This window comes from Miscanthus floridulus, chromosome 7 (genome assembly GCF_019320115.1).
Source record: "Miscanthus floridulus cultivar M001 chromosome 7, ASM1932011v1, whole genome shotgun sequence".
NCBI classification, from domain to species: Eukaryota; Viridiplantae; Streptophyta; class Magnoliopsida; order Poales; family Poaceae; genus Miscanthus; species Miscanthus floridulus.
In genome coordinates this window covers 34,513,924-34,658,102 of record NC_089586.1, presented here as the reverse complement: position 1 = coordinate 34,658,102, position 144,179 = coordinate 34,513,924, and the positions used below count along the sequence as shown (strand labels likewise).

The 144,179-nt window shown below is 47.5% G+C and overlaps 1 protein-coding gene, 1 long non-coding RNA gene and 2 pseudogenes across 9 annotated transcripts in view; all 4 read right to left on the bottom strand.

Annotated features, from left to right (window-relative positions):
- Positions 1 to 67,654: 67,654 nt before the first annotated feature.
- LOC136466863 (uncharacterized) lies at positions 67,655 to 74,274 on the bottom strand. 6 transcript variants are annotated; one of them, XR_010761478.1, is made up of 7 exons: positions 69,827 to 74,274; positions 69,701 to 69,732; positions 68,810 to 68,885; positions 68,672 to 68,723; positions 68,499 to 68,593; positions 68,233 to 68,402; positions 67,655 to 67,928 (listed from the first exon to the last, which is right to left on the bottom strand). It is a non-coding gene; the product is annotated as an uncharacterized lncRNA (long non-coding RNA). The 6 variants fall into 6 exon arrangements; XR_010761477.1 differs by having other exon boundaries at positions 69,701 to 74,274; XR_010761481.1 differs by having other exon boundaries at positions 68,499 to 68,616; positions 68,810 to 69,732.
- Positions 74,275 to 74,506: 232 nt separating this feature from the next.
- Positions 74,507 to 99,450, bottom strand: LOC136466862 (ABC transporter A family member 8-like; annotated as a pseudogene).
- Positions 99,451 to 100,839: 1,389 nt separating this feature from the next.
- LOC136463025 (ABC transporter A family member 7-like) lies at positions 100,840 to 114,897 on the bottom strand (annotated as a pseudogene).
- A 28,522-nt stretch (positions 114,898 to 143,419) lies between these two features.
- The window catches only part of LOC136463024 (ABC transporter A family member 10-like), a 22,080-nt gene continuing 21,320 nt past the window's right edge, over positions 143,420 to 144,179 (bottom strand). The window contains exons 18-19 of one of the 3 annotated variants that reach the window (XM_066462075.1): positions 144,010 to 144,098; positions 143,420 to 143,915 (exon numbers count right to left, since the gene is read on the bottom strand). In XM_066462075.1, coding sequence (XP_066318172.1) covers positions 143,619 to 143,915; positions 144,010 to 144,098 — 386 coding nt within the window. In that variant the 3' untranslated portion in view covers positions 143,420 to 143,618. The remainder of the gene's footprint in view (positions 143,916 to 144,009; positions 144,099 to 144,179) is intronic. The other 2 variants (XM_066462074.1, XM_066462076.1) reach the window with 2 other exon arrangements.

Below are 144,179 nucleotides of genomic sequence, written 5' to 3'. Positions count from 1 at the left end.
CGACGGCGCGGCAGTGGCCTAGCTCGTCGACGGCAAGGATTCCGGCGACACCGAGGGCACCTACACGATCTATGTGACGAGCCGCGTCGAATGGTGCTACCGGCAAGACCTAAAGCTAACCGGAGGTAGCTCGTCGCCGGCGAAGGTGGCACGGCGGAGCTCCGGTGCGTGGTACAGATGATGGCGAGCCCCCAATGCCCCTTCTGAGCTCGGTACGAGCTTCATGTGGTCACCATGGAGCTAACCAAGCGAAGAAAGGAGGACGAGAGGGTCCCGGTGATGGTTGGCCGCGGTGAGCTCCGCTCCGGTGAGGTGCGGCCATGGAGATGGCATCGGGAAAATGGCCAATGGCCCTCACCTATGGCTCGAATGGCTCGTCTAGAAGGTCGACAAGGTAGAGGAGGACATGGCGGAGCTGTGGGTTAGCTAGAGGTTGTGTTTTTGCGGCGGCGAGTGAGCTAGGCGATAGCAGAGCTTGCTCGGCAATGGCAGAGCGGCGGTGCGCTGCTGCTGTGAGCGGGGAAGGCGATTGAAAATGAGAAATGGAATGGCGAGCTAGTCGGGCAGACGGGCGTGGGCTCAAGTAGTGGCCAGCAGCGCTAGGACGGCCGTGGCGCGTGGCCTACGGGGTCAGGCGGCCAGCGACGGGTGTCCTCCACGCGGCCGTCGAGTTCTGAACCCTGCCGACACTGTAGCAGCGTTTCAGTGAACCCGATCGAGCTTGACAGCGAAAATTTACAGCGTTTGATCTCCTAAACTAGGAAGAATCAGTGCAAACAATATACATGAAAGTTGTGGAGCTATGATAGGGCTACAACAATGCTTCAGAAATCACTAGCTAATTCTCAAAGGATCATGAGTTACATCAAGCCAAAGTCAGCTCAATCAAACTGGAATTGCAATTCAGACTTACAAAATTTTCTAAGTGTTGAATCAGCCCTCAACACTGACTTGTGGGCCCTTTTTGAGCATGTTGTGCACATTTTCATGTCTTGGCTTCTAAATAAAGTTTGTTCCTTATAAAATTTGCTACAACTTTGCTTTAGATTGCTCAGACAGGCAAACACTCTAAGTTGTACTTTTTAAACAGTCAAACAAAAGAGTTCAGGGGTCAAAACAAGTCAAACCACTATTTGAAATCATAATTAGGCAACATGATCAACATGAACAATGTTCCAAATGACATTCTAAGTGTAACTAAGTTACTTAAGAGAATTATTAGCCACACCACACATTGGTCACACAAGAATCAAGCATTGTATGTACTGAAACAAGGAAAAACCAATGAAATGTTACATTTATTTCATAGTCATGTTTCACATGTTTCATTATCTTGTTGCATAGTACTAACTAGCTATGTTTCACTAAAGTGAGTTGCACATGTTGCACTTGAGTGTTGCACACTATTCATCTCATAAAACCAACACACATGAAATATAACAATATGTTGCAATGTTTCAAAAACATGTTTCATGCAATATAAGCTCACGAATGGATGCATGATGTTCATGTTCATGAAATGCAAGTGCAAATGTGGAAGCCAAACACCTGGGGTGTTACAGCTTAGGTGGACTGAAAAGCTTATGTTTGTTTGCATCTTTCTTACTTTGTATGATATCATGAAGAAGTAAGGGCCTATGTATGTAGACTGTGTATGTGTGTGTGTTTGAATGAAGACTAGTGATGCATGAATGAATGAATGAATGGTTTTCATCACAGAGCAGCTTATGAATGAATGATGAGAAAACATGTGAACTCTGACATCTCATAAAAACATAACTCATAACATTGTAACATGACATAGAAAATAGATCCAGACTTAACCAACAGAGTTTGATCACATAGTTCTCATCATAGAGTTTCATCTCACCAACTAAGGTACTAGTTTGGTTCCAGAAGATATTATAGACCAACATATTAAAATGACCAACAGTAGGTCATCAGAGTTTCATCTCACATAGTTCCAGACTTAACCAACAGTAGTTCATCACAGCTACAGTATGCCAAAATAAAATGATGCCAGAAGACATAGCAAAGCAGCAAGTTTTGTAGCACTACATCACCAAAACAACAACCAAACACAGTTGGCTTTCATTCCTTCACTACCTTCTTATTGCTCCTAGTATCTGAAGCTAGGCTGGCTAGGCATGCTGGTATAATTGGAAGCTTCTTTGGTGTAAGCTTCTTCTTCAACCCTATCTTCTTCCTTGGGGAAGGCTGGGACAAAACAACTTCTAGTGATTTTGTCTGCACAGTAGTAGCTGAGTGTTCATGAAAAGGGGCAAGATGCATAGCCTGGAGGGGAATAGGGTCATTGAAACTAGTTCCAAACCTGTTATAGTCAAGTAGCAATCAAAGTCAAGTAGCAGTCAAAGTCAAGTAACAGTTTCATTAAAATGGGGAAATGTAGAATTGGAGCAAAGCATACCTGTTAGATTGGGAATTAAGATTACTTGTTGATGTACTGGTAGCTGACCCCTTGCTTTTCTTGATACCTAATGAAGAAGATGATTTCCTCTTCCTCTTATGGTGTGTAGCATTAGCCACTGTCTCATTGTGTGGGAATATCATGCCTGATGCAGGAGTGGCCACCACAAGGCTAGTCTCTATATTACAACTTGTTGCTTTCTTCTGTCTTTTCTTTGGGAGACCCCTACAAAGGACAAGGTTAGAATTAGTAGATGTATTTAATTTATAGACATAATTAGAATGGATGTAGATGTTTACCTTTCAGCCTCCATTGTAGCTATGTCTGCTGGATTCCCATTTTTGCAGGTGTACCAGTGGTGGCCTAACTCATGACATATAGGACACTCATGCTTCTTTGACTTCTTCCTACTACCTCCCTCAACAGCTGATTTTATCATGTTCTTCTTCCTACCTCCTGTTAACATAGTCCACTTTTGAGGCAATGCCATACTGGCTCCTAATCCATAGTTTATTATGAGTCTACTAAAGATACTTCATAGCCTCTGGTTTGGCTGCTGCCATTGCCTAATAATGCTTCTCAAACATATATGGGCTCCAGGAATATGTAGAAGCCCACAAATGCTCATAAAAAACTTACCATTGTATCTCTTCTTGAAATTCTGTACTAGATGGTACATACACTCTCTATGTTCAGCTTCTAGAAACACTTCACGAACTCCATTCATCATTGCCTGGCCACAATCTGAGGAGAAAGTAAGCCCAGGTGGACTGCCTATTGCTTCATTCAACCTCTCCATGAACCACACCCAATTTTCATTGGTTTCAGAATCAGTGACACCTACTACTACTAGGTACATCTAGTTGTGCCCATCAACTACACAGGCAATGCACAATTGGCCCCTAAACCTCCAAGTTAAAAATGTGCTATCTACTGCAAGATATGGTCTACAACCTCTAAGAAAGCCATCAACACAAGGTTTCAGTGCAAAAAAGAGCCTATTAAACCTTATCTTGTTGTTGATGGTGTGGTGATCAATAACAACAAAAGAACCAAGACTGATTTCCTCTATCTAGGCCTTAAATCTAAATAGGTTGTCAAAACTTTTGTCCCATGGCCCATAAATCTTATCCATGGCAAGTAGTCTACCTATGTACACTCTCCTGTAGGGCACCACAATCTTGTGCTCATCCTTCAACCTCCTAACCAGTTCAGTGGCACCCATAGTTGCATCTTCCTTGAGCCAATCAAGCACTTGATGATAGACCTTGAACTGTGTCACCCCTACATAGATTCTAGACCTCCTGGCGCTCTAGCACCGATGGGGATATGGGTTCCTCTTCACCTGCAAAATAAATAAACATTCTAGATATTATGACCACAAACAAATTACTGCATGCATTTACAATAAGTACTAACACAAGAGATCTCCTAACACAGTACCTTAACAGTTACACCAACCTTTAGAGTAGAGGCATGGATTCTCCACCTGCAACCCTCATTCTTGGCAGAGCAGCTTGCCCTTTACCTTCCTATGTCACTTTCCTCAATGTTATAATGGAACTCATGTTTCACAGAATGAGTAGCTAAAGCCAGCTTAAAAGCAGGAATGTTTGGATACACAGTGCCTACAGCCATAGGAGGGTCATTCTTGTCATAATCAGCATCAGGCATTTGTTCATGTTCTTTATCTTTAATAATGTCATCTACGTCCTCTACTTCACTATCATCATCATCAGATAAGGATTCATCATGAGAGTCATCATTGTCTATTTCAAAACATGCCTCACCATTAGAACTTTCAGGCTACCTCTGCTTACTGCCAACTTGACTATGAGGATTGGTAGGCTAGGGATTTCAGGGACCAAGGTTAATATACAACCCTTCCTCATCAACACCCACATGCTCATTGGATGGATTTGGGTTAGCCAGATATTCAAGTTCAGCACATTCAGTTTGGGTGGCATTGCTTGGTTCTACTCTGCTAGGATAGTGGACTAAAGGAGTGAATGGGGCTTCAACAGAGTTGGCAGGGGGGCTAAAATCCCAATTAGAAATATGAGGCTCACTAGTTTTCCTAGTATAGGCAACAGTCAAGAAGCAGCACTTGGAAGCCTTATTTTTAACAAACATTTCACGCATATCTTGGTCTGACCTTACTTCAACATTGAGCTTACTGTCGTTGTAGAAATAAAATAGTTGAGCTACTATCGATACGGGACCCACAGGATACCCCACAAGGAAGGTAGAAGATCTAGTCTAACTAGATCTCCTTTCCCTGTAATCTTAGTAGTAGTATTTGTAACACCCCAGGTGTTTGCCTTCCACATTTGCACTTGCATTTCATGAACATGAGCATCATTCATTCATTCACAAGCTTATATCATATGAAACATGTTTTTGAAACATTGCAACGTATCATTATGTTTCATGTGTGTTGTTTCCTTTATGAAATGAAAAGTGTGCAACACTTAAGTGCAACATGTACCACTCACTTAGTGAAACAAAGTTAGTTAATATTATGCAACAAGATCATGAAACATGTGAAACATGACTATGAAACATTTGTAACATTTCATGTGTTTTTCATTGTTTCAGTATATACCTTGCTTGATTCTTGTGTGACCAATGTATGGTGTGGCTAAAAATTCTTGTAAGTAACTTAGTTGTACCTAGAATGTCATTTGGAACATTGTTCATGTTGATCACTTTGACTAATTGGGTTCCCAAGTCATGGTTTGACCCATTTTGACCCCTAAACACTTTGGTTTGACTGTTTAAAAAGTGTAGCTTAAGATGTTTGCATGTCTGAGCAACCTAAAACAAAGTTGTAGCAAATTTTATGAAGAACAACTTTGTTTAGAAGCCAAGTCATGAAAATGTGCACAACATGTTCAAAAGGGACTCACAAGTCAGAATTGAAAGCTGATTCAACACTTGAAAAATTTGCTAAGTCCTAAATGCAATTTCAGTTTGAATGGGTCAACTTTGGCTTGATATAACTCATGATCCGTTGAGAGTTAGCTGTGGATTTCTAAATCAAAGTTGTAGCCCTACTATAGCTCTACAACTTTCATGTTCATTGCTTCCACTAATACGTCACGGTTTAGGAGTAAATCAGTGTTGAACTTTGCCTGCCAGTCGAGCTCAATGATTTCTGAAACACGAAGTTCAGACCGATCATGGCCGACCGGCAACAGAGCCCGGCCGGCGCATGGCCGCCACGCGCCGTGGCTGGCCTGCCGTCGCTGCCCGGTGTCCTCCGTCTTGAAGCCGCGTCTGCCTGCCTGTCTGCTCACTCTTCCTCATCCTCCTTCACTTCTCCAGCTCGCAGCAGCAGCCGAAGCGCAGCCGCTCCGCCATCGCTGCCGCGGAGCTTCGCCATCGCCGAGCTCATGCACCGCTGCAAAAACGCGTGCTACGTCTTCACCATAGCTCGGCCGTGTTCGCCTCTACGTCCTCCATCACTTAGCCGAGCCATTCGAGCTTTGGTAAGGTCGCTGTGACCATTCCACCACCGCCCGCCATGGCTAAGCCTCGCCAGAGTTGGCACTCACCATGGCCAGCGCACCACCGCACCCTTCTTCTATCCCTAGCCCTCGTCTCGTCTTCCCTAGCTCGTGTAGTCGCTCCTATGAAGATGCTACCGACCAAGCCGGTCCGGTCATGCCGGAACACGGCCATGCACCGCCGTGTGCCATGGCCAAGCCGCCGTGCACCATGGCCGGCATGCTTAGGGGCCGCTAGGGTCTAGGCTTAGGGGGTCAATCGACATGAGGGAACTTGGGGAGCACGCCGGTGCTGTCGATTTCGCCGGAGGAGCCGCCGTCAGCGAGCTTCGCCGTGTGCCGCGCCGTCGTCGCTGCCTCCCCTATTTCGTCTCGCTGACCAGTGGGTCCAGCTGACAACCGGGTCCCACATGTCAGTGACTGTTTAAGTCATAAGCTAGTTCAAATTTCAGTTTTGAATGCTGTTTTGTAAATTTTGTAACTCCATTTGTGTAGATCCAAATACTGTGATTCAAATTTTGTTAGACTCACAGTGAGGTCTAGTATTTAAGAAAAATATGTCTTGAGCACTTTATGTAGAAATTTTGGATGAATTAAATAGGAACTTGAAAAGTGTTTTTGAATGCATACAAACTTGTTTAAATCATATCTTGAATTTCTGTGATCTTGGTTGTATGCAAGTTGGTTTGAAATCCTTTGAGATTTCAGTTGACTACCGGGTTTATATGGGCTCAAGTTCGAGAATTTGATCGTTTCGGCGATTGTTTTTATACTTGTGCTCTTATAAATTGGTCGGTTCTGTGACAGCTGGTATCAAAGCTAGATTCAACATTAAACATGTCTTACGGCTATTTAAAACAAAAGCTTTTGTTGTAAAAATGGTTTTCCAACTTATAGTTATATATAAGTGTTTAAAAATCAAAGAATTTTAAGGTATACTGGTGATCACATCCCTTATAGCCCACTTAAGGACTTCTAGGTGGCTTATATATAATTACTAACTTGGGGAAATTGATTGTTTCTATTTCGTCGTCCATGCGGCGTGATATTGCATGGGTGCCATTCGTTTGAATGGTAATGTATGGATCAATTGCCTCTACGCTAAGGTAAGTGTGAGTTGCGAGAGCATGACCGTCCAACCGTCGGTCTAGGGGAGAGCTAGTTGTGGTTACTAGAGTATTTACATGTTGCATACATGTATATATGAAGGTACTTAATTGTGGGTACATTTGTCGGGTAGTTTGGATACCGAAGTATATATATCGGGGGATGTATATATGGAGAGTATCTTAGTTACTATGTATGTAATTAGCATTATATCATGTTGGGTTGGGCTGCAATGAAGTTTTTCTACAGGTACGCTAACAACGCACCGTGTAGATCGACTAGTTCCCGCTAATTGAGAGAACGTATGTATGCCACCATATATCCCTCTAAAGCTTAAATTTTCTTAGGTTTGTGAGGACGTATGGAACGAGCATGCATCATATTCACTCATGTTATTCATATTGCATTACTCCCTCCCTTATAATTGCTTATCCCATGTATAAAGTGCAATCTCTCAACAAAGTAATCCTCTCATGTGAATTGCATCCCTTTTTGATATAGATGGCCGCGCCCGTGTTTCCTACTGGTAGCAGCACCTTTTTTGACCAGTTCGGTACTCCCACTTTGCTCTGGAGGGTGCTCAGTTCAGTTGGGTACCCGGAGGCACCCAGTTACACGTGGAGGCAGGCGGTACCATTGGGAGATGTACCATGGTATGTCGTGACCTTTGTAGTGCCGCAAAACCCCACAAGACCGTTGTGGCATGGGTGGAGCATTGAGACTGATGGACGAAGTCCATGGGAAGCCGCTCAAGTTGCTGCCCTTGATGTGCTGATGGATATAGCATAGAGCTTCGGGGATGAGTTAGTGGGTGGACCTGCTTCATCCATTCCCCAAGTGTCTCCTACTGAGGCTGAGTGGGCTCAGGACGTTGGTCAGGCCTTGGTTCGAGGCCATGGCGAACGTGTGCAGAGTGACAACGTTGGAATGAGTGCTATGATGGCAGTCTTGAAGCTTTGTCGACTCAGGCAAAACACCCTTTCAAGTGCGCTAGATGAAGCTGGCAAGGCAATGGAAGCCCAGCATAGGTTCAGGTTGCGTGCCCGCAAGTATCGCCGTAGGGCGGATGCATGTGGGAGAGCTCAGCAAGAAGTTGAGGAGATTCACGGTATTGCAAATTATCGTCTGCAACAGTGGGGTCAAACCGCACGCGAGAGAGACGAGCTTCATAACCAGCTGATGAACCTCACTATTGAGAGAGATGAGGCTGCACAAGAGTTGGATCGTGTGACACATCATCGGGATGCAGCTTTAGAGTTAGCAGAAGAAAGACGTCGGGGTTGGATTTTGGCCAACCACAACGCCATTCAAAGAGAGCAAGCACTACAAGAACAGCTTGAAGAGCTTCAGGTTGAGCACCATCAGCTGCACAACCATCTGTTTCCTATTCCTCGCCCCATACCAAGGTATCCAAATGTGGGTGGACCTCAAGTGATTGAGGCCGATGAGGAAGAAGAGGACGTGCAGATGGATGACAATGCAGCTGAGCCGGCAGATGACGAAGAAGAGGAAGACCCAGAAGAAGTCCAAGGTGTCTCCGATGTGGACAGCGATCACTTCGATGAGTAGTTCGTTAGCAAGTCTCACTAGTTAAGCTTTTGTAGTCATTGATGTAATGAACTTAAGTACGAAGACTGATGTTGGATGTACCCTATTAAATTCGAACTCGGCATGTAATGTACTTTAATTCGCTCCCTTTGGGATGCGTATCGTAATGGTTAAGTTTAAAACTTGTCATGTTGGAATGCATTGCGTATGACGCTAGTAATTACTTGATGATGTGGTGATTGGAGAATGAAGTATTGCCTCTGTTTACTGTATGAAGTTTTCATTCTCGTCAGTAAATTCAGTTTGGCACGATTATGTTGTTCCCCTCTAATGTGCTGACATCATCAATAATTACTGGTTGTGCATTGTGCAGATGCCTCGTACTCGTTCCACCGGTGCGGGTGATGATGATGATCTTCCGCCACCACCACCCAAACCAACGGAATTAATAGCAATGCTTGCGGAAGGACAGCGCACTATGGCCAAGGCCCTCCGTACGATTGCAAATCATAATGGCCGTGGTCCACGCCAAGGACCGGAACCAAATCAATACAGTGATTTCAAGGATTTCCTTGACACGAAACCCCCAATCTTCAAGGAGGCTAAGGAGCCTCTACAGGCTGATGAGTGGTTGAATACTCTCGAGCAGAAGTTCCATCTGCTCCGCTTGACTGAGGTGCTAAAGACTGAGTACGCATCTCACCAACTGCATGGGCCCGCTGGCATTTGGTGGAGTCATCATCGGTCCACTATGCCCGCTAATGCCCAAATCACTTGGGATCAGTTCAAGTCTACTTTCAGGGGAAATTACATTCCTCCTGGTCTCATGGCGATCAAGCATACAGAGTTCATGAAGCTGACCCAGGGGAACAAGAGCTTGAATGAATACCTGCAAGCTTTCAACAACCTTGCAAGGTATGCTACCGAGTTTGTGGACACCGATGCCAAGAAGATTGCTAGCTTCAAGCGGGGACTTAGCCCCAAACTGATGAAGACCATGGGAAATTGCAAGTGTGCTCATTTTAATGAGTTTGTGAGTGATGCTTTATCGCAAGAGAACAACAATGCTGTGTATGCTGCTTCAAAAAGTCATAAGAGGGCCTATGAGGCGGATGCCTCACAATCTAAGGCTCCTGTCACACAGAGGGCTCCATTCCGTCCTCCAGCGTCAGCTGCTAAGTTTTGCCCACCGTAGAAGAAGAATCCCACTAAGACTGGGTTTTGCAAGGCATTTACAGTTGCTCTTCCCAAGGGCACTACTAGTCAGGGCAGTTCTAGGGCTCCTCCAAGCAACATGCCCTGCTAGAACTACAACAAGATAGGCCACTGGGCAAGGGAGTGCCCTTACCCTAAGAAGAATAACTACCAAGGTGGCCGTCAGGGACAAGTGAACCACACTAATATTACTGAGATTCCTTCAGGAGAGGTAGTGACTGCCGGTAAGTTTCTGATTGATCAACACCCTGCAGTTGTACTATTTGATTCAGGTGCCTCGCATTCCTTTATTAGTCCAGCATTTGCATCTAATTTTATGTAGAAAACATATACTATTGAGGGTGAGGGTTATTGTATTAGAGCTGCCAGTGGTATTATCCCAACCAAGCTGGTAGTTGGGGACGTACAATTTGAAATAGAGGGGCGAAGTTATTAGGTTGATCTGGTAGTTTTACCAGGGCTAGGTATCGATGTGATATTGGGAATGAACTAGATGAGCCATCATGGAGTGCTTATTGATACATCGACTAGGGTAGTCATGCTTAGAGATCCTGCTAATCAGGAGGGTTTTCTAGTACAGTTACCCCGAGACATCAACCTTTCTTGCATGACTAATGTGGTGCAAGCAAAGTCTCTGGCAGATATCCCTATCGTGTGTGACTTTCCGGATGTTTTCCCTAATGATTTGCCTGGATTGCCCCTGGATCGAGAAGTGGAGTTCAAGATAGAGTTGCTTCCTGGCACAGCTCCCATCTCTAGAAGGCCATATAGAATGCCTCCCAATGAACTAGCCGAACTTAAGACCCAGTTGAATGAACTTCTAAAGAAAGGCCTTATCTACCCTAGTTCATCTCCATGGGGGTGCCCAGCTATCTTTGTGAAGAAGAAGGATCAATCCCTACGCATGTGCGTAGATTATAGACCCTTGAATGTAGTTACAATCAAGAATAAGTACCCTCTACCATGCATAGATATCTTATTTGATCAGTTGTCTAAAGCAAAAGTCTTTTCCAAGATTGATTTGAGATCTGGGTATCATCAAATCAAAATTCAGCCTGAGGATGTCCCCAAAACCACATTCTCTACAAGATATGGTCTGTATGAGTACCTGGTTATGTCTTTTGGATTGACCAATGCCCCCGCACATTTTATGTATCTGATGAATTCGGTGTTTATGCCCGAATTGGACAAATTTGTGGTGGTATTTATAGATGATATCCTGGTCTATTCTGAGAATGAATAAGATCATGTTGAACATTTATGGGTGGTTCTCACTAGATTGCGAGAACACCAGTTGTATGCAAAGTTCACTAAATGTGAATTCTGGCTTCGTGAGGTACCTTTTCTTGGACACGTGTTGTCCGATGGTGGAATTATGGTCGATCCCACCAAGGTGCAAGAAGTATTGAACTGGAAGGCTCCCATCTCGGTGCACGAGGTTCGGAGTTTTCTGGGGTTGGCTGGCTATTATCGTCGCTTCATCCCGGATTTCTCTAAAATAGCCAAGCCTATGACTCGGTTGCTGCAAAAAGACATGAAGTTTGTCTGGACTCCTGAGTGTGATGCGGCTTTCCATACCCTGCGAACTCTTCTAACGTCGGCTCTGGTTTTGGCACAACCGGATATCGAGAAACTGTTTGATGTGTTCTGTGATGCATCAGGTATTGGGTTAGGAGGTGTTCTTATGCAAGAAGGTAGAGTCATTGCTTATACCTCTCACCAACTTTGGAAGCATGAAGTGAATTATCCAACGCATGACTTGGAACTCGCTGCAGTTGTTCACGCTTTGAAGGCCTGGAGACATTATTTACTTGGCAGTGTGTGCAACATCTACACTGATCATAAAAGTCTCAAGTACATCTTCACTCAACCAGAGTTGAATATGCGTCAGAGAAGATGGCTCGAGTTGATCAAGGATTATAACTCAAAGGATCAAGATGCCCAAGAGGGGGGGTGAATTGGTCTAATTCTAAATTTTCTTGCAATAATCAAATCCTATGGATAGCCCAATTAACCCCTTGTGCCTAGAAAAGTATTTCTATCAAATTAACGCACAAAAGACTTGCACCCTATGTTCCAAACTTACTCTAGCATGGCAATTCTATGAGTGTAAAGACAAATATTGAATTGCTCAAAGTAAATGGAGAGAGGAACGCGGCGATGTTTTGCTGAGGTATCGGAGAGTCGCCACTCCCCACTAGTCCTCGTTGGAGCACCCGCGCAAGGTTGTAGCTCCCCCTTGATCCGTGCAAGGATCAAGTGCTCTCTACGGGTTGATTCTTCGACACTCCGTCGCGGCGAATCACCCAAAGCCGCTCACAACTTGAGTTGGGTCACCCACAAGCTCCGCCAGGTGAACACCAAGCTCCTAATCACCACCAAGCCATCTAGGTGATGGCGATCACCAAGAGTAACAAGCACGAACTCTCACTTGACCACGCAAAGCCTAATGAGAAGATGGATGCACACTTGTCTACTCTTGATTCACTAATGAGGTTTCACTCTTGGATTCTCAAATCACAAACACCTCACTAGGACCTTGCTCTTCTTGGCACTCACAAACGTGTTTCTCAGCTGTTGGAATGAGCAAAAGTAACTCCACACATGAGTGGAGCTTCTATTTATTAGGCAGCCTAAAAAACGAACCGTTATGAGCTTCTGTGGGGTGACTGAACGCTCTGGTCATGTTGACCGGACGCTTCGGTCAGTTCAACCCGTGAACCAGTAAAAATGTATTGACCGGACGCTGGCAGGGTCCGGTCAGCACTGACCGGACGCGTCCGGTCGCATAAAACCCTTACTGGAACCTTACTGGACTCGACCGGATGCTGAACCCTTAGGGTCCGGTCAGCATTGACCAGATGCGTCCGGTCATAGATTCCCTTCTCTGGAACCTTACTGGAGTTGACCGGACGCTGAACCCTCAGGGTCCGGTCAGCACTGACCGGACGCATCCGGTCACAGATTCCCTTCTCTAGAACCTTACTGGAGTCGACCGAATGCTGCCTTTCAGCGTCCGGTCACATGACCCCTTCAGCGTTCGGTCGCACTGAACACAGACAGCTGATCAAATGAACTGACCGGACCCTGCGGCCAGCGTCCAGTCACACCGGGGCCAGCGTCCGGTCAGCATTTGACCCTCCATTCACTTCCAACTCTCGATCATATGTGAATGAAGTTTGCTCCAAAGGATCTTAGGCATTCATAGGAGCTACCTAGAGCTAGTTTTAATAAGTGTGCACCACACCTAACTCACTAGGCTCAACTAGGTCAAGCTACCCATCCATACCCCCCTTAATAGTACGGCCAAAGGAAAAACAAAGTCCTAAACTACTCTAAGTGTCACTCCAACTCCAATCGACACTTAGAACTAGTCATCCTTAACCTTGTCGTCCATCCTTTGAAAACTGAAATGATTTCCATCATAGGGGCATGACAACTTTGATTGCCCGATTGATCTCCATTACCATGACCTAACTTAATTGCATCTGCAAAATACACGTTAGTCATAGTAATCTTGTATTGTCATTTATCACCGAAACCCAACTAGGGGCCTAGATGCTTTCAATCTCCCCCTTTTTGGTGATTGATGATAATACCACCTCGAGTATGTGATAGAGTGAGGTTTTTGATGGGCTTAGTTCATATAAGCTTTTGTCGATACGAACAAAAGTGTTAGTCAAGCTTATATGACCCAAGCCAACACAGTGTACTCAAAGAATATGAATTAAGCATGAGTACGAGTAACAAAGCTTATTTGCATCGGAGTAAAACTACGGAAGCAAAGGCAAATGAGCATAACACAAGTGATATGACACATAAAGAATGTAAAGTAGAGAGCACACATGTCATATATCACAATCACGTAGATAGCACTGTCACATAGATATAATAATATGCATGAAAGTAATCACACGAATGCATATGTAAGTGTATCTCACAAATAAAAACTCCAAATGTATATAATATGCTAATACTATATAACTAGCTCCCCCTAGATCACGCTCCCCCTGAGTCTACATACTCAAACCCTCTCCCCCTTTGGCGTCAAACACCAAAAACTAAGGGTCAGTCAGCGGGGCTGCAGCGGATGAGTCGGGCGCTGAAGTACGTGGGGCAAGCTAGAACTGGGCACCATCATCATCTGACCCTGAGCTCTATACTGACTGACCCTCTGTGGCAGGAAGTGTCGCTGAAGCGGTCTGGGTCTGAGCTAGGACAGGTGCTGCCTGTGAAGCTACTGGTACATCTGTAGGATCTAATGACGCGACTGAGCTAGGAAGCCTCTAAGCAGTCACTGCGACTGGGGCTGCTGTAGAAGGACCGGCGGCATGCATATGAGGTGGTGTAGGCATGCCGGTCAGCTCACTGAAAGATGCTCCAAGACTCTTGGAGACTGACGTGTTAGGCACAAATAGCGAGGGTGACTGCTCTGGTGAGAAACCACTGTGATATGGAGTGAACTGCGGGGCAACCACCGGTGAGGACAACCACTAGGACACCTGAACTATAGGTGAAGCGAATGGAGCTGGAGGCTATCCCTAACTCTGAAGCCTACTGGGCTGTATAGCTGGAGTCATTGTGGTGGAGGCAGGCTAAGCAAGCTGGGGCGAAGTCTGTGGCAGTGGGGCCCCAAGTGCTATCACGACATGCTGCATGAAGCCCATAAGCTGCTACTGCATAAGTATCTGCTGGTGATGCATCTGTTGCTGCTACTACTGGAGAAGCTGCTGCTGCCTCAGGAACTCATCCTAACGAGCCTGGAACTGTTCGAAGTTGGTAGTGGTCTCCTGTGCCTGTCGTGCCTGGTCCTGCTGCATCCGCTCAAGAATAGCTATCAATGCGGGATCCGTCTGCGGTGCTGGTGGAGCTGAGCTAGAACTACCAGCCTCTACATCATGTCTGCGTGGAGGCATCTGAGAGATCGGCAGATAGTCATCATCTGAGCTATCACTGGACTCGGTCATCTCCTGCTGTGCCTCAAGCTGCTCCTCCTCTGTAGCGGCGATGCCTCTAATGATCTCGTCCTGCTGAGCTGCTGACTCGAGAACATCTGGACGATGGCTGGGCCGAGCTGGTGCCTGTGGAGTGCTGTGCCTGATCCTCTGTGCCATGTTGTATGCTAGAAACTCTGTGGTGGTAGCCCTGTACTCGGCAACTAACTCAGGAGTCCTGACCTGCACACACTTGAGCATCAAGAAGTGACCCAATGTGCATAAGGAAGCTATCGGTGACCCTTAAAACCCTCAGCAATAGTATCCTCCATCTCTAATAGAAGGAGGTCCCAAATGTCGAATACGGTCTGCTGCATCAGGGCATTAAGAAGCCAGAGCTGTAAGCGAGTCAGGCCCTCCCTATATCCCAACCTAGGAAGTAGTGTCCTCCTGATAATGGCCTCTAGCACTCTCGTTGTAGGAGTCAAGTCACTAGGGTTCCTGCTTGACCCCTCACCAAAGGGCTCCTTGAAGCAATGTCATACTAAATCTGTAGGGGGCACCAACCCTCCATGAGGACATCTGGGAGGCTCCTGCTGTCCATAGCATACCTCATACAGCTTGATAGGCTGATCCTGTAGCCGCAGTATCTCACGGGCCCTGGAGCTCCTCACCCGGTAATCTCTGCCGTTGAATGCAAAATGAATAAAGTTGTGATGCGGATCAACGTAGAGTGAAGCATAGAACTGCTGAACCCAAGATGGTACATATACTCCTATCCGACCAATCAGATCTGCAAGCCCTGGTAAATATGACAAGTAGGGGTGGATGTGCTCTCCAGCTGCTGCCATAATAGACTCCAAACTACAAACCCTCTGTGATCTGAACACTGCCCCACTGTTGATATAGGCATTGTAGAAGTCCTCCTAGAGCGGTGTATAGAACCCCTCAGCTGCTCTCTCATCCCTCCTCGGAGGGAACCACACGTCGAACTCAACAAAGCACAGCTGGTGAACCTGCCTGGCTGTAGCGGCCCTCAAGTCGAGGTGTACCACTAGAGGCGGACCCTGTGGTCTAGGCGGAGGGCGTGACCCCCTGCGCTGTGTAGCTGGCCTCGATGGAACTGTAGCACTGGTACGACCTGAGCGGCGTAGCTGGGGTGCTGGCTCGGTCTCCTCGGTCTGCTGACTCTCCTGAGTCTCCTAGGCTGGCTGAGGCTCTGCTGGTGGGGGCTGCTACTGTGCCTTCTGCTAGGACTCCCCCTGACGCTGAGGCTCCTCAATGACTAGACGACATCCTACCATCATGACAGTCCCAGGTGGACTACCATGAAGCCGCTCAATCTCCCTCAGTCTGTCCTGTGCATCTGGTGCCAGCTAATCTGCTATGACGATTTCACTACGGGCACCGCCCCTCTCGGCACGCTCTATGGCCTCTGCAACAGCTGCTGCTCTCGCTGTCTCTGCATCGGGATACTTGCACTTCTTGGATGTCACCTACTTGGTTGACTTGCCCTTCGATCTTGCAGGCTGGCGAGGCAGGGGCCTCCGATCATCATCACCTGGACCACCACCAATGTTCTTGGTGCGAGCCATCTAATCTGATAAGAGGGTGAACTGCCGCTGATGAAGATCAATAGACAAACTGACACTCTCGAGGCTTGGCCTCGATCCTTACTCGTGAGCTTGGCTCTGAGTTGACTGCCAACTGCCACAAGAACCACAATGGAACCGACTCGCTGCACGATAGAATAGATGGATATACAAATAAATACAATATATCTAATAGATGCGAAAACCTAGGAAGCAAGCAATGTAGGTACGAAATTGAGACGACAGGCAAGCTACCTGACAATCCGGTGATCCGAGAAAAGAAAAGACATCGCGCGGGGAACCTCGGAACCGACTAGGGTTAGGGATTGCGAACCGCTTCGAAGAATTCGGCGGCCCTGAATGATTTAGGTCAGTGCATTGAACTTTGAACTAGATCATGTGCGAAGAAATTTGTGGAGGAACGGATCGGCACTTACCAATCGAATGGGGGAAGCTAGGGCAAAGCAACTGCCCTTGGTGGCAGAGAGACCAACGGCAGCACTTGAATCGACCTTGAGACCCCCTCGGTCTTGACTCAGGCATCACACGGCTCTGCAGTGGATCAAGGGCAAGCTCGGGCAAGGGCAGGCGAGGTGGCGACTTCGGCTGCGAGCTCGGCTCTGGTAGCGCGGTGGCAAGCAAGGCTGGCGCAAGGAGCATAGCATGGAGGTTTGCGGCGGCGTGGCAAGCTCGGGCGCGGGAGCAGCGGCGCTGGCACGGGCACGGCGGGATTAGGCGGCACGGGTTAGGTCAAGGAGAAAGAACCTGAAGGCTGCGGTTATATGAGGGTCCCAAACGCGACAGAAAAGGAAACGAAGAAAAGAGTCCTGAAATCGCACGAGATCCACTGACCGGATGCGTCTGGTGGTCCATGATCGGACGCAGGCAGGGTCCGGTCAGTATAGCCTATTCTTCCTTTGATCGACCGGATGCTGGATCCCCTCCTGACCGGATGCACAAAAGCAGCGTCCGGTCACTCCTTCGGCAGCAGTTCACCTCCTATGAACTGACCGGACGCTGGACAGCAGCGTCTGGTGCAGCGTCCGGTGCACCTTTTCCAGCAAATCTTCAAACTTCCTTCACGCTGCCTGTTCCCAATCAAGTCCCAACTTGACTAAGACTCAAATAAACACCAATTGGGACTGATATGAGTGACCTCTCTCAAACCCCCATATTTTTCAAAATATTTTGCCTTAGGCTATTATTCTTTTTAAGAAAAATAGGCGATAAATGGGTAAATGGAACAAAACGACAAAACAACATTCATGCATATGCAATACTTGTAAGTAGATCTAGTTGCTTGTCAAGTTTGATCCAAGGTTAAGCTTCTTCACACGCTTTTCGGCGATTATTTTAACCATGTTAGACAAGCCCTATATGCATTGCCACAAATTAAGCATGTTGTATATTACAATGAATGCAAGGGACAACACAAGCTTAGTTTTTAGTGAAGTTACTAAAATCAAGTACATTGAGCTCATTCTGCAATCTACAAAAAGTAGCCTCATCTAGCGGTTTAGTGAAGATATCTGCTAATTGATCTTCGGATCTTACACCTTCTAGTGATATATCATTTTTAGCAACATGATCTCTTAGAAAGTGATGGCGGATATCTATGTGCTTGGTGCGAGAGTGTTGAACCAGATTATTTGCAAGTTTTACGGCACTTTCATTGTCTCACAAAAGAGGTACCTTTTCTAGAACTACTTCATAGTCTAGCAAAGTTTGTTTCATGTATAATATTTGTGCACAACAAGTACCCGCGGCAATGTATTCCACTTCGGCGGTGGACAAAGCCACACTATTTTGTTTCTTGGAGGACCAAGACACAAGTGATCTACCAAGCAAATGGCACCCTCCGGATGTGCTCTTTCTATCAACTTTGCATCCGGCGTAATCCAAATTGGAATAGCCAATTAATTCAAATAAAGCTCCTTTGGGATACCAAAGGCCAATGCTTGGTGTGTGCTTAAGATACCTAAGGATTCTTTTTACGGCAATTAAATGTGTTTCCTTAGGACTAGCTTGAAATCTAGCACACATTGATGAGTACAGGCCCGATCTTCCAAGAGGTAGCCGGTAAGTTCGATTTTGTGGAGATCTCGACGTTGGCGATCCGGCTTCAAATCAGACGCGATTCGAACCCTGCAACCGTTACACCACTGCTCTGTTGGTTATCAACCAAGCACAACTTGATTGACCTCGCTAAGAAGGCTTTTCCTGCAAGCAAATCGAAGAGCACAAGCAAGAAGGTAAAAACACGCAATCTGAAATTGCAAATATGAATGACGCGAATATCAATAGAGGGTTCAAGAACTCGGTTCCAAAGGACTAATCGACACAGTGGAGGAGATCAAGAACGGGGGCCCTGGATCACTGTAAAAGGATTTGTCACCACAGTTACAATGAACGATTCAGTTTCTCGATGGAAAACTAAACTCTAAACAAAACCCAATTGTGTAGCAGCGGCGGCGGCTATGTTTATAGTCTAAGACTCGACCTAGGGTTGGGGACGGCCAGGGGTTGGGCGCCCACAACTTGGGCTTAAGGCCCGACACGATACATGGCCAAGTTGGCCCAAATAGGTGACGCAGCACCTTGCCGTGGTCACACAGAATGATCCACGGACCTTCTAGAGCTGGGACCAGATCCAAAACGACGGCGTCATCGTCCCCTTTCCAACGCATCCAAGAACAGCCCGTTTCGATGTCGTATGAGAAAGTTATGACAGAAACAGTGACGACGTGTCTGCTGAATCCGAGGGTGACGTGGCAGCTGAGTTGGGAACGAATTGCAACTTGGGGAAGACCATGGCGTCGGTGTGTCCAGCATGGCGATGTCCTCATCATCCTCCCCTTCTCGAATTGGAGTCGTCCTCGACTCCATCTTGGCGATGTCCTCATCATCCCCTCCTTCTAGAATTGGAGTCGTCCTCGACTCCATCCCATCATCAACGAACTCCTGCAAAAGGTTAGTGACAGCAGGCAATGCACCAGACATAAAAGGTTGACAAAACATAGTATAACATGGTGCATCAGGATTATCACATAACTCAGCAGTAGCAGAAGTTGTAGCAAGAAAAGCACCTCCTTTTAACTTAATCCCATTATGTTTAGCAATGTCTATTGGAGGTTTATTTTTGATCTCATTAGCATGTTTAATAATATCCGTAGGAGACAAAGGCAGCAATGTAATTTTCTTGTCCTTATGTATGATAGTGTATGTATTAGTTCTACCATGGTGTAAAGCGTCATTATCAAATTCCCATGGGCGACCTAACAAAATGGAGCAAGCTTGCATAGGGAAAACATCAAAATCAGCAGTATCATGATAAGAGCCTGTGAAAAAGCTAATGCATGCTGATTTAGTTACCTTAGTCTTACCACTATTATTGAACCATTGAAGTTTATATGGATACGAATGTTGTCGTGTGGTCAAGCCAAGCTTGTCAACCAAATCTGAACTCACCAAGTTGTTGCAACTCCCGCTATCAATGATAGTGAGAACACGACAACCCTGCACAATGAGATACATGTGGAACAAATTGTGGCGTTGGATCTTCATCTCTTCTCCATGTCCCACATGTGTACTCAACACATGCTGCACAAGAAGGCTAGGGTAGTCCACGGCAGCAGCCACGAGTCAATGGTGATGGCCTCCTTGTCTTGATCGCCCTCGGTGGGATCTGCATCAATGTTAGCAGCAAGGGCTAAATCATCTTCAACATCACTAGCACTTACATATCCATCCTCGGTAGCAATGAAAGCGCGATGACTAGGGCATTCCTTCATGACATGTCCCATGCCTTTGCATTGGTGGCAAATGATTTTAGAGCTGGACGAGGAGGAGCTAGTAGAAGCACCCGGAGTGCCACCTTTCTTCAGCTGTGGAAACTGCACATTAGACAATTTACTTACCCCGGAAGAAAATGGAGGTGTAGATGGCTGTGGTGCAACAGGAAGCTTGGGCGTCTCTGGCTCGGAATGCTGCTGAAAATTCCTCCCATTGTTAGACCTGAAAGGCTGGTGTTGTTTGCGTCCCTGTACTTCTCGTTCTGCCTTAATAGCAAGATGATACAATTGGGAAAAATTGCGCCATTCTTTGTAATCAAGTATGTTCTGTATATCATGGTTTAAACCACCAAAAAATCTAGCACTAGCATCATGATCATCTTCATTTATACCACAACGTGCTAAACCAATAAGCAATTCTTGATAGTATGCTTCTACTCCTTTATCACCTTGTTTTAAAGTTTGTAGTTTCAAACATAAATCACATTGGTAATAAGGAGGAACAAAACGAGATGTCATACGTTGCTTTAAAACATTCCAAGTTTGTGGCACAGCAGCAGCATTATTGGCATTGCAAAGATCACTCCACCAGAACAAAGCAAAATTAGTAAACTCACTAGTAGCAAGTCTAACTCTATGCTCAGCAGGAACATTATGAGAATCAAATTTTTGTTGAACAGCAAGCTCCCAATCTAAATATGCCTCTGGATCAACATTACCAGCAAAAGGAGATAGACTAAATTTAATTTTAGCAAAAGGATCATTATTACCATGATTATTACCTGCCATACCGCGACGATTGAAGTTGAGGCGGCGACGGGCACCACCGTCAGCATACGCATCTTCATCACCAAAAGCATCCATATCTTCATCATCAGCACGATAAGGTGGAGGGCGTTGCTCAAGCTGTTCAATGCGGGTGACCAGATTGTTCACGTTGCGCGTCAGCTCGGTCATAAGATTGCGTTGTTCAGTCATGAACGTTGCAAGCTCGCCCTTAGACACGCACTCATTGAAGTCCGTCAGAGTTCCTGCCATGGTTAGAAGATAGAAAAAGACAACACCAAAGTATTATCCCTATTAACTAAAAGGAAACAAGTGGTGGTGGTGGTGATGGTGGTGAAAGTGGAATGCAAAATCACAAGCGGCTTACCACCGTCTTGCCTGTATTCTTACCAACGCCAAACAGGAGCAAAACCAAAGTGGCAAAACAATCTGTTGTTGAGCATGGGTAACAGTTGCAAGATGAACCTGTGCTGACAGAAGAATATGTGGAGCTATGGGTAGGCACACAATATGATAGCAAAGATTAGCAATTAACGAGTGCAGAGTAATGATTGTTCAATCCGGATCCAAAGTACAAATCACAGGTGCTGGCTAAGACGTGTCGAGACGTAGCACGACAAGGTGAAAACAAAGGACGATCGAAAGAACTCACAGAACAAGCAAATAGCCGGGATTTCTCCTTTTTCCTGAATTTTTTCCCGGATTTTTCCAAAAGGAACAAGGATCACAAAAGATGCAACCACAAAAATTGGCACCTACAACTGAGGTGGGATGTGGTCTACAAAAATTCAGCACGTTCTCTGACAAGCGTGCAAAAACTTTGACAATTTTTTTTCTATATTTTCCTGAATTTTTTTGGCAATTCTAATGAAACCAAACAGGGCCAAATGGTGTCAAGAAGCTGCTGAAAAAATTTCAGATTTTTCTGATAAACGAGCGAAAAGTTATGCCTGTTTTACCGAAGGTATCTCAAGGTATGTTTTCCGGGAGGCACAACACGGCGGCGGCAGTTAGGGCAAAGCGTCCCTAAACTCTAACACCGATCACAGCAGTAGGTATTCGCCTGATGATGTAAGGAGGGCTGCGATGCAGGCAAAATAAGAGCGGCTGGCAACCTATCTAGGGTTTGCGCGGTGGCGAGAAGTTACACAAGGCGGCTAGCGGGGCAAGTCGAGTAATGTGGTGGCTTCGACTTGTTGTTTGGGAACGGTGGATGGGATAGCGGCGGAAAACAAAATCACAGCAACGAGCGATTGAACTATGACCACGAACACAATCCTAAACCAGCAACAAGACTCGACCACGGACACAAACTCAACAACACAAATCTGAAACGAAATTGCAAAGGCACAAAGGGCGATAGGACAGCGGAAATTGAAATATTTTTGGGCTTTTTGTGGACTCTAGGTAATGAACAAATATGAATCTAAGGCAAACGAGATTATACCTCGTGATAAACCTAAAATATCTGATACCAATTGATGAGTATAGGCTCGATCTTCCGAGAGGTAGCCGGTAAGTTCGATTTTGTGGAGATCTCGACGTTGGCGATCCGGCTTCAAATCAGACGCGATTCGAACCCTGCAACTGTTACACCACTGCTCTGTTGGTTATCAACCAAGCACAACTTGATTGACCTCGCCAAGAAGGCTTTTCCTGCAAGCAAATCGAAGAGCACAAGCAAGAAGGTAAAAACACGCAATCTGAAATTGCAAATATGAATGACGCGAATATCAATAGAGGGTTCAAGAACTCGGTTCCAAAGGACTAATCGACACAGTGGAGGAGATCAAGAACGGGGGCCCTGGATCACTGTAAAAGGATTTGTCACCACAGTTACAATGAACGATTCAGTTTCTCGATGGAAAACTAAACTCTAAACAAAACCCAATTGTGTAGCAGCGGCGGTGGCTGTGTTTATAGTCTAAGACTCAACCTAGGGTTGGGGACGGCCAGGGGTTGGGCGCCCACAACTTGGGCTTAAGGCCCGACACGATACATGGCCAAGTTGGCCCAAATAGGTGACGCAGCACCTTGCCGTGGTCACACAGAATGATCCACGGACCTTCTGGAGCTGGGACCAGATCCAAAACGATGGCGTCGTCGTCCCCTTTCCAACGCATCCAAGAACGGCCCGTTTCGATGTCGTATGAGAAAGTTATGACCGAAACAGTGACGACGTGTCTGCTGAATCCGAGGGTGACGTGGCAGCTGAGTTGGGAACGAATTGCAACTTGGGGAAGACCATGGCGTCGGTGTGTCCAGCGTAGCGATGTCCTCATCACACATACACACACTAAACATGATGTCGGGCCTAGATGCGGTTAAATATAACAAGCTACCAATCATAGAACGGTAGAGAGTTTGATCAACCGGGTTACCTCCCTCATCTAGGTCGAGATGTCCATTGGTAGGCATTGGTGTCTTGATTGGCTTACATTCATCCATCTTGAATCTCTTGAGAAGATCTTTTGTGTATTTCTCTTGAGAGATGAAGATGCCTTCTTTCATTTGCTTGACTTGAAAACCAAGAAAGAATGTAAGCTCACCAATCATTGACATCTCAAACTCCTTCGACATCAATTCACCAAATTCTTTGCATGAGTCTTCATTTGATGATCCAAAGATGATATCATCAACATATACTTGACAAATGAAGATATGCCCATCAAGCTTCTTGGTGAATAGTGTGGTGTCGACCTTCCCAATAGTGAAGCCCTTCTCAATAAGGAAGTCTCGAAGGCGCTCATACCAAGCTCTTGGGGCTTGCTTAAGCCCATATAGTGCCTTGGACAACCTATAAACATGATTAGGATATCTAGGGTCTTCAAACCCGGGAGGTTGATCAACATAGACTAGTTCATTAATAAAGCCATTTAAAAATGCACTTTTCACATCCATTTGATATAGTTTCATTTCATGATGTGATGCATATGCAAGAAGGATACGGATGGCTTCTAATCTTACAACCGGTGCAAAGGTCTCTCCAAAATCCAAACCTTCAACTTGAGAGAACCCCTTTGCTACTAGTCTAGCCTTGTTCCTCACAACAACACCTTGATCATCTTGCTTGTTGCGGAACACCCACTTTGTTCCAATGACTCTTGCACCTTTTGGTCGCTCTTCAAGAGTCCAAACTTCATTGCGAGTGAAGTTGTTCAACTCTTCATGCATGGCATTGATCTAATCCGGATCTTTAAGAGCTTCTTCTACTTTGGTAGGCTCATAGCAAGAGACAAAAGAGTGATGAGCAATAAATGAAGTAAGTTTTTGAGATCGAGTCATTACACCCTTTGATGGACTCCCTATGATGAGATCTTGTGGATGATCTTGTAGGAGAGGTGTATTTCTTCTATTGACCACTTGAGGAGGAGGTTGTGGAGCATCAACATCTTGTGCTTGTACCACCATTTGCTCATGGGAGATATGAGTATCTTCATTTTCTACTCTCCCATCTTTTTCACCATCTTGTGGTACACTTGATGAAGAAGGTTGGTTAATGACTTGTACATCATCTTCATCATCTTTTGGCTTGATGTCTCCCACCGGAATATTCTTCATAGCCTCTCTTAATGGTTCATCACCTACATCATCAAGGTTCTCATGTGCTCCTTGGGAGCCATTAGATTCATCAAATTCCACATCATATGTTTCTTCAACCAAGCCGGTGGCATGATTAAATACTCTATATGCTTTGGACTTCAATGAGTAACCAACAAGAAAACCTATATCACAACGTCTTTGAAACTTCCCTAGGTGTTGCCGCTTCTTGTAGATGTAGCATTTGCAACCAAACACCCTAAAGAATGAGATGTCTGGCTTCTTCCCATTGAGCAACTCATAAGGTGTCTTGCCAAGGAACTTTTGAAGGAATAGGCAGTTGGATGCATAACATGCGGTGTTGATTGCTTCCACCCATAAAGCTTCGGGGGTGTTGTACTCATCTAGCATTGTCCTTGCAAGAGTGATCAAGTCCGGTTCTTCCTCTCAACTACACCATTTTGTTGAGGAGTATAAGTTGCGGAGACTTCATGTTTGATTCCAACTTCATCACAATAAGCTTCTATGTTTGTGTTGTCAAACTCTTTGCCATTGTCACTTCTTATCTTCTTGAGCTTTACTTCAAATTCATTTTGAGCTCTCTTGGCAAACTTCTTGAAGCACGAGGCAACTTTGGATTTGTCATGAAGGAAGAACACCCATGTGTACCTTGAATAGTCATCCACAATCACAAGACAATAGAGATTTCCTCCCAAACTCTTGTATGTTGTTGGTCCAAATAAATCCATGTGTAGGAGTTCTAGCACTCTTGTGGTTGACATGAAAGCTTTGGTTGGATGAGTGTTTGCAACTTGCTTGCTGGCTTGACATGCACTACAAAGCTTGTCCTTTTCAAACTTCACATCCTTCAACCCTCTCACCAAATCATTCTTCATAAGCTTCTTGAGTTAGCTCATCCCAACATGAGCAAGTCTTCTATGCCATAGCCACCCAAGAGTTGTTTTGGTAAATAGGCAAGTCTTCAAATTTGCATCTTCAAAGGTGAAGTCAACTAGATATAAGTTGTTGTATCTAAATCCATTGAATATCACTTGATTATCATCTACCTTGGATACAACAACCTCCTTCTTGGTGAATAAGCATTGAAAGCCAAGATCACACAATTGCCCAACGGATAGCAAGTTGAAGCTCAATGAAGCAACATAGAGCACGTTGGAGATGGAATGATCATTTGATATTGCCACTTTGCCCAATCCTTTAACCTTGCCCTTTGAATTATCTCCAAATGTTATTTTCTCTTGTCCATCTACCTCTTCATATAGTGAGGTGAACATACGAGGATCACCGGTCATATGTTGAGTGCAACCACTATCAATAACCCAATGACTTCCACCGGTCTTGTAGTTCACCTACACACATGAGATTCAAACTTTAGGAATCCAAACTTGTTGAGGACCCTTCACCTTCTCAACAAGTGACTTAGCCACCCAAATCTTCTTAGGCCTACTCTTGTTAGGGGGTCCTAAGAACATAACTTTCATCTTTCCACTAGAATCTTTTCTAAGCATGTAGTGAGCATTGAAAGCAAAAGGTCTAGCATGCTTGGGCAAGGGTTGTGGCGGTGGAGTTTGACACTCATGAGCAAAGTGGCCTTCTTGTCCACACTCAAAACATCTCTTTGGCTTTGGCTTTGGCTTTGATTGTTGATGTTGAGCTTGAGCCTTCTTCTTCTCTACACTTGCCACATATCCAATGCCACTTCTATTCATCTTCATGACGATGTTCATGAGTAGCTCACTTTGGAGATGCTTGCCTCTAGCAAACTTGCTCAGTCCCACCTTGAGATGCTCTTTTTCCATCTTGAGCTTCTTGTTCTCTTCCTTGAGAACATCATTGTTCTTCTCTTCCTTGAGCTTCTTGTTTTCTTCTTTGAGCTTCTCATTCTCAAGGATTAACTCTTTGTCATGATCAAGAGTTTCTAGCACAATGGTGTTGTGGATTTTCATCTCTTCAAGATCTTTCATGAGCTTCTCATTATCACTCTTGAGCTTGACATACTCATTATAATCATTGCACTCAACCACTTGCTTGCCTTTGCTACTAGATCCATGCTCAATGCTTTCATCAATTAAATCATCACATGAAGTAGCTATATCAATCTTGACAACATGGTTAGTAGCATCATGTGGCTCATTTGGTAAAAATTCTTGAGCAATAACAAGAGTATCATGATTAATCTTAAGAGTAGTGTATTCATCTTTTAGCTTGTTGTGGCTAGTGATGAGTTCATTGTGCACCCACTCAAGTTTATCATGTTTATCTTTAAGCTCTTTCTTGGAGGATTTGAGCTCCTTGAGTTTGGATGATATAGCATCATTAGTTTCTCGAAGCTCGTCATTAGCCTTTTCCAATGTATCACACTTAGCTAAGAGTGAATCATTTTTAGCATCAAGCTTTTCATTTGTAGCTCTACTCTTTCTAATGATCTTAGTGTATTTTCTTAATATTTTGACAAGATCATCATATGTGGGTGAGTCATCATCATCGCTATCGCTATCATCATCACTAGCATGTTCATCATCACTACTATCATCACTCTTAGTTACCTTGCGTTCACCTTTGGCCATAAGGCATAGGTGTGTAGAGGATGATGGCGATGGTGGCGGTGAAGATGCAAGATCAATAGCAATGGCGGCCACCTTTTCATCGTCACTATCTTCATCGGATGATCCACTTGATGAATCTATGTCCGTGAGCCAATCACCAACAATGTAGGCCTTTCCACTCTTCTTCTTCTTGTGGAAGTCCCTCTTCTTGCCATCTCTCTTCTTGTATGGCTTGTTCTTTTTCTTCTCATCTTCATCTTCATTGCTTGAGTCATCTTTCTTGCCCTTGTTCTTGTTCTTAAACTTGTCTTTCTTGGGCTTTGTGCATTGATGAGCAAGATGGACAAGTTCGCCACAATTGTAGCAATCCATCTCGGAGATTGGCTTTCTTCTTGAGCTAGTGAAGAACTTCTTCTTCTTGCCATCAAACTTGATGCCACTCTTGTTTAGCTTCTTTAGCATCTTGGCGGTCTTCTTCACCATGAGAGCAAGACTTTCTTCATCACTTGAGCTCTCATACTCAAGTTTAGCTTTGCCCTTATCTTGACTCGCTTTGAATGCTAAGTCCTTCTCTTTCTTCTTTGTAGAGGATGAGCCATCTTGTGGGGTGATGTGCATGTACATCTCATGAGCATTGATCTTTCCCAAGATTTGTGTTGGTGTAGCGGTGGAAAGATCACCTTGGTGTAGCACGGTCACAATATGGCCATATTTGTCAATGGGGAGGACACTCAAGATCTTTCTCACAACGTCGGATGGCGACATTTGAGTAAGTCCAAGCCCATTGACTTCCTCTACAAGAACATTCAAACGTGAATACATCTCATTAGCACATTCTTTAGGAAGCATCTCAAATGAATTTAGCTTTTTAATCACAAGATGATAGTGTTCCTCACGCTCACTCTTAGTTCCCTCATGGAGCGCACAAACATCTGACCATAGTGCATGGGCGTCTTTGTGGTTCCTTACGTAGTTGAACACATCTTTGCAAAGACCTCTAAAGATGGTGTTGCGAGCCTTTGCATTCCATTTTTCATAGTTCACTTCATCGCCTTGAAGTTGTGTGGGATTCTTAGGTGTTGGGAACCCTTGAGAGGCGGCTCTAAGTATTCCAACATCTAGAGCTTCTAGGTATGCCTCCATGCGAATTTTCCAATATGGAAAATCATTCCTCTCGAAGATAGGAGGAGGTACATCCCTGTGAGACATCTTACTCTAAGCGGTTAAGCTTAAAAGCGTGAGCACGAGGCTCTGATACCAATTGAAAGGATCAAGATGCCCAAGAGGGGGGGTGAATTGGGCTAATTATAAATTTTCTTGCAATAATCAAATCCTATGGATAGCTCAATTAACCCCTTGTGCCTAGAAAAGTATTTCTATCAAATTAACGCACAAAAGACTTGCACCCTATGTTCCAAACTTACTCTAGCATAGCAATTCTATGAGTGTAAAGACAAATATTGAATTGCTCAAAGTAAATACTTAAAGTAAATGCTCAAAGTAAATGGAGAGAGGAACGCGGCGATGTTTTGCCGAGGTATCGGAGAGTCGCCACTCCCCACTAGTCCTCGTTGGAGCACCCGCGCAAGGGTGTAGCTCCCCCTTGATCCGCGCAAGGATCAAGTGCTCTCTACGGGTTGATTCTTCGACACTCCATCGCGGCGAATCACCCAAAGCCGCTCACAACTTGAGTTGGGTCACCCACAAGCCCCGCCGGGTGAACACCAAGCTCCCAATCACCACCAAGCCATCTAGGTGATGGCGATCACCAAGAGTAACAAGCACGAACTCTCACTTGACCACGCGAAGCCTAATGAGAAGATGGATGCACACTTGTCTACTCTTGATTCACTAATGAGGTTTCACTCTTGGATTCTCAAATCACAAACACCTCACTAGGACCTTGCTCTTCTTGGCACTCACAAACGTGTTTCTCAGTTGTTGGAATAAGCAAAAGTAACTCCACACACGAGTGGAGCTTCTATTTATAAGGCAGCCTGAAAAATGAACCGTTATGAGCTTCTGCGGGGTGACCGGACGCTCCAGTCAGTTCAACCCGCGAACCAGTAAAAATGTATTGACCGGACGCTAGCAGGGACCGGTTAGCACTGACCGGATGCGTCCGGTCGCATAAAACCCTTACTGGAACCTTACTGGACTCGACTGGACGCTGAACCCTTAGGGTCCGGTCAGCACTGACCGGACACGTCCGGTCACAGATTCCCTTCTCTGGAACCTTACTGGAGTCGACCAGACGCTGAACCCTTAGGGTCCGGTCAGCACTGACCGGACGTGTCCGGTCACAGATTCCCTTCTCTAGAACCTTACTGGAGTCGACCGGACGTTGCCTTTCAGCATCCGGTCACATGACCCCTTCAGCGTACGGTCACACCGAATGCAGACAACTGATCAAATGAACTGACCGGACCCTACGGCCAGTGTCCGGTCGCACCGGGCCAGCGTCCGGTCAGCATTTGACCCTCCATTCACTTCCAACTCTCGATCATATGTGAATGAAGTTTACTACAAAGGATCTTAGGCATTCATAGGAGCTACCTAGAGCTAGTTTTAATAAGTGTGCACCACACCTAACTCACTAGGCTCAACTAGGTCAAGCTACCCGTCCATACCCCCCTTAATAGTATGGCCAAAGGAAAAACAAAGTCCTAAACTACTCTAAGTGTCACTCCAACTCCAATCGACACTTAGAACTAGTCATCCTTAACCTTGTCGTCCATCCTTTGAAAACCGAAACGATTTCCATCATAGGGGCATGACAACTTTGATTGCCCGATTGATCTCCATTACCATGACCTAACTTAATTGCATCTACAAAACACACGTTAGTCATAGTAATCTTGTATTGTCATTTATCACCGAAACCCAACTAGGGGCCTAGATGCTTTCAATAACCTCCAAGTGCACTATCACCCTGGCAAGGCAAACGTCGTAGCGGATGCCTTAAGCAGGAAGTCTCATTGCCACTCATTGATTGAGAGTGATGTCCATTTGTCAAAGCTCCTTCATCCTGTAGTCCTTCACAACATCATTGTCAGTTGTACTCTACAAAGTCGAATTATCGAGCTACAAAAGATAGATGCTGGTGTGTTTCACATCAAGCGCAAGATGAAAGAGCAAGAAACCAAACATTTTCGAGTAGATGAGGAAGGCGTGTTATGGTTCAAGGATAGGTTGGTAGTTCCGAAGGATAGAGAGCTTAGAAATCAAATCATATCCGAAGCTCATTCCTCTAAATTATCTATTCATCCTGGCAGTAGTAAAATGTATCATGATTTGAAGCCTCGATTTTGGTGGACCAAAATGAAGAAAGAGATAGCCGCTTATGTGGCTAGGTGTGACACTTGTTGTCGGGTCAAGGCTGTGCACATGAAAGCTAGATTACTTTAGCCACTCTCTATTCTAGGTTGGAAATGGGAAGAGATAAGTATGGATTTTATTGTTGGACTCCCTACTACTCAGAGGAATTTTAACTCAATTTGGGTGATTGTAGACCATCTAACCAAGTCTGCACACTTCATTCCTATCTGCATAGACTTTCGTCCAACCGACTATGCGGAGTTGTACTTCAATCAGATAGTCCGACTTCATGGGATCCCTCGTACTATTGTCTCGGATAGAGGACCACAGTTCACTGCTCGCTTTTGGGAGCATTTACACGGATTGTTAGGAACTAAGCTAGTAAGAAGTTCTGCCTATCATCTGCAAACCAATGGGCAAACTGAACGAGTGAATCAAATCTTAGAAGATATGTTGAGAGCATGTGTCATCTCGGCTAAGGGCTCATGGGAAAAATGGTTACCCCTAGCTGAATTCTTGTACAATAATAGTTATCAAGAGAGCATAAAGATGGCACCGTTTGAAGCTTTGTATGGCCGGAAGTGTAGAACCCCGTTGAACTGGGTAGAAGCCGGTGAAAGGAGATATTATGGAATTGATTTTGTTCAAGAAGCTGAAGAACAAGTCCGTACTATCCAAACCCACATGGCTGTAGCTCAAGCTAGATAGAAAAGTTATGTTGATCGCCGTAGAAAACCTATTGAGTTTGAAGTTGGAGACTTCGTTTATCTGAAAGTCTCACCTATGAAGAGTGTCCAACGCTTTGGTGTGAAGCGAAAGCTTGCACCGAGATATGTTGGTCCATTTGAAATCATTGGACAAAGTGGTAAAGTGGCGTACAAGATTCAATTACCTCCAGAGATGAGTGCTATCTTCAATGTCTTTCATGTATCCCAATTGAAGAAATGTCTTCGCGTCCCTGAAGAGAGAGTTCCATTGGGGGATATCGAGTTAAAATCTGATTTGACCTTTGAAGAAAAGCCGGTTCGAGTGATTGACACTCGTGAGTGAGTGACTCGGAGTCGGGTGGTCAGGTTCTACAAAGTCATGTGGAGTAATCAGGGTAGTGAACGCGATGCAACGTGGGAAAGGCAAGATTATTTGAGGGATGGTTATAAGGAATTCTATCAACAATGGTACGCTTTTCAAATCTCAGGACGAGATTTTTATAAGGGGGAGGGCTATAACACCCCAGGTGTTTGCCTTCCACATTTGCACTTGCATTTCATGAACATGAGCATCATTCATTCATTCACAAGCTTATATCATATGAAACATGTTTTTGAAACATTGCAACGTATCGTTATGTTTCATGTGTTGTGTTGTTTCCTTTATGAAATGAAAAGTGTGCAACACTTAAGTGCAACATGTGCCACTCACTTAGTGAAACAAAGTTAGTTAATATTATGCAACAAGATCATGAAACATGTGAAACATGACTATGAAACATTTGTAACATTTCATGTGTTTTTTATTGTTTCAGTATATACCTTGCTTGATTCTTGTGTGACCAATGTATGGTGTGGCTAAAAATTCTTGTAAGTAACTTAGTTGTACCTAGAATGTCATTTGGAACATTGTCCATGTTGATCACTTTGACTAATTGGGTTCCCAAGTCATGGTTTGACCCATTTTGACCCCTAAACACTTTGGTTTGACTATTTAAAAAGTGTAGCTTAGGATGTTTGCATGTCTGAGAAACCTAAAACAAAGTTGTAGCAAATTTTATGAAGAACAAACTTTGTTTAGAAGCCAAGTCATGAAAATGTGCACAACATGTTCAAAAGGGACCCACAAGTCAAAATTGAAAGCTGATTCAACACTTGAAAAATTTGCTAAGTCCTAAATGCAATTTCAGTTTGAATGGGCCAACTTTGGCTTGATATAACTTGTGATCCGTTGAGAGTTAGCTGTGGATTTCTAAATCAAAGTTGTAGCCCTACTATAGCTCTACAACTTTCATGTTCATTGCTTCCACTAATACGTCATGGTTTAGGAGTAAATCAGTGTCGAACTTTGCCTGTCAGTCGGGCTCGATGATTTCTGAAACGCGAAGTTCAGACCGATCATGGCCGACCGACAATAGAGATCGGCCGACGCGTGGCTGCCACACGCCGTGGCTGGCCTACCGTCGCTGCCCGGTGTCCTCCGTCTTGAAGCCGCGTCCGCCTGCCTGTCTGCTCACTCTTCCTCATCCTCCTTCTCTTCTCCAACTCGCAGCAGCAGCCGAAGCGCAGCCGCTCCGCCATCACTGCCGTGGAGCTTCGCCGTCGCCGAGCTCACGCACCGCTGCAAAAACGCGCGCTACGTCTTCACCGTAGCTCGGCCATGTTCACCTCTACATCCTCCATCACTTAGCTGAGCCATTCGAGCTTTGGTAAGGTCGCTGTGACCATTCCACCACCGCCCGCCATGGCTGAGCCTCGCTGGAGTTGGCGCTCACCGTGGCCAGCGCACCACCGCACCCTTCTTCTATCCCTAGCCCTCGTCTCATCTTCCCAAGCTCGTGCAGTCGCTCCTGTGAAGATGCTACCGACCAAGCCGGTCCGGTCATGCTGGAACGCGGCCGCGTACCGCCGTGCGCCATGGCCGAGCCACCGTGCGCCATGGCCGGCGTGCTTAGGGGCCGCTGGGGTCTAGGCTTAGGGGGTCAATCGACGCGGGGGAACTTGGGGAGCACGCCGGTGCCGTCGATTTCGCCGGAGGAGCCGCCGTCGGCGAGCTTCGCCGTGTGCCGCGCCGTCGTCGCTTCCTCCCCTGTTTCGTCTCGCTGACCAGTGGGTCCGGCTGACAACCGGGTCCCACACGTCAGTGACTGTTTAAGTCATAAGCTAGTTCAAATTTCAGTTTTGAATGCTGTTTTGTAAATTTTGTAACTCCATTTGTGTAGATCCAAATACTGTGATTCAAATTTTGTTAGACTCACAGTGAGGTCTAGTATTTAAGAAAAATATGTCTTGAGCACTTTATGTAGAAATTTTGGATGAATTAAATAGGAACTTGAAAAGTGTTTTTGAATGCATACAAACTTGTTTAAATCATATCTTGAGTTTCTGTGATCCAAAAATTGTGAATTTTGTGGGTAAGCTAGTATTGCTTAGTAGAAGCTCTGGTTAAAATTTAAGAGAAATTGCATGTGTAGTTTTTGAGTTATAGATTTTCCTTTTATCATTGGTGGATACTTGTGTGAATTTTTGTAAATTATCTAGGAATCCTATGGCCATGAAACTTGGTAGGTAGTATCTTGGTACCTTAAGGATGCTAGGAAAAATATGAAATCTGTTGCTTGACACTTTTCACTAAGGTTTCCTAATTATGCCATTTTAAGCCATTCTGCCTTACCAATTTTGTGTAGGCTGTTATACTTTCTCAAATGGTGTGAAATTTTTATGGTAGTCTACTTAGGGCATGTAGTGTCTACTGTAATTTTTGTAGATGTAATGGTGTAGTTTTCATATATGTTTACTATTTCCTCTAATTAATTAAATAAATTAAGAAAGGTATTAAAAGAAATGTTTTGGGGATGAACACTCTACTTTCTGGTGTTCTTGTTATATGTGTGACATGTGAGTAGAGTTAGTTTTTTTTTCCAATTGTGTGTTTACATGATAAGTTATTAATTATTCGTTTACATTATGTCCCTCTGGACAGATCTGGGGACTTTAGAAAATTCCCCATGATATTTTGATTTTCTGTGGATGTGGTAAATACAAGAGTTGTAGATAATTTAGATATCTAGCTCCTGTCAAAATTTGAGGGCATTTGGCCTAGTAGTTTAGAAACTACAGCTATTTAAAGTTAGGTTCCAGTTTTTGCTTACTCTCTGCCTTGTGAGGACAGAATTCTGTTGATTGATGAATTCGACCTGATAAAGGTTTGAATCATGCTTTGAGGTCTGAAAATGAATTGTAGACAATTTCATAAGATTTCCAGATTGTCTTGTTTCATGTCAATTGGATTTATAAATCTCCAGTTATGGCTAGTTTACTATACCGCTACATAGTCTTCATTTTGCTGAAATACAAATGCTTGAGTGTATGCTTGATGCAATGTTCTCGTTGTTTGTTTAGGGTTAGCCTAACTTGAGAATATGCTTAGGTGTAGGTGCTAGGTCATTAACTGAAGATGAGCAATTATACATTAGGTTGTATAAACTTGGTAAGTAAAGTGATTTGAATAGGGCTTAAGTTGGAATATACAAACTACAGCGAACATGCGCATTCCCCGAGCATCCCTGACATTCGTCATGTGCATCCATGATATTTATCTTGCGCATTCATGCAATAGGTGTGCCGGAGGGAGTGACGTTGCTGGAGTTCGAGGGAGCCAACCAGGAGGGGGAGCCCGAGGTGCAGGAAGCCGACGAACCAGCCGCCGCGGAGGAGTTGACCGAGTGCCCTGACCACCAGCCTTCCTCGTTCTTGAAAGGCAAGCCCCAGAGCATATTAAGCCTCCCATGCTTTTACAAATACATTGAGTATCTTTTATTGTTGATGATGCATTACGTATAGGAATTTGGTTGGAACCAATTGCTACATTATATATCCTTCCTTGTCTAGATATCGCACTGGAATCCTATTTAAGTTCAGGACGGGTTAAATGCTTAGCCATGCTTAGTGCGGTAGAAGTCAGGTGATTTCCTGTCACCTATGAGCTTTAGGAAGAGGTGGATCATGGTTGGCTATATTTGCTATCATGGAAAAGAACCATGTTAATAATGAATTAAGACCGGGCGGAGTCTTGTGTAGGTTTGGACATAGTGACTCCGTCTGAGTCGTTTAAGGACCGATACGCTGTACGTCCTCATGTCATGTTGAACGCAGCCTAACACTTAGCTGGCAGGATAAGTCGTTCCGACCGCGAAGCCTAGTAGCTCGACTTAGGCCGGGGACGCGAACAGTGGCGTGCATTCTGGAGGTAGTAAGGATGTGTGGAGAGCCATTGGCATAAGTCCAAGGCGGGTTAGAGTCCCGAACAACCTTGGTAGAGTGGTTCTCTGAGAATGCCGATCTATTCAGACTTGCGACTCCTGAATCGTACCAAAGGTGACTTGTTTGCGACCCTGACAGGGGAAGCAGGGTTTGTGTTTAGGAATACCCCTCCAGCTGGATAGGAATCGATTCGAATCGCCGTCTCTCCCGGATAGTGAGAACTTGACTGAGCAGCGGCAACGTAGATTCAATTAATTTAACGATATGGTTAAATGGATGATGATGATAAGGTTGCCACAATGAATACCTGATATGGTTATTAATGTTTGCACCCTAATAAAATGATTGCTTAGTATAGGTGCTAATGTAGATGACAGGTTAATGGCTAAAAAGTCACTGCTAGTCAGGATAAGAGTTGATCATATTACTTATGCTTTTCTGCAAAAAGAAAGTGTCAGCCGGATCCACTACATTCAGCTATCATAATCTTTGGTGTCATTTGTTTGGTTTTCGACGGGTAAGTCTAGCTAAGTACATTCCCGTACTCAGGGTTTATTCCCTCTTATTGCAGATGACCTTCTATATCAGGGATTCTGTAAGTGTTGTCTCCACCCGGTGGGTGATGAAGACTAGATCATGGGCATGATCTCTGTTCTCTTATCTGAATGCTTTTGCGGGCTATGATCAGCGAACCAGTATGTGTATTTGAACTCGGGTGTGTGAGTTAAACTATTTGCTTCCGCATGTTTACAAGACTTGTTTTGTAATAATGATGACTCTATGATGATGTAATCTATTTGCGAACGTCTGTGAAATGTTGTAACGTACGATATGTTATGTTGAATTACTGTGATCTTGGTTGTATGCAAGTTGGTTTGAAATCCTTCAAGATTTTAGTTGACTACCGGGTTTATATGGGCTCAAGTTCGAGAATTTGATCGTTTCGGCGATTGTTTTTGTACTTGTGCTCTTATAAATTGGTCGGTTCTATGACAGTATTATTCTATAATCCTACTAGGAACCTCATTGTAAACCAACTAGGACTCTAGCCTCTTGACTATATAAAGGAGGGCGGAGTTCCTAAACACACAACAGACAATGCAACACAACACTTTACAATCAATCCAACGCGAAGGCTAACACCGACTGGACGTAGGGCTATTACTCGATCACGATCGAGGGTCCGAACCAGGATAAATCGACTATCTCTTGCATTTACCGTCGAGTTCTGCATACACTGAAGCCCGAACATACTGCCCCAGGTACCCCCATGGCAGGCTATCGGTGGTGAAACATCAACAACACTCAGTGAGTGCACTTTTTTCCTTGAAAAAAGCACACGTCACCAAGAAGATTTCTTTAAGACAAACAACTTCAAGGACTCATGTCAAAAAGAACCCGGACCTTGCAATATCTGAGTTCTTTTTGATAAAAAACATGGACGAGGAATTAGAACAATTTCAAGACAAGACCCTCCAGCTTCTTGTTCCAAATAGCAAGAGGCTCGGGGGCTACACCCAGACGGATGTACTTTTTCTTCAAAAAAGCACATACCACTCGAAGATCCCAAGAAGCGCTACATGGTTTCACTCAAGAAAGTACTCGGACGATGCTTGTTCCTACTCGGCGGGACCTGAAGGAACAAGATGAGGCTTCCAGAGCTCAACCATAAAGTGCTCGGGGGCTTGTCAATACGGGACCCATAGGATACCCCACAAGGAAGGTAGAAGATCTAGTCTAACTAGATCTCCTTTCCCTGTAATCTTAGTAGTAGTAGTATTCTGTAATCCTACTAGGAACCTCATTGTAAACTAACTAGGACTCTGGCCTCCTGACTATATAAAGGAGGGTGGAGTTCCTGAACACACAACAGACAACGCAACACAACACTTTACAATCAATCCAACGCAAAGGCTAACGCCGATTGGACATAGGGCTATTACTCTATCACGATCGAGGGTCCGAACCAGGATAAATTGACTATCTCTTGCGTTTACCGTCGAGTTCTGTATATGCTGAAGCCCAAACATACTGCCCCGTGTACCCCCATGGTAGGCTATCGGTGGTGAAACATCGACAGCTGGCGCGCCAGGTAGGGGTTTTCGGCGAATTTGCATCCAAGAGCTCAACGGACCTTGACAACATGATCTTCTCGATGGGATCGACCTTCATCTTTGGTTCATGGATCTGCGAGGCAGGCAAGGATGGCAAGCTCCAAAGCCATCTCCTCAAAGATTCGGATCACCATGAAGACCTTTTTATTTCGACGACTACAATAGATCAACTCACCAGAAGATTCACGCAGCTCATGATATCTGATCCAACTCAGATTTTGCGGATTTCCACATCCGACTCAAACTTAGGCTCCGCATCTGAAATGGAATCTATATCGAGTTCTTTTGAGAAACCGAGTTCTTTTCCAACAGGGCTCCGATATGTGGCCTCAGCCTATCAACAAAACAACTCGGAATACACTCAGACTCTTTCAAAGAAGTCAGGACCTTTTCCATTCAAACTCCACAACATGGCAAATCCTATCAAGCATGGCCTGAAGGATCCCTCGATCCGGTGCATAGAATGCCACTAAAAGGAGCTCAAGAAGGTCTCGTACTGACTATAACATCTCAAGACTGCATCGTCCACTAGCCAGATTTAGTTCCTAAGGACAGCAGTACCCAACTAATCGGCACGACAACGACAGCAATTCTACCCTACCAAGAGGGAGACTCGATCTGTGACCTTGAAGCCTCTACTAAAATCATCAACAACTCCGACAGTGTGGAAATCAACACCAATAACAGAACAATTCACACACGAGAAGTATTCATGGTTCACCGTCCTTGATCACCTCTGGTCCCCCCAGAGGCACCCGACATCAGATCATCAGACGAATCTGAGTCCAACATATCACCCTTTATCCAGGAGCACGGTGGTGAGACCGAGAGTCAGAGGTAAGCCAGAGAAAGAAGAAACAAATTAAAACAAGGATGCCAATGCTATGCTAGGTAGCGCAAGGAAGCTTGGATTAAATATGAGTCAGATCTGGCTGAGTACGGCAGAAGAAAATTAGAACAAGAAGTCAAAGAAATACGCACAATGAATACACCCTACAGTAGAATCCGAGAAGCACTAGAAGAACTCAGAACGACATCACTTCCTAGTGAAAAATAGGAACAACTACGAGACCTCCTCCAGTCAGCAGCCCTAAGGACGCATGATGGAAGAGCCCACTCAAGACCACTTGCTAGGTCAACATCTCATAGGAAGCAAGATCAAAACTAGAAGAAGTCCGCTTTTGAGAGACTTGGACCAGGCGGAAGTCACAACAGAGAAAGTGGAAGGGACCATAATCAAAATTACCGAATCGAACAACCAAGGAAGAGCAGAAGCAAAGCACCTATTCAGACATCCCCGCGGGACTACTCTCGCCAAGATGACAGTTGGCAGGAAGGAGGTGTCGAATCGGAATACAAAGAAGGAGGAACGCACGATAGATTCCCCTATTTTGCAAACAGACTTGCTTCAATATGACTGCCTCACAAGTTCAAGCCGTCCAACCACTCTAAATATGATGGCAAGACCAAACCAAAGCAGTGGCTCAGAATTTACTCGTAGTCGATTGAACTAGCCGGAGGAGACGACGATATCAAGACCTTATTTTTTTCCCATGGCACTAGAAACCATGCCCCTCCAATGGTTCAACAAATTAAATCCAGGATCAATCATAAATTGGGAAGACTTGCAAAGAGTTTTCTATGGAAATTTCACGAGTATCATTACGCACCCCATCACCCATGCAGAATTAAAAGGACTCAAGCAGAAAGGAGGCGAAACTCTCAGAAATTACTATCGACGATTTGGCGAACTACGTGCCCAAGTACATGACATCACCGAATGAGAAGTAATTGAAGCCTTCTCTCACGGAATTATGGCTAGGTGGCAATTTCAAGACTTCTACAAAGGATACCCGAGAAGCAATGAAGAATTCAGATGCATAGTAGAAAAGATGATTACTGCAGAGGAGAAGACACGAGAAAGGTTCCCAGATAAAAACAATCAAGACAACTCGGACAAACGAAATCATCGAAACATCAGACATCAGGAAAGAAAACGTGGACCAGACAACACCGTGGCGATGTCTGATAAATCAAGAAAGTTTTCCAAACCCAGAGGGTATGACGACATTGAAAATATGCATTGCATTTTGCATCCTAAAGGAAATCACACCACTAGAAACTGCTACACGTTCAACGAGTGATACATGAGAAAGGATAATAAGGTAAACACTAATGAAGACAATCAGAAAAAGATGAAGACAACCATGAAGGAAAGGGATTCCAAAAATCTAGGGGGACAGTAGCAGTAATCTTCGCTGGAGCTCCAGATTCCAGAAGTAAACATCAAGAAAAGCTAGCTCTGTGAACCATCATGGCAGCAGAACCGGCTACTCCAAGATATCTCAATTGGTCACAGTATCCAATCCAATTTTCAAGAGAAGACCAATGGACTAGCGTAGGGAACGCGGGCCATTATCCACTGGTTCTAGATCTAACTATCGCTGGCATGACTGTCACTAAAGTACTAATCGATGGGGGAGCCGGACTCAACATTATCTTTTTAGAGACACTAAGGAAGATGGGACTACAACTCAACGGGATGATTACACCAACAAGCACCCCTTTTATGGAATAGTACCCAGCAAGGCAGCTATGCCACTTGGACAAATCACTCTACCGGTTACTTTTGGCACTCCCTCAAACTACCGAACAGAGTTCATCAAGTTTGAAGTTTCAGACTTCGATTCATCATATCATGCAATCCTCAGGCGCCCAGCACTAGCAAAATTCATGGCAATACCACATTACCCGTACCTATTGCTTAAGATGCCTGGGCCTAATGGTGTCCTTTCCCTTCGAAGTGATTTGAAGCACGCTTTTGATTGCGATGTCCAGGCAATTCAAATTGCAGCCAAGGCACAAGCCGCCGATGGTAGAAAAGAAATAGCCACTATCACCACAGAAATGAGCCCAGAAGAACTAGAGATACCGGCTAAAAAGCCCAGCATTCTCGCACCACCAAAAGAAGCCGACGTCAAGCAAATCAACCTGGGCACTGGTGATCCCTCCAAAATGGCAACCATCAGCGCCCACCTCTCAGCAAAATAGGAACTCGCGCTCACCAACTTTCTTCGGGACAACAAAGATATCTTTGCTTGGAAGCCGGCCGACATGCTAGGTGTCCCAAGAGAGTTGGCTGAGCACAGAATCGATGTCAATAAAGAATCAAAGCCTATGAAGCAATGGCTACGACGATTCTCACCTGACAAGAAGGCAGCAATTAAAAAGGAAATCACAAAGCTAATAGCAGCCAGATTCATCAGAGAAATCCTTCATCCTGATTGGCTAGCAAACCCAGTTCTAGTACAAAAGAAGAACACGGACGAGTGGCGCATGTGCGTCGACTACACAGATCTCAACAAACACTGCCTGAAAGATCCATTCGGGCTACCACGCATTGACTAGATAGTTGATTCGACAGCAGGATCTACTCTATTATCCTTTCTTGATTGCTATTCAGGATATCACCAGATTGCATTAAAAGAACAAGACCAGAGCAAGACATCTTTCATCACTCCATTTGGCTCCTACTACTACAAGACCATGTCATTTGGACTCAAGAATGCTGGTGCTACATACCAAAGAGCTATCCAAACGTGCCTTGGTGATCAAATTGGCGAAAATGTAGAAGCATATGTGGATGACGTAGTAGCAAAAACAAAGAACCCAGACACACTAATTGAGGACTTAAGGCAAACCTTTGAAAACCTAAAGAGGTGGAGGTGGAAATTGAACCCAAGCAAGTGTGTATTCGGAGTTCCTTCAGGACAACTACTAGGATTTTTGGTCAGCCATCGTGGAATCGAAGCCAGCGCCAAGCAAATTCGAGCCATAACAGAGATGGGCCCTCCTCAAAGTGTCAAGGATGTGCAGAAACTAATAGGCTGCATGGCGGCCCTCAATCGCTTCATATCAAAACTCGGCGAAAAAGGGTTACCTTTCTTTAAACTACTAAAGAAGATAGACAAGTTCGAGTGGACAGAAGAAGCCAACGAAGCTTTCAAAAGACTCAAGACGTACCTCACAACCTCACCCGTTCTCACACCTCCAAAGAAATATGAGGACATGATGCTGTACATTGCGGCAACTCAACCCGTATACTACATCATCGAGGTACTATCAGAATCAAAAGTCTGGTACCCACATGTGCAAAAACTACTCTATGCACTCCTGATCACTTCACGCAAGCTTCACCACTATTTTGAAAGCCACAAGATTACTGTGGTGATAGATTTCCTGCTCGAAGACATCCTACACAATAAAGACGCAACAGGGCACATATCTAAGTGGGCAGTTGAACTTGGTGCTCTCAATATCGATTTCACCCCACGGAAGGCAATTAAATCTCAAGCCCTTGCCGATTTTGTGGCCGAGTGGACAGAGATTCAACAACCCATGCCAAATACCATCCTTGACCATTGGAAGATGTACTTTGATGGATCGCTCAAGCTAGGCGGAGCCGGTGTAGGCGTTCTCTTCATTTCTCCAGACGGAAAACAACTAAAGTATGTCCTTCACATACTGTGGCAAGCTACAAACAATGAAGCAGAATACGAAGCCCTCATCCACGGACTATGAATAGCAATTACCCTTAGAATCAAGTGATTACTCGTATACAGCGATTCGGCAGTGGTCATCAACCAAGTCAACAAAGATTGGGATTACACCAAAAAAAATATGGGCACTTACTGCGCTGAGATACGAAAACTCAAAAAACATTTTCAAGGATTGGAAATTCTACATGTCCTGCGCGATTCTAATATTGCAGCAGATGTCCTCGCCAAGCTCGGATCGGATAGGGCAAAGGTCCCACCCGGCGTATTCATAGAAGAGTTATCAGCTCCCTCTATCAAACAACCCAGTGAGATAAACCCTGAACTCCCAATAAAAGGCACCTAGATTTTGGTAATCACCACTTCATGGACCCAAGTTTTCATCGATTATATCAGAGAGAATAAGTTGCCAGCAGATAAAGTAGAAGCTACCCGAGTTGTTCGTAAAAGCAAGAACTACGTCCTAGTAGGGGACAAGCTATACAGAAGAGCCGCATCATTAGGAGTACTCCTAAAATGTGTCTTGTTTGAAGAAGGCAAAGATATCTTAGCCGAAATACACTCAGGGTGATGTGGGAATCATGTTGCTTCAAGAACACTAGTCGGCAAAACGTTCCGCACCGGATTCTACTGGCCAACCGCTTTGAAAGACGTAGAAGAACTAGTCAGAAAATGCAAAGGTTGTCAAATGTTCGCAAGACAAGCTCATGTACCAGCTCACAATCTCATCTGCATCCCTCCCGCTTGGCCTTTCTCCTGCTGGGGGCTGGATCAAGTAGGACCTCTCAAGAAAGCAAAAGGCGGTTTCAAGTACATCTTCGTAGCAATTGACAAGTTCACCAAGTGGATTGAATACAAACCACTCGCAAAATACAGCGTGTCGACGAAATATGGTCGGCAGTCTACCTAGGGGTATGCCAAAGGTAGTAGATTATCGGCAGACAGATGCGCAAGCCACAAACAAGACGGTGACGCAAGACAAACATGAGGTTTTATCCAGGTTCGGCCGCCAAGAAGGCGTAATACCTACATCCTACGTCTGATTTGTATTGCTGTATGTCAATGAGAGATGTTTTTAGAGGGATCCCCTGCCCACCTTATATAGTCCGGGGGGCAGGGTTACAGATCTAGAAACCAATCCTAGTTAGTTACGATTGCCATATGTGGCCGGATAAGGATTCCTATTCTAACCGACCAGGATCTTGCTTGATCGCCAAATCCGCCTTGACTCCTTGTGCGGGACTCCGATCAGGTTGGCTGGGCCGCACGTCGTCTTTCGGGTGGACTGGACCCATTGATCCGGGCTGGCCCAAGCTTAGCCGTAAGGGTATAGGGGTTAATACCCCCACAGCTAGTCCCCGAGCACCATGTATTATGCTGAGACATGCCATTTTAACCTTCTCCGACAAGTAAGGCTTGAGTTCTTGACATTTCTGACCACCGTCATCGCCGAAGAAGTAAGTTGTCCAAAGAATGTATGGTGCTCTTAAGAAAAAAGAAAAAGATTTCTGTCCTGAGAAGTGTGCCCACTTGTATTTCTGGAAAGAAATGTAAGTGGTCTTGAAGCATAGCGTCCTTGAATCGTTAGAGGTGTAGGGGTCAAAAAAAACCAACACATTCACCGCAAGGTGAAGTGTGCCCACTTAGTCCCCGAGCCTGGTAGTAGGTGACGTAGGCACGTGGTGCTAGGGTCTAAAAATAATTCCCAGTTAAGTTGAGAACCCAATTGTCGTACAAACAAAAACGAGATGCACCAGCAGGTGCATCGTACCGACGTAGTCCCCGAGCTTGCTGGAAGGCGATGTATGAACCTTGTAGCAAGGTCTAAATAAATGTCTCTCAACTGTATGTGAGTACAACTCACATGTAGCCGAGGAGAACCATTCTCCAAGCAGTGGTCGGGACAGTCCCTAAGCACATTGATAATCCTTACAATCATTCAAAGCACAGGGGTCAATTAAAACACATTCACCACAAGGTGAAGTGTGCCCACTTAGTCCCCGAGCCTGGTAGTAGGTGATGCAGGCACGTGGTGCCAGGGTCTAAAAAAGAATTTCCACCGAAGTTAAAAATCCAATCGTTGTACAGGCGATACAAGATGCACCGGCAGGTGCATCGTACCGACGTAGTCCCCGAGCTTGCTGAAAGGCAAAATATGAGCCTTGTAGCAAGGTCTAAATAAATGTCTCTCAACTGTATGTGAGTACAAATCACATGTAGCCGAGGAGAACCATTCTCCGAGCAGTGGTCGGGACAGTCCCCGAGCACATCAGTTGTCGGAGCAGTCCCCGAGCACGGCAGTGGTCGGAGCAGTCCCCGAGCACGTCAGTGGTCGGAGCAATCCCCGAGCACGGTAGTGGTCTTGGCAGTCCACGAGCACGGCAGTGGTCTGGGCAGTCCCCGAGCACGGCAGTGGTCTGGGCGGTCCCCGAGCATTGTAGGAGTCTGTTCCATCCTTGAGCACAAAACAAGCATAAAAAATACAAACGCCATTGATGTATTTATTTGGTGTATTTATTTATCTCCTTTCTCTGCCAAGTCTAGTCTGACACGTCTGGTCAAAAAAGCAGATGGGTATAGTACGTCATTCTGTCTTCTTACTCTTTTCTGGCAAACAGTCGCTTGGCACCTGTATGGAGGTGCGTCAGTGTGGGCCCTCTTACACTATCAACGAAGGGGCGCATACACTGGTAACGAAGGGGCGCGTTTATTGGCGTAGATCTCAAGGTTGTGTGAACAACCTTCTACGGTGCGTGCGCACGTCTCCCAATAATCTCGGGCGGACGAAACGACGAAGCTCTTTGTTATTTATAATGTAGATCTGGTAAGTTACTCATACCGTTCCCCATTGTCATTCGCCGCCGCAACCTTCTTCTTCCTCTTGCCGAACCCTATTCCTCCGAAAATCATCGCCAACCCCCTCGCCACCGCATCCACCCCCTTAGTAAGGACAGACTAATGGCGAAGAGAGACGCCCAGAAGAAAGGTGGAGTCATGGCGAAGGAGTGGTGGAAATCACGGAGCAATGAGCAGACCATCGAAGACCTCGTCGCCATGGGAGTGCTCCACAACAAGGCACTCGCGGGATGGCGTGCGCCGGAAGGAGAAAGCTTCCCCGATCCACAACCAGGTGAGATTGTGGTGTTCGAGGATTTCTTCAAATGGGGTTTTGGGGTTCCAGTGCACCCTTTCCTTCAGGGTCTCTGCTTGTATTATGAGATTGGGATTTGCAATCTGCATCCCAACTCGATTCTTCTTGTCTCCACCTTCATCCATCTCTACGAGGCTTATGGTGGCTTCCAGCCCCATTTCGACCTCTTTCGCCACCTGTTCTGTCTTCAGAAGAAAGGGAGCGGTGGCTCGAAGATAGTCGGAGGCATCTACCTGAATCTGTGCGACGGTATGAAAGCCCAATACTTGCACTGCCCCTGGAACACCTCACTGGACGAGTGGTACAAGAAGTGGTTCTACATCCGTGAAGAGCCGAACACCATCACCCTGTGCGACGTGGAGCTAATTCTAGAGAAGAAGAATAGCTGGTCGGAGAAGCTCGAGAACTTGGAGCAGATAGCCGAACTGCTCGAGATGATCCCGTGGGGAAGGCTAGATGGCCCAAGTGTGGTCGGGAACTTCATCAACCAAAGGATCCAGCCCTGCCAGAAGAGGGTACATCCTGGCTTCGAGTACCAGGGGAGTGCAGATCCAACAAGGACCAGGAAAGAGGCGCTCGACAAGATAGAAACCAAGGCCAGGATTGGGGAGCTATTCAACCTGACCGATCCCAATTATGTCAGGTTGAACGACATCGAGCACGCCTTCAAGCTGGCCTGACCTCCCCCAAAGGTAAATGATGCTTCCTTTTAACTGTAGAATCATGTTGTAACAAGAAATTGACTGTTGTCTCCGTTATGTGTCTCAGAGTAATGGTCGTGACCGGGCAGCAGTGTTCGTGTCTCCGCCCCCCGGTGTGGATTGGCCACAAGTTGCCGGCCCAGCTACCCAAACCAGCGCCAGGACCGACGACGTCCACTGGGCGGCACTCGAGGCTATGGAGGATGCATCGACCAGAGCCGCTGGCAAGCGTCCGGCTGCCAACAAATGACGCCAAGCCATCTTCCCCTTTCGGACGACGAAGCAGAGGATGCGGACATCTTCCGGCTCGTCCCTCGAAAAAGGAGGAGACAAATGGGGTCGATGGAGCAGGGTGGCTCCTTTGTGCCAGCAGTGATCGCATCACCGACCACTGCAACACAGAGGACAAGCAAAGGAAATGTCGAGCATCCAACCCCGACACCTGTACCGGTGGTGGAAAGAGTTCCGGTGGAACCTGCCGAGCACGCGGAGCAGGGGCGGTCGAGAAGACGCTCCTTCACCACATCATTCCGCGCTTCGAAGCTGTAAGTATCTATAACTTTGATGTAAGCTTGTAATTTGTATTGAATACTATTATCTTCTGAACTTTTCTCTGATATATTAGGTCGGCGTCCACCGAGAACCCCGACCAGCTAGCCGGGTGCGGCACAACTTCGCCAGCAATGGCAGGAAAAACTGTCCAGCAGCCAGCCGTGGAGGAGCCTATAGAAGGAACTCCGCCGAGACCTCAGTAGGTGGACGACTAGACATTAGTCCCCGAGCGGCTGGCTGAGAAGACAGCCGAGCAGAGTACAAGTGCTCCGAGCACAAACCCTGCTGAGGCGGATACCTTGGCGCTAAGGGAGCCGGATCAAGCCAAGGAGCAGCAGCCAGAAGTGGCGCAGAGCACTCTTGCAGATGCAATGGCTCGTGGAAAAGCCATGGTGCTCGGGGACTAGCTGTGGGGGTATTAACCCCTATACCCTTACGGCTAAGCTTGGGCCGGCTCGGATCGATGGGTCCAGTCCACCCAAAAGACGACGTGTGGCCCAGCTAACCTGATCGGAGTCCCGCACAAGGAGTCAAGGCGGATTTGGCGATCAAGCAGGATCCTGGTCGGTTAGAATAGGAATCCTTATCCGGCCACATATGGCAATCGTAACTGACTAGGATTGGTTTCCAGATCTGTAACCCTGCCCCCCGGACTATATAAGGCGGGCAGGGGATCCCTCTAAAAAACATCTCTCATTGACATACAGCAATACAAATCAGACGCAGGACGTAGGTATTACGCCTTCTTGGTGGCCGAACCTAGATAAAACCTCATGTTTGTCTTGCGTCACCGTCTTGTTTGTGGCTTGCGCATCTATCTGCCGACAATCTACTACCTTGAGCATACCCCTAGGTAGACTACCGACCATATTTCATCGACACAGCGCAGCCAAAGCAGTCGAGTTCATCCAAGACATTATGCACCGCTTTGGCATGCCCAACCGAATCATAACAGATTTTGGTTCTCCCTTTACAGCTACAGAATTCCCAAGTTGGGCACAGGATTGCGGCTTCAGCATAGATTATGCATCGGTCACACATCCAGAAGCCAATGGACAGGTGGAAAGGGTGAACGGACTTATACTAGCCGGATTAAAACCAAGATTATACGAAGAACTAGTGGACTATGGATCCAAATGGATTGAAGAATTGCCTAAAGTAGTATGGGGGCTACGGACTCAAATAAGTAGAGCCACCGGATACTCACCTTTCTTCCTAGTTTATGGATCAGAAGTAATACTACCGATCGACTTAATCTGGATGTCACCAAGGATAGAACAATACGACGAAGGAGAAGCAGAACACACCCGAAGATTAGAACTCGATAGTATAGAAAAAGTCAGAGTAAATGCTACCCTTCAATCAGCAAGATACCTCCAAGGTTTAAGACGCCACTACAACAGGAATACCTAGCCTCGATCACTCCAAATCAGAGATCTGGTACTAAGAAGAATACAAAAAACTGACGGACGCCATAAACTACTCAGTCCATGGGAAGGTCCTTTCATTGTCACAAAAGTCACCGGACCAGGCACGTATAAGTTAAAAAATGAAGATGGAAAAGAAGTCAACAATACATGGCACATCAGCCAACTAAGAAAATTCTATGCATGAAAAACAAATCAAGGAAGAATACACATACAAGCCACAAGAGATCAACATCAATGAAGATGGTGTTCAGCGACAATATGTATATTATTATGGATTTCCCCCAGTTGCTTTCAATAACCATGTAAACGATCATGATCAATAAAGATGGTTCTCCTCGAAAACAGATGTCTTGTTACGAATCTTCCCAAGTTGTTTTCACTAAGAGTACCGGCTGAGAGCAAAAGAGCTAAAAAGATGTTTGAGCCCACCGATGAGGGTAGCTAATAAGCTAAAACCCGATCCAAAAAGCAAAATGGCTAAAATCATGCCTAAGCATACCGGCTGAGAGCAAAAGAGCTGAAAAGATGCTTGAGCCCGCCGTTGAGGGTAGCTAATAAGCTAACACCCGATCCAAAAAGCAAAATGGCTGAATCATGCCTGAGCATACTGGCTGAGAGCAAAAGAGCTGAAAAGATGCTTGAGCCCGCCGATGATGGTAGCTAATAAGCTGACACCCAATCCAAAAAGCAAAATGGCTGAAATCATGCCTGAGCATACCGGCTGAGAGCAAAAGAGCTGAAAAGATGCTTGAGCCCGCCGATGAGGGTAGCTAATAAGCTGACACCCGATCCAAAAAGTAAAATGGCTGAAATCATGCCTGAGCATACCAGCTGAGAGCAAAAGAGCTAAAAAGATGCTTGAGCCCGCCAATGAGGGTAGCTAATAAGCTGACACCCGATCCAAAAAGCAAAATGGCTGAAATCATGCCTGAGCATACCGGCTGAGAGCAAAAGAGCTGAAAAGATGCTTGAGCCCACCGATGAGGGTAGCTAATAAGCTAACACCTTATCCAAAAAGCAAAATGGCTGAAATCATGCCTGAGCATACCGGCTAAGAGCAAAAGAGCTGAAAAGATGCTTGAGCCCGCCGATGAGGGTAGCTAATAAGCTAACACCCGATCTAAAAAGCAAAATGGCTGAAATTACGCCTGAGCATACCGGCTGAGAGCAAAAGAGCTAAAAAGATGCTTGAGCCTACCGATGAGGGTAGCTGATAAGCTAACACCTAAACCAATCCTAAGATGTTCCTACTCGACAAATCAAGAAAGTTTGTCAAGGCAAAGATCTACAAAAACCGAGTTGTTTACACGGCTCATATGAAAGCCAGACAAGTACTCGACAAATCAAGAAAGTTTGTCAAGACAAGGATATGCAAATACTGAGTTGTTCACACAGCGCAGTCAAAAGCATGACAAACACTTGACTAAATCAAAGACATCCAGGCAAAGAAGACATCAACAAAAACATAAAGGATCTTCATTTAAAAGAAGTATAATATCCTTATTACAGAAGCTGGAGTACTAAAGTCAAAATACATCAAGCATCACCATCAGGAGAAGAAATATCAATATCAAGATTATCTACAATCCTACTAGCCAAATCTTCGACCTCAGGCTCCATGTTTTCAACAGCATCAAGATATTCTTGACTCTCGGCTTCCTCTGCAATCTTGGACAGAGGCATCTCTAGAGCAAGAACCTCGACCGGAGCAAGAACATTCCTAGTACATAGTCGGGCGCATCTCTTCATGAACTCCTAGAAACGGGTCAGAACTTGAGGAATAAACTAAGCCCAAGATTGACCATCATCTGATGGAGTCTGGAGAAGATCGGCTACTGACCAAAATGACTTCCACAAAGCATTCCAGTTCTCAGTAGCCGTCTCCAACTTAGCAGTCAAGACTTCAACTGTTTTTTGGGCCCGCACAAGATCTCTGTCAGCTCCTCGCCTAATCAACTTAGCAAGCGCAAGTTCTTCTTCAGCACGAATAATTACCTCTTCTGCCCTGTTGTGACTATTGCGAGCGAGTGTCTTCATTTCCTCAATACCCTCCGAAAGCTTTTGCTTTTCAACTCGAAGAGCTAAAACCAGGCACCAAAAACAAGTCATCAGAAAGGAAAATTCGAATACAAGAGGAAACAAAAGAACCCGTAATACCATTGCACTCTTTCTTCATGGCCTCCACAGCTGCATCCCTCTACTTTCCTACCTCAACCACCTGGGCACGGAGAGCTTTCTCCTCCTTTTGGTGCGTTTGATGCTCGGACTCCATCTTGGCTCGACAGAGATCAAGCTCTGTTCTTAGAGCACAAACCTCAGAAGACAACTTTTTCTTGGATTCAGACGAGAAAAAGAAGCCGGTATGATCCTGAGAAAAAGACTGAGCAAAAAGAGAAAGAGAAAACAAGACATAAGAACAGAGGAAAGACGAACATCCAAAGAAATAACTTTAGAAAAGACTTACCTAGAGCTTTTCACCAAAAGAAGTCGTGAGGGTCCCCCAGGCAATGGTCAGCTCTGACAACCGATGAGTGGCATCAAATTGTTGCACCACATCATCATCCAAACGCTGAACGCCACTAGGAAGAGGAGCAGAGGGAGAAGTCGGCTGAGGCAAAGAAGACAAGACCAGAACCACACCCTAGGAAGCCCCGGCTACTTCCCAGAGGGCTCCGCCACCACGGCCACGGTCACCTCCGAGGCTAGCAAATCAGCAGCAGCGGGATCACCAGAGGACCCTATCACCCTCACAGCCACCTTGCCGACCACGCATGCCGAGTCCAAAGACTCAGAACGCAGGGGCGCGTTAGAAGACTGAAAAGAAGTCGACTGAGTGTTGAGGGAAGGCGAAGGCCTACAAGATGATAAAGAAAATCGACGATAAGAATATGAATCAGAGAAGGGGTAAACAGAAGCAGAGAAACATAACTAGGATTCACTCACTTAGCTATCTTCTTCTTCATAAAACCCCCAAGACCAACAGAAGACCTCAGAGGGGGAACTATAGAAGCAAAAATATCGCCGCCACCTTGCAACGGGAGCGGCGTGGTTGGAACTGGAGCTCCAGAAGAACTCAAGGTCGACGACCGCTTACTACAAGAGAATAAGGCCAAAGTCAGAACAAAAAGAAGTGTTCAATAGCAGAAAAGTAGGAAAACAACTCACCGACGCATAGCAAGGGCCGCATCATCATCCTCCTCTTCCTCACTTTCAAGCATGGCAACCACAGCGCCATCTAAAAAAGAAGAAAAGTACTCGGTTAGAGGGAAAAGCAAACAACAAAAAGACAAAACATATTAAAATGCTCACCTAGGAGCACGCTACCTATAACTTGAGTACCTAGACGAGTACTCGATTGACGAGACTTCTTGGCAGCAGACAAACCGGAAGAACAATCTACTCGCCCCCTTTTTCCAACACTGCAGGGAGCTCGAGGAACTGGACGAGGAACATACTCTACATATGTGTCAAGAATGGCAGAAGAAACACCCGGAAACATCATAGTGGTTTGAAACTTACTGGTTAAAGATGCCCCAGTAAGATTCTCCCCAAGCTCCACAATGGCAGGGAGGTCCTCAAGGGGGATCGGGTCAACAAAGTTACGCCCCAATTCCTATAAAAGAGTAAAACAACCAGACAAGAACTATTAAGCGAAAAGTGGAGACGACAAAGGAAATACGAAAAGTACCAGCATAAGAAAAAACAACTCATAGCAGGAGGCGAGTTGTTAGCACAGTACTCGGGGATAGTAAGTGGGACGACGCTCACTCCTTTCAACATCTTCTGGAGGCGCTCGAGTACCTCCTCACCGGTCAACTCAAGGGCAGGGACCATACGAGAAGGGTCCTCCGCTCCAGAGTATTCAAAACCGTAGTTTTCTCGCTCCTTCAGAGGATGAACACGTCGGCGAAGAAAACTAGAGATGATACCAAAGCCGGTCAAGCCTTGCTGTTTCAGAGCACATATCTTCTCCAAAAATGGCTTAATCGGCTGGAGCTCATCCGCCGTCATGGGATTCTTCTCCCATCGATTGTTAACCACGGGGCCAGAAGAAGAATGGACAGCAAGAGGAGGGATCATATTGGCGGCATAAAACCAGTCGGCACGCCAATCCCTCACAGAATCAACCAAATCATAGTCAAAGAATCTACTCTTACGACCCTGACAAAACTGAATCCTGTAGCCACCAAGAACATGGGTGTCATCGCTGCGGGGTTGGGGCTTAAGACGGAAGAAATAACAGAAGAGAGAAAGAGAAGGAGGAATTCCAAGAAAAGTTTCACAAAGATGAACAAAAACAGAAAGATGAAGGACAGCATTGGGAGTAAGATGGTTTAGGCTAATCCCAAAATAATTGAGAAAGCGATGAAGAAAAGCGGAGGCAGGAAGGCAAAGACCAGCACGGATAAAGGAGACAAAAAGAAACCCGGATATACGCTCGGGGGCTGCAACAGAAGAGGTTTTTCAGCTCTTTTGAACCACATAAGATGCGAGACCCTCCAGCTCCTTGTTCCAAATAGCAAGAGGCTCGGGGGGCTACACTCAATGAGTGCCCTTTTTTTTCCTTGAAAACAGCGCACATCACCAAGAAGATTTCTTCAAGACAAACAACTTCAAGGACTCATGTCAAAAAGAACCCAGACCTTGCAATATCCGAGTTCTTTTTGATAAAAAACTTGGACGAGGAATCAGAACAATTTCAAGACAAGACCCTCTAACTTCTTGTTCCAAATAGAAAGAGGCTCGGGGGCTACACCTAGACGGATGTACTTTTTCTTCAAAAAAGCACATACCACTCGAAGATCCCAAGAAATGCTACATGGTTTCACTCAAGAAAGTACTCGGACGACGCTTGTTCCTGCTCGGCAGGACCTGAAGGAACAAAATGAGGCTTCTAGAGCTCAACCATGAAGTGCTCGGGGGCTTGTCGATACGGGACCCACGTGATACCCCACAAGGAAGGCAGAAGATCTAGTCTAACTAGATCTCCTTTCCCTGTAATCTTATTATTAGTAGTAGTAGTATTCTAAAATCCTACTAGGAACCTCATTGTAAACCGACTAGGACTCTGGCCTCCTGACTATATAAAGGAGGGCGGAGTTGCTGAACACACAACAGACAACACAACACAACACTTTACAATCAATCCAATGCAAAGGCTAAGGCCGACTGGACGTATGGCTATTACTCGATCACGATTGAGGGTCCGAACCAGGATAAATCGACTGTCTCTTGCGTTTACCGTCGAGTTCTGCATACGCTGAAGCCCGAACATATTGCCCCGGGTACCCCCGTGGTAGGCTATAGGTGGTGAAACATCGACAGCTACATCACCGAAATCGGGAGAATACTTGTCAACAACATCACAAACCAGATCTCTGAAGTTAGTTAGTTCAACATCTACAACTTTGTTCAACGAAAATCACCGAGCACATGAATTGGGAGTAACAATCCAGATTTCTAGGTTGAAGCTGCTGTCTGTGTCCATCCTACATTTGACCAACAACGAGCACGCAATCAAGGAGAACGCAATCAAGGGGGAACAAGACCACAATCAACAAGACAGACCCTAAGTACCCCCATTCACAACTACCAGACCTTTGTATCCATACCAAGGAGCAGGCAATCTAGGGGGAACAGCACTCACCCGACAGGAAGCAAGTCCGGTCGCTCGCCCGCACCCTTCTTCGCCGCCATACGTGGCCAAACCTCTAGATCCACGGTGAAATCCAAGCTCCACTACCCCATGCGACGCCAGAAGCACAGGGGATTGCTCTTCCTGTCTCCCCGCCGCCGCTAGGGTTCCGCTTCCGCCGACGCTTCGGATCCGCTTTCGCTAGGATTTGGGGAAGAGAACGAGAGAGAAGTGAGAGTGAGAATGCGATGGCGGTCAATGTCAGTCAACACGGACTCCTCATATGCCCCTCTGTCTCAAAGGGTAACATGGACAATTTTCCTACCCAGTCCCACCGGTCAGGGCAGTCAAATGGTCGAAACCAAACAGAAGATGGACGGAATGGCTTAGGAGACAAAGAAATAAAGTGTCATGGCACCGAGATGCGCCCGAACTTTTTAATGGCCTGTAGGAAAGGGCCATCTTTTTTAATGGTACGCAGGTACCCCCAATTCACAGGTCTTTTGAAATATAACCCTGCGCGAATTGTTTTGATATTTAGGATTTTCGAGATTTTTTCTCTTGTAGTAATTTTAGGGGCTTTTCACTGTTTGAGATATGGGAAAAGACAGAAAATACCCCTCCTCTCCCGAGCTTATCGCGACTCGCACGAGTCGGGAGTCGCCCGCGACCGCGCCTCCGTCGCCCGCCGCCGGCCGGCCTGCTACTCCTCCTCCACCCGGCCCCCGGCCTCCATACCCGTCCCGTCCACCCCGGCCGGCCCGTCTAACCTCGGTGGGCCACCCTCGCGTCCTCCGATGCCGCATGGCCGTCCGTGACGCAGGGCTCGAGTCCGGCGGCGCGGCCCTGACTGCACACGCGTGCGCGGTGCTGCTCCCACTGACGACGGCGTGGCGGGGCGCGCCGTGACCGTGGCCGCGTGTGGCCTACTCCGGGGTGCTCCGGAGGCGAGTGCGGCCCGCAAGAGGATCATGGCCACGCCTATAGCCGCGTGAACGGCAGCGACAGCATGCATGCGGGGTAGCTTCATGGGGTGATGCCGCTGCGCGAGCGATCAATAGCCGCTGAAAGTGAATCGTTATTCTGTTCCTGTCTTCTGGTACTTTGTGCCTTTGTTGATCCTTGGCGAGGGAGATTCGGAGTTAGATTTTGGCCTCTGATGCCGATCGGCCAAGAAACAAACCTTCAGGCACTCGATGCAACAGCAACCATGGGACGTCGCATGAGCTATTGGTTATGATCGTGATCTCGCTTTTGCTGCTGCCTGCCGGGGCGGCCGGCTGGGGCGAACCCCGATGGAAACGGCGGCCGGGGTGGGGAGGACGAGGCGGAGGAGGCGCCGGGCGTTCGCTGGCGCGGCGGGCTTCTGCGAGCACAAGATGAAGCTCGGGCGGCGGTGCTCCAGGTCGCGGTCGCGGCTCCAACTCGCGAGTCGCGATAGCGATACGGAGAAGGGTGTGAACTCAGTTGAATCAGGAGGAGAGGCAATGTGGTTTTTTCCGGTGTCCTAAACAGTGAAAAGAGACGTTTGGAATTACTAAAAGAGAGAAAACCTCCTAAATCCCAAATATAAAAAAAAATCCACGTGTGCAGGGTTATATTTCAAAAGGCTTGTGAATCGAGGGTTAAATGTTTAGGGACGTGCGAATTTGGGGTTAAATATGAAAATTTCTTGACGCGGAGACTCCGTCCCGTGAAAGGATAAGGATGGCGAAAATTTCGCGCAGGGTGCGCCTCCGTCCGCGCCATTCTTTTCACCCCCCTCTCTCTAACATATGGGCCATGCCACAGGCTGAGAGCGCGCGGTTCTGTTTTTCGGGCGCGCCCAGAGCGTCCCTGACGGTGAAGACACTTTTCACTTCGATTTTCTCGTACACGTCAGGGAATCAAAAGCGCCCGTGACCAGAGGACGGGGCGATGGGAGTACTCAAGACCGTAGGGAGAAAACTGGTCTGGGGTAGTACTATATTCTATTAAGCATTGATCCCAGCTGCTCACAGCCACTCCACATCCCACTTAAAGCATAGATGTTGGAGAACATGTCTTAAGATCTTCATTGCAATGCCCAAATTCAAATTCGATCAATATGAGAAATTTTCATCCACGCTTTCCTCGGAAGCAAGTTATCGGATGAATCATATGCCAAAAATTCCAGAGATCATGACAATAGCAATGGTCAGATCCAAATGAGCGCGGTTACGCCGCGCTTGTAGTTCTAGTACATATTTCTGAATTTACATTCGTAATCGATCAATCATAACGTGATAGGATCTTCTATCACACGACACGGCCTCGTACATATATGCATGTTTGGGGAGAAGACAATCCATATGGCCTGGGCTGGGCCCGTCACGGGGGCAGACCACAATCATTTCCCCCAGGCGGTTTACTCGGAGGGTTTGGTGTCTCGCAAACTGCACAGAACAGAAGCGAAGGAATTATAGTGTAGAAACGAAAGAGACAAGTAGTATACATGTTACTGAAAAATAGAACCATGAGAATACGAGGCAGTGCTCGTACATGCGTCCAAGCCATTACGGGAAGCAGCGACAGAGCCGACGACACTCAGGACCGCCATCCAGAAGCAGATGAGAGCAAGAAATCGGGCAGCTGCCAATCTCCGGCTCATGGCTAGCTCTAGCTGGACGGAGACGTACGTGTTTCTCTCAGTTCACAAGGCGATCTACCTCTGCTCAGTGCGAACTGTTATGCTGGCTGCATGCGTCGTGCATGCATTCTCAGCTCGAATATTTGTAGATAATGCTTGGTGACGGCGGCTTCAAACTTGTGGGCTTGTTTCGCTGATTGATTAAGGTCGCCGGCCGGCGGCTGCCAAAATCGTCAATGGCTCTGAGCCTCTGACCAGCGAGGTATGCAGGTGAGTAATAGTCCAGTATAATCCAAGAATGCAGGGAAGAAGAGCCGAAGAGGCCACCATGTCGTGAGGTCTGACTTCTATTGTCAACTTGTCAGGTCAAACTTTGGATTTTTCAGAAGTACACTGAGGACCTGTCCTCTTCTTTGAAACCTGAAAGCCGCCGTAATAAAACATATTTTATTAAAAGGTATCTGATTCCACGTTGTTCTTCAAAGCTTTGACATAGTGACGATGGAGTACCATGTTTTGTCGTTTTACGATCCTAATAATTTCATGACTAAGAAAGGGTGATTTGCCAAAGGATTCCGTATTATTTTTGTTATTTGGAGAAGAGTTTTGGTGTGCAGGATTGCTTTCCAGCCGCCGAAGGTGACAAGTGGGTGAAGCCACCAGTGAAGCTCTGTTTCGCTAATGATTTCTTCTGGGGCAAGGGGGTGAAAAGGATTCGTTTGTCACCAAGCTGAAGCAAGCCATGGCGGGGCGAGGAAGAGGGGGCCGCAGGCCTCCGAGACCACAGAGTCTAGAGGAGTGTGGTTGGCATGGTGGCTAGAACTACCCAAACCAGCATCCATATCTGCTGCCGCCCATGGGACCACCGATGCCACCAATGGCGCCGATGGCGCCGCCAGGATCTGGTCCGTATGGCTTTTCCCTGGTGAGCAAGCTCCATACCCACCACCAATCCACCAGGTACATCCACAAATACACAACCAGTATTATGCTCAAAATAGTCAGCCAAGGTAATCGTGGGAGGCAGATGAATCAACCTTTAATAGTTTGAGTGTCAACACTCGGGATGGGTGGGAGGAGGGAGAAGGAAGGATGATTTTGTACTGTACACATATCACTGTCGTCTTAAACCATAAGCATGCAGTGACATATTACTATCGGTTGAACCCACCAGCCGACAGTGATAGTCTCAGTATCACTATCAGTTCGTGGTTTCAATCAGCAGTGATATCGCTACTGGCTTGTGGCTTGAGCCGACAATAATAGTGACATTCACTCCCAGGTCATTATGACCTAATCATTTTTTAAATTCTCAATTACAGTGATAGGCTGACTATGATTGCCAGTTCTGTAGCAGTGAACGTGCATTATTACATTGAACGCCTTGCGGAGTGTTATCTATGAAAACGTTGCAAATTATTTTACTTTGTAAAAAGTACTGTATTCAGTGTCATGTATGTCGATATTTGCAACGGAATACACATTTCTGAGTTTACATTCGTAATCGATCAATCTTAACGTGATAGGATTTTCTATCACACACGATACGGCCTCGTACATATGCATGTTTGGGAGAAGATAATCCATATGGCCTGGGCTGGGCCCGGTCACGGGGGCAGACCACAATCATTTCCCCAAGGCGGTTTACTCGGAGGATTTGGTGACTTGCAAACTGCAAAACAAGCGAAGGAAATCTTGGTGCCCCCATGGCGTCGAGACATGTTACGTCGGCGTCGATCACGACGTCAGACTCTAAGTCAAAAGGATTTATGACCAGCAGGAATGTAAACGTGATTTGTTTTTTTAAAGGACTAAATAAAAAAATCGGGCGCTAGCGTGGACGACAAACGGTGAGGTGCATGTAACTTTTTTTCCTAAAAAACATCTTTACAAAACTTCCATCTTTATATCTAGTGTACGTAGATATTGCAAGGCTCGTTTATATCTAATAATGTCTAATAATCTAATGAATATATAATTAAAGTAAGCACACGTATAAAAATGAGTACGTATATATTATATACTTAAAAATGGGTATTAAGGTCGTTTTTCATCCGACTAATATATCTGGAATTTTCTAAAAACTCTAATTAGAGAGCTAAATATATACAGTTAAGGCAACGTAAACAATTGAGTAGGCAGAGATAGTAGCCACCATATTGGTACTTATTTCGGATTTCAATAGGTTTTTACAAGGAAAATGATGTTCAACAAAACATAAAATTTACGAGCCACACTAACACCATTGTAATACTTAACACCATTGGAATACTTAATAAACAAATGAGAGTTAGACAACACGTGCAAACAATCAATTCAAAGCGAAGGAAATTGAGCTATCTTTCTTCGTACAGTATCTGAAACCTTACTTCTCGTAAAACAAAGACGACCCAGCGATGACGCCTTGCCCCTGCTGCATATTAAATCTTTCTGATAATTGACATCTTCCAAACTCCAATCAACAGCATGATTAATTTCCATAGAAGTTAAGGACTCGGCTTTACACATCAGATATATTGCAAATTCAACCTCTCCTATAGTGCCACAATAACCATTAAATATTATAAATCTTAGATGTTTCTTCGGAAGAATAGTTGTCTCTAAAGTTGATTCCCAATCTCCAAAATCGTGAGCATTCAGTGAGCCAAAGTTACAGCACTGCGATGAGAAAATTTTCTTAAATAATTATAAAATTAGTAATAGCAAACAAAATCCGTTAGTGCTCTAAGAAACATATAGATCTTTTCAGGATATAAAGATTATTGTTTTTCTTTATGAATATTAGAGATGAAAGGAGAAAATATAGAAAACGAAACACTATGCAAACTAAATCAACATGAATTACATTATCATTATGAAAATCTAGACTTAAATATTAAAGATATAATGTAGTAATCTAAATTATTCTATATTGTAGTATATCAGTATAAATATAATAATCATGGACCAAACCTTAATCCTAAATATTATGTCAATGTAAGGCCTTTAAATATAAAAAGAAGATTTATGGCACGTTTGGTTTTAGCTTCTGTCCGGCCCTACCAATTCTAGGCGAAATTAGATATTTCTAACACTTTTTTTAAACTATTTCTAAATTTGACACTGTATTTTTTTATTTTTAAATCTAACACTTTTGGACGCGCCTACTGCCACAGCGCGGCGAAACAACACTGTCGCGCCATGCATGGCGGTGCGGTAGGACCGGTGACATGGCGACGACCAGGGCACGGACCGGTGACGTGGTAGGCTCTGCCGCGCCATCGCACACGGCGCAACAAATCCGCGTCTAAGCGATACGCCCTGGCTCCCTCCCTCCCTCTGTCTATCACTGCGTCGAGGTAGGACGCCCGCACCCTTCGCCAGTGCTGTCCCTCGCTCCCAGGCGGACACCCGGAGGCCACGCCACTGCCGGCCGCCTCCCTCACCCTTCCTCACTCCTAGTTCGCCTCTAGGAGGCCGCGCCGCCGCCGTTCGGCCCCCTTGGTCGGTCGCCGCCCGCCTTCCCTGGCTGCCTACCTCCCTCCTTCCCCCAAGCTTCTCCTCCACTTGCCATCACTCTGTCTCTTTCTTGCATTTAACCTCCACATACAACCATTTTTGCATATGACGTGGTACCTCAACTCCTGATCTGAATGAGTGATGGTGTACGGCCTATGGTGATAGACAGCATAGTCCTCAAGGAACAGCTTTATCTCTGACATTGTATTGAATACCATCCCCTTGCTAAGGATTTCATTCTCATGGTCATACAATGATTTCCTACACATCTGCAGACCGGTGTCACAAACTGCCATATCCGTCATGCTGACATCCCTATAGTTCGGAACGCCACTGAAAGGTACGTTCATCGACCTCAACTGCATAAGCTCTGTCGCTGTGTAAGGTGGTAGTGGAACGTACTGCTGTGCTTCGCTAATTCTACCCCATGAATCATAGGGGGTATCATCCTCTGGCAAATCTGTGACTAGTCTATCCTGAGCCGACATAGCATGAAGTACCTTGGTTGGTACTGGTAATGGCATAGCATGAACCGGTACTAACATGGCATCAACCGGTGTTGGCATAGCATCTCTACCTCCTTGGTCATCATCCAAATCGTCTGAATCACTGCTAACTACATCACCGATCATGTCCTCCTCCTCCTGCTTCTCCTCTTCCTATTCGAACTTGTTCACATCGAAGTCATTGCTTATACAGCCTACTGGAGTTGAATGAAACTGCTCCTACATCAACTGATCGTCCAAGTCCATGTTACCTTGAGTTGCTTCTCCTTCGACCAAAAACTCTTGTTCATTGCCTCCAACACCGTTAATGGACGGCCCGTCCTAGAGACCCTGCATCATGTACCCATTCTCCACCACCACCTCAGCCATGGGCACATTGGAACCTTGGATCACCCTATTGTAGCGGGACCAGTGAGAAGGGTCGCGCAAGGCCATCAGGACAAAGTGTGCCCTAGTCTTTCCACTATCAAACCTCCTTTTCACTATGAAATCACCGCCAAACTTTGCATTCAAATGGACACAAAGGTCGTTGAAGCTAGGAGGTTCATCAAACCATTTCAATTCTTCTTCCATATCTTCAAACATACCATTTTCTTTCCTAACACTTCCTCCGTAAAAAAACTCGGACACAATAATCCATCTACAAAAGCATTTGAGGAAACTTCATCAAGTCGTCCAAATCGTCGTACGTACTATCTATAGTAATATCAATACCTATACTAACTATAAATATACTAACTAATGCAATATTAACACCTATACAAGACTAACTACAATAACTATTTATACTAACTACACTAACTAACTAAACTAACTAACTATACTAACTTTACTAACTTACTATACTACCTATACTACTAAAACCTGTTGGACAACCTAAATAATCTCATCTGATTGGGACCCCAACTAATTATAGAAATCATTTCTCATTAAAACTAATTTTGCATCCTAACCCTAAGTAACAACAATTTTGATTCAATCAATAAATAGACAATGGGAGTACCTTGAAAACAAGAGGGACATTGGGGCTTAACCAAATCCACAAATGGCGATGAGGTGGCCGCCGCCGGCAATGGCCGCCGTCGGCAGGCTTCTTCTGGGAGCAAGAGAGAGATGGAGAGGGGTGCGGCACACTGCTGGCTAGCCAAGGGAGGAACAGAGGGGGCGTAGGTGAAGGAGATGATGGGGAGAGAGGCCGGCCAGCGGTGGGGAAGGGGCCGCCACGCCGGCGACGGGCATGGCTCCCTAGAGTGGTGGGGAGACACTAAGACAGAGAGAGAGAGGGAGGCACGGGGAAACGCCATAGAGATGAAGAGCCCATGGCCATCAGAAACGCCATAGAGATGAAGAGGACAGTGAGAAAGTGAAGGGTTCCTGACATAATGCTCATGGTTTGAATTGTATTTCTGCTGAAGAGGCAACCTTCATTCAGTGGCGAACTGGTACTAGACTAATTTATAGATGTTTTTCCTTCTTCAGATTCAGATAAATGTTGATATAGGTTGTTGAACGTATGACTTGATAAGGCAGCTAAACTTGATGGTGATACTAGCGAAGCGAGCACCTTCGCTCGTGAGCCGCCACCTCACGGGATTTATCGTACCTCGCCTTATCAACTTCCTCTATGCGGGCGTCATCCTGAGCCCTCACCAGCCAAGACGCGCCCAGTACTGCATTGATCAGGGACAGATCCAGTGGGGGGCTCATGCCCCCATAAGGCCGTTGGACCCATGGAGTCCCTAAAAGTGCAGTCAAGCCCTAATTGTGGGTTTTGGTGATAATGACCATGCAATTAGAGAGCTAATGAGATTTATCGAGATGGCAAGCAGGGAATTTATATTCAAGGACGCTACACGAAATGGAGGAGCCCCCAATTACAAATGCAGATGGCTTCAAACTCAAAGGAGGTTTAAATTCTTTTATATTTTGAATTTGAGTATAGGAAAAGCCGTACTATAAAGGGGGACACAATGCTTAAGCTAATATGGCTACCAAGTGCTCAAACAACCACATGCAACCTCAGATTTACAGCCAAGATAGTATACACTTTACTATTATCCTTACTGTCTTGCGTGGTGCGGCACTGCCGCACTTGAAGAGAGGCACTGCCGCACTTGAGTCGTGGCACAAGGAAGTTAGCACCCATGCTGACTTCGCTGGATGGCTTGAGACATTTTGAAAGGTCTCACCCGACCCCAAGGTCGTGGGCTCTGTCTTGCCCAACCTCGAGGCTGCGAGCTCCGTCTTGCTCGACCTCGAGGTTGTGGGCTCCATCTCGCCCGAACCCAAGGACATGGGTTTCGTCTCGCCTAACCCCAAGGACGCAGGTTCTGTCTCACCCAAAGTCGCGGGCTCCGTCTCACCCGACCTCGAGGCCACGGGCTCTGTCTCACCCGACCTCAAGGCCACGGGTTCTATCTCGCCTGACCCCTTGGGAGCAGTGACCGTTGGGGGTTGGGGGTATATATACCTTTCCCCTTTCTCCCCAATGGCTCTCTATCTTTTCTTCCTCACTTCAGCATGCCCAAAACAGAGCAGGAGCTCTCTCTCTCTCTCTCTCTCCTTCCATTGTTGACCTCAAGCCCCCAAGCAAATCCATTGATTTTCCCATCAATCCTTGAGGGAAAAGGGTCCAAAACTCGATTAGAGAGTAGCTCCATTGATTCTCTAACTCTAAAGAGCATTTGGTTCACGTTTTGGTCGATGGTTGTGTTTGTTACTCTTGGAGCTTGGCTCCTAGTCGGCGAGCGTCGCCCGTGGAGCTTGCTAACTTGTGTGGTAGCCCTGGAGGTTTGTAACCATCTCTTGAAGTTAGTAAACTCACCCCTCATCTCAAGAGTTAAGTCTCTTGATTTGAGAATGAGAAAGGGTTGGAAAGCCCTAACCCTTAGTAGCTAACCTCAATAACGTGGAGGTAGGCAAGCTTTGGTGGCGAGCCGAACCATGCGATAAATCATTGTGTCACTTGTGCTTGATTTACATTACTTGCATGACATATTGTGGTTGAGGTGATTTTTAGGGTTTCTAGTCAATCTACTTGTATGTGGTGTTCCTACCACTTCTAGCTCTTGATCTGTGATTGTCATACCTATAGTAAGCCAGGAAATTTTTCCGATCTAAGTTTTCGTTCACGGATTTTGAACTATGATTCAAAGTTGTCTGCAGGTGCGGCAGTGCCGCTGTTCTAACCCGGCAGTGCCGCAGTCCGGCAGTGCCGCCATCCAGAGCGGTAGTGCCGAAGAGTGAATTTGATAAAAGTTTGAGTGTTTGTTTTGACAAGCCTATTCACCCCCCCCCCCCTCTAGGCCAACCATAGATCCTACAGTCCCTCTAGAAATTTTTGCCATGGATGCACCTTGAGGAGAGGCTGAAGCTGATTGGAGGTTGAGAAAGCCCTCCGAGCATCCAGGTGCCAGCTAGGCTCAAGCCGAGTACGCTAGCTGCCATCCTAACAACACAGTTTCTCATGGTAGTGCGAGTGCTCTCTTTTTCATGAGATGAGAGGGTTGGGTTGAGGGGGAAAGCTCCTACTCATGAGGCGCATGTTGATATCATCTCGCCATTGCTATTCTAGGGAAGAAGCTTTGGGTGGCGGCCTTTTCCATTGTTCGGCCCTAATGGGCGTAAGGTCGAGAGCTTCATCGGAAAGATAAATACTACAGAGCAAAGTAATAAAGGGATAAAGAGAAATGATCCAGAGTGGTGGAGACAAAGGATGGAGGAGGCAACCCATTGGCGGTATGGGGGTCTGCCCAAACCATCCATAATCACATCACATTCACAGCTGAGTAACAACCAGTGGTGAAGCCAGAGCAAATTAGAGAGAGGTGCATTTGCCTTATGGGTGCATAGACGTGTCTCATAAGAGGTGCATATATGGTGGAATTCTAACCAAACTCACTGTTTTAATAATTTTTTGGGGTGCATGTGCACCCCCTGTATAAAGGCAGCTTCGCCTCTGGTAACAAGAATCCGATGGATCCAGAGTGGTGAAGAGCATGGGGACAAGGTGGAGGACCTGGCCCCTGGCGACCATGTGGTCCCCATCTTCAGCGGGGAGTGTAGAGCATGCGCCTACTACAAGTCCCACAAGACGGTTTGGATACATCATGAACTATGAAAGCTGGCTTTTAAAAGGTAGATTGCTACAAGGTGGATTATAATAAAAGTGGAATTGGTAGGTTGTTTGGATCCATAGCTTGTGAAAGCTCAGATAAGCTACTTTATAGAGCAAAATTACCATAATGCCCTTGGTCTTTGTTTTCTAACATAATGGAGAGAGAAATAGTGAGGGGTAGAATTGTCTTTTGATGTCTAGAAGCTGAAAAAAACTAGGTTTGCTCAGCTTCCTAGATTATGGAATCAAGGGTGCTCTAGATTATAAAAGATGGATAAAAGCTATGGCTATTTAGAACTCTTTGTAGATTCTAGAAGCTAGCTCCTATAATCCACCAGAATCCAAACAGGCCCTAACCTGTGCGGGACTTACAGTGTCAGCCCATTGAAGAGCAGTAGAGCACCAAGGGTCCATGGCCTCTGATGGCGGCACCAGGTTCTCCATGGTGGACCGGCGGTCAGGCGTGCGGCAGCCGGTGAATTGCAATACAGATACAACTAAAAAATTTGGAGGGGACTTGCAACCAGTGTCGGACCTAGGGGCAGGGCATCAGGTGCGACGGCCGAGGGCCCACGCGGAGGAGGGGCCCAAGCCCAGATATACAAATCTCCATATCCTATAATCCATTAGGCATTAGCAAACTAATGAGAATAGAGACATAGAACAGGCCAGACGGCCCCAAAAGACAACATCGATATTTCTTTTCTAGTTTCCTTTTTCCACGGCCCTCGGGTAGAGAGGAGGCGAGGAGTCACGCTGCACACAGCACACTCTGATCGTGAGTTCGCGACGTGCACCTTACATAGGTGGAGCTGGCGAGCCGCGCCTCCGCGAAGAGCTAGACTACCGGAGACACGGACACGGCGCATGAAGACGGCGACCAGACAAGGCTCCACGACGACGACATCTTGATTTTTGGCTTCTTATGAATTATGATCACCGATCAGTTGTTTAGGCCCAAGGTATTTTTTTTCTTTTTATTTTTAATCCAAATTAATTATTTGTATAGTATTCCAGACTTCTAGTACTTTGTACCCATATAGTCATGTTTTTCTTATAATTTAGGTGTTAGAATTTTAGAATGTTATCTGAGAAACATTTGTCATGGGTGAGAAAAGAAAACGAATATATTGTTTTTTTAATCTACATTGTTCCTGGAATTATCATACACCTACAAATATATTGCTTAATCTATATTGTTCCTCGATAATTATCATACATGTTAAATTAAAAATATGTTATTGAATTTGTTTTTGTTTTGCAAGTAAAATTAGTGTCTATATATTATAAGATTTTATACATGGTCAAGAGGGACCGTTGCGACGAGATCGTCAGAGGACCCTTAAAATCCTACCACCGGCACTGCTTGCAACCTGTACGTAGGAGTACGTACTCGTGATTGAAGGGCAACCCCGTCCCGGACCTAGCATGCAACAGCAGGGCCTGATAGCTAGCCATCCAGGCCGGTGATCGAGCTCTGCATGACTCCATGCCAATGCAAAACATTGAAGGTGTTGGTCCGTCCTATATATTCTAGTAAATCATCATACAGGGAAACACCATTCTGCAGGGGGGGCAAAAAATCGTTCAGGTTGGCTTTGACTCAATTACTCTCTTTTTTTGAGGAATTGACTCAATTACTCAAATAGCCGACTGACTTGTCTCCGATAAAGGCCCCAGAGTGTGACAAAGGCCCACGTTCGTGCAAGCCTAGCCCAAATCGAACCCAACACCTAGCGCTTGAACTAGAACTGCATACCCTGCCAAACATCGCCAGCGAGCTCCATGCACAAATCGTCTTCTTTTCAACCCATTTCACTCGTTCCAAGCATGAGAAGCATCCGTAGTTTTGGACAAAGAGTCCCCGGAGTTTTGGACAAAGAGTCCCCCCCCCCCCCCCCCCCCAACACCCCCTCCGTCGGCAGTCACTATACTTCGATTATTACTATAAATTTGTTATGGTTGTTTTGTTATGAACTTATGATTCAATACAATACATATTTATATTAAAAAGATTTTGTACGTGGAATATCCTCGTCCAAAATTCTAGCTCCGTCATGGGAGCCAAGGCAGGGTACGCGTTGTCGCCGGATATGGATGGGGCGTGAACACTGTGGAGGGAGGACGACAGATGGCGTGAACGAGGTGACTAGACACCGGAGGCCGGGAGCAGTAAATTTGGATTAGACGCACGAGAAAATTGGGAACCAGCATGTGTTGGAGCGTGAGTTTTCTTATTCATCTCCAAAACGAGGTTTTCGGAACTTCTTTTGGATATTGTGTTGAAGATGTTTTATATGATAGTCAAAATGCAAAAAAGAAAAGATCTTTGGCGCTCAACAATAGTATGGGCGACAGAATAGTTTTAGAACATAACTTTGATACTACTATAACTAGTCGTGTGTTGGTGTGATAGGGAATAATCCATGGATCAGAAATGACATATAGTCGGAGTCCTTCTGTTGAAGATAGTCAACTTGTTTTTCTGGCCTTTGTAATTCTGTACTCTCTAATTTCAAGAAACGTGACAACAATATAAGAAAACAAATATATATATAGGTAGACTAGGTAGCGTGCCCGTGCGTTGCTACGGGACAGATAAAGATCGCACGATAAGATAACAATACTGTGAAAATAAATACCAACGTTAAAGTGACATTTAATCCAAAAAGCAAAGTTTATGATATTAACAATCACGGAGAGTGCGGCGTCACAGGCTTACAAACTCTACTGTATTGACATTTTCGTAATGCGGCTAAGATAATTTTTATATCGGCAATATTCGGGGTGTAATTTAAAAGCACCAAAAGATATCACAAACTGGTACTGTCTAATACATTGTAACTCCACTAATTATCATACAACCACATATATATTTGAAAATATATATACTAACCTCTAAAATTATTTTTGACTAAATTGATCTGTAGTTTCTTGAAAGACTAAAATGATGGCAACCACCATATACCCCTCCAGCCGTCATCACGTCATGGAGCCTACATTTTGCATGTCCTGAGATGAACGGCAGCGTGCAATCGGTTCCACCTCGACCACTCAGGGTCAATGCTCATTTGAAACCGGCTAGACCATACTCACAATTTCCTCTCAACCTGATCAACATTTGTACTTGTACAATGTTTTACACAAAATACTCACAACCAAGCTAGATCACTTAAGTACACAGCTAAGATGTTTGTCATGTACAAGTACAACACATAACTCATTTCTTGCTTGCACAAAGATAAAGTTCTTTTGAATAATGTTTTACATCTAGGAAGTCATGGAACAAAACAACCACCACGAGCACTTTGATCTTTGGTATTTCCTCTCATCTAGTAAATTCCGTGTTTGTTGGACTGAAAAGACATAGAAATTAAAGCTACATACATTAGTGCAGACCCTAGAAACCATACGCAAGCACAGTTAAAAAGAAATCACTCCATAATTTAGGATAAAAAACACATCAATCCATGATGGCAACAAATGATATAGATGGCAACATGTCAGTTAGAAAGAGAGAACAAGAACAGGGGGGTTTAGGCAGGAACAGAGTATTCAGGAAGAACAAGATATTTTACAGTTCGGGATTCATTCATTCAATGGTTCATTCAGTTACAGGCAACGACCTTTTATACACTACTGGCCCATCAGGCCCACATGACAGCTCAGTCTTACAACTAATCAACCGACAATAGCTTGACTGCTACAGCAACAGCCCGGCCTCGCCTAGTCACCCCACCTTGCGGGTCTTCCTTCTGTACGTGACAATAAGGCACATAAGTTGCTTGCTAATGATAGAATCTAGCCAGTCACAAAAACTCAGAGAAGCAATATCAATACAAGTTTTGGGAGAAATCTGTTCACTGAAAACAGTAGCAGTTAACATATAACAAGGTTGCACAAAAATGATCGAGATGCATTGACATCTACATCTCCACCTCTAACTCATGCGCACAAACAAGCAGAGTTGTAGCAAGAGCAAGCTGATGTTTGGGAGCCTATTAATTTCAGCAAAGCTCAAGTAACCAGGCTCCCGAAGAAATAGCACTTTGCATTTACCTTTTTTATGTACAGCTCAATGACATTGCACAAGTCTGTGTGTTGCTTGTAGTTGTCGAAGAAGGTTCCCTTCAGGGCCCTCTCGTTCAGCAAGTTCATTGGGTGAGTCTTGAATTCAGCATCCTTGTGTGGCACACCCACCAGGCCACCAGCACAGTAACACCTCAGCCCTGGATTTAGATCGAGTAGAGATATTGAATAAAATTTAATCTAAATAGAACATACTGCAAATAATAGCAACAATGATGTGTTTATTCAGGCCTTACATCATGAAATATTCAAATTCCTGGATCATGGCGTTGATGGTACCAATGCACTCCACACTACGGTCAACCCCTCCATTTGTAATCTCAACAAGTACCTAAAGCGTCAGGAAATTGGATACTATGGTCAAGTTTTGCATAAACTGTCACAGGTTAGCTCAGGTAAAGAAACAGACGTGCACTTGTGGTCTTTTGGGTTCACATATCCAGTGCAACCAAACTTCTTAGCTGAAAATAGATAAATAGATGAGGTTACTGAATTATCAAAACAACATGACAAAATGAGGATTCAGTCATTTGATTCAAAGGGACACCTTCTTCGAGTCTGTTGGGGTTCAGGTCAACACCAATTATCCTTGACGCTCCAGCAATCGTTGCACTTTCTGTAGCCTACTCATGCAAATATGCAGGGCAATCATATGCAAATCCACAGAAAAAAATAACGATTGCTGAAAGCAAGGCCAACATGCAACAACTCCTTGGACCAAAAAATAACGATTGCTGAACCAAGACCTTCAGAAAGAAATTGGTACGCCAACATCACCAGATATATATCCTCAAACATGCATACCCAAATTGGAGTCATGACCACAACTATTACTGCAACTCTTATAAGAAACCACTACAAACCCACTCATTGCATATATATACGTACCAATAATCAAACTGCAAGAAATAGAAAAAAGCCACACATCACAAATATGGAAAATCCAGTAATACTATACAACCAATGTGGCATAGATCAAGGCATACCATTTGTCTGATATCAGGATTAGTTGAAGCACGCGATAAAAAAAAAGGATTAGTTGAAGCACGACTCAATTTGACCATACAATCTCTAGGATCATCGCTCCATCTGCTGCTTTTGGACAATAATAGTGTATATAATATTGAAACAAATTTATAATGAAAAATCATATCATGGAACCCAACTTCATGTAAACTTATTTAATGCAAATTTGTATGTCTCAGTTAAGTACACCACTCTAATCCACAACACTGGATGGTCCATCTGGGCATTGAGCACTTGAGCAGGGACTCATTTGTACAAACATGTTGTAAGCAGTGGCCATGGAGATCTGGGCTGTGGCAGCAGCGTGGATCAGCAATCAATAGGCTCCCACTTTTACAATTTTACATCCCTCATCTCACACAACGACCACAAAATAAGTCAAACGTTTAAACCAAGTCTTTTGAGGAGGTACCTTCTGAATTGTCCAACATCATCTTGACACACCTGCAATTCAAGGAAGAAACGAATTGGTTATCAAAACACCGCAAGAAAGCCGCTAGATAACGGCCAAGCTGGAGAGCGAATGGTGCAGCGGCACCTGACGTGGTCGACGCTGGGGATCTCAGTCATCACAAGTAATGGTGCCTACCCTGTGATCGGCCACCGACTCAGGTGCCTGCACTCCGGTCAGGGGGCTCGTTGCTGGAGTCGCTCGGCCTGTCAAGCCCCATCCACTGCAACTGCGACAGGTGACAGGCTAGGGCGACCACACCGCACGATGGCGAGGACGACGGATTGAAATTGGAAGCCGGCGGTCGAGTGCGGGGGCAGTCGTGGCTCTGCCGGTCGTCGATGAAGAAACTCTTGGCGTCCCGGCACTAATGTGGTGCCGCGGAGCATGGAGGAGTAGACGGCGACGGACGTACCGAAGGTTGCGGTGGCGTCGATGGAGACGTCGTGCCACTGCCAGCCGGTGGAGACTATCACCAGGATGTACTCCACGGCCACCGCGTCGTCCTCGAGCGACCGCCGCTTCTGCACCAGCATCCCGCCAGGCCGCACCTCCCACTCGATCTTCTCGTGCTCGGCGACCATGGCGTAGATGTCCACGCTGCCACCGCTGATGGTGGTGCTCCTGGACCGGCTCCTGAACAGCCTCCTGGGGCTCATAATCTACACAATCTCCGCGCTACCGCCGCTGATGGTGGCGATCAAAACACCGCGAACTCGATCTTCTAATCTTTGGTCGACGTCGTCGTGCTTTCTATGACCGGGATCGCATGAGGAAGGGAACGTGGTGCGCGATCAACTTGATCCACGATCAATGAGGAAGAGAAGGTGCGCGATAAACGTGATCGCGGGGAGTGAGGCCCACTTGGTGTCGCGGTATCGCAGGTGCTCATGGCGCGCGGGAAGGGAGGCCCACCTGTCGGCGATGAAACAATCGGCATCGCGGAGTCGCGGGATCGCACGACGAAGGCAGAGCGGCGACGTGAATTTTTTCGCACGGGCGGCAGGAAGGTGAGGCAAAGTTTTTGTCGCAATAAAACTGTGTCTCCTCTTTAGTCTTTTTAGTTGTGGGAGATATGGTATGCTGGTGCTGACTATTTAGCACTCGCCCGATCGGTGGTCAAGCTTGTGGACTGGTTCTATGCGAGAATTCAGAGAGAGACCTGGTCCTTGTAGAACCTATGCATGCCCTATGCATGCACATTTTAGCCATACTTTCTATTGATCTTTGTAGAACTAGGTGCAACTGTGTGATCTGGTCTGAATTTTGATAATAATACCATGATGTGCATGTAAATTTAAGCCTCATTTTCTACTTCATCTAAAAGGTAATGTTTACGCATAAAAAATCGATCAAATCTCACTCTCCTCATCTCTTAGGAAATTTAGAAGAAAAGAAATGCCAGACTTTAGGCATTGAGAAGCCTCAACAATATCCCTTAGGGTTTGTTTCGATGTAGATATTGAATGGCTGGCATTGAATTAGGTACCAATGCCAAATCAAACGAGTATAGGAAATGGGATATAATACCAAATCAGATGTTTGGATGCAGATGAATTGCTATTTGGAATCTAGGGACATGGCAAATACAAAATAAATGTTTGGATGTAGATCTCGACGAATTGAATTGACTCGTCTTCTTCCCCCACCTTGACGACATGACGGTGGTGAGCTGGCGACTTCTTGTCTAGGAGCGACATTGACGAGGTCACCGGAGTTGAGGAAGGAGACGAGGATGTGGCTGGACTTGAGGAAGAAGAGGATTCCCTGGTACGAGAGGGCTGGAAAGGACGCTCCTCTGGTGTACTAGTTATCGTGCCTATGGTAAACGCTGGGTAGCCAAGTATGGAGAGGATTACTGCTGGAAGCATATAAGTAGTAAGCCCACTCCAAGATGAGTGCTCTCTCCTCCGACTTCCCTAGAGCCTCCGGTAGCACGGCCGAGATAGCAACGGGTTCTCCTCCCGTACAGGGATGGAGCGGCAGAAGTATGGAAATAGGATAAGGTAGCGGCGAGACGAACCGTTTAAATAGGTGTCAAGCGGAAGTGCAGTGATGTATGCAGTTGAGGCATGCAGGCCGCCGCCGGTGGGGATCCGGGAACCTCGGCGTACCTCTGCCGCGAGTGTGGCTTCCTCGATGTGGAGTCGGGACCCTCGCTACTGCCTCGGGAGGCAAGGTGCAGGCGAACAGCTGCGTCGTCGATCTGCAGTTCCCTTGGGGCAGCCATGGCGCGGAGGAGCCCGACGGCTGCCATGGAGGTGCGGATCTAGTCCCCTTGGTGGCGTCCATGGCAGGGAAGAGTTGGGCCCCACGATGGCAACCATGGCAGGTCGTAGCTGGGCGCAGCTCAAGCAGAGAGGGAGGAGGAGCCATGGAGGGTCGGAGTTGGGCGCAACTCAAGCAAAGAGGGAGGAGCCATGGCGGGTTGGAGCTCAAGCAGAGAGGGAGGAGGAGCTTGGTTCGCTGGAGAGCGAATTCTAAACCATCCAAACAGCTGCATTCACTGCTATCCAATACCAATTCCAGTGGCTGAATATCTACGTCGTTGAATATCTACATCCAAATGTAGTGTTATGAATATCATTGAAAATGAAGCGGCAGCCTGGATTGTAGCCAGGGCGAAACAGTTAGCGATTCTTTTAGCAAGAGAATAACTTATCTCAGCTTCCCTCCCTTTATGGGGTGTGTAAACTCTCTTCTATTTTTTCTTTTTGTGGAAAAAAAAATTAGCACTTAAGTAGCATACTTACAAGAGAGTGACTTAACCCACTCTGGAAAGCAAATAAAGGATCATAGCTCATCAGCTGAGCACTACAACTGACTCTAGCCACGGCAATGCAGTAGACACAGTTCAACCCATCACCAGCAGCTTGGAGCTACCAGTGCTCTTCTTTATATAGCTTAATAGCTACAGATGCATCTCAGACGTCGGGAGGTACCATTCCTTCAGCCAATCTTCAGTGGGTGGTCCTATGAGATGATTTACTTCTGCTGAGATGATCTGCGCTCACATGCATATGTACATATAGTCACCCATAAACAGGCTACATACTAGGGCATCAGTATATATCTCGAGTCTAGGGGACTGCACTACACCAATGGGAAAGGATGCCAGCCTCCTGCACACCCATGACTAGATAGCTCCCTACCCATATACCATTCCGACATGATATGCCGGTGTGTCTGTGTTTCTAGTATTGTTGGAAAGGCATATCTGCAATAGTCATCTTTAATAAAACATAAAAGTCCCTTGCAGCACATACTGCATGCAAATTAGTTAGTAAAACACAATAATACTCAAACTAATTCAAATGTTGTGGTAAACTAATTGTTCCATAATCTCTCATATTCTCATCAAAAAGATGGATCTGGACATGAAAGTATGATTCATACGAGGTAAATAAAGTGAAAGATAGATGTTTTTTTTGTTCTTCCACCCTTCACTAAAATTCTGTTTTCCCTGGAAGCCACATTACCAGCTCTTCCGGAAAAAACAGAGAACACAAATGAATCAACGATCATGTTTTTCCTTAATGAAAAGGGAAGGATAGCGGACAGCTACTATAATATGCCCAGTACTGCAACGACTTTAGTGACTAGTTTGGCAGCCCCTGCACTGCCAAAGCTGGCTGGAACCTTTTGCAGACAAGACAATCAGCAATGCAATGCAATGATATGGGTGCAGCTGACTGAAGTGGTATTTTTCATTGTTATCAACTGTAATTGATTTTGAAAAAGACCTATGAACATACAGAAAGCTAAATGTACAGAACTACAGAGCTACAAATCCGTAAGAATAAATTTATTGGGGAACGGGAAACATTATGGCAAAAATTCAGATCATGTAGCAACAAATAGAGGCAGTTCTAGGTGCAACTGACTCTTGGATTTTAAATATCATATTGAATTTTGCCTGGCATTAAACACAAAGTAGAAAAGCAAAAAGAGCTCGGTGTGCTAATGTCTAGCACACGCCACCATGGGAGATACAATTCGCGCCCTATTTCACTGGGCGCTTTTTTTATCAATTTTTTATTTTTTTACGGCTGTGCATCTCACTCTCGGAGAAGATCTTTTCACTGCATATTGTTCGTCCGTGCCCGCGCACACACATATTTTCGTTGTGGTGCAAGGGTCAACGGCTGGGCTCGGTGGCCTCTTTTTTTGTGCACTGAGGCATCTTTCGCAGCTGACAGCTGTGTATCAGCCCGTGGAAGCAGTGGAGCGGGGCGGATTTCGCTTAATAAACTCATCTATTTCTAATTAATTCGCCCGTATGGTACTAATCAAACTTACCAGGGGCGGAACGGCCAATTAAGTTAGGGTTTGGGAGAGTTTCGCGGAAAGGAAGAGAAGGAGTGGGAACACCTTAGGGTTTGGGAGAGTTTCGCGGAAAGGAAGAGAAGGAGTGGGAATACCTGGTGCTCGTCGCCGGCAAAGAGACCTACGAAGGACCTCGGCAACTGGCGTAGGGCGGCGGCGGCGGCGGGTGGCGGCGAGAGAGAAGGGAGAGAGCGCGCACGCGTCGTGAAGTGAAAGGATGCGGCGGGCGGCTGTAACCCAGTCCGGACTTGTTCGGCCCAAGGGAGCGCTCCCGCACAGGCCTTCTGGGCCGTTCGTCACTCATTTCTGTTGCAATTTCTTCTCTCTTTTTTCTTATTTCTTACTTTTTTCTCTTTCTTTATTATTTATTCTTCCTCTTGATTTTATATTTATCCTCCCCACGGGGAGAGTAGGCTACTGGTGGAACATTATTTTTTCTGAAGTGAAGGGGGAATTATATTAAAACTTGGCACATTACATCCACATATTACATACGGAAAAATCTGAAATTAAAAGGGTACAATAGGTTCTATCTAGATTCGTCCATAGTCTTCTTCCATAGTTGTTTTTTGATGAGCACAGCCTTGTTGAACACGGAAGCCAGAGTGAAGACGAATCCAATGATCAACCCCAAAACATTGACATGCCGTAAGATCCAACGTTTTGGGACCAGTTCAAAACATATCTGAATCGATGAAAGAACATCGGCAGTTGCATTGTTAGGTACAACATAGGATGCAGATTCATTACCTTCAAACTTTGATTTCCTCCCCGCGACCATCGATGATGAGATCAATGACCCGGAGTAATTGTCATCGTTGAGAGTGCCCAGGAACACCCCTCCCCTTGCTTATAATGGTCACAAATTGGCCGCCTGCTGATGAAATCAACGCCTGCAACGGTAATCTCGTCATGACAACCACCGAAGTCATCGCGATAACAAGATCCCGATCGAAAATCATCTGATTTTGTCGATAAATTAATTTGTACTAAGCCCTAAGCAAACTAGATATGTAAACTACAAAAAAAGAGAGATGGGTCTCCCTCCTTACCACCAGCAAATCACCCGAGCGGAAGAAGGAGAGAAGCCCTAGAGCCTAGGCGGAGGCAACAGTGGAACAATAGTTTAAAACTAGCAAATATATAACTTGTTGTGTCATTATCTAAAAACTGCTTATGTACCTTCGATCCAGTTTATAAGACCTAATTCTCTCAAATTTCACTTTAATTATTTATTCCTGTTGTATTATATTATTTATAATTATCAACTTATAGTTGTTGAATAATGAATTTGATTATAAATCTAAAAAATATCAAATTTGTATTATAATAGTTAAAAAAATGTTAGCCTAATTATTGGTCAAAGATTGTAAAGCTTGAATCATGATATGCATACGCACCTTATAAACTAGATCGGAGCGAGTCTAATGAGTGCAAGGTGCTAATAAGGATTAATCGTGTATGAACAATTAGCTGGACAATAGCTCACCTTAAATATGTAACTGTTATGTGCATATGTTATAAGGTTAAAAAAAGGTGAAAGACGAGCCATATGTTGTGACGCACACGGACTCAGACAATCAGGCCATGGCACGAGTAGGCCAACCACAAGGTCCAAGGGGCGCCAGCAAATTAACCTAGGGCATTCAATTGCTATTGCACGTGTAATACCTCGGCACCCCGTGGAGTCAATATTTAGAACCAATATTGTCACCAACAAGGGCGTCAACTTTGAAAGAGGGCGTTAGCCCTAAAGCAGAAGACAATGTAATATCCTGATCCGTTAGTGTTCTGGTTTCAACCCGTCGTGGCCCATGTGTCGTGTTTTTGTAGAATTAACCTCATTTGGGTTGTTTAAATAGTTTCATGCCAAGTTATAATCCATGTCATTTCAATGTAGTACTTTTAAGTTAACCATTTTACACGAGAAAACAAGAAAAGGGTAAGAGAATGAGAAATGCTATGTGTATGTCATCCTATGTCTACGTGAGATGGATCGTAAGCAATTTTACAGCACTAATGCGGTCCTTTTGGAATTTGGACGCGTTGGGGTTGAGATCTCATTAGCCCTCGGATTGTCTTGCGAATTGTACTTTCAATGAGACTTCCCTAATGACATGTTGTGTGAAGTAGTGTTCTGGGATTTGGTCTAAAATAAATGAATTTTGGTGAAATTTATCTGTCTCAGTAAGACCTGAAACAACATCATAACGATAAAAAATTTCAGCCCAATTCAAATTTTTAGGCTAGTCAAGTCTAGACTTCAAATAAACCCATAAGTTCATCCTTGTATAAAAAAAATATAATTCATTCCGTTCTTCTTGTGTCTATTCATCAAATTCTGATAAAAAATCAGCTAAATATTAGGTAAATTTGAACAACATCGCATAAATGTTAGTCCCTTTGTTCCAAATTGTAACTTGTAAGTCATTATGACTTTTCTAGATACACGGTTTTACTATGTATCTAGAAACGATAATGCCTTAGGCTCAAAAAAAAAAGAAACGATAATGCTTTCATGTTGGCGTCCATCCATCCAGACGCCGCGCGCCACACTCCGCCTCACCGCTTCCGCCCATGCTGCTCGCTCCCGCTTGCGACGCGTGCCTCGCCCGCGACACTTGCTCCCTCCCATCGCTCGCCCTGCTTGTCACGCACCCGGCCCGTGCAGATTCGACTCACGAATCGCGCAGCCCGACCGCCGCGGCCATCCCTCGCGGTGCCCTCATCCTACACGCATTGTCTCTGCTCTCCCCCATCTCTCGCTCTCTATCTCGCGTCCGCTGACAGCAGAGCGCCTCCCTAGCCTCTTCCCTAACCCAACGCCATTGGGATGCCTCACGCGCAGCCACCCCGGCCGATGCCCGCTGGGCACACGTCCCGGGGCACCTCAGGTCATCCCAGCCGAGCCAAGGGCACCAACGAGCGCGGCGGGATGCTAGTGGTGCTCACGAGTCATCGCTCACCGTCGGCTCCCACCCTGATGGATCGGCCCAAGCCTCTCCTCCCCTATGTTGCAAATGTATGTTTCAAGTGTTTCAGAAGTTTGAGAGGTATGTTGCAATTATTTTATATGGATGTTGAAAAAGTAGATCATGGATGTTGCAAGTGTTCTAAGGCATGTTGCAAGCATTTGTTCAAAAATGTTTTATCTGTTCAAGACGTATGTTATAAGCGTTTTAATCTGGATGTTGCATATGTTTTACAGATATGTTGCAATAGTATGTTCCAAATATTTAATATGGTTCAGTCAGGTGGTGCAGCGAGTGATGGTGGCATGGCAAGGGCGTCGGGGAATGGGACGCGGTGAGCCAAGCCCGGCCGACGTGGCACGCGGCGCACTTGGGGCCGGCGGTCGGGGCGCGACGGGGTGAGGTGCGCGTGCGGGGCGGGGCTAACGGCCAGGCGGACGGGGTGGGTCAAATCGAGACAGGCGGACTGCGCATGCGAGGCAAGTCGTCTGGACGCGCGGGCGCAGCAACCGGGGCGGGGCGAATTAGCGGACGGGGTACGCGGGCATCCAAACGCACGCGTCCGTCTAGATGTACGGATGCTAGCCATATTGATCTACAAAAGCTAAAATAACTTACGATACGTCACTCTCGCTGGCAACTTTTATGAAGGTATCTTCCAGCGTTGCATCAGATAGGCCCCAGGCAGCGATGTTCAGCAAGCTCTTGGCATGCTCCATGGCCTGAAACACCTCACTAATTCTCAGCCCTGCTTCGGCATCTCAAACTTCTGCGTCCCCGAGATGCGGTACACTCTGTTCGCTGTAGGGCAGAGGGACCGGACGAGCTGCTCTACCACCTCCTCTTCGCCCGCAGCAGTTGTTATGGTGAGCACATATGTGCCTCCATACTTGGCTTTCAGCTGGAAAAACGTCGGACATCTTTTAGCAAGTATGTGTAGATCAGTACAGAACTACAGACTTATCACATGGATAAGCCTACCTCTTTGGAGTTTCCAATGCACTGAAGACTCCCGTTTACCATGATTCCTATCCTGTCGCATAGAGCTTCAGCCTCTTCCATCGAATGCGCTGAAAGTTGGAAGGCACAATTATGTTGTCAAGTTCAAGATGGCAGCTGACAGAAAAGTACTGTCGTTAGGGAAACTGAGAGAATGGAGCGGTGTCTGAAAACATATATAGATGGAATACTGTACTTGTGAGAATTATGGCCCTGTTCTCTTTGGCAGACATCACAGCATTCCACAGTGCTCTCCTTGACGCTGGGTCCAGTCCGGAGCTTGGTTCGTCCATGTAAACAACCTACAAAATGCTCCAAACACACAACCTTTTACATGGGCAAACTGTACAAGAAATACAGCATTCCACATTGCTTTGCCGCAAATACCACTCTTTCTAACTGTACAAGAAATGCACTCTGTTTCCTGAATTATGGTCAGGTATGTAAATACATGTACCTTAGGATCACCAATCAGAGATATAGCAACACTGAGACGACGCTTCATGCCACCACTGTATTTTGCCACACGCTTATCAGCAACACCGTCATCAAATAGCCTTACACTTTTCAGAGAATGTTCCACAGCCTGGAGGAAAGAAACAGTACTTTGATTTGATTGATACACAACACATAATTGTAAATGTGTGATCGATGTTATTGCAACATGAATAGAAAATAGGATAGGTGACTCAGTTTTGGAAAAAAAGGTCTTTTAAAATATCCAGGATGAATTTCTGCGATGTGGGAGTTTTAAAATATGAGATACTTACAACATGAATTCTCGCTTTTCTATATACATATTTTTGACTGTATATCTAGACATAATGTATATCTAGATGCGTAACAAAAGCTATGTACCTACAAAAGCCAGAATGACTTACAATTTGTAATGGAGGGGGTAGCTTACAAACTAGGTTCTAGGAAGATACTTAGATAGGCTAAACACCCCTGAATGAGAATTTTTCTAGGCTATATAATATTGTTTATTACCCACTTGCTAGTGTTGAGAATGTCTTGAATCAAATGCATGTTAATATCTCTTTTAAAGAGCTTTAATTTGTGACAAATTGATTGTCTGGCATAATCAGTAGCCAATAGAACTTCCTGACAAGAGGGATGTTTTTAACTGGAACCACCTACATAATCATGGTCAATTTTTAGTACGTCAATGTACCAATTTCTGAAAAGTCAGAACAAACACCCCTTTTACCAACAAATTCATTTGAAAATTGGAATCCCTCTTAAGATAAGATATTCTTTTAGTACTTTCAATGAGATGAAATTTTAACAAAGGATAACTTAGCCAAAAGAAACTAGACTGGTAGTCACAAGTGGTGTTTCTGTAATTGCATAAACAATTAAACACCTATATTTTTATTGTCGGCATGATAAAACAATTTGAAACATTGTTCATATCATAGTCACAAAACTTCTGGGTCAACAGGATCAGAGAACAGGGTCGACGAACATGGTATGCTACTTGTGAGAGGTTTTTACATGGCAGGGTTGAAAATGACCCTACATATTCGGGTTGGGGTCGACGTTTAGGGTTGATGCCTTTGACCCCCATTTTCTATGACTATGGTTCATATATCTAACTAGGTTATCCCCACCAAAACCCATATCATATGCTACGGAATTTGCTAATGGGCATAGGGAAGGAGGAGAGAACTCTATTTTTGTAGGGGTCGTGGCTCTTATTTGAATAATTTGGTGTTCACGGAATAATTTTGTTTTTTTAAACATATACTTCCTTTTTTAGACTACTTTCAAGGGAATATGTTAGCAATGTTTTTGGACGTCGATGCAACATGAGGACACTAGGGAGATGACATGAAGGCATCCCATCCTTTGGAGGTTGTCGCTCTGTTTATCTTCATGAGCAATGGATGAAAAAAGCAATAACCGCGGACGACGTCGCCGCGGTGGACGCGGCCACGGCGGCGCCCAAGCCGGCACTCAAGCCGGCCCACCAAATGGCCAACAGTGGCCATCCTTCTTCAACCCATGGACCGGGTCCATCCAGATGTGGCCCGGGTCCAACCCAGGCGGCTCTCGCGGTCCACCGTCACAGCAAGCTCTCATGGCCGGGGTGCCCCCGGGTTACTTCGCTCCTCCGCCAGTCCCCGAGGCATACTACCAGGCGCCCACCTCGCCGTCGCCCTAGACTACTGAGGGTCTCGCCAACGCTTTCAGCACCATCACCCTCACTCCGCCGTCAAGCACCTCGGATTGGGTCTTCGACTCGGGTGCTTCCTCTCACATAGCCGGCACTCCTGGTATGGTCACCATGTCACCAACCTCCTCCTTTCCTTCTTCAATTGTTGTGGGAAATGGCGCCACTCTTCCGGTTGTTGGCACCGGCTACTCAACCCTCCCTGGCCCATTTCGCCTCAACAATGTTCTCATTGCCCCTGACATTATTAGAAATCTCTTGTCAATTCGGAAATTCACCACTGATAATCTTGTTTCTGTCGAGTTTGACCCTCTTGGTGTTTCTGTGAAGGATCTTCGTACCAGGAACCTTCTCCTTCGCTGTGACAGCTCGGGACCCCTTTACACCTTGCAGCTCCCGACATCACCATCCGATTCCTGCGCTCTCATGGCCACTCCCTCCTCCACTACTTGGCATTATCAGCTCGGTCATCCTGGGAAGGCTACTCTTCAGACTCTTGCCAAGTCGTCCTCCATCATCTGCAGCAAGCCCGACGATGACACTCTCTGCCATGCTTGCCAGCTTGGGCGTCATGTCCGCTTGCCTTTTAACAATTCCTTGTCTCGTGCAACTAAAAATTTCGACTTGATACATTGTGATTTGTGGACTTCCCCAATCATCAGTGTATCCGGTTTCAAATACTATCTAGTCATTATTGATGATTGCTCGCATTTTGTTTGGACTTTCCCTCTTAAACTAAAGTCTGACACCTTTAATGCTCTCTCCAGTTTTTTCGCCTATGTGCTCACTCAGTTTGGTTGCACCATCAAGACCGTGCAGTGTGACAACGGGCGTGAGTTTGACAACTCCGCGTCGCGCGCTTTCTTTTTTGCCAAAGGTGTCACCCTTCGCATGTCATGCCCCTACACCTCGTAGCAAAATGGCAAAGCCGAGCGCATGCTTCGCACCGTCAACAACGTCACCCGCACCTTGCTCTTCCAAGCATCCATGCCCCCCTCTTACTGGGCTGATGCCCTTGCCACCGCCACTCTCCTCATCAATCGCCTCCCAACCAAGACCCTGAACATGAGCACTCCCTTCTTTGCCCTCCATGGCACTCTCCCCTCCTACCATGACCTTCGAGCTTTCGGGTGCACCTGCTACCCCAACCTCACTGCCACCACTCCTCACAGGCTCGCTCCACGATCTTCCTTGTGCGTCTTTCTTGGCTATTCTCCTGACCACAAGGGGTATAGGTGCCTTGACCTCGCCACAAACCGCGTCATCATCTCACGCCACGTTGTCTTCGACGAGACAACGTTCCCTTTCTCCCTCCGTCGACCTTCGCCACCCACACACGAGCTTGATTTTCTAACTAATGACAATTCGTCGTCAGTTTTACTTCCACCTGCAGGTACACCGTGGGCTGCTGGCCCTCTGCCCGCCTGTGTGCTCTCCCAACCGGTGCCCACCTTGGGCGCACCGGCCCTCCGGCAGCCTCCGCCGGGCTTCGTGCCCCGGCCACCGGGCTCCTCTCCAGCTCGACCTGTACAGGCGCCCATGGCGCCCTCTGTACAGGCGCCCACTTCGTCGGCGCCCATGGCGCCCTCTGCTCCGGTGCCCACGGGTCGTTCTGTACAGGCGCCCGTGGTGGCACCCCCTGTACAACTACCTCCGGCGTCCTCCTTCAACAAACCACCGGTCATTCATGTCTACACCCGGTGTCCACCCGCCCCTAGCTCGCCACCTGCGTCCCCTGTTGGACCACCTCCTCGACGCTCCAACATGATTCCTTCACCGCCGCGCTTCGTCAAGGGTGACCCTCCTCTTCCAACAGGAGCTGTCCCCATCCCGCCAGTCGCCAACACTCATGGCATGGCGACCCGTGGGAAGTCCGGTTATCGACAGCCGCGCCTCGCGCTGCACACTGAGGCTCTGTCACCTCTACCACGCTCCTGTCGTGACGCCCTCACCGACCCACACTGGCGTCGAGCCATGGAAGAGGAGTATGCTGCCCTACAGGACAACAACACTTGGGATCTCGTTCCCCGTCCTGCCAAGGCAAATGTGGTCACCGGCAAATGGATCTTCAAGCATAAGTTTCATGCCGATGGTTCCCTGGACAGATACAAGGCTCGCTGGGTGCTTCGTGGGTTCACCCAACGTCCCAGCGTTGATTACGACGAGACATTCAGCCCCGTCGTCAAGCCTGCTACCGTCCAGACTGTCCTCACCTTGGCTCACTCCCGGGATTGGCCGATTCATCAACTTGATGTGAAAAACGCCTTCCTCCACGGGACCCTATCAGAAACAGTCTACTGCTCACAACCCACTGGTTTTGGTGATCCTGCACTTCCTGGTCATGTATGCAAGCTCAACAGATCCCTCTATGGACTAAAACAGGCTCCACGGGCATGGTACAGCCGGTTTGCCTCCTTCCTGCTTTCTTTGGGTTTCAGTGAAGCAAAGTCCGATACATCCCTCTTCATACTTCGTCGTGGCACCGAGACAGTCTACTTGCTTCTCTATGTCGACGACATCGTCCTCACTGCCTCCTTCGAGCAGCTCCTGCATCGCCTGATTGCAGCACTCAAGAACGAGTTTGCCATGAAGGACCTTGGCCCCCTTCATCATTTCCTCGGTGTGGCAGTTCAGCGCCACAAGGACCACCTCACTCTGTCACAGCGTCAGTACATCCTGGACATTCTTGCTCGCCATGGGATGAGCGACTGCAAGCCTTGCTCCACTCCTATCGACACCTGTGCCAAAGTTCCTGCAGATGCCGGTCTTCCTGTTGCTGATCCCACTACCTACCGCAGCCTTGCAGGTGCACTCCAGTACCTGACATTTACTCGACCCGACATTGCGTATGTTGTCCAGCAAATCTACCTTCACATGCATGGTCCCTGGGAAGTTCACCTTGTGGCTGCCAAGCGGATCCTTCGGTACCTTCAGGGCACCCTTAGCTTCGGTCTGATTATTCCTCGGTCTACTCCAACGCAACTTGTTGTGTATACTAATGCGGATTGGGCCGGCTGCCCTGACACTCGACGCTCCACCTCCGGCTATGCGGTCTTCCTCGGGGGCAGTCTCATCTCCTGGTCCTCCAAGCGGCAGCCCACTGTCTCTCGGTCGAGTGCCGAAGCTGAGTATCGGGCTGTTGCCAACGGCGTTGCCGAAGCATCCTGGCTGCAGCAACTTCTACAGGAGCTGCACCACCCTTTACAGACTGCCTCCCTTGTCTACTGCGATAACGTCAGCGCCGTCTACCTCTCCTCCAACCCCATTCAGCATCAGCGCACCAAGCACGTGGAAATCGACCTCCACTTTGTCCGAGAACGCGTTGCTATTGGTGTTGTTCATGTGCTTCACGTTCCCACCACCTCACAGTTCGCAGATGTCTTCACCAAAGGGCTTCCGTCTTCTGTGTTCATGGACTTTCGCTCCAATCTGAACGTTCGCTCCACCGACGTTCCGACTGTGGGGGGGTGTTAGAATTATTTGCTCCTTTACTGTAATCTCCTAGCTATCTGTGCAGGCGCCAGCTATACTAGCCCTTTCACACTGCTGGCCCCTTGGGCCATCCCCTCTCTCTCCTATATAAGTGTAATCCCTTCTGTAATCCATTATCAAGGAATATACAAAGCCTAATGGCCTTTGTCTAATATGGTATCAGACTAATTGTATCCCCTGCTTCCGCTACTCTCTGCCGCCGCCTAGCCCTGACCCACGCGCGCGCCTCTCCGGCCGCCGCGCTTTGGCTGCTGCGCCCGCCCCAACGGCCGCCGCGCGTACCCCGCCGGTTCCCGTACCCATGGCTGCTCTTTCCTCCGGCGGCGATTCCGGCTCCGGCGCCTCGGCTGCCGCCGCCGCGACCAAGCTCCGCGACGAGGCGCTCGCCGCCGCCAAGGCTCTGGAAGTTGAGGCTGCCTCCCTGCGCGACTCCAACCAGGCGCGCAGCGCCCAACTCAAGGAGGAGGCGGACCTCCTCAAGTCCACCACCGCCGCCTAGGAGCGGGTCCGCGCTGCTGCCGCTGCTCTCGACTTGGAGCGCGAGCAGGCGACGACGACTCCATCGCCACGGAGACTGCGGCTGTCGCCCATCTTCATAGCCAGGCGGCCGCTGTGCAGAACATCAAGAACCTCATTCCTATTGTTCTTGATCTGCAAGCCTCAAACTACTCCAAATGGCGCGGTTTCATCCTGCTCATCCTCGGCCGGTTTGCCCTGAAGGACCACATCCTCAGCGACGCCATCCACCTCCACGACGCGGCATGGTCCCGCATGGACTGTGTTGTCGTCTCATGGATCTTCAACACTATCGCCCCTGACCTCCTCGACGTCGTCCACGAGCGTGACGGCATCACTGCTCGGGCGGCGTGGCTCGACCTCGAGCAGCAATTCTTCAACAACCGTGAATCACGCGCCATGCTCCTCGACGCCGAGTTCCGCACTCTCTGCCAGGGTGCTCTATCTGTGGATGAATACTGTCGCAAGATGAAGCACATGGCGGACACGCTCGCCGACCTTGGCGAACCCGTCCTGGACCGGACCCTGGTGTTGAATGTGCTGCGCGGCCTCAACGAATGCTTCCAGTTCATGTCGTAGCTCGTCACGCGGCAGAAGCCCTTCCCATCCTTCGCTGACGTCCGTGCTGACCTGAGGCTGGCCGAACTCAACATGGCGTCACCTTCAGCTCCGCCCTCGGCCCTCGTCACCGCGCCGTCCAGCAAGCCACCTGCTCCGTCCCCTGCTCCTCAGCGCCCTCCACAGCCTGCTGGGGGACAGCAGCTCGGCCACACCCCTTCTCCTTCACGCCATCCTTAGGCTGCTGGGGGCCAGCAGTCCGGCAACGGCAATAACCGCGGACGACGTCGCCGCGGTGGACGCGGCCACGGCGGCGCCCAAGCCGGCACTCAAGCTGGCCCACCAAATGGCCAACAGTGGCCATCCTTCTTCAACCCATGGACTGGGTCCATCCAGATGTGGCCCGGGTCCAACCCAGGCGGCTCTCGCGGTCCACCATCACAGCAAGCTCTCATGGCCGGGGTGCCCCCGGGTTACTTCACTCCTCCGCTAGTCCCCGAGGCATACTACCAGGCGCCCACCTCGCCGTCGCCCTGGACTACTGAGGGTCTCGCCAACGCTTTCAGCACCATCACCCTCACTCCGCCGTCAAGCACCTCGGATTGGGTCTTCGACTCGGGTGCTTCCTCTCACATAGCCGGCACTCCTGGTATGGTCACCATGTCACCAACCTCCTCCTTTCCTTCTTCAATTGTTGTGGGAAATGGCGCCACTCTTCCGGTTGTTGGCACCGGCTACTCAACCCTCCCTGGCCCATTTCGCCTCAACAATGTTCTCATTGCCCCTGACATTATTAGAAATCTCTTGTCAATTCGGAAATTCACCACTGATAATCTTGTTTCTGTCGAGTTTGACCCTCTTGGTGTTTTTGTGAAGGATCTTCGTACCAGGAACCTTCTCCTTCGCTGTGACAGCTCGGGACCCCTTTACACCTTGCAGCTCCCGACATCACCATCCGATTCCTACGCTCTCATGGCCACTCCCTCCTCCACTACTTGGCATTATTGGCTCGGTCATCCTGGGAAGGCTACTCTTCAGACTCTTGCCAAGTCGTCCTCCATCATCTGCAGCAAGCCCGACGATGACACTCTCTGCCATGCTTGCCAGCTTGGGCGTCATGTCCGCTTGCCTTTTAACAATTCCTTGTCTCGTGCAACTAAAAATTTCGACTTGATACATTGTGATTTGTGGACTTCCCCAATCATCAGTGTATCCGGTTTCAAATACTATCTAGTCATTATTGATGATTGCTCGCATTTTGTTTGGACTTTCCCTCTTAAACTAAAGTCTGACACCTTTAATGCTCTCTCTAGTTTTTTCGCCTATGTGCTCACTCAGTTTGGTTGCACCATCAAGACCGTGCAGTGTGACAACGGGCGTGAGTTTGACAACTCCGCGTCGCGCGCTTTCTTTTCTGCCAAAGGTGTCACCCTTCGCATGTCATGCCCCTACACCTCGCAGCAAAATGGCAAAGCCGAGCGCATGCTTCGCACCGTCAACAACGTCACCCGCACCTTGCTCTTCCAAGCATCCATGCCCCCCTCTTACTGGGCTGATGCCCTTGCCACCGCCACTCTCCTCATCAATCGCCTCCCAACCAAGACCCTGAACATGAGCACTCCCTTCTTTGCCCTCCATGGCACTCTCCCCTCCTACCATGACCTTCGAGCTTTCGGGTGCACCTGCTACCCCAACCTCACTGCCACCACTCCTCATAGGCTCGCTCCACGATCTTCCTTGTGCGTCTTTCTTGGCTATTCTCCTGACCACAAGGGGTATAGGTGCCTTGACCTCGCCACAAACCGCGTCATCATCTCACGCCACGTTGTCTTCGACGAGACAATGTTCCCTTTCTCCCTCCGTCGACCTTCGCCACCCACACACGAGCTTGATTTTCTAACTAACGACGATTCGTCGTCAGTTTTACTTCCACCTGCAGGTACACCGTGGGCTGTTGGCCCTCTGCCCGCCCGTGTGCTCTCCCAACCGGTGCCCACCTTGGGCGCACCGGCCCTCCGGCAGCCTCCGCCGGGCTTCGTGCCCCGGCCACCGAGCTCCTCTCCAGCTCGACCTGTATAGGCGCCCATGGCGCCCTTTGTACAGGTGCCCACTTCGTCGGCGCCCTCTGTAGAGGCGCCCCCGGCGCCCCCGGCGCCCCCTGCTCCGGTGCCCACGGGTCCTTCTGTACAGGCGCCCATGGTGGCACCCCTGTACAACTACCTCCGGCGTCCTCCTTCAACAAACCACCGGTCATTCATGTCTACACCCGGTGTCCACCCGCCCCTAGCTCGCCACCTGCGTCCCCTGTTGGACCACCTCCTCGACGCTCCAACATGATTCCTTCACCGCCGCGCTTCGTCAAGGGTGACCCTCCTCTTCCAACAGGAGCTGTCCCCATCCCGCCAGTCGCCAACACTCATGGCATGGCGACCCGCGGGAAGTCCGGTTATCGACAGCTGCGCCTCGCGCTGCACACTGAGGCTCTGTCACCTCTACCACGCTCCTGTCGTGACGCCCTCACCGACCCACACTGGCGTCGGGCCATGGAAGAGGAGTATGCTGCCCTACAGGACAACAACACTTGGGATCTTGTTCCCCGTCCTGCCAAGGCAAATGTGGTCACCGGCAAATGGATCTTCAAGCATAAGTTTCATGCCGATGGTTCCCTGGACAGATACAAGGCTCGCTGGGTGCTTCGTGGGTTCACCCAACGTCCCGGTGTTGATTACGACGAGACATTCAGCCCCGTCGTCAAGCCTGCTACCGTCCAGACTGTCCTCACCTTGGCTCACTCCCGGGATTGGCCGATTCATCAACTTGATGTGAAAAACGCCTTCCTCCACGGAACCCTGTCAGAAACAGTCTACTGCTCACAACCCACTGGTTTTGGTGATCCTGCACTTCCTGGTCATGTATGCAAGTTCAACAGATCCCTCTATGGACTAAAACAGGCTCCACGGGCATGGTACAGCCGGTTTGCCTCCTTCCTGCTTTCTTTGGGTTTCAGTGAAGCAAAGTCCGATACATCCCTCTTCATACTTCGCCGTGGCACCGAGACAGTCTACTTGCTTCTCTATGTCGACGACATCGTCCTCACTGCCTCCTTCAAGCAGCTCCTACATCGCCTGATTGCAGCACTCAAGAACGAGTTTGCCATGAAGGACCTTGGCCCCCTTCGTCATTTCCTCGGTGTGGCAGTTCAGCGCCACAAGGACCACCTCACTCTGTCACAGCGTCAGTACATCCTGGACATTCTTGCTCGCCATGGGATGAGCGACTGCAAGCCTTGCTCCACTCCTGTCGACACCTGTGCCAAAGTTCCTGCAGATGCCGGTCTTCCTGTTGCTGATCCCACTGCCTACCGCAGCCTTGCAGGTGCACTCCAGTACCTAACATTTACTCGACCCGACATTGCGTATGCTGTCCAGCAAATCTGCCTTCACATGCATGGTCCCCAGGAAGTTCACCTTGTGGCTGCCAAGCGGATCCTTCGGTACCTTCAGGGCACCCTCAGCTTCGGTCTGATTATTCCTCGGTCTACTCCAACGCAACTTGTTGTGTATACTGATGCGGATTGGGCCGGCTGCCCTGACACTCGACGCTCCACCTCCGGCTATGCGGTCTTCCTTGGGGGCAGTCTCATCTCCTGGTCCTCCAAGCGGCAGCCCACTGTCTCTCGGTCGAGTGCCGAAGCTGAGTATCGGGCTGTTGCCAACGGCGTTGCCGAAGCATCCTGGCTGCAGCAACTTCTACAGGAGCTGCACCACCCTTTACAGACTGCCTCCCTCGTCTACTGCGATAACGTCAGCGCCGTCTACCTCTCCTCCAACCCCATTCAGCATCAGCGCACCAAGCACGTGGAAATCGACCTCCACTTCGTTCGAGAACGCGTTGCTATTGGTGTTGTTCGTGTGCTTCACGTTCCCACCACCTCACAGTTCGCAGATGTCTTCACCAAAGGGCTTCCGTCTTCTGTGTTCATGGACTTTCGCTCCAATCTGAACGTTCGCTCCACCGACGTTCCGACTGCGGGGGGGTGTTAGAATTATTTGCTCCTTTACTGTAATCTCCTAGCTATCTGTGCAGGCGCCAGCTATACTGGCCCTTTCACACTGCTGGCCCCTTGGGCCATCCCCTCTCTCTCCTATATAAGTGTAATCCCTTCTGTAATCCATTATCAAGGAATATACAAAGCCTAATGGCCTTTGTCTAATACAAACCTTTGGAGGTTGTCGCTCTGTTTATCTTCATGAGCAATGGATGAAAAAAAGCAATAATAGACTTTGTTTATAGTTTCCCATTTAATGTGTCCTCTTTCCCTTCATTTGATAGTCAGCAATTGAGCTGAAAACTCGGTGACTAAGAACTGTTGTAGGTGGTTGCTAAAGCCGCAATTTTTCCCTTTTCTAAATTAATGAGAAATAAAATCAGAATTAAGATATATCCACATGTGGGTCACATACAAGTACACGACTTTGAACCAGATAGTGCATGGAAATAATTAGATGGTGTCTCAGTTTAAGGTGGCAAATGGAACTAATCAATTTCATGGAATAAATCCCAAAAATAAACAGGTACAGATTAACCTGTGGCCAGACATTACCACATCTAATGCTCCACCCCTCAAATTCTTAAGTCTGCCATAAAACATCAAATGCTCTCGACCCGTCAGTGTTTCCCATAGCAAGCTGCATGGAGATGATCAACGTAAAGGGGTAGCGATCACAAATTAACAAATCTCCCGCCTTAAATTTTGAGAGAAAATTAGTTCAGAATTATACAAGTTGCTTTTTTTGTAACACAAGCTTAGTGAGAGACAGGAAGTTAACATTACTCAAATTGTGGACAAACCCCAATTCTTGTATAGATTTTGTTCATGTCCAATCGTATGTCCATTCCATCAATATAAGCCGTGCCAAATGTAAGTTTAGTAAATCCTGTCAGCTGTTGTCAGGTTAAGAGTTAATCAAAGTCGATAGTGTAATGTAGCAATGAGAAATAAATTATATAAGCTAATCGATGAACTATTGAACAATAGCTAGTCTTCTGGAACAAAGAGGAAATCAGGAACTTCTAAACATGATGTTTCCTGATTTAAACAAATGGGTATAGCAACTCTCCTAAATTGGTGACATTTCCCGGGAAAGAGAAACTGCAGTGTGAAACATCCTGTATACATTACTGATTTATGCATCTAAGACTGTTTGTATTTACCATGCTAATGAGAGAGGTTTTTCCAGCACCATTTGGACCAAGAATTCCAAAACACTGCCCACGTTGCATAGAAAGTGATAACCCTGTGACAGCAATTTTCTCTGCATTTCCATCTTTTCCATGGTACACTTTCTTAAGATTGTCGCATATTACTGAATAACTGCTATCCGATTCTTGTAAGAGTTGTTCAACTATTTCTCTCTGAAAACAGAAAAAGGGGAAAGCAATATTATTGTGCCAAGAATTTGGTAAAACAACATTCATGCAGGAGTACTAGAGTAATTCCAAATAATATTTTTATCTCAACTTGCTTTGTCACACTATCTGCAATATCCAAGTTTGGTGGGATGGTTTGTGGTTTGGTCGATATAGTGTTCAGAATATCAAGTTAGCACACGGTCTACTTTATTCTATTATTCAGATTTAATCAAGCAGAACATAAAAGCGTACAAAAATAGAATTGTATATGCACAAGGGTAATGGTGATAGATAATATGGAAGTGCACCTCTCTCAATACATCAGTCATGTCTGTTTCAACTGAGGATAGGAATTCTTGAAGCTGAATAGTCTGCATCTGACAAGTGTGAGAGCTCCAATCTGTGCTTGAGTGACAAGCTGATACTATTTTTCTAATTCCGTTTTGGAGGGTGCCAAATTCATCCAAAAAGAATGTTAACAAAAGGAATGTGGCCCACTCGATTGCCATTATGATGAGAATGTCTATCATTCCATTCTTGTGATCACTCAAGTCTTCCCAGTGTATTCCCGAAAAGTCTGTACGATACAAAGGTGATGGAGGTGGAGAGAACTCGTGGATTATGCGGTACAAAGAAAATGGTGGGAAGAACTCCATAAGTGTTGTCCAGCTTCCTGAAGCACAGAAAAATATGATATTTTTTCTTAGAAGTAATAGTAGGGGGGTATAAGATATATCACAACAGACTTAGCCATAATGTAGGAAGTAGTTTGGGCACCGACTTGACATGGACATATCTTCAAAAATAGGCCTGAATAAATATTCTCCTAAATAGGCAGACCCAATTGTGAAGAGATATCCAGTCACTGCATGAAACAATTACATATAATGATAGTCAATAATTTGCTAGAACCATCTGAATCTGAACAAACAGAAATGCAAACACTCGAGTAGAAGCATACCACTAGCAGTTCTGACTTTTGAAAAGTATGTTGCTATAAGAAAAGCAAACGAAATTTGCAAGTTTATGTAGGCGAAGTAAACCACAAATTGTACCCTGTAGTCACTCAATATAAATAACTTTATGCCTGGCAACAGAAAGACAAGTATTATTTCCAAAGCAAAGTAATTCACATGATTTGAAATGCACAAGTGGTCCCTAATGTATGCTTTCAACATATTATAAATAATTTTTCACCATATCGAAAGCAGCTATTATCAGAAGAAAAAAAAACTAAAACTAGTGTACTATTAACCATTTGTACAACCTTAACACTTCTAAAATGTACCCTTTTATTTGGAATATTAACGCAGCGCATCTTGTCAAATTGTGAAATGAATCGTCTTACCAAAAAGAGAGCCAAAAAACACCAAGAAGAGCATATACAGTAGCGATAGAAGAAGAAAATAACAGTATGATATAATCCCGTATGCCATATCTCCTAGGCCATGCATCTTCATTATAGTTCTTAGCTTCTGTTCCTTGTCATAGACTAAATTGCTCAGGATGACCTGCAATAGCAGCAAGTTTACATCTGATTATGCAAGTTAACTAATGTCTATATCAGGAAAGAAAAGAAGTTCCCATCTACTACATTGTCATGTGGGGCATCGGGTACACGAGGAGGAGGCGCGCCCGCGACGTACGGCGGGCGGCTGAGCGCGCCGCGAGCCTGGGCCTCGCCACGCATGCAGAGAAGCCACAACCGAACGGTGGCTAGGCTAGTCAATTCCTTAAGTTTAGGATCAAGTTATCTCCCTCATGTTTAGGAGATTGGTTTCTATTTTCAGTTAAGCCATAGGCTATTTATGCATTGTAATCGGGACTTGAGAAATTAAGCAAGATTATTATCCTTCACCTCTATCTCTTCTCAAGCCGACGGCTGTGGGGCATAACCACGCCGGCGAGGACGGAGCGAGGGTACGAGCTCCGTAGTTGCGGTCCTGCTACTCTAGGAGCCGACGCCCTCGACAACCTGGTATCGCGATCCAGCCGATCTTCTTCCTCCTCCGCCGCCGCTCCACCAGCCCCCACGCCAGCCGCCGAACCCCAGCACCCACCGCCCGACCTGCCATCCCCGACATCTTCCTCTGCTTCCTCCACCAATCCAGCCACCACCATGACGGAGCCTTCCAATTCCGAGCTCTTGGAGATGCTGAAGACCATGAACGCGGAGATGAAGACCCTCAAGTCGGACATGGCCGCCATGAAGGACAAGACGGCGTCGTCCTCTGCCGCTGCCGACGGCCACGGGACGGACGGCCACCGCGACTCCGAATTCTCTCCAAGACCCAAGAAGTGGGATTTTCCCCGCTTCGACGGCACGGTCGATCCCCTCCTCTTCCTCAACAAGTGCGAGGCGTACTTCCGGCAGCACCGGACCATGCCGGAAGAGCGGGTGCGCACGGCGTCCTATCACCTGGACGACGTCGCCCAGCTCTGGTACGTGCAGCTCCAAGATGACGAGGGCACACCGTCCTGGGGGCACTTCAAGGATCTCCTCAACCTCCGGTTCGGCCCGGCCCTCCGCGCCGCCCCGTTGTTTGAACTCACCGAGTGCCGCCGTACTGGAACGGTGGAGGAGTACGCCAGCCGCTTCCAGGCTCTGCTCCCACGCGCGGGTCGTCTCGACGAGGAACAGCGGGTACAACTCTTCACGGGCGGACTGGGACCCCCGCTGAGCCACGCCGTACGCATCCACGGCCCGGATACGCTCGCCGCCGCCATAAGTTTGGCGCGGCAGGTGGAATTGATGGAGGCGGACCGCCCGGTACCGCACCCGCCTCGAGCACCACCGCGCGGCCAACCAGCGGCGCCGCCACCCCCACGGGCCGCACTCCCGGCACCGCCTCCACTCCTCGCGCTGCCTGCGCCACCTGCGGCCGCCCAACCGGGTCGTGGCGATGGGCAACAGAGGCGTCTCACCCCGGAGGAGATGGCGGAACGGCGCCGCCTCAACCTCTGCTTCAATTGCAACGAGCGCTACACCCGAGGCCACAACCGCTTCTGCAAGAGGATCTTCTTCCTCGATGGGGTCGAGATCGATGGCGCGCCCGACGACAACGCCGCGGCCGCGGACGGCCTCGGGGATACGGAGGCGTTCGCCATCCAGGTCGAACCGGGGACGGCTACAGCGGAGTCGCCGTGCTTCTCCCTCTCCGCCATCGCCGGGGTCCGTTTCACCGACACCCTGCAGGTCGGCGTCACCATCGGCGGCTCCATCTTCTCCGCGCTCCTGGATTCGGGCTCCTCCCACAGCTTCATCTCGGAGGCCGCGGCGCAGCGCACCGGGCTCCCGATCACCGCGCGGCCCCGCATGACGGCGACGGTGGCCAACGGTGAGCGCGTCGCCTGTCCCGGCGTGCTCCCCCGCGTCGCGTTCTCCATCCACGGCGAGATCTTCACCACCGACCTCTTCGTCATGCCGCTCGCGGGGTACGACGTCGTGCTGGGGGCTCAATGGCTCGGGACCCTCGGCCCGGTCACATGGGACTTCCAGCGCCGCACGATGTCGTTCCTCCAGCAAGGCCGGCCGATCGTTTGGCCGTGTGTTCAAGGGACGTCCGCGTCGGCCAACTGTTCGACCACGGCCTCCGCGTCCCTCCTCGACGAGCTGCTGCACTCCTTCGCCGCGGTCTTCGCCGAGCCTCAGGGGCTGCCTCCTCCGCGCTCCCGCGACCACGGCATCACGCTCCACGCCGGCGCCCAGCCCGTCGCCGTGCGCCCGTACCGCTACCCCGCCACACACAAGGACGAGCTGGAGCGCCAGTGCGCGCTGATGCTGGACCAGGGGCTCATCCGTCGGAGCTCGTCGGCGTTCTCATCACTGGTGCTGCTCGTCAAAAAGGCCGACGGGACATGGCGTTTCTGCGTCGACTACCGTGCCCTCAACGCCATCACGGTCAAGGACGCCTACCCGATCCCGGTCGTTGACGAGCTGCTCGACGAACTCCACGGCGCCAAGTTCTTCACCAAGCTGGACCTACGCTCGGGCTACCACCAAGTCCGCATGAAGCCCGAGGACATCGCCAAGACGGCGTTCCGCACCCATGACGGCTTATATGAGTTCATCGTCATGCCGTTCGGGTTATGCAATGCGCCGGCAACCTTCCAGGCGCTGATGAATGATGTCCTGCGCCCATTTCTCCGCCGATTTGTCCTGGTGTTTTTTGACGATATTTTGATCTACAGCTCGTCCTGGGCCGACCACCTCCGCCACCTCCGTGCCGTGCTCACCGTGCTGCAGCAGCACCAGCTGTTCGTCAAGCGTTCGAAATGCGCATTCGGGGCGTCCTCCATCTCCTACCTCGGCCACGTGATCTCCGACACCGGCGTCGCCATGGACCCGGCCAAGGTGCAGGCCGTGGCCGAGTGGCCCCCACCGCGTTCCGTCCGCGCCGTCCGCGCGTTCTTGGGCCTCGCGGGATACTACCGCAAGTTTGTGCAGGACTATGGGACCATCGCCGCGCCGCTCATGTCGCTGTTGAAGAAGGAGGGCTTCACGTGGACCGCGGACGCGACGGCGGCGTTCACGGCCCTCAAGACCGCCGTCACCTCGGCCCCGGTCTTGGCGCTGCCGGACTTCTCCCAGGCGTTCATCGTCGAGTGCGACGCCTCCACTCATGGGTTCGGTGCGGTGCTCCTCCAGGACAAGCATCCCATCGCCTTCTTCAGCCGGCCGGTCGCGCCTCGTCACCGATCGTTGGCCGCCTACGAACGGGAGCTGATCGGCCTCGTCCACGCGGTGCGCCACTGGCGACCGTACCTCTGGGGCCGCCGCTTCACCGTCCGGACGGACCACTACAGCCTCAAGTACCTCCTCGACCAGCGACTTGCCACGATCCCGCAGCATCATTGGGTCGGCAAACTTCTCGGGTTCGACTTCGTGGTGGAGTACAAGCCGGGCGCCCAGAACGTCGTCGCTGACGCTTTGTCCCGGCGCGACACGCCCGACGGCGCGGTGCTGGCCATCTCCGCCCCGCGGTTCGACTACATCGACAGACTCAGGCAGGAGCAGGCTGTTCACCCGGCTCTGGTGGCCATCCGCGACGAACTAGCCGCGGGCGATCGGGCAGCGCCGTGGGCGCTCAAGGACGGCATGATCACGTTCGACAGCCGTCTCTACATCCCTCCGGCCTCCCCGCTGCTGGACGAGATCCTTGCCGCGGTACACGACGACGGCCACGAGGGCGTGCAGCGCACGCTCCACCGCCTGCGCCGCGACTTCCACTTCCCCGACATGCGCCGGCGCGTCCAGGACTTCGTGCGGGCATGCGCCACCTGCCAGCGTTTCAAGACGGAGCACCTCCAGCCGGCCGGTCTGCTGATGCCCCTGCCCGTGCCGACCGGCGTCTGGACGGACATCGGCCTCGACTTCATTGAAGCTCTACCAAAGGTGCGCGGCAAGTCGGTCATCTTGACCGTGGTGGATCGCTTCAGCAAATATTGCCACTTCATCCCGTTGGCACATCCATACTCCGCCGAATCAGTGGCTCAGGCGTTCTTCTCCGACATCGTCCGCCTCCATGGCATACCACAGTCCATGGTCTCCGACCGGGACCCCGTGTTCACCTCCACCTTCTGGCGCGAACTCATGAGGTTGCTGGGTCCCAAGCTGCACATGACGACGGCGTTCCACCCACAGTCCGACGGTCAGACTGAGGCGGCCAACCGCGTCATCGCCATGTACCTGCGCTGCTTCACCGGCGACAGGCCACGCGACTGGCTCCGCTGGCTACCGTGGGCGGAGTACACCTACAACACCGCGTACCAGTCGTCGCTGCGCGATACACCCTTCAAGGTGGTCTACGGTCGCGACCCCCCCTGCATCCGCTCGTATGAGCCTGGCGACACCCGCGTGGCCGCAGTGGCTCGATCCATGGAGGAACGCGCGGAGTTCTTGGATGACGTCCGGCACCGTCTGGCGCAGGCCCAAGCAACCCAGAAGCGATACTACGACAAGTCGCACCGCGCCGTCTCCTTCGCCGTCGGCGACTGGGTACTACTCCGCCTACGTCACCGCCCGGTCGCGTCGCTCTCCAAAGCACCGCGCGGCAAGCTACAGCCCAGGTTCTTTGGCCCCTACAAAGTTACAGAGCTGCTCAATGAGGTCGCAGTGCGTCTTGAGCTACCGCCGAACGCCAAGCTCCACGACGTCTTTCATGTGGGATTACTGAAGAAATGGGTCGGTACGCCGCCCGACGCTCCCCCGCCTCTGCCAGCCGTTCATCATGGCGCTGTCCTGCCTCAACCAGAGCGCGCCGTGCGCACCAGGCTCGCCCGCGGCGTTCCACAGGTCCTTATTCGCTGGACAGGAGAACCGGCCGCATCAGCAACATGGGAAGATGTGGCGACCTTCACCGCCAAGTACCCTGCGTTCCGGCTTGAGGACAAGCCGGTCGTCGAGGAGGGGAGAGATGTCATGTGGGGCATCGGGTACACGAGGAGGAGGCGCGCCCGCGACGTACGGCGGGCGGCTGAGCGCGCCGCGAGCCTGGGCCTCGCCACGCATGCAGAGAAGCCACAACCGAACGGTGGCTAGGCTAGTCAATTCCTTAAGTTTAGGATCAAGTTATCTCCCTCATGTTTAGGAGATTGGTTTCTATTTTCAGTTAAGCCATAGGCTATTTATGCATTGTAATCGGGACTTGAGAAATTAAGCAAGATTATTATCCTTCACCTCTATCTCTTCTCAAGCCGACGGCTGTGGGGCATAACCACGCCGGCGAGGACGGAGCGAGGGTACGAGCTCCGTAGTTGCGGTCCTGCTACTCTAGGAGCCGACGCCCTCGACATACATGCTGTTCAGTCTACGGTAAAGGAGACCATACAGGGAAAAGAAGCATTATCATCCATACGAAAACCAATTTCCCCACTAAGAAAGATATATCAATAGGCAATTCTTGTTGAGCAACTCTAGGCATGTCTTTAATAAACTCAAACTGTATCTTAGTATCACTGCCCCTCAATTGAAGGTATGCAATTGAGACCTGCATAGGAGCACCATAAAATAAGTAAAACAATGCATAAACATTTGAATAATTTTTTCTACACGAAAGCATTTAGTAGCACAAGATTTTGACTTTCAACATTCAAAAGTGCAATAGTTTTTTTTTTAAAAAGGGGTGTGGTGACAGATAGCAGAAGCTATCATATAGAAAGCAAGGAAGTTTAAACCATTACATCTTAGTTCCTTATGACATTTATATAATGGTGAGCTGAGTGTTGGGGGAAAATAGTATGTTGTGGCAAGTATGTTTCACCTGGAAAATTATATTTTTTTCAGTCAAAAGAAACAATTACCAGATTCAATAACCGTGGAACTCGAAGCAATATTGGTGAAAATGAAAGTGAAGATAACGACAATGACAATTGAGTATCACCCTTGTATGTTGAGTTGTATGAGACAATCAAGTTAAACTTGTTGAGGTTTGAGCTTGTGAGGTCATATGCTGTAAACAGAATAATATAAGTTGATTAGAGTTGTCAATTAGGGGGGAAAAGATATGATCAAGGAGAAGAATGGTAAAACCTGAAGCAATTTGATTGGCTTGCGTATCCTCTTTGTAATAAACTCTATATGATTCACTGTTAATGACTGATGAGTCCTCTCGCCAGAGAAATAATCCTTCAATACAGTCCGCATCTGATCCAGGCCAGTTTTTCAGATAAGAATAGCTGTTAGGGTTCATCTTATTTCACAATGACTTAGTCTAGTCATATTTCAGAAAAGGTACTCTATCTGATCAATGTCTCAACCAATTCGTCGAATATTTGTAGAAAAAAATATCTGGTAAATTCCATTCTAAAAATAGTAGTAATAATGCACTAAATGTTACTATTAGCCACCTGTTTTCCTTTTCCTTTCCTTTTTGCGAATTAGTTTTATTTTCCTTAAAAAATCATAAAAGAATTGCATATTGTACCCACTAGATTTGTGTTAAGCCAACTCTGTAAACACTAAATTATCGTTTGATTTCTCTACATAGCTCCTGGGCAGCCGTTAAGAATCTCACCTTTGGTAAAATTGCTGCTACCTTCTTGGACTAGAAAAGAAAGTGTCGCGTTCCGAGTGCAGCTTCTCTGAAGGAAAAAGAGGTGGTTGCGGTGGTCAAAATCAGAACCGAGTTCCTCAGCGCCATTAGAGATAAAGCGCATTGCATCTGTACCCTGAAAATGTTTCGCAGGGAGTTAGATCAATGGCTCAATTCAACAAGCGAGCAGCAGAGCATCACACAAAGCTCAATTTAGGGAACCAACCAGTGCGAAATCAGCAATATTGGAGATGTCGGCTGCAGAATTCAACTCCCCATGCTTGGGTAACATGTTACTCATGACACCTGCAAGAACCAGAAATCATGAAATTCCAAACCTATAACAGCATTTTGCAAGTAGGAAACTCCAACATTTACCGCAAAACTAAAGATGTGCATACTTTCTGCAAATGACTGGTTGGTACCAGTGACAAGGAACGTCGCCGCGGGGGGGTTCGACCTTCTGATCGAAGCGCCCGTGAGATTGGTCGACGCCGAGGAACCGATGTCCATGTCGTCCGGTGCCGGCGGCAGCTGCAGCACCGGCGGCCATTTCGGCGCGATCGGCAGGGGACATTCGGTTGGGCAAACGAGGCCTCCTACCGTGTCCGTGCTGGAGCTGTTGGTGCTAGCGGTGCAGTAGCCGCAGTCGATCCGTGGCCTGTGCGCCGCTGAACTGGCGTAATAAGCTATCGCCACGATCATCTGCACCCCTCCGAGTAGCAAGCAGATGAGCAGCGGGAAGCAGATGAGGCAGCAATTCGACCTGTGGTTGCGCCTCTGCAGATTCACAGTGTAGGTAGAACATGTCAGAGTTCATCAGCGAAAAGCAATAGGATTGATTGCACCCCGGCGAGAAGAGAATTAATTTGGGGGTTTTCGTATGCGCTCCGGCAAGAAGAAGATCGAATCTTGGGACTAGAACACAGGAGCTGCATTCTTCAGTTCCTTGGAATCCACAGGATCGAGCATGCACTAGTATGAAACTATGAACCTTTTCAGAGGCAAACCGCAAAGAAAAATTTTCCTACGAAAAAGAGTCGAGATTCCAGTAATACGAAGAGAGATTTGACTGATCAGGAGATGAGGACGCATCACCTGGATCACGAGATTCTTCCTGAAGAGTGCATTGGTCTGCGCGAGGCAGTTGGCACCCATCGCCTCGCCGCTCGGCTCCTCCCCTCGGAGAGAAGTGAAGAGAAGACTCTGCTGCTACGCTTGTGTAGCAGTAGCACTTCCAATTGGACTGGGAGCAGGCGTGCCAAGGCACCAGCAGTGCAGGACTGCAAAAGCTGTGTGGCCTTCCACGTGCAAAAGACGGTTTTGCCCCTAGCGATAGCGGATCAGAGCATCCTTCCTTTGCTCCGAATAAAGGTCAATTTCGGGAAACCGCAGCAGGATATCACAGTGCCCAGCAAGGATGCGGTGGCATTAATCCTATAGGGGTGGGTGGATTTTGCTATTGTGCATGGTCAGAATTACTAGTAGGGTGCTCTACTCAACATCAATGTTTGGAAATCCTATCAAAAAAAAGATATGGTATTTATTGAAATGGGTATTAACAATTGAGTTTGCGATGGACATGGCCCCTTGCCATTTTGTAAAATGTGCACCTTTTAGGTGGGTTCTCGTAACCTATATTTGATGCCCTGGACTAATCGCTAGTCTTCTAAACTTTAGTCCTAGACTCCTAGTAATAGATTGACTAAAATTAAGTTCAACTCTAACTAATTGTTCTAGCAAAAATGAGTTAAACCGAACTTAAAAACTAACAAAGAAAAGGACAAACCTAGTGCCGGAGGCTTCCACATGAGTGGCGTCTGGGGAAGGGAAAAACCGAGGCAAGCCTTCCCTCCACAAAATCTGCGGAGAGGCTGCTTCGAATCCGCGACCAGGTGACTCAGTGAGACAGCTCTCATCACTGCACCAGGCCTGTCCTTCAAAAAAAATAACATAGAACACGAGAAATATGTAAATAATACTCTTCCACCTGCCCTTTCATATCTTAGTGTAGTCTATTCAGGTATGAGTCACCTAAAGTTTAGATGGTATCCATGCATCACCTAACTAAACTTTAAGTGACTAAACCTTTGTCCAACTAAATTTCTTTCCTCCTAAATTTGCAATGTATTTGCCTCGTTCTGCACTAATTTTTGGTGGTTCTTTTTATGTGTGCACGCAGTGTACACTTGTGTTTGATGGCCTAGTGATCGGAACAAGATATGGAAGTTGAAATGTGTTCCCTCGAAAAAAATGTTGAAATGTGCAAAAAGGTGTAATTTTATACGAAATGGGCCAGGTTTGATCACAGTTTCTATATACATACATACATACATACATACATACATACATACATACATACATACATATATACACACACACACATATATATATATATATATATATATATATATATATATATATATATATATATATATATATATATATATATATATATATATATATATATATATATATGCAAGTATACTTGCGTTCCTAATTAAAAAAACAATATACATGCATCCCAGCTTCAGTGGCGTAGATAGAGAAAACAAAAACTTGTCCATCCTTAATTGCCGGAAGCCCAAAAAACTAAGAAATCCTTAATCACAGGAGATCAAACTGACCTAATATATCAGGGATACATTATTATTATCAATTCTAAAGTTGTTAGTATATATATATCATACAGATGGAAGGAAAAACAATTTTGCGTTAAAAAAAAGGAAAAACAGTCTTCAGTTGGGTTGCAGAAGCGTATCCGCAAGCCGCTGCACGCTTTTGGTGGCGATCCCATGGCAGGAACGCTGTCGCTGTACCCTACGCCGCTTGCGTCGTTGCCTCCTCGCTCTGCACCAACGAACAGATCGAGCAACCGAATGTGCCCAAGCACAGTTGGGTGGCCGGCGCAAGCGTTGCATCACCACGGCGCCGACCAAGTCCAACCCAAATCCTGAATGGATCTCAGAGCGATCCCGGCCGGCCGGCTCCGCGCAGCGCATGCACTTCTCATGCACTCGATCTCCTCATCAATCGACCTTGATGAAGACGTCCTCCAGCGTGGTGTCGACCAGGCCCCAGGCGGCGATGTTGAGCGAGCGCTTGGCCTGCTCCACGGCGCGGAAGACCTCGGCGATCCTCACCCCCTGCTTGGGCAGCTCGAACTTCTGCGTCCCGGCGATGTGGTACGTCCGCTTGGCGGCGGGGGAGATGGACAGGACCAGCCGCTCCACCGCCTCGTCTTCGCCCGCCGCCGCCGTCACCGTGAACACGAACGTGCCTCCGTACTTCGCCTTCAACTGCGAGAAACGAACATACATGCAATTACAATGTTGGTTCTGAAAAGTGAAAACAGAGTCAGCTGGGAGGCGCAAGTGATGTGTACCTCTTTGGAGGTTCCGGTGCACCGGAGACGTCCATACGCGGCTATTCCTATCCGGTCGCATAGAGCCTCGGCCTCTTCCTCGAATGCGCTGAAAGGTTGAAGAAGACATTCCATGCATGATTTCAAGCTCAGTTAAACTGTTGTGATTAGTAGCAGATATGGAAGTGTGTTAGTGTCTGAAAATACAAGTGTGGAAAATTAATCTTACTTGAGAGGATTATGGCTTTGTCCTTTTTGGCAAACTTCAGAAGGTTCCATAAGGCACTCCTTGATGCTGGATCCAATCCTGTACTTGGTTCGTCCAAGTAAACCACCTACAAAATGCATGCTCCAAATAATATACCTATAATAACCTTTAACCAAATGGGTAAAATACATACTGTTCTGTCTCCTAAAGAAATACTGTCTATTTCACTGATCATGGATAACTGCTGTACAGAACAAGTTTAACCTTAGGGTCGCCGATTAGGAATATAGCAACGCTGAGACGACGTTTCATGCCACCGCTGTATTGTGAAATTAACCAGAGTATCAGCAACACCACCCTCAAATATCTGTAGTGCTTTTAGAGATTGTTCTGCAGCCTGGAGAAAGAAATAGAAAGCTTTGAGCCATTGACTACTTCCTAGCTGTTACTCCCTGCGTTTCAAATTATAAAACATTTTGGTTTTCTAGATACATTGTTTTTATTGTGTATCTAGGCACAGTGTATACCTACATACATAGCAACAGCCGTGTATGTAGAAAAGCTAAGGCATTCTATAATCTAGAATATAATGGAGGGAGTACCTACTTACATACACGCCAGGACAATTAGTTTGGTTTCCATCCAGAATATGAGAACTTCTTCTATCTCTTTTCATTCAGATAAAGAGAGAGCAATTTGAACTTCCATTTATAAACTATGGATATATGATGAAGTTACAAATATGCAGATGTATGACAGCAACCTTGCATTTTGAATTTGGAGTTTTCAAATTGTGGGTCAGCTCAAAACAGATCACTGACTCATTAATAGGGTCATCACACAAGATATTCTTAGGCTGCATTACCGGCGGCTTTTGAAGAAACTATAATTTGTGTCTATGGTAACCCTTTTTTTGATAAAAGAAGAAATTTATTAATTTTTAAGATGATTACATCGATGTTTCCAAAATCCTCTATGATAAAGTTATCAGTGATGGTTTCTAAACTCTCAATGATTCCTTAGTCATCCTAATCTCTTGGAGGATCGGGAAGAAACGCAATGCTCGGGTGTTTAGAGGACAATTGCTTTAGTCGGTGCAATTGGACAAAGATATTAAAGAGGTCAGGATGCAGGATGCAGGTTGCTGGTTGCAAGCTGTTATGAACGACGTATAGGAATATGAAGTAAAGAATCAAGCCACAGAGGAGATACACGATTTAACGTGAAAAACCCCTCCGATGTGAAGGGGAAAAACCACGGGCACCAGCCAGCAACAATCTCACTATCTCAAGAGTTTTGGGTTACACGCCTATGGCGGCTTACAAGAGAATCAAGTCTCCACGAAACCCTAGCAAGGGTATATATACCGTACCGTACCGCGGGGGGCTCCGCCCCCCGCACCCCCCGAGCACAGGGGCGAGACCTGATGGGCCGGCTTCAGACTCCGCTACGCTCCGGCTCAAGCCTCCAGCGACGGGCCTCCGCTTCGCTCCGTCAGAAGCCCGGCCTATATCTTGGAGTGAATTTGGAACAACTCCAACAAACTCCATCCTTGAGGCAAAATTCATCTTGTATCATAATATCAACCCTTCATCCTGAACATAACAAAGATAGAAAACCACTGGTGCCAACAATAATCTCTTGGACTATCCAATTAAACCAACTAAGCTTGAGCACAGCTCAAACTTAGCAACAGGAACAGGCTTTGTCATCATATCAGCAGGATTATCATGAGTACTAATCTTGCATACCTTCAGCTTACCTTCTTCAATCACATCACGCATAAAATGATACTTGATATCTATATGCTTAGTTCTCTCATGGAACATCTGATCTTTAGTGAGGTAAATTGCACTTTGACTGTCACAGTGCAAACTTATGCAAGATTCAACTCCACAAAGCTCAGCGTACAAACCTTTCAGCCAAATTAATTCTTTGCACGCTTCACAAATAGCCATATATTCTGCTTCAGTAGTAGACAAAGCAACAACTGACTGTAAAGTAGCCCTCCAACTCACAGCACAACTGTCAACAGTAAACACATAACCTGTAAGTGATCTTCGTCTGTCCAGATCAGCAGCATAATCAGAATCCACATAGCCAATAAGACCCTTATCAGTTCTTCCAAACTTTAAACAGGAATCTGCTGTGCTTCTGAGGTACCTGAAAATCCACTGAACTGCCCTCCAATGTTCTTTGCCAGGATTAGACATATATCTACTAACAAGACTCATAGCATATGACAAATCTGGACGAGAGCAAACCATGGCATACATCAAAGACCCAACAGCACTAGAATAAGAAACCCTTGACATGTATTCAATCTCTGCATCTGTACTAGGACACTGAGCAGCTGACAACTTAAAGTGAGGTGCAATAGGGGTACTAACAGCCTTAGCATTTTGTATGTTGAAACGCTGAAGAACTTTCTTGATATAATTTTGTTGACTAAGAAATAGCAAACCAGATTTTTTCTATCTCTACTAATTTCCATACCAAGAATTTTCTTAGCACTACCAAGATTTTTCATATCAAAACCACTACTCAATAACTTCTTTAACTTAGTGATTTCAATCTTACTCCGGCCCAAGCCTCCGGCGACGGGCCTCCGCTTCGCTCCGTCAGAAGCCCGGCCTATATCCTGGAGTGAATTTGGAACAACTCCAACACAAGCCACGTTAATCTGTTTGTCTGTTGTATAGCGGTTTTAGGAGAGGTAGTTTCAAGTGTAGCTTGAGCCCTTGTGTGGTTTGGGTCTGTTTTTCTTTCTCTTTCTCTTTGTTTTATGTCTTCCTAGGCACTTCGCATGCTGGTCTGTATCATATCTATTTTGTATTGTACTTCTATGGGTCACATCTCCTCCTCTTAACGAAACACGTGCATAGCACGTTCTCAAAAATATAAAAATAGCATACATATTCAAATAAAGTTGATAATGCATGTAAACTATTTGCATGGTGCTTCAGCTTGGAAATAGAGTATATCTGACTCTTGGAAATGGAAGTATATTTGACTCATGGAAACAATACCAAAATAAAATAGTAGAGGGTACCCTGTATACAGGCAGTACCTCAATTAATGCAGCACCGTTCAATCTCTTTAGTCTGCCATAGAACATCAAATGCTCACGGACAGTCGGTGTTTCCCATAGTAAGCTACATGGAGAATATAAAAGAAGTAGTGATCACAAGTCAAAAACATTCCACACTAGACCATATTACCGTAAGACAATATATAGTTTTGAATCTTGTAAGGGATTTTCTAACATTTTGGGGAAAAAAATAGGAGAATAGTGTGTGAAGAGCTGCAATTACTTGAATTGTGGACAAACACCTATTCTTGTATAAATCTCGCTCATGTCCGTTCGTATGTCCATTCCATCAATATAAGTCGTGCTAGATGTAGGTTTAGTAAATCCAGTCAGCTGTTGTTAGGTTAACAAAAGTTGGTAATGTGTGAAGTAGCAATAAAAAATCACTTCTATTTAACAAGCTACTTCCCAAGGTCAATAAAAAGCAAAAGAAATACATACCATGCTAATGAGAGAGGTTTTTCCAGTACCATTTGAACCAAGTCCAAAACATTGTCCGCGTTGGATAAAAAGTGAGAAGCCTTTGACAGCAACTACCTCTGCATTTCCATCTTTTGGAGGGTACACTTTCCTAATGTTATCGATTATGACTGAATAACTGGTATCTGGTTGTTGCAAGAATCTATCAACTATCTCTCTCTGAAAAGAAAGTGGGAAAGCTGCATCATAATGTAACAAATTTAGTGAAGAAAAGACATTCATGCAGAATTAATTTCAGACAATACCATCGGTACCTAAATTTAGTTTAAATAATATCACACTATGTACAGCATCCAAGTTTGGTTGTGTGTATATGTTGGGGAGGGGGAGTCAATGTTAAAAGATCAAGTTAAGCATAACACAAAATTCATATTGTTATGTGTCTATGACTACTAGAGGGATTAAAATGACCATTCATGCTCTTGCTAGTGTTTTTATTGATAGATTGTATTTCTTTATATATAAGGAATTACTTGACACCAATGCAAATAATGAAATGGATTAATTATACCCTCAAAAATACCATATGACGAAAGAGGCAAAAACTTCCAAAATCTAATACCTAGATGACTTACGGGCACACAGCTGCATCTGTTATGGACGTGGTTAACACTTAACAGTATATGCAGTCCCTCTTTTAAGCCCTATGGTCAACAAAACATAACACATATAGATAGAAATATTTGGGTTGCACCTCTCTCAAAATATCTGTCCTGTCAATTTCAATTGAAGCTTCAAATTATTGAGGTTGTGTGGATGGCTTCTGAAGGGTCTGATAGCTCCCGTCGGGGCGAGAAGCTGTCAACAACTTTCTAATTCCATTTCGGAGGCAACAAAATTCATCCAAATATAATGTCAAGAAAAGAAATATAGGCCACTCAAGTACCATTACGATTAGGAGGACTAAAATTCCATTTTTTTGGATTACTCAAGTCTCCCAAGTGTACACCGGAGAAGTCTGAAAAAAATCCCTCTGATGGAGGTGGAGAGAGCTCATAGATTATGCAGTACAAAGAAATAGGTGGGAACTCCATCAACATAATCAAGCATCCTGAAGCATAAGAAGAAATAGAAGTTTCTGAAACTTAGCAATAATTAGAATATATACAAGACGAAAGTTGGGCACAGACTTGAGACAGAGGTGTCTTCGACAAAAGGCCTGAACAAATATTCTCCTATAAAGCCAGACCCAATAACATAAATATGTCCTGTTACTGCACAAAACATATCCATGTAATAACTAACAAGAGTAGATACAATGCTCCTGCAACCATCTTCTGAACAAAAAATATGAATACTCAAGTAGAAACATACCATTAGCAATTGTGGTAGTAGAAAAGTATGTTGTCATAAGGAAAGCAAATGAAATTTGCAAATTCATGTAGATAAAAAAGATTAGGAATTGTAGCATGTAGCTATTCACTGCAAATAACTTTATACCTGCAAGAAAAATGATTTACATGATTAAAAGTGCACATAAGGTTCCTGATGTGGGCTTTGGAAGGTACACTAATTAAAATTTGTAGAAATAATAAAGTAGTCATTATTAACGAGAGAAATAAAAGGAAAATTAAGTCAGTGTAGTCTTTTTTCAATTTTGTGCAACCACAACACCTTAAAAGTCATGCTAATTTTATTTATTGTGCTATAAGGAGCCTTTCTCATAAAACTGTGAGTTGTATCATCTTACCAACAATGGCACCAAATGTAACCAGTAAGAAGATATAAAGTAATGATATAAGAAGGAAGTAGCAATAGGATATAGTCCAATATGCCATATCACTTAAACCGTCCATTTTCATCATAGCCCTTAGCTTCTGTTGTTTCTCATAAACTAAACTGCTCAGGATGACCTGCAATGTTAGTATGTCATTTTTAGAGAAATATATTGGTTTGTTAGTGTTCCTCTTTTTGTATTCCCCCATTGTGTAAGGGACTTTGTTCATATTCAACGTATACTTACTTATATCTTTATATGTATTCCGAGTGGAGTTCTCATGAATACTCAAGTGCTATTTTACAACAAAAAATTAGAGTAAAACGAACTAGAGTTCATCTCCTTTAGTCAGTCCTCTTTCCACCACATGCACTTCATGCGATCCGCCACTAGCCCACCACATCTTCGTTCTCTAAGCACATCATTGGTGCGCAATGCTCATCCAAGCTGACTTGTCTACTCCACCGCTGCCAATCCTCATCCTCCTAAATACCCATTACGCAACTATTGGGTGTTCACCAAGTTGTGCCTAGCTGGCATCGATCTCTTTTTACCAGTTATGCTCTACATTAGATTAGATCTGTATCTAGTTGGAAGGGGCATGGGAGCGCCAATTGCCTAGGCTACGATAGCAGAGGTAGCACATGCAACAAGAAGAACGGCGCCAATTACACTAGTGTGGGAGGGGAGATGTGAGAAGTGGAGATGGAAATAGCTGGGCTTGGCCTGTAGGATGTGGGGCATAGGTTGGCTTGGCTTGCTTTACACGTATATATGGGCAACGAGCCGGGCCGTGCCAGGCACTGCCCGAAGGGGGTCGCGCCGATGACTTGGCAGGTGATACAAGTCTGATCTAGTCAATGATGGATAAGTCATGTGTGGCTGGTCTTTGTGGGGCTGTTGTTGCTCACATGGTCCTTGTGGCTGTTTTTCTATTTTTAGGACAGCATCTTAGACTAGAGGACAGCATCTTAGAGGACAGCATCTTAGACTAGAGAACAGCATCTTAGCTAGGACAGCATATTAGCATCTTAGACTAGCATCTTAGACTAGCATCTTGGCATATGCTTGGCTGGCTAGCAGCCTATAAATATGTAACCCCAACCCCTCAGGTTGGTATGGCATTTGTGTGAGCTTGTGTGAGAAATAGACAAGAAAATTGCCCCAACTCCTAGTGTCATCCTCTCTCGATGAGAGTAAGAATTCTCCTACTACCAAGAGTGAGAATTCAGCGACTAACAAGTGGTATCGGAGCCGTAGTATCCTGTAGCCTGAGCATCTCCTGCTCATCCCCTTGCCCAGCCTCGCAACAGCCCCAGCTGAGAGTAGCAGCAGCTCCGGCCGCTCCTGTTCACTCCTCTCCCAGCTCGTCTGAAGCAGCCCTCTCCCCATGTAGCAGCCCCCCGGTAGCGCGTCATGTCCGCAGGGCAGTCTCAGCGCTCGGTCGCCTCGAGCACGCGGCGTCGGCAGGAGGCCGAACTTGCCGCAGTAGAGGAACGCGAGCGAGCGGCGGCAGAGACCGCTGCGGCGGCGGCAAGGGCGTCGAGGTTGGCAGCGGTGGAGCTGGCAGCAGCCAGAGCGGAGGCGGAAGCGGCGGCGGCGGCGAATGTAGCGCGTGCGACGGCGGCGGAGGTCGAGGCTCTGCGCGGCAGCATCGGCAGCTCCATTTCCGCTGACGACACCACCGACGCAGACCTCGAGCTGCTAGAGAGGGAGGCAGCGCGAGCGCGGGCAGCGCAGTGGGCAGCCGCGCACGTCCACGAGCGTGACGGCAGCCCAGACAGGCGCGGACGCGCTGGCGGTGCTCCTGGAGGAGGCGCGCACGGCTGGTGGGCCGCTCCTGGGGCAGCCGTGCATGCCCACGAGCGCGGCGGCAGCCCAGAACAGGAGCGGATACGCCGGTGGCGCTCCTGGAGGAGGCGCGCACGGCGGCGGCGCTCCTGGAGGAGGCGCACACGGCAACGGTGGCGGACGGGTCGATGGAGAGCGCGGCCTTCACAGGGCAGCGTGGCTCTCTCTCCCCGGATACGGTACCGACGGGTCGATGGAGAGCGCGGCCTTCACAGGCAGCGTGGCTCTCTCTCCCCGGATCGGTACCATGGTTACCACGGGCTCTAGGCTGTTGTCAGGGACGTCGGTCCCGGCGGTGGGTGGCCTACCCTCACCAAGACCAACTACGTCGAGTGGGCTGCGGTGATGAGGGTAAAGCTCCAGGTGCGGCACATGTGGGAGGCAGTCCGGTATGGCGACGTCGACTACGACCTAGATCGACGGGCGCTGGATGCTCTCATCGCTGCAGTCCCGCCCGAGATGCAGTTCTCGCTTACCAGCAAGCGGACTGCCAAGGAGGCTTGGGACGCCATCGCTGTGGCACGCATCGGCAGTGACCGCGCCCACAAGTCCACGCTGCAGGCACTTCGCAAGGAGTGGGAGAACCTGGCCTTCAAGCCAGGTGAGGACGTTGATGACTTTGCTCTCCGTCTCAACACTCTGTTGCAGAAGATGGTGCAGTTCGGCGACGACACCTACGGCGAGGAGAGAGCTGTCGAAAAGCTCTTCCGCTGCGTCCCCGAGAAGTACAAGCAGATGGCTCGCTCGATCGAGTCGCTGCTGGATCTCTCCACGATGTCGATCGAGGAGGCGATAGGTCGCCTCAAGGTCGTCGACAGTGATGAGCCACAGTCCCTCTCGGGGCCCATCACCACTGGCGGGAAGCTCCTTCTCACTCAGGAGCAGTGGCTTGCCAGCCAGGGTGACCGGAGGAAGGGGGAGCCTTCTTCCACGATAGGCGGCCGCAAGCGTGGCAAGCCGCGCAAGGCGCGCAGAGACGCCCAGGTCGGGGCGCGAGGACGTGCCGAGGGTGATGCTCGTGGAGGTGCCCAGGGCGGCACCGCCGGCAGGCACAAGCCGACACGAGACGACACCTGCCGCAACTGTGGCCAGCTTGGCCATTGGGCCAAGGACTGTCGACAGCCACGACGCGGCCAGGCCCACGTCGCACAGGCAGAGGAGGAGGAGCCAGCTCTGTTCATGGCACATGCCAGCATCGAGCTACCTCCAGCGGCACCGGCCGCAGCGGCTCTCCTCCACCTCGACGAGCCAAAAGCACACGCCCTCCTCGACGACAGCTCCGGCAACGACAAGACTGACGGGTGGTGCCTCGACACCGGCGCCACCCATCACATGACCGGTCGATGGGAGTTCTTCACCGAGCTTGACTCTAGCGTTCGAGGCTCCGTCAAGTTTGGGGATGCCTCCGGCGTGGAGATCAAGGGCGTCGGCTCCGTCATCTTCACCACTGTGTCTGGTGAGCACAGGCTGCTCACCGGAGTTTACTACATCCCCGCGTTGAGGAACTCCATCATCAGCTTGGGACAGCTGGATGAGAACGGTTCGCGCGTGGTGGTTGAGGACGGAGTCATGAGGATTTGGGATCGTCGTCGTCGCCTTCTTGCCAAGGTATCTAGAAGCGCAAATCGACTCTACGTTCTTAACATGCAGGTGGCACAACCCCTCTGTCTCGCTGCTCGTCAGGACAACGAGGCGTGGCAGTGGCATGAGCGTTTCGGGCACCTTCACTTTGAGGCCCTGAAGCGGCTCAGTGCCATGGAGATGGTGCGAGGCCTGCCGTGCCTCGACCATGTGGAGCAGCTCTGCGACGTCTGCGTGTTGACGAAGCAGAGGCGACTCTCCTTTCCCCAGCGGGCGAGCTTTCGAGCCAAGGAGAGGCTCGAGCTTGTGCACGGGAACTTGTGTGGCCCGATGACACCGGCCACACCGGGAGGACGATGCTACTTCCTGCTGCTCGTCGACGACCTCTCCCGCTACATGTGGGTGATGGTCCTCGGCAGCAAGAGAGAGGCTGCGGACGCCATCAGGCGCGCGCAGGCTGCTGCGGAGGCGGAGTGCGGCCACAAGCTGCGCGTGCTGCGCACCGACAATGGCGGCGAATTCATGGCGGCTGAATTCGCGTCGTACTGCGCTGACGAGGGCATTCAGCGCCACTACTCCGCGCCGTACAACCCGCAGCAGAACGGCGTCGTCGAGCGGCGCAACCAGACGGTTGTGGGGATGGCTCGGGCCCTCCTCAAGCCGAGGGGGATGCCGGCTATCTTCTGGGGAGAGGCGGTGGTGACGGCCGTCTACATCCTCAACCGCTCGCCTACCAAGGAGCTCGACGGTAGGACGTCGTACGAGGCTTGGCATGGGCGCAAGCCGGCGGTCTCCCACTTGTGGGTCTTCGGCTGCCTCGCATTCGCCAAGGAGCTTGGCCACATCAGCAAGCTCGACGACAGGAGCACTCCGGGAGTGTTCATCGGCTACGCGGAGGGCTCGAAGGCCTACCGCATCCTCGACCCGAAGACACAGCGTGTGCGCACGGCGCGCGACGTTGTGTTCGACGAAGGGCGAGGATGGGCATGGGACAAGGCAGTGGACGACGGCTCGGCTCCGACGTACGACGACTTCACTATCGAGTACGTCCACTTCGAGGGAGCTGGGGAAGTAGGCAGTTCTTCTTCAGCGAGCGCATCTACCCCAGTCTCCGAGCCTCCACCGACCCCGGCACCTGCTACTCCGACAGCACCACGCTCTCCAGCCAGGACCTCGGCTGCGATGAGCTCTTTGCCGGCTCCACCACAGCCGGCAACGCCACACACTCCAGCACCGACAGGCACCACTCCGGGCACGTCTACTCCACCACCAGCTCGTGTCGAGCACGGCCCGGTTGAGCTCGCTACTCCGCTCTCTCACGACGAGGAGCACGTCGACGCGTACCACGACGGTGAGCCATTGCGGTACCATACGGTGGAGAACCTTCTCGGCGACCAGCCAGTGCCGGGACCGGTGCCTCACGACCTAGAGGCGCAGTTGCACCTTGCGTGTGACGACGGCAAGCCTCGGTCGTTTGTAGAGGCCGAGAGACACGCGGCATGGCGCGCCGCGATGCAGTTGGAGATGGATGCGGTTGAGAAGAACCGCACCTGGGAGCTTGCTGACCTTCCTCGTGGTCACCGCGCGATCACCCTTAAGTGGGTGTACAAGTTGAAGAGGGATGAAGCCGGCGCCATCGTCAAGCACAAGGCTCGCTTGGTGGCACGAGGTTTCGTGCAGCAGGAGGGGGTCGACTTCAACGACGCTTTTGCTCCCGTGGCACGGATGGAGTCCGTGCGACTCCTCCTTGCGCTAGCTGCCCAGGAGGGCTGGCGTGTTCACCACATGGACGTCAAGTCGGCGTTCCTTAACGGCGACTTGAAGGAGGAGGTCTACGTGCACCAGCCGCTGGGATTTGTGATCCCCGGCAAGGAGGGCAAGGTGCTCCGCCTGCGCAAGGCCCTCTATGGCTTGCGGCAGGCACCGAGGGCGTGGAATGCCAAGTTGGATTCCACGCTAAAGGGGATGGGCTTCGAGCAAAGCCCGCACGAGGCGGCCATCTACCGACGGGGCAATGGAGGAAATGCCCTGCTGGTAGGTGTCTACGTCGACGACTTGGTGATCACCAGCACCAAGGATGCGGAGGTGGCGGCATTCAAGGAAGAGATGAAGGCCACCTTCCAGATGAGTGACCTGGGGCCTCTCTCCTTCTACCTGGGAATCGAGGTGCACCAGGATGACTCCAGGATCATGCTTCGACAGACCGCCTACGCCAAGCGCGTCGTTGAGCTAGCTGGGCTCACCGACTGCAACCCAGCTCTCACTCCGATGGAGGAGAGGCTGAAGCTGAGCCATGACAGCACGACGGAGGAGGTGGACGCTACACAGTACCGGCGCCTTGTGGGGAGCCTTCGCTACCTCGCCCACACACGGCCGGACTTGGCATTCTCCGTCGGCTACGTTAGTCGGTTCATGCAGCGACCGACGACGGAGCACCAACAGGCTGTGAAGAGGATCATCCGCTACGTTGTGGGGACTCTCGACCATGGCCTCTACTACCCGAGGTGTCTTGGGGCGGCACACTTCGTCGGGTACAGCGACAGCGACCACACCGGCGACATCGACACCAGCAAGAGCACGAGCGGGATCCTCTTCTTCCTCGGCAAGTGCCTCGTTAGCTGGCAGTCGGTCAAGCAGCAGGTGGTGGCCCTGTCCAGCTGTGAGGCCGAGTACATAGCGGCCTCCACCGCTTCGACTCAGGCGCTCTGGCTCGCTCGACTGCTTGGTGATCTCCTCGGCAGAGACACTAGAGCGGTGGAGCTCAGGGTGGACAACAAGTCCGCTCTGGCCCTAGCTAAGAACCCCGTGTTCCACGAATGCAGCAAGCACATCCGGGTGAGGTACCACTTCATCCGAGGCTGTTTGGAGGAAGGGAGCATCAAGGCGAACTACATCAACACCAAGGACCAGCTTGCGGACCTGCTCACCAAGCCTCTTGGGAGGATCAAGTTCCTTGAGCTCTGCTCCAGGACCGGGATGGTTCAACTCTCCCACAAGACGACGCACAAGACTTAGGGGGAGAATGATGGATAAGTCATGTGTGGCTGGTCTTTGTGGGGCTGTTGTTGCTCACATGGTCCTTGTGGCTGTTTTTCTGTTTTTAGGACAGCATCTTAGACTAGAGGACAGCATCTTAGAGGACAGCATCTTAGACTAGAGGACAGCATCTTAGCTAGGACAGCATATTAGCATCTTAGACTAGCATCTTAGACTAGCATCTTGGCATATGCTTGGCTGGCTAGCAGCCTATAAATATGTAACCCCAACCCCTCAGGTTGGTATGGCATTTGTGTGAGCTTGTGTGAGAAATAGACAAGAAAATTGCCCCAACTCCTAGTGTCATCCTCTCTCGATGAGAGTAAGAATTCTCCTACTACCAAGAGTGAGAATTCAGCGACTAACAGTCAAAATCAGACCATGACAGTAGAATAGGGTTTAGAAACCAGTTGTAGGATTATTTATGGCGGTGTGGACATGGACTGTTGAGGGAGAGTAAATTGAGTCATAGTTTTGTTGTGTTGGCCTGCTGATAGAGGGGGCTACAATGCCCTTATTTCACATACTTTGTGTCTTTGTCCATTTCAATTTGTAAGTCATTTTAGTTTTTTCATAAGTCAAACTTTTTGTAACTTTGACTAAGTTTATATTCACATATACAATTTCAAATAAATACACTATCAAAATACATTTCATGGTGTTCTAATGAATCTTGTTTAATGTTGTAGATGGATGTGCATTTCTCTATAAATTTGGTTAAAGTTAGAGAAATTTGATGTTGGGCAAAGCTAAAATAACTTACAATTTGGAATGGATTATTTTGGGATAGTAGCATATTTCTCCAAGTAATTATAGTTACTTTATATGTTACAAAAGAAAAGGGTTTCAACTTTCATTAGTTTATAGTAAAAAAAAGATCATACCGGGAAAAGGAGCATTATAATCTGTATAAAAACCAGCTTCCCAACTATAAAAGACATATCTGGAGCCTTAATAGGATAACCATCTCTAGGCATGTCTTCAACAAACCCAAATCGCATCTTAGTATCATTACCCCTCAACTGAAGGTATGCATTTGAGGCCTGTACAATAGCTAGAAACTCTGTAAGACGACAAAATGATAAACAAAAAAGGCAATGCACTAACTGATGTTTGGACTTTGGATTATTTCTGAAGGCATGTACAAATGACCTACTAAAGGGTTGGGGAAACAGTAGTATTATTTTGTAGTAAGAGATGTATAACCCGGTATTCTCTTTCAATTTAAGAAATGAACATTACCAGATTTATTAAGCACGCAACCCGAAGCATGTTTGATTTTTCAGGATTGTATTAGACAATCATGTTGTAGTGCTTGAGGTCTGAGCTTGTGAGATCATATGCTGTAAACAGAAGAATATATGTTATGTACCAATTAATTAGAGTCTAGAGATATCAATTACAAGCAGAAAAGGAATAGATAGTGGGATGGTAAGACCTGAAATAATGTCATTATTGTTCTCTATCCTTTCCGTGGTCTTGCTTTTCCTGAAGCTTTAATACAATTTATTGTTCATGACTACTGAATTCTCTCGCCATTCAAACAATGCTTGAGTACACACTACCAGATTCAACTTCTTTGCCGAGTGCCTGAGGCACTCGGCAAAGGCCGATATACACTCGGCAAAGCCTTTGCCGAGTGTTACACTCGACAAAGGGCGTTCGGTAAACAGTTTATTGGCAAAGACCTCTTTGACAAGTGCACTTTATCGGGCACTCGGCAAAGGCTTTGCCAAGTGCCAATCCGACACTCGGCAAAGAAAAGTAGCCATGATGGCGAGCGCCACCGTGACGGCGGCTTTGCCGAGTGTCAAGGTCAAGCACTCGGCAAAGGTACCCGATTTGCCGAGCGCCGTTGACTTAGACACTCGGCAAAGGTGGCCACTTTGCCGAGTGTCGCCGACAAGACACTTGGCAAAGGTGGCCACTTTGCCGAGTGTCGCTGACAAGACACTCGGCAAAGTGGCGACCTATGCCGAGTGCCTGGCCAGTGGCACTCGGAAAACCTGTGATGTTTGTCGAGTGCAATAGCCATTGCACTCGGCAAAGCATGTTTCCAGGTAGTTCCCAAATGGTCACTTTGCCGAGTGTCATGGCAATTGCACTCGGCAAAGTGACTGAAAACAGTCTTTTTTATTTGTTTTTTACATCCCATCCAAACTAACAGAAGATATATATAACAAACATCACCAACATCACATATATATCATCAACATCACATATATATCACCAACACCACATATATATCACAAACGTTACATGTCTCACAATATATCACAAATAATTTCACAAGCAATCCAAGTGCTCCATCATCGTCAACCACAATTGCAAATAGAAGTATCATTAACAACCACAAGTATCATCACTGATTTGGTGAAGGATTCGCTGAAGCATGAGGATCGTTCGATGCCGCCGATTAATTCTGCACAAAGGAGAAGAGATTGCATGTGTGAAACAAGATAAATATATACCATACATGAATAAAACTTTCATACTCCACTAGGATTGACCGTAAACATGAACATACAAACTAAAACATTTATACTCATAGGAGTAGAATAGTGAGGAGGTGGAGATGGTGGTGGAGCGAATAGCGAAGGTGGTGGAGCTACACCCGTAGTGGCCCCAAGACTTTGCATGTACTGAAGAATATCCACCATCCTCCGCTGCTCGGCCTCCCGCTCGGCCTCCACCCTCTCAATCTTCGCCTGCATCTGCTCCCGTATCCTCCTCTCTTGTTCCAGCTAGGCCTACAATATATTCACCCTAATGTTACAATAATGCAAAGGAAAGGTATGAAAAAACCAATGAACGACGAATAAACCAGGAATAACCTCAAGTGCCTCCACCCGGTGGTGTGAAGTGTCCTGCCGAGGTCGTATGGCCGGGCTCCTGCTCGTGCTGCTTGCTCAAATCTGGGAGAGACTGGGAGTAGCGGCCGAGTCGATTGCGCCGTCGCCAATCCAGTACCGCCCATGCTTCTTGCCTCAGCCCACCCTCATGATGACTTCTCCATCAAGGTCCTTGGTGCTTGGATCGTACTCTAACCCATGGACCTCCCTTGCCATCGATGTGTACTCACTGAGGCGGTTGTGGATGGTCGCATTGTTGTACGCCTCGGGCCCGTCCTCTGGGTTGTAGTTGACGTCGGACATCGCCTTGCCCTTGTGGGCCATAGCAAATGCCTTGAAGATGGAGCAAGGCTGGCCACCATGTGACGCCGACTGCGAGAAAAAATGCAAGATGATTAGAAATCATGCAGAATTGAGCGTTAGAATAAATAAATGAATTTGCGTACCCATGTTTCTGCGTATCCGCTAAGGCTATGGCTGCCTTGATGGTGTGCTATACCTAGCATCATCAAACGCCGCTCCCAGCACAAGTTGTGCGTCTCCTCCCACTCGCGTGAGCACCACCTGTCCATCATCTGTTCCCAGCACTAGGGATGCGTGGTGCACCAATAAGGAATCATCTACAGGCCATCAAGTACATGACATATCAGAAGATGAAATTAAGCCTACTTAATCTCAAAAGGAATCAGTGTTAATGTTCTGTATTTACCTACAGGTACTGGTCCTAGGTCAGCGTCATGGATCTTGCGTCCCTTTTGGTGACCTTCGTTCCAAGGATGGTCCCGTGGTAAGTTACGACGGCCTAGATACGCGCCTCGTAATGCATGTCCACGATGAGTTTTTTTGCAGCATTTGGTAGCCACCGCATCCGCCCTGGCCTCATGTCCGTCCTGGCATCTAAAGAAATCATGCATACAAACACGATGTATCCATTCGATATTTCAAGAATGTATTGAGCAATGTAGTGCGAGGAAGACTTACCCACAGCTCTTGCTTCACCTGCTCCACCTTGTTGTTGAATACCCTGCGGGCCTGATCTGTAGCATCAGAGGCGGCGGCGTAGTGGTCAAACGAGTAGGCCAGCCCCGTTACTCCAGCGTACTCAACCAGGCCAGGGAAGTGCTCCTTGCACAGAAGATCGAGGATGCCATTGACTTGGCATGTGTGGCCACCTCCACTCGCCACAATCGTCCAGTTCCTGCCCAAGTGATTAAGAAAAATTATTAATTTCTATTTTGATTTTCAACATATCATATAAAGTAGTGATAACATCTAAAGTTACTTACTTTTCCCCCTCAGGTCCAATCAGCGGGCGTCTCTCATGAGGTATCGGTCACTGAGGGAGGCTCGTGGGACCTCGCAAGTAGACGCTCAACGAACTAGAGGAAGCGGAACCTCCCGTTGTCGCCTCATCCTCGTCGTCCTCCTGTGCGTCCTCCTGCGCCTCCTCGTCGTCCTCCTGCGCCTCCTTGGTGTCCTCCTAGGGCACCTGCTCCTCCTCCTCCTCACGCGACAGGGCGGTAGGCGACGACTCCCTCCTACGACTGCTCCTCCTACTGTCCCCCAGTGCTGCAGTCCTTGTCCTTCGGTACAAGGATGTTAGCTTCCTCATCCCACCGCCCACCATCTTTGTTCAATCACCTGCAATTAAAAAGAGTAAACCAATAAGCACAGATAAACAAGAAGTACTTAGAAATAGATGAAAAATAAACAAAACATAATTACAAAATAACATAGTATTACATGTATTAGAAATAATCTTCATGATCGGGATTAGCTGAATCATAAGTCTCATCATCACTATCAATCATGTCGGAATAATCTACACTATTCAAATGAGCAATGTTGTCATTGTCATTGTCTAAATGTAATCGCTCAAGCATTTGTAAGTCCTTCACATTTTGAACCTCATCTCCAATGTCCTCTTCAATAACCGTTTCATTGTCTACTTCCATTTTGATCGTTTCGATTAAGTCTATCTCAAACCTCCCTTCTAGTCCCTCTTCTTGAAAGAACTCTCCGTCATATGTGTTTGGGTCTAAGTTGTAATCTTCATCGTTTGGGACAAGCACTTTACTGTGTGGCGATACCCTGTACACAATATCCCAACCCTTAAGATGCCTTATGGTTTGACATGCATATGGGAGATAATAAACTTGCGTGGCCTGTTGGGCCACAATATAGACATCGTCTCCTGGTAAGACGGAATCATGTCGAATTTCGACTAGCCCAAGATTAGAATATGTCTGTCTCATTACTTTAGGATCAAACCAATGGCATTTGAATATGACGGGATTAAAAGGTTTGGAACCATGAAACTTGAGTTCGTATATTTCTTCAATTCTTCCATAATACACGACCTCATCAATGTTGGGTGTAAAAACTCCAGAACTTGTGGTTCTTCGATTGGGCCGACTCTGCTCGTAGCTTGTTGTGCGAAAGCGATATCCATTCACGTCATAACCAGAAAATGACCTGACCCTATAGGCAAAGCCATCGGCAACCTATCTCAACTCGGCATGCATAGACGCATCCCTCTAGCCCTACAAGCTCAAGCAGGATACATCGTTATATTATTCGCACGTATGATTAACTTGGAATGTCAAACTAAGTACGAGCTAAATTGGATGGTACCTTCCGTTTGAACCAAGAAATGAAATCGGACATTCCATTTCCCGCACCCTGTCTAAGAAGGGTATCTACTTACTGCGGGGTAGGATCCCTTGATTGATGCCAGAATTCATGAAGAAATTCCCTATACCAATGAGAAACAAGGGGGTTGGATGTAGAATAGTGACGACGTATTTAACAAGTTCGTTGAGAACTTACTGCATGTACGGCGCCACTTCATCAAGGTTGGTCAACACGTATAGCATGATATGGCGCCACTCTTCATGATTCAAGGTCTTGGGGGTCGATGCACTTGCGCTTCCGAGTTGCCCTCGGAAAAGGCTGAGGTTCGATTCATTTTCGCCAGCATTGTAACGAGGGGGTGGATTATGCACGCTAGGGAGGTTGTCACCATAGTATGTTGTTGTGAAGTTCGCCACTTCCTTCAGAATGTATGCCTCTGCAATGGAAACCTCGATTTTGCATTTATTTCTACATTTCTTTTGAAGAACCTTTAGACATCTCTTGATTGGATAGCACCAATGGCCCTGCATGGGCCCCCCATTCGTGCCTCATACGGGAGGTGCAAAATCAATGCTACATCGGATTGAAGAAGCTGGGTGGAAAGATCTTCTCCAACTTACAGAGCAACACAGGTGCCATTCTTTCCAAGTCAGCAATCATAGTTTGAGATAACTCCTTGGTACAAAGCTGGCGAAAGAAATAGCTCAACTCTGCTAGCACTAGCCAGACATGCTCAAGGACATAGCCTCGAACCATCGTTGGAAGAAGCCGCTCAATCCATATGTGGTAATCATGACTCTTCATCCCTAAGACTCGCATAGTAGATAAGTTCACTCCCCTCCTCAGATTAGCTGCATACCCATCAAGGAACATTAACGTCTGCATCCATTCTAGTACTTCCCTCCTTTGGGGCTTGCTCAAGACAAAATCGGCCTTAGGCCTTCTCCATGTCTTGCTGCGACTAGGAGGCTTCATATGTTGGTTTGGTCTATCGCATAATATTGCCAGATTCACTCTAGCCTTAACGTTGTCCTTTGACTTGTCAGGAATGTCCATCATTGTTGCCCAAAGTGCCTCGGCGACATTCTTTTCAGTGTGCATTACATCAGTGTTGTGTGGAAGGAGAAGGTCATCAAAATAGGGGAGTCGAGTCAAGCCCGACTTATGAGTCCACATATGTTGCTCTCCATATCCCACAAAACCACCTTCTAGATTGACCATGAGACTATCTATCTGTTCATGAACCATAGCACTAGTCATTATTGGTGGTGCAGGGTCTGTCACTACGACACCTTTCGTAAAGTTCTTAATGTCTCGTCTGAATGCATGGTCAAGAGGGAGGAATTGTCGATGTTTGTCGAACGATGAATACTTACCACCCTTCTGCAACCAAATGAACCTCAGACCTTCCTTGCATATTGGACATGGAAACTTCCCATGAACACACCAGGCGTAGAATATCCCATATGCCAGGAAGTCATGCAAGGAGTAGTGGTACCAAACATGCATTTTGAAGTTTTTCTTTGTAGCTCGGTCGTATGTCCATACCCCTTCCTCCCAAGCATGGACCAATTCATTAATCACAAGCTCCATGAACACACCCATATTATTCCTCGGGTGTCCATGAATTATCAACGACAAGAATATGTTCTGTCGTTGAAAGCATACGTCGGGGGGGGGGGGAGATTGAGGGGGATAACGAACACGGGCCAACATGTGTATGGGGCAACCATCATTCCATAAGGATTGAACCCATCTGTTGCCAGTGCAACACGTACATTACGAGCCTCTTTAGCTTTCTCATGATGAATGCCATCAAAGTGGGTCCATGCTTCACCATCGGATGCATGTACCATCCTGTCAGGATTGTATCGTTTGACATTTTTGTGCCATGTCATCTGTTTCGTGGATTCCTTGGTCATGTATAGCCGTTGGATCCTCGGTATGAACAGAAGGTGCCATAGGATTGTCACGGGAATGTCAAGCTGCCTCTTCTGGCCATCACCAGAATCTACCTCTAGGAACCTAGAGGATTTACACTTTGGATAGTACTTTGCTTCCACGTATTCTTTCCTAAATAGAACGCACCCCTTCGGGCAAGCATGTATTTGCTCATACGACATCTTAAGTGCACGAAGGAGTTTCTATGACTCATGCATGCTCTTTGGCAGAAGGTGACCCTCCGGAAGCAGGCTGCCAATAACTGTCAACATACCATCGAAGGCGTCTCGACTCAGGCTATACTGGAACTTTAACGCCATTATGCGTCTAATGGCATCCAGCTGAGAAACCTTTGTCTGGTCATGAAGGGGTTTCTGTGCCATGGCAAACATGTCATAGAACGCATTTGCGGTTGCCTCTGGCTCCTTCTCCGTACGTCCTTCAGCGAACTGTGCCTCGTGATAGTCATTTAACATGTCTGCTACCCTAACATCAGCATCATAATCCTCGACGCATGGTCTCACCACCTCCTCTCTCATACGATCGGCTTCACCATGGTAGACCCATCGGGTATAGTCTGCCATAAATCCATTCTTCCAAAGATGTTCCCCCATGACCTTCTTTGTTTGTCTTTTCCTATTTGCACATTTGCTGTAGGGACAACAAATTTTACTCGCTCCTTTAGCAGCCACGCCAAATGCCCGTTCCAAGAAAGCGTCAGTCTTGTCGATCCATCCATTGGTGACCTAACCCTGACTTGCATGGCTGGTGTACATCCACTCACGGTCCTCCATCCTCTAACATATATAGCGACGAGTAATACAAACATCAATTGCATCTACATGATGTTCCTACTATCTAATAGTTGAGGATAGGTCCTAATCCCATGCAAGGATGCGTAGGTGGGGTTAGTTTCCATGCTCTACTCCTATTCGAGATAGAATTTCGGCAGCACCTCCCCGCTGTTCTCCAAATACATGTCCTGCCAGGGAGAGTGTGTATCCGGAGAACAACAGGGAGATGATGCTGAAACTCTATCTCGGATCAGAGCAGACCATGGAAACTAACCCCACCTACGCATCCACAGGCTGTCCAAAAAACGTGGACAATTCGAAATAGATACGGTTTTAGATATGGAAATATCTGCATATTTCCAACCGTATCTCTTTTGAACAGGAGACGCCTAACTGGGTTATGTGATCTACGACCATGATATGGAAAGAGGGGTTATACCTAGGGTGGCGGTGGAGTCAGGCTAGTGGGGCCGTGGTGGGTCGGTGCAGTGGCGAGGCGACGCGGTGCAGGCAGACCCGTAGCGGCGAGGAAGGCGATCGGGGTCGCCGATGTACTCCGACTCCGCACCGACGGGCTCTTCTCTACAAAAAAAGCAACATAAAATTGTCAATACAAATATTTGGCAGCACCTCCCCTACACGGTGAGGTTTCCAAAACCTGCAAGAAAACTAACGGCACTATGGCCGACATGCACATATATATGAACGGCACGATGGCCGACATGCACAAGATTATATCAAATCACATATATATAACAATGTCACAACCACTGCTACTCTACCACTACTACTACCGTAACTACTAGTAATACTACGATGACGACGATAGTAGGGCATACCTAGTGGGCATCATAGGGCGGCGGTGGTGAAGGGGCCAGGGCGCCGGTGGACAAGGCGACGGCTGGGGAAGCACCGGGGATGGCACGGGCACGGGCGCCGGGGGGGGGGGGGGGGGCTGGCGCCTCCTTCTTCTTCCTCTTCCTCCTTCCTCCTCCTCCTTCTCTTCCTCCTTCCTCCTCTCCTCCTCTCCTCCTCCTCCTCTCTTTATCCTCCTCTGGTGGCGCGGCATGGGGGGGGAGGGGGGGGCGGCGCGGGCGGGGACGGCGGAGGCGGTGGGGCTATGTCGGTGTGGGACCCACAGGATACCCCGCAAGGAAGGGAGAAGAACTAGCCTGACTAGGATTCTTCCCCTGTAATCTTAGTAGTAGTATTATCCTGTAATCCTACTAGGAACTCTCATTATAAACCGACTAGGACTCTGGCCTCCTGACTATATAAAGGAGGGCAGGGCTCTTTGAGTCTAGAGTTCGAGACAACGATTGTACAACACAACACATTACAATCAATCCAACACAAAGGCTCACGCCGACTGGACATAGGGCTATTACTCGATCAAAGATCGAGGGCCCGAACTAGGATAAATCGACTGTCTCTTGCGTTAACCGTCGAGTTCTACATACGCTGAAGCCCGAACATACTACCTCGAGCACCCCCGTGGTAGGCTATCGGTGGTCAAACATCGACAGCTGGCGCGCCAGGTAGGGGCTTTCGGCGATTTTGCATCCAGAAGCTCGATGGACCTCGACAACATGATCTTCTCAAAGGGATCAATCTTCATCTTTGGTTCATGGATCTGCGAGGCAGGCGACGATGGCAAGCTCCAAGGTCATCTCCTTGAAGATTCAGATCATCATCAGGACTCTTTCATTTCGACGACAACGACAGATTAGCTTGTTGGAAGATTCGCGCAACTCGCGATTTCCAATCCAACTTGGATTCTACGACTTCACGCGTTCGATTCGAACTCAAGTTCTGCTTCCGAGACGAAGTCTTACCTGAGTTCTTTTGGAAAACCGAGTTCTTTTCTGACAAAGCTCCGGAACATGACATCAACCTATCAACAATACTACTCGAAATACACTCAGAATACTTTAAAGAAGTCGGGTCCTCTTCCGTTCGGACTCCACAACATGGCGACATCTAATCAGACATGAACTGAAGGATTCCTCGATCTGGTGCTCAGAATGCCACTAAAGGGAGCCCAGGAAGGTCTCGTTCTAACTATAACTTCTCAAAACTACATCATTCAATGGCCAGGTACCATTCCTGAGGATGACGGCACCCAACTAGTCGATGATATGATGACAAAAACTCTACCCTACCAAGAAGGAGACTCAATCTATGATCATGAAACCTCTACTGAAGTTATCAACAGCTCTGGCAGTATAGAAATCAACAACGATGACAGAACAACTCATGCTAGAGAAGTATTCATGATTCGCCATCCTCGATCACCATTGATCCCCCTAGAAGTACCTGACGTGAGGTCTTCAGATGAATCCGAATCCAACATATCACCATTTATCCAGGGGCACGATGGTGAGACTGAGAGTCAGAGGCAAGCGAGAGAAAGAAAGAACAAATTGAAACAAGGACGTCAACACTGTGCTAAGCAGCGAAAGGACACTAGGATCAAATATGAATTAGACCTAGCCGAGTACAACAGAAGAAAATCAGAACGAGAGGTTTAAGAAGGACGAGCAGCAAATACACCCTACGATAAGATCCGAGAAGCACTAGAAGAACTCAGGGCGACCTCATATCCCAATGAAAAACAAGAACAGCTTTGAGATTTTCTCCGATCAACAGTCCTTAAAACGCACGACGGAAGGGCAACATCTCATGAACAGGAAGATCAAAATCAAAGGAAGTCCGCTTTCAAAAGACTTGGACCAAGTGGAAGTCACAACGGAGAAAGCCGAAGAAATCATAGTCAAAACAACCGAGTCGAGCAACCAAGAAAGACCAGAAGCAAAGCACCAACTTGGACAGCCACGTAGAGCTACTCTCACCAAGACAACAGTTGGCAAGAAGGGGGCGTTGAATCATAATACACAGAAGCCAGAACGCATAATAGATTCCCCTATTTTGCGAAAACAGACTTGCTTCAATACGACTACCCCATAAGTTCAAGCCGTCCAACCACTTCAAATATGATGGCAAGACCGAACCAAAGCAATGGCTCAGGATTTACTCGCAATCGATTGAATTGGCCAGAGGAGACAATGACATCAAAACCTTATTCTTTCCCATGGCCCTAGAAACCATGCCACTTCAATGGTTTGACAAATTGAATCCAGGATCAATCAGAAATTGGGAGGACTTGCAAAGAGCTTTCTGTGAAAATTTCGTGGGTATTATTACACACCCAATCACCCACGCAGAGTTAAAAGGACTCAAGCAGAAAGGAGGTGAAAGTCTCAGAAATTACTATCGACGATTTGACGAACTATGAGCTCAAGTACATGACATCACACAACGAGAAGTAATCGAAGCTTTCTCTCACGGAATCATGGCTAGGTGGCAATTTCAAGACTTCTACAAAGAAAATCCAAGAAACAACGAAGAATTCAGAAGAATAGTGGAAAAGATGATTACTGTAGAGGAGAAGACGCGAGAAAGATTCCTGAATAGAAACAATAGAGACAACCCGGACAGGCAAGTTCCTCGAAATAGCAGACATCAGGAGAGAAAGTGTGGTCCAGACAACACAGTAGCAATGGCTGACAAATCAAAGAAATTTACCAAGCCCAGAAGATATGACGACATTGAGAACATACATTGCCCCTTGCACCCCAACGGAAAGCACACCATCGGAAATTGCTACGCCTTCAACGAAAGATACACTAGAAAAGATAGCAAGGGAAACAATAAAGAAGACAATCAGAAAAAAGAAGGAGACAATCTTGAGGACAAGGGATTCCAAAAATCTAGGGGAACAATGGCAGTAATCTTTGCTGGGATTCTAGATTCTAGAAGCAAACATCAAGAAAAACTAGCGTTACGAACCCTCATGGTAGCCGAACCTGCTACACCAAGATATCTCAATTGGTCAGAGTATCCAATCCAATTTTCAAGAGAAGACCAATGGACCAGCGTAGGAAACGCAGGCCATTACACACTGGTTCTAGATCCAACCATTGCCGGTATGACTATTACAAAAGTACTAATCGACGGAGGAGCCGGACTCAACATTATTTTTTCAGAAACTCTAAGGAAGATGGGACTACAACTCGCCGGGATGATCACGCCAACAAGCACACCTTTTTATGGCATAGTACCCGGCAAGGCAGCAATGCCACTTGGGCAAATCACTCTACCGGTTACCTTTAGAAATCCCTCAAACTACCGTACAGAGTTCATCAAGTTTGAAGTCACACACTTCGATTCATCATATCACGGGCAAATCACTCTACCGGTTACCTTTAGAACTCCCTCAAACTACCATACAGAGTTCATCAAGTTTGAAGTCACACACTTCGATTCATCATATCACGCAATCCTCGGGGGCCCGGCACTAGCGAAATTCATGGCAATACCGCATTATCCGTACCTGTTGCTTAAGATGCTAGGGCCTAATGATGTTCTTTCTCTTTGGAGTGATTTAAAGCGCGCATTTGACTGTGATGTTCAGGCTATTCAAATTGCAGTAAGAGCACAAGCAAACGATGGAAGAAAAGAAATAGCCACTATCACCACAGAAATAAGTCAAGAAGAACTAGAGATACTGACCAAAAAGCCAAGCATCCTAGCACCACCAAAAGTAGCCGACGTCAAGCAAATCGACCTGGGCACCGGTGATCCCTCAAAAACGGCAACCATCAGTGCACTCCTATCAGCAAAATAGGAACTTGCGCTCATCAACTTTCTTCGGGACAACAAAGATATCTTCGCTTGGAAGCCAGCCGACATGCCAGGGGTCCCAAGAGAGTTGGCTGAGCACAAAATTAATATCAATGAAGGCTCCAAGCCTGTGAAACAACGACTACGATGATTCTCTCCCGACAAGAAGGCAGCAATTAAAAAGGAAATTACAAAACTAATGGCAGCCGGATTCATCAGAGAAATCCTTCATCCAGATTGGCTAGCAAACCTAGTTCTAGTACAGAAAAAGAATACGGACGAGTGGCGCATGTGTGTTGACTACACAGATCTCAACAAACACTGCCCGAAAGATCCGTTCGGGCTACCACGCATTGATCAGATAGTTGATTCAACAGCAGGATCTACCCTATTATCCTTTCTGGACTGCTATTCTAGATATCACCAGATCGCATTAAAAGAATAGGACCAAAGCAAGACATCTTTCATCATTCCGTTCGGCGCCTACTGCTACAAGACCATGTCATTTGGACTCAAGAATGCTGGAGCCACTTACCAAAGAGCTATCCAAACATGCCATGGAGATCAGATCGGCGAAAACGTAGAAGCATACATGGATGACGTGGTTGTAAAAACAAAGAACCCGGACGCACTAATTGAAGACTTAAAACAAACCTTTGAGAATCTAAAAAGATGGAGGTGGAAATTGAACCCAAACAAGTGTGTATTCGGAGTTCCTTCAGGACAACTACTCAAATTCTTGGTCAGTCATCGCGGAATCGAAGCAAGCGCCAAGCAAATTCGAGCCATAACAGAGATGGGCCCTCCTTGAAGCATCAAAGATGTACAAAAACTAACAGGCTACATGGCGGCAGTCAATCGTTTCATTTCAAGACTCGGCAAAAAAGGGTTACCTTTCTTTAAATTGCTAAAGAAGATAGACAAGTTCGAGTGGACAGAAGAAGCCAATAAAGCTTTCAAGAAACTTAAGGCATACCTCACATCCTCACCAGTCCTAACACCTCCAAAGAAAGATGAAGACATGATGCTATACATTGCGGCAACTTCTACTGTAGTCAGCATGGCAATAGTAGTGGAAAGAGAAGAAGAAGGGCGCGTGTATAAAGTACAATGCCCAGTGTACTACATTAGCAAAGTACTGTCAGAATCAAAAATCCGGTACGCGCATGTTCAAAAACTACTATATGCCCTACTGATCACTTCACGCAAGCTTCGACACTATTTTGAAAGCCACAAGATTACCGTGGTGACAGATTTCTCACTAGGAGACATCTTACACAACAAAGACGCAACAGGGCGCATATCCAAGTGGGCAGTCGAACTCGGTGCTCTCAACATCGATTTCACCCTGTGGAAAGCAATTAAATCCCAAGCCCTTGCTGATTTTGTTGCCAAATGGACATAAATTCAACAACCCGTGTCAAGCACCATCCTTGATCATTGGAAGATGTACTTTGATGGATCACTCAAGCTAGGCGGAGTCGGTGCAGGTGTCCTCCTAATTTCTCCGGACGGAAAACAACTCAAGTATGTCCTTCAGATCTTATGGCAAGCTACCAACAATGAAGCAGAATACGAAGCTCTCATCCACGGGCTACGAGTGGCAATTACACTCGGAATCAAGCGATTACTCGTATATGGCGATTCGGCAGTAGTCATCAACCAAGTCAAACAAAGATTAGGATTGCACCAAAGAAAACATGGGTGCTTACTGTGCTGAAATCCGAAAACTCGAAAAACATTTCTAGGGATTAGAAATTCTACATGTCCTGCGGGATTCTAATATTGCGGCAGACATCCTCGCCAAGCTTGGATCAGACAGGGCGACAGTCCCGCCCGGTGTATTCATAGAGGAGCTATCAGCTCCCTCTATCAAACAACCCGGTGAGATAACCCCTAAAATCTCAGCCAAAGACAACCAGATCTTGGTAATCACCACTTCATGGACCCAAGTTTTTATTGATTACATGAAAGAGAATAAGTTGCCAGCGGAAAAACAGGAAGCCACATGAGTTATCCGCAGAAGCAAGAATTGTGTCTTAGTAGGAGACAAGCTCTACAGAAGAGCCGCATCATCAGGAGTACTCCTAAAATGCGTCTCATTTGAAGAAGGCAAACAAATCCTAGACGAAATACACTCAGGTTGCTGTGGAAATCACGCCGCTTCAAGAACACTAGTCGGCAAAGCATTTCGCACTGGTTTCTACTAGCCAACTGCTTTGAAAGATGCAGAAGAACTCGTCAGAAGATGCAAAAGTTGTCAAATGTTCGCAAGACAGGCTCATGTGCTAGCCCACAACCTCATCTGCATACCACCTGCTTGGCCATTCTCCTGCTGGGGGCTAGATCAAGTAGGACCTCTCAAGAAAGCAAAAGGTGGATTCGAGTACATCTTCGTGGCAATCGATAAGTTTACCAAGTGGATCGAATACAAACCACTCGCAAAATACAGCGCAGCCAAAGCAGTCGAGTTCATCCAAGACATTATGCACCGCTTCGGCATGCCCAATCAAATCATCACAGACTTGGGTTCTCCCTTCACAGCTACAGAATTCAAAAGTTGGGCACAGGATTGTGGCTTCAGCATAGATTACGCATCAGTCGCACACCCAGAAGCCAATGGATAGGTAGAAAGGGCTAACGAACTCATACTAGCCAGATTGAAACCAAGACTGTATGAAGAGCTAGCAGACTATGGATCAAAATGGATTGAAGAATTACCCAAAGTAGTATGGGGGCTACGAACTCAAATAAGCAGAGCCACCGGATACTCGCCTTTCTTCCTAGTTTATAGATCAGAAGCCGTACTACCTGCCGACTTGATTTGGATGTTACCAAGGATAGAACAGTATGACGAAGGAGAAGCAGAACACACCAGAAGATTAGAACTCGACAGTACAGAAGAAGTTAGAATAAACGCTACCCTGCAATCAGCAAGATACCTCCAAGGACTAAGGCACCACTACAACAAGAATACCCAGTCTCGATCATTACAAGTCAGAGACCTAGTACTAAGAAGAATACAAAAAACCGACAGACGCCACAAACTACTCAGTCCATGGGAAGGTCCTTTTATCATCAAAAAAGTCATCGGACCCAGCACGTACAAGCTCGTAACTGAAGACGGAAAAGAAGTCAACAATACATGGCATATCAGTCAGCTATGAAGATTCTACGCATGAAAACAACTCAAGGGAAAATACGTATACAAGACACAAGAGATCAACAAAGATAGCGCTCACCAAAAACATATGTATCATTGTGAAATATCAATATTCATAAAAGATGATTCCTTCTCGACAAACATATGTCTCATCATGACTTTCCCCGAGTTATGCAAAATGGCTGAAAAGACGCCTGAGCATCCCGGCCGAGAGCAAAATAGCTGAAAAGACGCTTGAGCACGCCGATGAGGGTAGCTAACAAGCTAACACCCGAAATAAAATGCAAAATGGCTGAAAAGACGCCTGAGCATCCCGGCCGAGAGCAAAATATCTAAAAAGATGCTTGAGCCCGCCGATGAGGGTAGCTAACAAGCTAACACCCGAAATAAAAAGCAAAATGGCTGAAAATACGCCTGAGCATCACGGCCGAAGCAAAATAGCTGAAAAGATGCTTGAGCCCGCCGATGAGGGTAGCTGACAAGCTAACACCCAAAACAAAAAGCAAATCGACTAAAACTAAGACTGAGCATAGACCATAGCAATTTCAAGACAAGACCCTCCAGCTACTTGTTCCAAATAGCAAGAGGCTCGGGGGCTACACTGGAGATACCCAAGAATGGAAAGATCTACATATAACGAGTTGTTTACATGGCGCAAAAGAAGACCAGACAAGCACTCGATAGATCAAGAAAGACCAGACAAGCACTCGATAGATCAAGAAAAGTTGTCAACACAAAGATCTATATATAACGAGTTGTTTACATGGGTAGAAAAGTATGTTTACATGGCGCAAAAGAAGACCAGACAAGCACTCGGTAGATCAAGAAAGGTTGTCAACACAAAAATCTATATATAACGAGTTGTTTACATGGGTAGAAAAGTACTCGACAAATCAAGGAAATTTGTCAAGATAGCACGCAGAATTGTTTACAAGGCAAAGACGAAAGCAAGACAAAGTACTCGGCAATTCAAGTAACTCTGACCAATTGGATAAATCATCCAAGGAATAAACAAGGCATCCGGGCAAAGAAGACATCAACAAAAAATCTTCATTCAAAAAGAAGTATAATGTCATATTACAAGGCACGGGCATAAAGGTCAAATACATCAAGCCTCATCATCAGGAGAAGGGATAACAATATTAAGATTATCTACTATTCTACTAGCTAAGTCTTCAACCTCAGGCTCCATCCTCTCAACGGCATCAATGTATTCTTGACTATCAGCTTCCTCTGCTATCTTGGACAAAGGAGCCACTGGAGCAAAAACCCAGACCTGGGCTAGGACATTCTTGGTACACAGTTGAGCGCACCTCTTCACAAACTCTTAGAAACGAGTCGGAATTCGAGGAATTAACTGAGCCCAAGATTGCCCATCATCCGCTGGAGTTCAGAGAACGTCGGCTACTGAACGAAAGGATTTCCACAAAGCTTTCCAGTTTTTAGTAGCCATCGCCAACTTGCCAGACAAGTCTTCAATAGTTTTTGGGCCTACACAAGATCTCTATCAGCTCCACGCCTAATCAACTTAGCAAGCGCAAGTTCCTCCTCAGCATGAGTAATTACCTCCTCAACCTTGTTGTGACTCGTACGAACAAGAGTCTTCATTTCATCAACGCCCTCCGAGAGCTTCTGCTTTTCAACCCGAAGAGCTAGAGAAGACAACAAACAACAAGTCAGCAGAAAGGAGAATTTGAATGCAGAAGGAAACAAAAAGAACCCACAATACCATTGCACTCCTTCACGGCCTCCAAGTTCTTCACGGCCTCCAAATTCTTTTGAGCCTCCTAGAAAGTAGCATCCCTCTGCTTCTCGGTCTCAACAACCCAGGCACGAAGGGATTTTTCCTCCTCCTGATGCGTTTAATGCTCGGCCTCCATCTCGGCCCAGAGGAGGTCAAGATCAGCTTTTAGGGCGCTCACCTCGGAAGACAACTTTTTCTCGTTTTTAGACGAGAAAAAGAAGCCGGTATGATCATGAGAGAAGGACTGAGCAAAAAGAGACAAAGAAAAACAAAGCATAAGGATAGAAGAAAAGCGAACATCTAAAGAAGGAACGGCGGAAAAACTTACCTGGAGCTTTTCTCCAAAAGAAGTCACAAGGGTCGATAAGCTTCCCCAGGCAGCAGTTAACTCCGATAGTCGATGAGTGGCATCAAACTGCTGCACCACATCATCAACAAAAGGTGGACCACCGGAGGCAAGAGAAGGAGAAGGAGAAGTCGGCCGAGGCAAAGAAGGCATGACTAGAGCAATCTCCCGGGAAGACAAGGCCAATCCCTCAGAAGGACCTGCCGCAATGGCCACGGTCACCTCTGAGGCAACCAAGTCAGCAACAGCATCATCGCCAGAAAGCTTCGTCGCCCCCACAACCACTTCATCGATAGTGCGCTGCAAGTCCTGAGGCTCAGTACTCGGTGGCACAACAGAGGGCTAAGAAGAAGTCGACGGGGGATGAGAGAAGATGAAGGCCTGAAAGTTGATAAGAGAACTCACCAATGAGAACAAGAGAAAAGCAGAACAAAAGCAAAGAGATGAAACCAGAATCCACTCACCCAGCTATCTTCTTCTTCGTAAAACAAAAAGAAGACCTCGCAGGAAGAACCACGGCAGCAAAAACGTCCCCGCCACTCGGCGGCAGGAGTGGTATAGCCGGTACCGGAGCCCCAAAAGAACTCGGTACCAGAGCAATAGAAGAACCCGGTGCAGGGGGCTCAGAAGAGCTCATACCCGACAACCGTTTACTACAAAAAGATCAAGACCAAAGTCAAAACAAAAAGAAGGTTTCAAGTGCAGGGAAATAAGAAAACAACTCACCGCCACATAAGGGGCACATCATCGTCCTCTTCTTCCTCAGTCTCGACCAAGGCCACCAAAGCGCCAGCTGAAAAAGGAACGAAAGTACTCGGTTCAAGACAAAAACAAGAAGACAAAGGGATAGAGTGTATTAATATGCTCACCTAAGAGCATGCTAGCTACAACTAGAGTACCTGGACAAGCACTTGGCTGGCGAGACTTCTTGGAAGAAGGTAAACCAGATGAAGAACCATCCGCTCGCCCCCTCTTCGAGACAGTACGAGGACCTCGAGGGACTGGACGAGGAACATATTCTTCATATACATCAACAAATCCAGAAGAAACACTAGGAAACACTATGGTGATTGGGAACTTACTAGTTACGGAAGCCCCAGCAAGGTTCTCCCCAGTATTCATCATGGTAGGGAGGACATCAAGAGGGATCGGGTCAATAAAATTGCGCCCTAATCCCTACGAAAAGAATAAAACAACAAGACAAGGAAAATTAAGCAAAAACGGATACAGCAAAAGAAATACAGAAAGTACCCGCGTGAAGAGAAGATGACTTACAGCTGGGGGCAGGTTGTTGGCGGAGAACTCAGAAACAGTAAGCGGGACAACACTTGCTCCTTTCAGCATCTTTTGGAGACGCTCGAGTACCTCCTCATCGGTCAACTCAAGGGCTGGGACCATGCGCGAAGGATCCTCAGCCCTAGAGTACTCGAAGCCAAGGTGCTCTCGCTCCTTCAAAGGCTGAACACGGCGATAAAGAAAGCTCGAGACAATACCGAAGCCGGTCAAGCCCTGCTGTTTCAAGATACTTATCCTATCAAGAAATGGCTGGATTGCCTAAACCTCAGTCGTCGTCACAGGGTTCTTATCCCATCGGTCATTAACCAAGGGACCAGATCTAGAGTGGACAGCAAGAGAAGGGATTAGATTGGCGGCATAAAACCAGTCAGCATGCCAATCCCTTACAGAATCAACCAGGTCATAGTCAAAGAACTTGCTCTTAAGACCCTGGCGAAATTGAATCCCGCAACCACCAAGAACACTGGTGTCTTCACGGCAGGGTTGGGGTTTCAGGCGAAAGAAGTAACGAAAGAGAGAAAGAGAAGGGGGAATTCCAAGGAAAGTTTCACAAAGATAAACAAAGACAGAAAGGTGAAGGACTACATTAGGAGCAAGATGATTCAAACAAATCCCAAAATAGTTGAGAAATTGATGAAGAAACACGGAGGTAGGAAGGCAAAGTCCAGCACAAATGAAGGAGATGAAAAGAACGATCTCACCAGGACCTAGAGTAGGGACTCGATGCTCGCCTGGAACTCTCCATTCAGCAATGGCCTTGCTCTAGATCAAACCATCGCTGACAAGTTCTCGAAGCTGATCTTCGGTAGTCGTCGGAGCCGGCCAAGACTTCTGGGCAGCCCTCATGGCCACGAACTCCTGGTTCTCAATCACGGAAAGTGATGATTCCTCGTCCACGAAGGTTGCCTAGGACTTGCTCGCGGCCTTCTTCTTACCCATGTACTAACGGAGGCAAAAAGCAACTAGGGGAAGAGAAAGCTTGGACGGCGGCGCTAAGATGGCGGCGGCAATGGCGACGGTGGATTTCTGAGAGCTAGGGTTTTAAGGCAAGAGGAGGACAGTAAAGAAAAAGAAGATGAAGGGTCTTTAAATAGATTTTACAGCGATAAAAACAGCCCACTAGGCCCGTTAAAGCACCGTGTGAGAACGCAACGGTCCATTTACTGACACAGCTAAAATGACGGAGGGCACAAATCCACACAACGGTACAATTCAACGGGCAGATTTCATACTTATCCATCCAGCACTATGATGGAGTTATCAGATTACTGCAAAAAACAACCCGTCAACCATGAAGAAAAGAAGGGCTACCTCACAAGGAACATAAGAACTCGGTTCTTACAGAAAGAACTCGAGAATCTCATGAACAACCAGTACTACAGCGGAAAAATAAATGACAACTCAAAAGACAAGATTCTTTCCATTACAAGCGACTTCAAAAATAGAAGATTACAAATCTTACAAGACCCAACGAACTCGGTACCACGAAAAGCAAAGTAGAAAAGAGGAACCCAGACACGGCTAGGCTCTGGAACAACTATGTGTCCCAAATTGCTACTCGGAAGGACAAACCACCATCGGCTACACTGTTTTCTTCAAAGGACGGACGTAATGCATCCAAGGCAGAAATCAGCAGCACGGTGGGACAACATGGAGCAGAGAAGGCCGGTAGGCATCTGTCTACCCAAGACCGATGTGATGTTGTATATGGTGTTGATCTTCACCGGGCAGTCTCAGGACAAGCGATGAGGATCAACCCAGAACTGCTAGATGAAAGAACGAAGCCCACATCACAAGACTTCCTCCAACTATCGCCACATACATCCTGGTACGATGCTGCTACGGGATTAGCCTACCTCTAATCCCTATCACAAGACTTCCTCCAGCTACGACAAGACACATAGGAACTACAAAACACGACCGAGGGCTGCTCTACTTCGCAAACTACCATGTTCACGACCACGAAGGTTTCAACAGAATGTTCAATGAATGAAAACAAGCACTCTGGGAGGGTATTTATAGATCGAAGGAGAGGTGCACATGGACTAGGAGTACCAACAAAAGAAGCCTAACAAAGGACACAGTGAAAAGACAGGGCTCAATAATGAAAGACTCAGGCGAGAGGGAATAGTACTCGAAGATGAGCATATTTGGAAGAATATACCAACACAGTACAACCCGTGAACAAAAGGCATTTACACTCAACCAACACCATACAACTACACCTGACAACAGCAGACTACTAAAGAATATGCCAAGACTCTGCATCCGAGTTCTTCCTAAACAAAATAACCCGGATATATGCTCGGGGGCTGCAAAAGGAGAGGTATACAGTTCTGTCGAACAACTCAGATTCAAGACCCTCCAACTTTTTGTTCCAAATAGCAAGAGGCTCGGGGGCTACACTCAGTGAGTGCACTTTTTTCTTCAAAAAGCGCACGTCACTCAGAACACTTCTTCAAAACAGACGACCTCAAGGCCACAAGATAAAAAGAACTCGGACATAGCTATATCCGAGCTCTTTTCGACAAAAAGAACCCGAACACAGCTAAATCAGAGCTCTTTTCAACAACGAAGCCGGGGAACCTTTCAACGAAGAATCAGGAAGATTTCAAGAAAAGACCCTCAAGCTCCTTGTGCCAAACAGCAAGAGGCTCGGGGGCTACATCTAAATGGGGGTACTTTTTTCTTCAAAAAGGTACACACCACGCGAAGATCTCACAAAGCGCTATACGGTTTCGCTCAAGAAAGCACTCGGACAATGCTTGTTCCTGCTCAACAAGACTTGAAGGAACAAGACGAGGCTTCCAGAACTCAACCATGAAGTGCTCGGGGGCTTGTCGGTGTGGGAGCCATGGGATACCCTACAAGGAAGGGAGAAGAACTAGCCTGACTAGGATTCTTCCCCTGTAATCTTAGTAGTAGTATTATCCTATAATCCTACTAGGAACTCTCATTGTAAACCGACTAGGACTCTGGTCTCCTAACTATATAAAGGAGGGCAGGGCTCTTTGAGTCTAGAGTTCGAGACAACGATTGTACAACACAACACTTTACAATCAATCCAACGCAAAGGCTCACGCCAATTGGACGTAGGGCTATTACTCGATCAAAGATTGAGGGCCCAAACCAGGATAAATTGACTGTCTCTTGCGTTAACCGTCGAGTTCTGCATACGCTAAAGCCCGAACATACTGCCTCGGGTACCCCCGTGGTAGGCTATCGGTGGTCAAACATCAATAGGCTGGCGCGGGCTAGGGTGGCAGCGGCGCTGGCGGCGACGGTGATGCCGGCAGGGCCTGGGATAGCGTGGCGGCGTGGGCGGGGGCGGCGGCGGGGCTGGCACGACGGCGCGGGTGCGGGCTAGGACGGTGGTGGTGCAGCGCTGGCATGGGCGTGCGTGTGTGTGCGCGTGCAGTGTGTGGGCCGGCTAGGCCAGGAGGTTAAATGCCTTCTTTGCCGAGTGCCCCCGATCTAGCACTCAGCAAAGTTTTTTTATTTTTTTAATTCTTTGCCGAGTTCCACCTGGCCAGGCACTCGGCAAAGAGGGTTTTTTTTTATTTTTGTTAAATCTTTGCCGAGTGTCATAGGTCCTGACACTCGGCAAAGAGGCTCCTTTGTCGAGTGCCATTTTTGACACTCGGCAAATCATTTTTTCACTTTTGACCTCCAAACTTTTTCTGTAGTCCTCAGACAATACCTGGTACTCCATGTTCTAATGTGGCACATTTCTCGGACTTTTTCTATATTTCTTTAATTTATTTCATTTAATTGAATTTTCTTGTATAATTCAAATTATAACTGCTAGTCATTCGAATAGTGAAAAAATGAATGGAAAATGATATTCATGTTATTTAGTATAATGTCCTAACTGAATAGTAAAATGAATGGAAAAATCCAGCAGTTATAATTCAAATTATAACTGCTGGATTTTCTTCCATCATCCTGGTCGATTCCCTCCTTTCTTTATTTCTTTCCCAACGCAAAGTGCGCAGTCGAGCAGCAACCAGCAGGGGCAGGCAGTCTGGGCAGGGCTCGGTCTTTGCTTCCCTAGCTTCGATTTGACAATGCATCGATCGATGTACATTCGAGGTCAGCATCAAGATCTGTGGCGCCGACCTTGGCGCCATGTGTTTTGATGTCGAGGTATCGGTCATGTTAATGCCACCTAGGATTTTCTACAGTGCACGTCTAGGCACCTCGGCGTCAAGATCTGTGGCGCCGAGACGTGTTACCTCGGCTCCAGGACTTATACCACCGACCCTAGGGTCCAAAGATGAGTTTAAGTCTATAGAGGGCCAAATGTAAATTTTCTTCAAAAAAAGAGCCAAATAGTAAAAAATTAGGCCAGTTGGCCTTGGAAGCACGCCTCTGCATGCGGCATGCGGTTATTGTTGACAGGCAATGGTAATTGTTAGAGTAATCCAGAATGATGCCGAAGAAGAACGAATTTTCTCAAAAAAAGGAGGAGGAGGAAAAGACAATGGATCCATCATCGATCAGAAAGAATGGAAGAAGATAATTGAAGGATGGATATATGGAATGGAGCAAGATGACAGGATATATACGTGGATCGCGAGGTTTTTCCTGAAGAGCGCATCGGCCTGGGATTGGAAGTCCGCCGCCCCCATCATCGTGGACCTCGCCGCCATCTTGCAAGGGGCATAGAGAGAGAGAGCCCGAGGCAGGCCACCGGTGAGAGTGCATGCGCTACACTGCCACAGGTGTTAGGAAGTTAACAATCCAACGGATGGGTGCATAGAATCGAAGAAAGAAGGTCATGGCCTTGGAGCTCACGGCAGATGCTCCTGTTGGTCCCAACATCTTCCGCACGGTTGAGTCGACCGGTCATCGGGTGAGCTGATCGATCACCGGTGTTCTCACTCACTATGGATAGAGGTAGAAGAAGGGAGGGAGAACAGAGCGCACACACACAGCACAAGCACCAGCATTGGCCGAAGCTCTACAGAGGAGATGACAAAACTGAACTCGCTCAACTTTACTAAGTCGCAGTGGGAAGCTATATATACAACTCTACCCATCTAATCTCAGTACACAGACATGCTAGGCTACCATGCTGCTACAGTGACTAGATATGACAGCAGGGCTAACTTTGACGTCTACCCCTCCATTGGCTATAGTGTGGTAGGGGAGCCTTTCGGTGCCTGCCCCTGCCACGGCTACAGTGCAGCAGCAGGGGAGCCTTTTCGACGTCAGCCCCTACCACGCGTACAGGGAAGCAGCAGATTACTTTATAATTCTTCCCATAATCCTGCTGTTATCCTAGAATCTCCACCATACCGATCATCTTCTTCAGCTCCATGAACCAAAGATGGCCGAGCGGCTTGGTGAGAACGTCCACGAATTGCTGACTAGTATCGACGAACTCGATGACGATTTGCCCTCTATCGACACAGTCCCTGAGGAAGTGGAACTTGATGTCGATGTGCTTGCTCCAGTCATGGAGAACCGGATTCTTCGTGAGGGCGATGGCGGGCTGGTTGTCCACCATTAGTGCTGGTGGGTGAGCTTCCACACCGGTCAGCTCGCCCAGAAGTTGGCCCAGCCACACAGCTTGGCACGCCGCTATGGCCACCGCCACATACTCTGCCTCGCACGTGGACAGCGCCACCATCTTTTGTTTCAGCGACTGCCATGAGATTGGAGCTGACCCGAGTAAGATGAGCATGCCAGAGGTGCTCCGTCCTCCGTCGAAGTCCCCGTCATGTCTACATCACTGAACATAGTGAGCTACAGCCCACTTCCGCCGGTCTTGGGGAAGACGATCCCCTGATCCACCATTCCCTTGACGTAGCACAGCAGCTACTTCACTGCGGCCCAGTGATCCTCTCGGGGATCCTCCATAAAGCAGCTGACATAGCCCACGGCGAACGCAATGTCTGGCCTCGTGTGGACCAGGTAGCACCGACCATCGACAATGCTTCGGTAGAGTGTTGCATCTACCTTCGCCGCGGTACTGGCCTTCGTTAACTTTAGCCGCTCCTCCATCGGAATCATGCATAGCTTGCACTCAGCCATGCCGCTACGCTCCAATAGCTTTGAGGCATATGTGCTCTGACCGAGCATGAGCACCTCCTTCCCTGTCTCACCTCGATGCCGAGGTAGTAGGAGAGCGTGCTGAGATTGCTCATTCAAAAAAAAGCCACCATCTCACACTTGAAGCTATCGATGTCCTCCTCACGTGTCTCGGTGATGATCAAGCCATCCACATACACGCCGATGACGAGCTCCTCCTTCCTCTGTCACCACGTGTAGAGCACATGCTCGGTTGTGCACCGCGTGAACCCTAGCTCATCTAGCGTGGTGTCAAGCTTAGCGTTCCATGCTTATGGATCCTACCATAGCCCGTAGAGCGCCTTGCATAGCCAGAGCACCCTGTGCTCTGCTCCCTTGATGGCAAAACCCAGAGGTTGCCTGACGAAGACCATCTCCGCCAGCTCGCCATTGAGGAAGGCCAATTTTACGTCTAGGAGATGGACGCGTCAGTCCTTCACTGCAGCCAAAGCTAGCAATAGTCGGATAGACTCCATGCGCGCTACCGACGCAAAGACTTCCTCGAAGTTGATGCCCTCACGCTGGACAAAGCCTCGGGCGATGAGGCACGCCTTGTGCTTGACAATGGCGCCATGCTCGTCACGCTTGACCTTGTACACCCACTTTAGGCCGATCAGACAGCATCCTGGAGGTTGATCGACGAGCTCCCAAGTCTTGTTTTCCTCAATCGCCTTCATCTCCTCCAGTATCGCCTATCGCCAATTTGCATCACGCTCGGCCAGCGCGAACGTGGATGGTTCCTCGGCACTGACAAGAAGCAGCTCTAGGTCATTGAGCAGCTGACTTGCCAGGCCTGAGGACCCTGTGCCACTGCTGATGTCATCCAGCCTACGGAACCACACCTCCTCACCGTCGTGGAAGGCATCCATGAACTCGGTGATGTCGTTTGGAGGTGAGGCGAACTTGATCGGCGTCGATGGAGTCCCCTATTCCGCTGGAGTACACATCACAGCACCTGGAGTGCTTGGCACCCTGGCTATAGTGCTCGACACTACTCCTGGACCACTCGTCACCACTCCTAGAGTGGTTGGCACCACTGCAAGAGTGCTCGGCACCAGTCTTGGAGTGGTTGTCACCACTGCAAGACCTCTCGGCTCTGCTACGGGAGCGTTCGACACCCATCCTGGAGTGGTCGGTACCACTGCAGGACCGCTCGGCACCGCTATGGGAGCGTTCGGCACCCATCCTAGAGTGGTTGGCACCACTGCAGGACAGTTCAGCACCACTCCTAGAGTGCTCGGCACCCCTCTCGGAGTGCTCGGCACCGCCCCAGGAGTGTTCGACTCTGTTGCTAGAGTTGTTGACACCTCCTCTCCAGCGTCTCCACCACCGTGGATGACCAAGTGCTCGACAACGAAGGTGCTGGTGAAGCCGCCAACTTCCCTCATTGTTAGACTATCCCAGTCCCAGGATGCCTTCTCGTCAAACACGACGTCGCGCGAGACAACCACCTTGCCTCCGCGTGGATCGTAGAGCCGGTATGTCTTGGTACCTTCCTCGTAGCCCAGGAGCACCATCGGTATGCTCCTATCCTCCAGCTTGGTGAGGACTGGCTTTGTCTTCCTGACGTGGCCGATGCAGCCGAATATCTAGAGGAAGGACATGCTCGGCTTGCGCCTATACCAAGCTTCGAATGGCGTCATGTCCTTCAGGGCCTTTGTGGGTGTGTGGTTGAGGATGAACACTGCCGGCATGCTTTTGACCTTCATCATGGATCGAGCCATGCCGACCACCATCTAGTTCCGCCACTCCACCATGCCATTCTACTGCGGCGACTATAGCATGGTGTTGTGTCGCACCACACCCTGATCTGCACAGTACGTAGCGAACTCCACCAAAGTGAATTCACCGCCGTGATCAGTCCTTAGCACATGCAGCTTCTTGCCGCTCTCCGCCTCTACGTGTGCCTTAAACTTCTTGATCGCCTCCGACGCCTTGTTCTTGCTCGTTAGGAGTTGTAGCCACATATAGTGACTACAATCATCCATGAGCAAAAGGAAGTACCGCCAACCACCGCTTGTGGCTGGTGTGATTAGTCCGTAGAGATCATCGTGGATGAGCTTGAGAGCGTCCACCGCGCAATACTTGGCCGCCTTTGGGAACGACAGCCTCCTCTGCTTTCTAGCCAGGCAGCTATCACATAGCTCGCCTGCGTACTTGATGTGGAGTAGCCCTCGGACCATCTTCTTCAGCCGACCGAGCGCATCGAAGATGAGATGGCCAAACCGGGCATACCACAGCCATGGCTCCTCGGTGTGCTATGCTGCCAGGCACACCGACTGCTTCACCTTCAAGTCGAGTAGGTGCAGCCGGTTCCGGGGCCTCTTCACCTTAGCAAGAAGCCGCTGCTCTTGGTCCCTGATCCTGAGGACGCCATCCTTGATTAGTACCTCGCTGCCACGCTCATCCAGCTGGTCAATGCTGATGATGCTTGAACGCAGTTGTGGGATGTAATATACATTCGTTAGCGCGTGGTGCTCGTTGTTCTGGCACCTGAAAATGATGGTGCCATGCCCTTGGATCGCCACCCTTGGGCCATCACCAAACTTCACCGTGCCGGTCATGTTGTCGTCGAGCTCGAAGAAGGCTTCCTTGGAGCCCGTCATGTGGTTGCTGGCGCCGGAGTCCAGGTACCACCGCTGCTCCTGCTCGCCACCTACATGTCTGAGGTGGACTTGGGCGCGTGGTTCGTCGAGGTTGACAGCCTTCAGAGCCTTGTCGTGCCCTTCCACCGCCATCACCTCTCCCTTCTTGGTCTCAACGTCGTGCAATGCACAGAACGTCGCCATCAGGAGAGTGGCCTCATCATCCTCATTAGCATGTGCTAAATGAGCCTTGGCCTTCTTCTCCTGCTTGCGATTTGGGCACTCCTTTGCCCAATGACCCGTCTTCCCGCAGCGTCGGCAAACGTTGGGGTCGACCTTCTTCTTCATCTCTGAAGAAGCCTTGCCGCAGCGCTTGCCATCGCCACCGTGGCTGGAGGTGGCTTCCTCGGACTTCTTCTCCATCCGGGCAGCCCACTCCTCCTCTGTTAGCAGCAGCTTGCCGCTGTCCGTCGTTGTTGTGGCCTGCTCCATGCGCTCGTCCACCGCCCGCAGACGGCCTGTCACATCCTTAATGGTGAGGGTGGACAAGTCCAGCATCGTCTCTATGGAGAGAGTGATATGGATGTACTTCACCGGCATGGAGTGAAGGTACTTGGAGATCGCCTCTTCTTCGTCAATGGTGATGTCGTGGCTCCTTAGCTTGCTAATGAGCGACTGCAGGCGGAGGGAGAAGTCCTCCACCGACTCACCATCCTTGAACTTGAGGTTGTCGTACTCCTGCTTCAGCAGCCGGGTCGTCGCCTTCTTTACGCGGTCAGAGTCGACGCGCATCGCTGCAATGGCCTTCCACACTTCCTTAGCAGAGTTCTTCGACCCCAACGACTCCCTGTACTCCGCTGGCATAGCAGCGAGGATAGCCTCCAACGCTGACATGTCGTCTTCTTTGTTGTCGGTGCTTTTGTCAATGGTATTCCAGAGTCATCGGGCTCTGAGCTTGACCTTCATGGACACCGTCCACTCCCCATAGTTGGTGCGAGTCAGCGTCGGGCAACTGGTGCCGCTGTCCTCCTGCACCGTGCGCACGACGACCTCATGTCGTGGCTGGGCAGCAACAGCAGTGCCGCTGTTGTCGCCCATCTCCAAACCGTCTGTCATCGCCAGCGGTTAGTCCGGCGACGGCGCTTGTACGGCTCCGATACCACTTGTTGGTCCCGAGATCTCCCGCACGGGTGAGCCGACCGGTCACCGGCGTTCTCACTCACTATGGCCAGAGGTAGAAGGAGGGAGAACAGAGCGGACACACAGCACAAGCACCAGCGTTGGTCGAAGCTCTACAGAGGAGATGACAAAATTGAACTCGCTGAACTTTACGGAGTCGTAGTGGAAAGCTATATATACAACTCTATACATCTAATATCAGTATACAAACATGCCAGACTGGCATGCTGCTACAGTGACTAGATGTGACAGCGGGACTGACTTTGACATCTGCCCCTGCCGCGGCTACAGTGCAGCAGCAGGAGAGCTCTTTCGACGTGTGCCCCTGCCGCGCGTACAGGGAAGCAGCAGATTAGCTCCTGCCCCGTCACGCGCACGCTCAACCGTTTCCGGCGCCGCCAAGAGTGGCAGGCGCTCGATCGTGTCGTGGACCCCCGGCCGTGGAATCCGCTTGCTTGCGCCTGCCACGGCCCACAGCGCGCGCAGGCGCGCGGGGTCCAAAACTCCACTGAGCGCATTTAGCGAGGTTTTACAAAAGTCATCACCTAAACTGTGTCGCGTTCATCACCTAAACTGAACCAATTTCATTCAAGACTTACAAACAAGCTCAGTGGACTGCCATAGTGGTTCATAGATATATTCTGAATCTGCATGACTGCATCTCCCTCATGTTCATGGCTTCATGCATGAGTTACCACACCGGTTTCATTTCAGAGAATTCAGACAACGCATTTATATATATATATATATATATGCACCAGGGCAGGATCAGTCATCAGGTCACAGTGGACATGTCACTCTGCTTGGCCACTCTGACGAAGACGTCTTCCAGCGTCGTATCAGCCAGGCCCCAGGCAAGGATGTGCAGGCTGCTCTTCGCCTGCTCCATGGCCCCGAAAACCACGGAGATCTTCATCCCCTGCTTCGGCATCTCGAACTTCTGCGTTCCCGAGACGCGGTACACCCTGTTGGCCGCGGGCGAGATGGACTGGACCAGCCTCTCGATCTCCTCCTCTTCGCCGGCCGGAGTTGTTACTGTCAGCACGCATGAGCCTCCGTACCTGTCTTTCAGCTGGAAACAAGAAAGAAATAGGATGGATGGCTATGTCAGAGTTTCGGATCACTGGCTACTACCATCTGAAAATTTGATTGAGTGTGTAGTGTACCTCTTTGGAGCTCCCAATGCACTGCAGGCTACCATTTGCGATGATGCCGATCCGGTCGCACAAAACATCAGCCTCTTCCATCGAGTGTGCTGAAAATAGATATATTCAAGCAATGTTTTCACCATCTGATTGTCAATCTCATGATGACAGGTGAGAGTCAAATACTGTAC